The sequence below is a fragment of the Malaclemys terrapin genome, chromosome 10, assembly GCF_027887155.1.
Source record: "Malaclemys terrapin pileata isolate rMalTer1 chromosome 10, rMalTer1.hap1, whole genome shotgun sequence".
Taxonomy (NCBI): domain Eukaryota; kingdom Metazoa; phylum Chordata; order Testudines; family Emydidae; genus Malaclemys; species Malaclemys terrapin.
In genome coordinates this window covers 7,557,143-7,688,050 of record NC_071514.1, presented here as the reverse complement: position 1 = coordinate 7,688,050, position 130,908 = coordinate 7,557,143, and the positions used below count along the sequence as shown (strand labels likewise).

The 130,908-nt window shown below is 43.5% G+C and overlaps 1 protein-coding gene across 1 annotated transcript; it reads right to left on the bottom strand.

Moving 5' to 3' along the window:
• Positions 1 to 27,474: 27,474 nt before the first annotated feature.
• On the bottom strand, positions 27,475 to 127,654 carry CHSY1 (chondroitin sulfate synthase 1). Its single transcript, XM_054042657.1, has 3 exons — positions 127,165 to 127,654; positions 114,252 to 114,747; positions 27,475 to 30,810 (listed from the first exon to the last, which is right to left on the bottom strand). Exons 1-3 carry the CDS (start codon positions 127,476 to 127,478, stop codon positions 29,218 to 29,220), a joined length of 2,403 nt encoding a protein of 800 aa, XP_053898632.1. The 5' UTR covers positions 127,479 to 127,654; the 3' UTR covers positions 27,475 to 29,217.
• Between the last annotated feature and the right edge of the window lie 3,254 nt (positions 127,655 to 130,908).

Here is a 130,908-nt window from a genome sequence, read left to right as displayed (position 1 = left end):
TCCACGTCATCAGAAGGGCACCATGACTGCAAGTTGTGGCGCAAGGAAGGCCTAGGACTAGAAGGACGTTAATGGCCAGGTCAGAGGTGCCTTGGCAGGACACTGTTGCTGGTTCCGAGGCCTGGCCGACTCGACTGCTTTGGACATTGTCCATTTCCTGTGACATCCCTGTTAGCAGGTACTATTCCCAATGTACTCTGCAAACAGAGGGTGCAACATTCAAATTCACCCCTGGCTGCCGGAGGTTGGGCTTTATGAAAAACAAATTAAGAAATTCATCTCAAACCTTCCGATCCCTCTTTTTCATTTCACCCTCAGGACGACACAGCCCACACACTAAATACCCGAGAACCTACACCCACCCCACCCAACCCAACCCAACCTAACCTCCCTCATATCCATGAGAACCCACTTAATTCCCAACATCAGCTCCCAAGATGAGGGTGTCCTGGCCAGACCCTGTCGGCCTGTTACAATGTCGAATCCATGATACTGCAGGAAAGCTGTTTGCCTGGGTGTACTGTGAACACATAGGGGGCGGGGGAGGGTTATTACCCAATGAAAATGGATCATTTTGGTAAAAATGTTAAATTTTCCAAAAATATTTATACTTTCAGTTTGAAAATAGCCACCTTGTCGAGCTCTTGGTTTGCACACAGCTTCTGGGTCCTGCAGAGAAAGCGGCAGCTCGAAGTGATCCAGCAGGCACTGTCCATGTGCCACTGCCCGGAGGGGCAGCTGAAAAGAAGAGTGAAAACATATTTTTCCCTTTCCAGAAATAAACAAAGTTTCAAATAAAATAAAGATCAAAGACTCCCACTGGCCGTGTCTGCAAGACGCTGTACCCAGGGAAAACCACGTGTGACAGGGCACTTCTCTTCCCAGCACCCTTTTCTCCCCAACGGTGAGATCTATTACCAGTCAACACAGTGCAGATGACATCTGAGGGAAGCAATGGGACCCCATCAACGGGGCCATTTCAAGTGGGATTGCATTATCTGAAGAGAATGGGCCAGATTCTGATTGGAGCACCTCCAAGGAAGCTCAGCCCAAAAGGGAGGGGCCTATGGTGTCTTTATATCAGGGTCCCCACTTCCCGCAGCCACCTATAAGCTGCAACTCCACTGCTCAGAACAGCTGGAGTGCAGAATCACTGATCACACTACCCCCTTGTCCCTGACAGCCCCCCCTCCCGATTCCCAGCATTCCCCCGTCTCGGGGGCTACAAGAGGGAGGTGATATAATCAGCCATAGCTCTTCTATGCTGGGGGAATCAGCTGCTTTCTGGTCCCGTTACACGGCACCGGCAGCAGAAAGGGGTCAGATCATGGCTGGGAATCAGGACCCACCACCTTGCATTGAGCAGCGATAGGCTAGAAGGGAGAAAGGAAAGAGACTGGAAAGGCCCATGGCTGGGAGTCGGTCACTGTTGTCACATCAAAAGAGGCCTTCGCTCTGGCTGTAGGGTCCCTTCGCATGTGGGCAACCAGGGAACATTTCTGGGGTGTTGAGCTATGTCTTTCCCACCGATTTCTCTCAACATTCGGGTCACCTACGGGGCCCAATCCTGCAGCCCTTCCTTAGGTGAAACGCCGCTCTATCTCAAAGGAGCTTTTGTCTAAGTAAGAACCATTCGGACCCAGCTCATGCTCTGACGCTGATTCAGGAGTAGCCAGAGCGATTCAGTCTCTAAATAAACCACATAATGGAAAAAACTATTTTTTTTTTTTTCAACGGAAACTTGTCTGTCGCCCATGAGCTAGTGCAGTGTAGTTGGCATCGGCCCATGCCTCTGGACAATCTCCACGCTCTTTGCATGGGAGAGCTGAATTTTACACCCAGAGAAAGCAGAGTTCTCTGCCCTTTTGGATTCAGATAAGTGACGTTTAAAAATCCTGCTTTCAATTTGACATTGGACTGAAGGACCAAAGCCTTCCTTGGGCAATTCGATTTACAGCTGTGTGCGTTCCCGTGCCTGGACACAATCAGACAGAGACCAGCACCTGCACAGGCCTGAGAAAGAAAAGAAACTAGGAAGGGGATCATAGGTTGAAATACCTTTGCTTTGACAGTGAGAGCATAGCATAGGGGAACGCTGTTAGCAATGTCCCTGGGGACTGCCCGGCACAGATGTCAGTATTTCAGGGGCAAAACAACAGCAGAGCATTTTGTGAGCGTGTTAATCACATTGCAGTATCAATTCATTACAATGTGCTTAGATACGCAGCACACATCTGGGGACATGCAATTTAATAAGGACTAACAGCTGCTTATTAAAAGAGCTCAACCCAGGCCAATTGACAGCTCTGGTCTGAAAGTCAGTTTGCGCAGTGAGTAACGCTGGCTTGTTCCAAGGACATTCCAGGTGTAAAAAGCTATCCATCCAGGTACTTATATCAATACCTGTCCCCAAGTCCCTCTCCTCTCTGCCTGCCCTGCTTAGCCCACCCCACCTGCATCACAACACTGGGGCACTGCAAAGACGAACTGGGAGGTGTATACAGACCATTTCGCACCCCTCTTGAAATGCAGCCTACTCTGGGGAGAGACATGCCAGCTGTTTAACAGTGCACAGAAACAGTACACAACTGTGGGAACGTGAAGTGAAGAACATCCTAAGCAACAGAGGCTGAAGGGAGTATTTTAAGCAATAGCTAAGGGGGAATTTAGCCAGTACATGTGGGGCTAACATCTCCCTTTTTTGTGTGAAAAGTGTCCTGGGCTCTACGATGCCCCCCCCAGGGCCAGATTTTTGTTTGATGCAACTTGAGAGCTGCTACCTCCACCAATGAAGGGGCCTTGGTACATCAGGCTGAGGCACTGATTCAGTGCTGGCACAGGGGAAGAGTGCAAACTACTTGGAACGGCCACCACTTCGCAGTGACAACAGGGCAGCCGACCATGATTTAAGATCCCTGGCAATCAACAAACCAGAGCAGGGAATGTCTGGGACACTCCAGTGGGACTGGGGCCGGGAAGCCATCACCACATCTAAACAAACTAATATTTTCTCCGTTAGCGGCAAGCGAATTTGGATCCTCAGTCCATAATCTTGCAAGTGAAGCAAAGTCATTTTAGATTTATAAACAATTCAACCTCCTGAGCTTTGCCTGTGGCCATTGAGAACGGACTTTGGAAAGGCTCACGGTGCTTGGACACAAAACCAAGACATCACTGCCCATTATTCCACTAATGCCTCACTGTCAGTTTGTCACCGTTAGTATTATTATGGCTGACAGGGGTGAGAATGGCCACCAGCGATGGCTGATCTGTTGAGCGAGAACGGGAGTGTGATTTTGCTAGACCCATTGCCCTGAGCTGAGCGGGTCAAAGCTACTGGATCTCTCTGGTACCATCTACTTATTTCACCATCACATCCAGAGCCTGTGGAACACTGCCCAATGGCTGCAAAAGCCCAGTTAAATTGGTTTGATAGGCTTCTTCCATCATGTGTCAAGGTCTCCCGCGCTAAACAACCCCCAAGCAAACAATGGAGCAAATGACTTACAAAGAGAATTTGCAAAGAGATGGAGCAGGGTGCAGACCAGCAGGCCTTTGCTCAGGTTCAGGACCTATCTCCCTTTTTAAAATCCAGGTTAGGACATGTGTACATGCTCCCCCTGAGAGGGCGCGCCCGAGAAAGTTACATGCACACGGGGTGAGCAAAGCATGCGCTCTCTGTGTCACACATGCACATTCTACTTCTCAAGTTAAAGCCCATTAAAGGTTAAAACCAAGTTAAACGTCAGTATCTCTGGCTTCAGAATTTGACTTTTTTGGATGAAAACTCAGGGGCCAGGTACGTCTTCAAGGTCCCCTGGCACTTTCAGTGAGGAGTAGATGGCTGCCTCACCCGCGCCTTGAGCACTCCACCCCAGAGGTGATTGCATTTTAGCCCAGTCCCAAAATCTTTACTGATCACAATCTTAACTCACACAAGCAGTCTCTTGGTGGAGACAGCAACAGCGTCAGAACACGACCCTGGCGTCTAACTGGAACTCCGTACTCAAGTCACTTCAAATGAAGTGGAATTCTCTGAACTTTTAAATAAACAGCTAAGTAGCCAAGAGAGGAGGCTGTGATCACTCAGAGCATAAACCTCATGAGCGGTTTCAGCTTAACCATCACCAAGAAGTCCTTATCTCCACCCACGCCTATCAGCTTGTCTCCGCAGCAACTCAGTCACATTTCCATTACAGATGCGAAAGGAAACAGCCTTCTTCCTGGAGTAGATGTTGATGAATGACTAAAAGAAACCCCAGTTAATTGTTTTAAAGGACTAAGCTGATTCAGATTCAAACGTTTAAGTATCTGAGTTATATTTTCCCCAGCTTTTGCTACTTATAATGGGATTCACTGAACGTTTTCCCAATTAATTCCTCTTTCCATCTACATCTTCCAGACCCTCACCAGCTCAAGGTAGGTTTCATCCCCACAGGAGATAGTATATTATCCACCTGTCGCAGCCTGCAGAACCCCATTACCTCTCCAGATTTCTGATGTTCTTTTTATTTTGGATCTTACACAACCTAATTCTGCTTGGAGAGGAAGGCAAAGGGTGGAGAACAACAGATCTAAGACCTTGATTTAGAAAGCACTTACAGAGCTACTTCAATCCTACTGAACTGGTGGGACTTGCCTACCTGCTTAAGTGCTTTGCTGAATCAAAGCCTAAGATGGCAATGCGATGCTGAGGATTTGCATAAAGCAGCACTTGTTTTGCTGCTGTCTAAGCTGGTCTGATGCCGAGCACGGTCTCTTCTGCAACCCACTCTGATGTGCCACAACTCCCTCCCCTTCTGCAGAAGCAGCATGATCAGGGGTAAGGTCTGATTTGTATCAAATGTGCCATAAAAGTAAAAGTTACCTTCAAAAGAGACCGTTCTATTCTTGTCGAGAAGCAGCAGAGAGATGAATAAAACACGTACCGCCTTAGTAACAGCAGGTACTGAGTGGTGTGTGCCTTATAAATACATGGAATTATCATCACTGGAAGTGCCTAGCGCAATGGGACCTTGTCCAGGCATGGGGTTCCTAGTGCTACCATAATACAAACAATAAATAAAAATAACAATGCCAGGCTCTTATCTATGCAGTGCAGTTGTTGTCATGCCGGTCCCAGGATATTAGAGAGACAAGGTGGGTGAGGGAATATCTGTCATTGGAGTAACTTGGTTCGGTTGGTGTGAGAGACAAGCTTTCAAGCCACACAGAGCTCCCAGACCTGACAAAGAGCTCGGCCTGGCTCAAAAGCTTGTCTCGCTCACCAACCGAAGTTAGTCCGGTAACAGATATTACCTCACCCACCTTGTCTCTCTACGCTCATCTCTAGCGCTTCTCATCGGTCGATCTCAAATCGCTGTACAGAGGAGGTCAGCATCATTATCCCTCTTTTACAGATAGGGAAACTGAGGCACGGGGACGAGAAATGACTTGCCAAAGGTCACCCAGGTCTTGTGAGTCCCAGTCCAGGGCTCTAGTCACGATACCACATTGCCTCCCTCATAAATAATACCTCCATTACTACTATCCCTCCCAATTGGATGCTACTGCCTGCAGCAGTTGTGCATCCCAAAGCTGAATACCATAAACATCCATTGATTATTTAACGGTGGAAGGGTGGACTCCTGGCTGGGCGTGGCATAGCTGGCTCTCCTCCCCTGTGCCCCCTGCCTATGGCACCCAGGTCCTACGGTGGTTCACCTTTTCTCATGACTCAGCTCTTCGGCCAGGTCACATTCAGTCCCACACCTTCCAGGGTAACAAAGTCTAACTAAACCAAGAGTCCGCTCCCTCAGTCACGTCTGCCGCCCTTGATTCGGGGCCCTGTGGTCCATATACCCTTGTCTCAGGGCTTGCCGTAGTCCATATTCCTGCCTCAGAGGCTTCATGCCACCTCACGAGTGGCTGGTAGGTGACCCCAGGCCTGCCCTCTACACTGTGTTCCAGGCCAGGGAGCCTAGGACAGACAATCAAGGTTCACTCCGCCAAACTCCCTGCTGCCACCTCCTTGGACTTCTTCCTACCACCCAGGCCTGTCGGCAGGCCTCTCCCACCGCTTCGCTGGGTTTGCCCTTCTTGCAGGGATCCCCCTGGAATGCCCCAGCAAAACCAACCCCAAAGTAAAAGTGAAAACCCACTCTGGCCGCCTCAGGCCTGACCTTTCCTCCCTTTGAATGTCCCCTGGCTCCGTTCCTCCCTGGGAGTCCAGATCCTGCTCTTTTATCCAGGCTCCTCACTGCCTGAGCATGCTCCACCCCAGTGTGGGGTTGCCACCTCTGAGGTGCAAGAAACCTGGACCTCTGGGATGAACCTGAGCCCTTATAACTGGACACAGGTCTGCTACCTCAAAAACGGGACCATCCTGTAAAACCCGGATAAGAGGCAGCCCTACCCCTGGAGCTGCTCTGTCTCCCCTGGCCTCTGGCCAGTCTTTGTTATTCAGGTTGACTCCCAGGGCCAACTCTCCTCCTGGCCTTCCCTCCTTAACTCCCTGGGTCACTCTATTCTCTAGCTCTTCCCTGTCCGTCCACAGGCCCCTTCTGCTCCAGACGTCCTTTCTTTAAGGTCACCATGCAGCTCTTTCGTCAGCTGGGCTGCATCCTTAACTAGGTCTGGCCCACTCTCCAGGGGTTAGGTATATCGTTAATTGGCCTCAGATGCAATTAACTCTCTCGTTGCCTGTGTGGGGGCCACACCCCATCACACTAACCCTTTGCGTAGGGAGCCCTGATATTTGATCTGTTCACCAGTATGCCCCACCAGCTATGAAATACCCACAATCCAGACTGCTCATCCTCTGTCATCACCTTGTATTCTACCTGGCCCATAGAAAACCTTGACGTTCGACCAGCCATCTATGGGAAAGTAAAACCACACAAAGCTTTTCAGTGTAGTCAGGACAAATCTGAGATGTCATTTCAATATCAAGGGCTGTATTCATCTCCAATTCCCAGCTGTGGGAGGGCTCGTCGCAAAAAATTCATGATGGGGCAGCAGAGCTGGCTAGAGAAAAAGGGAAATACATCAGTGACTTAAAAAAATAAAAATAAAACTTTCCTTCCCCCCGTAATTGGAAAGTTTAAAAATTTTAAATTATTTGCATTTTGAAATATCTGAAGATTGCCAATCAGCGTCATTACTGGTCAAACCATGGAAGGGGGAGGGAAATTGCTCCAAAATTTTTGTTTAACTTTTTATTTATTTCAAATTTTTGCCAAAATGTGAACAATCTTCATCAGCTCTATGTGGCAGGGCAGGGTTCAGGGCTTTCGAGTTGGGACATCCGTCCCTTGGAGCAATGAATGTGCCCAAACACTCCTAAGGACAACATATCCTTGAGGGCTCTCCATAAAACAAAGCCATTGTCTCAGTGAATTATTGTCTCGGTGAATTATACGGAGCATGCTCCCGATGGCACTGGGAAAGGCTAATTGGCTCCTATTTTATGTTAATTGAACTCCAGGAGGGAGTTTCTAGCCCAAGTGAATGATACCAATTAAAGGTTTTGGAGAGAAAAAGACTGATCCGGGGCTTTTCAATTGCCAGCTGTGAAAGGAGACACCGGTTCTGTATAAGAAATATTTCTTGCCAGCTAGAGTAGGTCCTGGCACCCCGTTTAAAATGCATTTGGCTTTTAAAGTTTAAGAGCGAGCCAATTTTAAGCTCCCGTAGCCGAGGGGGCAGAGGCAATGAGGAAAGATGGATGGAGTCATTTACTAAGCATACACTTGCCAGTCTTGTGTGGCTCTTCACAATCAAACCCCTGCAGAACAGAAAAACCTTCTGGGACCGGTTAAGGAATAATGATCTATGACCTTCTGCTCCTGCCAACTGCTGATGCAGTCAGGAGGTCACAGATCATGGGAGATGAATACAACCCACAGTGAGCGATAAGACCCAGATCAGCCTCTTCACAATTTACTGCCCTCAAGTTTACTTAAGAAAAGAGGGCAAAAGAAGGTAAACAGCACAAGCCAAAGTTTTGTCGGAAAAGGTAAATGTTGCCTGTGTCCCAGAGAGCTGGTTCCTCCTCTGCTCGGTGCACTCCGCCTCCTCCTTACCCAATAATGCTGCAGCAGCCACAGGAGAAAAGACAGACATATGTTTGGTATCCGGAGCCAAGCCTCTGACTGGCAAATAGAGCGAGGCGCCTTCCAGGCCCCTATTTGTCACTCAGCATTGAGGAGAAAGGCTGCAACCGAATGACAGAGCCTCCGCGAGCTGTCCAGGTTTCTTTACAGCACTGATGAGGGGAAAATCTCGAATGCAGAGAAGGAGAGAGTACGGGCAGGTGTAATAGGGTAGGGGACCCTGAGAACATGTTTAACTCCTCTTCTCTCTGCATCTCAGCCTAACTCTCTGCTGAAGCAAAGGCCAGAGATTTGGCTTTTCAGGACGCCTAACACAGAGTCAAACCTTAGGGCTGCTGTATGTAAAATCCTGACTGTAACGGCTAATAACAGTTCCCAATCAGCGTCAAAGAGAGACCTCTGTACAATTCCTTCGTAAACAGACATTTCATACACAAACAAGAAATGTGGTGCCAGCTTCTAACAGGGCGAGTAACTGACCATTGAAACAACTTACTGGAGGCTGGGGGAGATGGTCCATGGCTGGACATTTTAAAATCAAGAGGGGATGTTTTTCGGGTTCAAAAGGAATTCATTCAGGAAAGTTCTCTGGTTTGTGTTATCCAGGAGGTCAGAGTAGATGATCCCAATGGTCCCTTCTGGCCTGAGAACGTATGAAAGAAAACACTGAACAATATTGGGAAACCCTCTGATAATTTTTAAATAAAACTTATTAGGTAGCAAATCTACTGATTCTTATATAGACTTTCCCACTTAGTTGCTGTTGTATATATTTAAATGCAGGATAACATTTACATTTCTATACATTGGGACCAGGGCACCGGAATGGGGGGAAGGCAGGGGGGAAATGGGGCCATGGCCCCATCACTTTTTACTGGCTGTAAGGGCGAGGTAGAGGGAGAGAGGAGCGAATGGAGGGTGGGGCCTTGGGGGAAAGGGGCAGCGCAAGGGCAGGGCCATGGTTCAGGCACCCGTGGCCCCCCCCCACTTTTAGGGAGCCTCCGTCGCTCCTAATTAGGACACACATTCCCTTCTGATCTTCTTCCAGAGGGGACCCACATGCAGCATGTGTCACCCGGACTCTTCAGAGCTTCACAAGAATGGCAGCGTCTCGGTTCTTTCCCAAGCTCTGCAGTGTCTTGTTGGCTGTGATCCTTACAGCTGGCAGCATTCCCGATCTTGGGTTAGTTGTAGATGGCTCTCCCCAGTGGCCGGGGTGATAGGACTCTGTAGCCTCTATCCAAAGGGGTGCACAGCAGACACACCTGTTGGCCCCTTGTCAAACAGCTGCTAACTCTTGTGTTTGTCATCTTTTCCATCCTGAATTGAGATTGGCTCAGGTGTCGAACGGTGACCGCCTCCCCAAAATTAAAATGTCTTATGTCACTTTAGAAACAGCCACTGGACACGCCTCGTAACGGCCACACCCTATTTCTATTGCTCGGCGCACCCGCCCGAAGCCATCAGGTGGTAACAGATTTCAGTCGCTGGGGACCTGGGCTGGATTCAAAACACGTCCTCAACGTAACAAGCTTCTCTTAGGCTTTTCTCAGAAGGAGACACAAGTTCCACTATTCTGGAGGGAAGAGGGAGCCGCAGGTCAAATGCTCCCACATCTAAGGGCCAATTATCTCCACACAACAGCCTGCAAAGCACGTTCCTGAAACATGAAACAAAGATGGCGGGGGGAGAGCGAGAGGAACTGTGTTGCTAGAAGCCACTGTCCATGCTACTGGAGAGCTTTGTGCCCGAGAAAGGGATAAAATGGGCCAGTGACATTCTACAAACTCTTAGTCTCAGAACACAGGGCCTGTGCTCGGCCTAGCACTCTCAGGCCTGCTTGTCGCATGAGAGAATAAAGAAACCCCAACACCTTCCTTTCATTGCTTCCAGTCTCTCCCATCACTCCAGTTTCAGCCCCCCTCCCAGGAGCCCCTAGTAGAAGGTGCGCCTCGGTCCCTCACCAACTGATGGAAGTTGCCAGGCCATGTTCTTTCCCATTTCTGTGTTTGGCAGAAACTTTCTCCAGTTGCCCCACTTCTGGATTTGCCCGAAGGGACTGAAGACTGAGCCCCCATAATACTCGCTGTCAAAGGCTCAAACGATCACGCTCCGAGGCCCAGAAATCAAGCACAAATCACTGTCCCAAAAGGCCTGGCCGTGCACGTAAGCAGCTTCCACACAGCCCCTTGGCCTTATCCACTGACGGGGCCTGTCAGAGCTATGGCTAAGGCCCACAAACAATCTCTGGGCCATATGGTGAGTACCAAGTCAGGCCCAGGTGGGAAAGGTGTGGTGGGCATGATGCCCATGGCAGAGTTAACAGGAGGCTGCCGTGCCCAGTATAGCATTGCCAGCTCCTGCTATCTCATCCTGAGTCTTGCTATCTTTGGTACTTTTCTTAAAGCCCTAGCATGAGACCCTCCGCTTTCATTTCAAACAAAACTAAAAGTTAGTAAGTTTCTAACCCTCCTCGTTGCAGAGACAAGCTTGAAAATGGGAATCTTAAAAGGTTCAAAAGCCAGCAGGCAAATAAACTCCACATTAAAACTAAACTAAATAACCCCTCACACTCATGATTTTAGGCCAATCTCACAATTTTGGGCAGCCTGAATCATTTTTGAATGCTTGGGGTTGGAGATACTGCAGAGTCATCCATATCTTCGGTGTACGAGTGGCTCATGGGAGGCTGTCTCATGCTTCTGACTTGTATGTTACGGATTGCACTGTGCTATCCTGCTGGAGTACTTTGGAAACCCAGGATTCCCCCACCCCATACAGTTCAGTTAAGTGCTTATTGAACACAGATGTCATTTTTCTAATCCCGCTCCAGACGCTTCAGTTATTGGTCCAAATAATGCATTTCCTGACAAATTTTTCTAAATGATCTCTTGAAACTGTCCAACTTTGGGGCATGAATTTACTCATCCATGCACTGGAATAATTTATGGGTGTTTTCCCAAGAAATGCTGTTCCATGTACCCTGTGTTTCATATTCCACAGTTCAATCCCATCTTTTTTGAGCAATCGTTTAACTTTATGGCGCTTCCAGAGAATTTGCCAATCTCTTGAGTAACATCTGTAGGAGGAGTCAACGTGGCTGGCACCAAAGTGAGTAATGAATAGTCTGTCTTCTTGTCAGGTCGGTTTGATATAGGCTTGGATTATGAAGGGCTGGCTAATTCAATTTCTGTCCTCCAGCTTGCTTCATTAATTGCCCGAATTCGCCAGCCAGGGTCCTATGCAAAACAACTGCAGAAACATCATAAATGCTTTTGTACCGAGCAACGTGGACGCAACTTCCATTGTAGTTGCATGTGTACTCCATGCAGGGACTTTGGGTTCATACCTGATGGCTGGCTAGTGAAAACTCTACCAGGGAATTTTCTCACTCTGTGCCCACACTTACAGTGTTGCACTACAAACTAGATGTAGCATTTGGGGAGTTCATCTTCGCCAGACCTTGCTAGATGGAGGGTCCTGGCCTGGACAGAGCAATGGTCCAACCCTGTATTTCCAGGGTGCCAGACTTTGGAGTCTGGCATGAGAAAGCAGATCTCAATGATGTCTAGAAGCCTTTCTACTATTTGGAGAAAAGCCAGCAACAGCCACAAGGTGCACAGTGGTGAACACCGGCATAAGCTCCTGTGAAGTCAATGAAACGAAGTGCATTTGCACACCAGCTGGGGGTCTGGCCCAGAGGATGATATCGTGCCCTAGGAGAAAAGCGGATGGATCACAGCAGGGAGCAGCACAAGCTTACTCCAGGCTGAGAGGAGCTTTCAGCCCAGTGCATGCTTTCCTGCTCCTTTGAAAACCAATATGGCATCTCCTCGTAGACGTTAAGGTCAGAAGGCCCTGGCATACGCCAGCAGGCTAATGGCGTGACCGGGGCCCATAGCTGGCAGCTTATTATTATTATTTGTATAATCACAGTGCCTGGGAGCTGCAGTCATGGAGCAGGATCCTGTGGTGTTAGGCGCTGTACAAACTCAGAACAAATCCACAGTCCCTGTCCCACGGCTGTGTCACCGTGGGATAGTAGGGCAGAGACTGGCATCCAGGCAAGGGAGGTTCTCTCTGTCAGCATTCAGAGCAGTCGGTAGATCTCCGCCCCTTCTGCCTGCAGAGCGGGAAAGGGTCCTTTCTCCTCAGGCATCTCAAATACTTCCACACAGTGCAGGGCAGACAGGAGTTGGGCAAGTTAAGCAAAGTTATGTGTCATAAACCTTCCCCCCGTACCAGTGTGGGCAGCTGTTGCAAGTGCCCTAAGCCACGTCCACACTAGAAACCTGTAACAGGCTACAAACAAGCTGTAGCCTCCGCATAGTAACTCACCACCCCCTCCACCTCACAGAGCAACGTTCCGAACGTTCTGCAAACGATTCGTCATTCGGGCCAAATGAGGCTTGCTTTCAGCAGGGCTTGGTACTGCTTCAGCCTGAACTGGTTTAATGCCAGTACGGACACAAACTATCTAAAATGGTTTAACTTGTCCTCCTACAGCTGTCCCAAGGGCCTTGCGAAATCTCCCAATGTACACTGCATCTGGGAGCTATGCCAGAAACCAGGGGATAAGTTCCAGCGGCAACTGCACGCAGCTTAGAACAGTATCAAGTATCAGAGGGGTAGCCGTGTTAGTCTGAATCTGTAAAAAGCAACAGAGGGTCCTGTGGCACCTTTGAGACTAACAGAAGTATTGGGAGCATAAGCTTTCGTGGGTAAGAACAAAAACCTGTAGGAGAACACTTCAACCTCCCTGGCCACACAATAGCAGATGTAAACGTAGCCATCTTACAGCAAAAAACTTCAGGACCAGACTCCAAAGAGAAACTGCTGAGCTCCAGTTCATTTGCAAATTTGACACCATCAGATCAGGATTAAACAAAGACTGTGAATGGCTTTCCCACTACAGAAGCAGTTTCTCCTCCCTTGGTGTTCACACCTCAACTGCTAGCAGAGCACCTCACCCTCCCTGATTGAACTAACCTCGTTATCTCCATACTGATTTATACCTACCTCTGGAGATTTCCATTACTTGCATCTGAAGAAGTGAGGTTCTTACCCAGGAAAGCTTATGCTCCCAGTACTTCTGTTAGTCTCAAAGGTGCCACAAGACCCTCTGTTGCTTTTTACAGCTTAGAACAGCAGTTCCTCAGCCAATTCAGCATGGATACCCGAAACCAGTTGTGCTAAACTACCAGAGCAGTTGAACCACTTCAGTTCTCCAGTGCAGATGCACCCATAGGCCTGTTTTACTGGAAAAACACGCCTTGTCAGCACAGCCTCGCACGTGTCCACACACAATTTTGAGTCCTGCCAACAAAACCCTGAAGTTCTGTCAGTCAAGTTAAACCACCTCCCCAAGCGGTGCAATGCCTGGGAAGACCCTGCATTACGTGTACCAAAGCAAACCGTCCTCCGGAAACAATCCCACATTGCCCGTGTCCCCATGGTGGCACTGACCACTCTGGTCGAATTTTTGAATTCTGCTCCACAGTGGTCACCCCACCCCTCACTGCTTCACAATACCCAGCGTGTTAGGAAATGCCTCTCTTCCTGCTAGCCCACCTTTGCAAGCACACAGGTTTAACTCCAGGTAAAGCCACAGGTAAAACCGCAGCTAAGCTTCGTGCTGCTACCTAGCCCAGGAAAGAAGTCCTGAATTTGCTTGGCCTGTGGGGGAGAGCAGAGATGTAAGCCCAGCTGCAGAGTTCCCATAGGCACATTGCAATGGAGCTGCAGACGCTGGGGCATGACGGGGATGAGTTCCACTGCCGAGCAAAGGGCAAGGAACTGCAGCAGTCCTACCAGCAGACAAAGGAGGGCAACTCAACATCTGGTGCTGCCCCCCAAAGTGGCTGCTACTGTGCGGAGCTGGGTGCTGTGGAATCTGTTTTATTAATGAAGATGGAATATAAGGGCTTAAAGTGTTAACATAACCCAGTTATGGTAATATTCAACCATGTAAAACCAGGTCTGGGGCTTGGAATACACAGCCTGTACCCTGCTTAGCACTCTGGCCAACATACTATTAAACCAATCTTTATAACCCTTTATTAAATACACAGAAAAGAAGGAAAAGCAGTTAAAACATTTGTAATGTAAAGTATTAAAACGAGAGCCTGGGTTAACACCACTTTTTGTTTTCTTTCCCTTTAGCTGGAAAGGCTTCTAGAAGGAAAAACCCCTTGTTTGACAGTCTCGGAAGTGGCATCACAGATGGTAACTCTGATCCCAGGAGGTGTGGGGGATTCAGCTGGAGCCAGTAGGGGCGGCCACGTCATCTGGGTCCCTCTGTTTTCAGCCTGTTCTGATCAGGATACCTCCCAGGAGCAGGAGGACGAAGGACCGGAGGTCCCAGGAGAGGCCGGGGTGTGTGGCAGGCATGATGGGGACGCTCACTCCAGTTGCCTCTGTTCTTTTCCATCTTTTAAATTTTTCTTTATAAAATCTCTTCCTTTTAAGGTCCTAAGAAGGGAGCGATGGGTGGAATCGCCCATCCCCTCATTATTTTGCCCGCTAGTTAGGCTTAATATCCATCATACTAATTTTGTCTCATTAGCTCTCGGCTTCACATCGCCTGTTTTAACACATTCAGAACTGGGAGAGACCCACATGCCAACCAATGCCTGAGCATTCCGTTAAATACATCGAAGTACAAACGAATCCTTGCACCAGGGCATTCAGCCTGGGCAGTTTTGCAGAAATACTATTGCAAACCAAAATATGTTTTGGACCAGAAACCTGCAGCCAATAAATTTACAAGTCGAAATACAAAACGTTCTGGAATTAGATTCGGGAAAGAGGTAGAAACGGTCGTCGTTGGCTCTGGTGGCCTGGTTTGAACTGGCTCATAGAACGAGCCGGCCACCACAAGTCTTCTTTGCCTATGGAGCTTCTGGGGCAGCTCGGCTTGCCCAGCCTTTTTGTCCCCTGGGACAATTTCACGGAGATTTCCAAGCAAGGCTTGTTTGATCTCTGCCCGCACATTGCTAAGAAGAGAAGCTTTGTTTCTCCTGCTGTGGTATGACACCTCCCCACCCCACTTTCTATGCGCTCTGGTAGCACCAGTAATGTGACGAGGGCAGCAGCACAAAAGTCTCGAACCGCTTCAAGCACTTGCTTTCTTGGGGCCTTTGGCACCCACATTAATGATGTATACACCAGGATCACCACTGCTCCTACAAGTTTAACATTGTTTACTATACTATCCCTGCACATACCACGACCACCCGCCACACACAGCTAGAGAGAGGGTTTGAAAGGCAGCCCTATTCCTCATGCATCTCCACGACCACCTATTGTTAATATCAGTGAAACATCCCCGGTGATCCACCTATACTCGCACAATCATGGAAAATTGCCTAGTTCTGTTTATGGTGGGCAGGGTCAGAATCGGGATCCTGTCTATCGCCCCAGCACAGTTAGGGAAGCCCATTTCTTCAATTCCATCTGTTATATCCTGCCCGTTTCCCAGAGTCACAATGCTGCAGCAGGATATGTTTTATGGCCTTGCGCACCCAGATGATGACTGCCCTCAACAGAGATTTTCCAGGAAAGAGGTAGGGGATGAGTGTACTGAAATGCCTGCCCACCAACTGATAGCCACCTGCATTCTGGAAGCTTGCAACCCCAATCACTGGAGTACCGGAGTGGGTTCGGCGCAGAGCTCCAGAAATGTGGCCTTCTGCTGCTATATTTGCATCAGGATCCGTGCGCGTTTCACAGGCCAGAACCACCACTCCACTGCATGTATCTGGTCAGTGAACACCTGCAGCATCTGTCGTCTTCCATTCACAGTCCACATCCTCCTATCTCAGTTCTCATGTTCACTGCTGCCCGGCGGACCACAGTGGTGGTAACAGAGGTTCTGCAAATAGAGACGAATCAGTCACCGTTCACAAAGCCGACAGGACAGATCTCCTGACCCGTGCTGCAGCTATGCTTTTGCCAGTGAGTCGATGGCGAGATTGGAATTTGGCAGGAGGAAAGAGGAGATTATGGGATGGAATAGAGGGAACCGTGGGAATTTTAAGAAAGTGGCACAGAAGAGAAAAGATTATGGGATGGAACAGAGGGAATTATGGGAAGTGGACCCTAAACTCTCTCAATTCCCAGTGTTCCACAATGCACTTCAAAAGTTTCTCAGGCAGCAACGCACGGAACAGTAGTGTGGGGGACACAGGCGCCTCTCCACAGAGCAGGGAGTCTTTGGCCAATGCAACCTGTTGTTGTGAGGACACACTACACCAGCAAAGGCAGCAGGGGCATCATTTGCAGTGGGGCAAGGGGAGCAGTTGCCACCCCAGACATTTGTTTGCTCGCCCCCAAACCCCCAACTTTTCATGCGTCTCTGTGCTCCACTTTTTGCCTCCGCAGACATGATAATTACATATAAATGTTCTAGATGCGGACAACTTTGCTCCCAGCCCCCCGAATTTTTCTGATATCATCGCCCTGAAATGCAGCCAAGTGTGAATGGACACTCAAGTCATAGCAATGCTGGCAGAAATTTTACGAGTAAAACCTTCTAGCGTAGTCTATGCCAGACCTAGGTCAGCCACGTATTTAAGAAAAACTTCTGCCAGCAAAGGGACTCCTCTCCCTCCCCGCCACAACTACACGGCTCTGCAGCGTTTCCCAGAGCCCAGTCATTCCTAATGGGTCAAGTTCTCCAGCATCCATTAAATCACTCGGTTACAGCAGCATAAGAGAAGAGAATTTGTCCTAGGTTCTTTACCAAGGAGGATGTATCCATCCAGTCACGCTGCCCTTAAGACACGGCAAAGGGCACAATGGATGCGTTCTACACCGTCTTGCTCCCAATTCATTTGGAGACCGTTTGTTTTATTCCAGAGGTTAACGCAAAGGAAATGATTCTATTTTCCTCTGGCTGATCCTTGCAAGCTGTGAAGTTTTACATTCATAACTAGATACCTGCTTGGGAGGGTGGTGGGAGTAGGGCCATCTGAAAGAAACTCTCCAGGGTGTGAGTTCTATTAAAACGGAACCCGAACTTACATGAACAATGAAGAGTGTCCAGGGCTTGGCTGGAAGGGGCATTGTGGGAAAGCAGAAGGCAAAAGAAAAACAGCAACAGTTCGTCTAGTTCAAGCTGCAGCTCTGGACTTTTCAGATGCGAGTGAACAGCAAACCATCAGCAGCAAAACCGGTCACACATTCTCTACCGATGGGCGATGGATCAGGGAACCAACAGGTGAAGAATTCCAAGGCTCACTGGGGAGGGGCAGGATCATCTTAGTGTACATTCTGGGCTGGATTGGACCCTACACACCAGCATGGAGAAGGGGAAGCACATCTGTGTCCAGCCCCAAGAGCAGGAGAGGAACTAGTGATTGTACTTTCCCTCCTGATTCCTGGAGGGTGGGGTTGCAAGGAACACATGCAGCCTGTGCAGGGCTTGTCACTGAATTAGTCTAGCTTATCCCCCCCCCATGGCTGTTGCCCACCTGAGGCCCCCAGCACTGGCTGTATAAGAACTCAGCGAGTGCCAGCCAGTGTCTGCTCAATGTTACAGCTGCCTGGCTCCCCAGGTGCTGGGTTGTGGTTTCAGAATAAAGCCGGATGCTGCTTCAGTTGAAGCAGACTTTGCTGTGAGCGTTACTTTGCTCTACAACTGGGGTCGGGAATAACCTGTGCCAGCCTTTAGCTGGTCCCTCTTACTTCCCCTACTGCACCAGCTCACCTGCGCAGGCTCATGTGTTGGGGACGAGCCAATGTTCTGCCTGCAAGGGAGGATGTGGACACGGATCGCTTGACTGTCAGCAGCTGCTTCCCCTTCATCCCCCTCTCTGGGTGCGCAGCTGGGCTCACGTCTGAGCCCTCGGAGGGTAGATTTACACATCAACACCTCGTTATTTTGTGTCACCAATGACAGACAGCTGTTGTCAGACGCTACGGGTGTGGTGCTCTGCTCTGTTCAATGTTGATAACAGTCAGCTGCGTGCGTGTTCCCTCTGTGTGCTGCCCCAGCTCTGCGCAGATCGCTGACACAGCAGACCCCGAGAGAACCCCCAATGACCACAGACTCTGATAAGGTACGAAGGCACCTGGCCAGGTTTATTGCCAAACGAAAGTCTCTAGCTCCCCGGATCACATATCTACAGTTCCGCTAGTACATATGTGCTCCCTGACAATGGACTGGCTCAGTCAGTGGCAGGACTTTCCACTGCCCCCTAGGCCAGACAAAGACATCCACTCAGGGATGCATTCTTATACACAGGTACAAACAAGTTACACATCACTCCTGACGTATTGAGGTGCAACCCACCTACGTAGTGAGGTACAACCCTTCTACGCAGTAAGGTGTTGCCTCTCACCTTGTACATGTTGGTTCGAACAAAACAACTCTATCCATCATATTCCCCTTTTGACCCTGTCCTTGTTATCTGTGTGGAATGTGCAAGTATCAGAGTGTTCTGGTACCATCAGGGCATAGGTTTATATCTCTAGTGTCCAGTATTTTTTAGATATGTGTATTTGTGCCACATCAGCCCTTTCCTTGCCAGCTTCTGTGAGCAGGGCCTGCCTCTGGCTCACAGCTTAACTTAGCTTTAGGTTAGCAAAGTCTTGACTAATACTTTAGTTCAGGCCTTAGGCCTCATACCAGGCCTCTGACAAGGGATTATTTTTCAGGGCTTCATCTTACTACAACAGCCACCAAGGCTGAAAGACAGCCTCGAGAAAGCAGCTACTGTGAAGGAGAGAGTCTCACTGCATACACTTCCCGGATGGTAAATCTCCATAACCACCATTGAGACATTTGTACCCTAAATAAAGGGAAACCCCTAGTCACCTGGCCCAGGCTATCCACTGACATTTCAGTCACTTCGGGGAATGTATGTTCTTTGAAACAATGGGATGCTGACTGACTGGATTTGAAATCCTGCCCGCTTCGTAGCTGCAAAATCCCACCTGTTGCATGACTCAATAGTGCTGGAAGAGACAGGAGAGGAAGAAATCACAGCGAGCAGCATTTATAAAGGCAGCTACTGCAGTGATACTCCAACTCTGGAAATCCGCATCCATGCCAACAGTAAGAGAATAACTGCCCAAAGGTGGCTCATGGGAGATACACATATGCCAGGTATGAAAGACAAGGCTACACGGGAGGATATGTAGGGGTCCAGTTCTCAAAAACAGGGAGGGTCCATGAAGGTTTTTCTGATTTAATTCCTTTCCCATTCTCTCACCTGCTCTTCCCTTAAAAGCAGGGCGAGAAGGCAAAACTAGTAAAGCAAACAGGTTTTATCGTATCCCCTATCACAGTGAGTTTACTTTGGAAGTTTGTTTTACCATTGCATTACTCATCTAGTTTAGACTGGGCTCTTTGTATGAGCCTTTTCATGTAAAGTCAATAGAATTAAAGGTTTTTGAAAGACACAAATGAAAGCAGAGAGACGCCTCGATGTGGGTGTATTACAGCCAGCCTCCGCGTCCTCCTGTGTGGTAAGAGGTCTTCATACCTCTTGCTACACATGCTCTCCATTTTGTTTCCAGAGCCAGAAAACTTGGAGTCATCCTTGACCCCAGCTTTCTCCTTTCTACATCTTCCTTTCATCATGACCTACCCGTTCCTTGAACCTTCCTCTGCTTAAAATTCTGAGTCATGCATTCATCCTTTGCCATCTGTTTCCCTCTTTCGCAAGCCTTCCTCTATCTGATCTCAGTGCTTCTGAGAGAATCCAAGACTCCAGCCAAAACAACCTCCCAGCCCAAAACTACACCTACCTCCACAGCCCTCTATAAAACCAAGTTAAAATGACCACCCTTGGCGGTGAAAGCTAACCATGGTTTTGTTCCTCTGACTTCCACCAGGCTTAGCCCCTTTCTGCCACAACGCCTCTGCTCTGCCAGCCTCATACTTCTGCTGTCCCACCTGGACCCCTCGCCCTTTTGAAGACACTGATGGTGAAGTCCTATCTCTATTGAAGTCAATGGCAAAACTCCCGGCCCCACTGAAGTCAGTGGGATTTCACCCTAATTTGCAAACTCTGTCGTCTCAGCCTCACACTTTCCTTTTTTCACTTTAGTCCATGATTCCCAGGGAAGTCTTCTGTCTACTTGCAAGGGTGCGCTATACAATTAGTTGTACCACTCGCTATACAATTAGTTGTACCACTCGAGTTGTCCCTAAATTCAGGAACTGCTGTTTTCTGAGACGCCTTAGAGCAGCACACTGCAGCGTCTGGAGCAGCTTCTGAGCCATTAAAATAGAGATTTAATTAAAGCATGAGAAATGCAGCCAGCCCAGTATTGTTATTTTCTGACGTAAATTCAGACTTTTCCAATCCGCTCATAAATGTGGCCCAGATTTTTGAACTGGCAACACAGCTCTTCTGTAGAAGTTGCAGAGGAAAAGTTGCGGTAAGGAAGATAATTGTTGCAGTTGGGAAGGGGAGATTTAGGGTTTTGTCATGTGGGAAAGTGTCTGAGGTGATCAGGGAGTGAGGGATAAACACAGTAAAGTGTCCTAAAAGACAGATGTCAAAGTTCCTCATAGACCATTGACCTCGCTATGGGCCCAATCCTGCAAATCTTCACTTACGAGAGTAAGATTTGCAGACTTGGGCCTCGGAATGTCGCAAGTTCAGTTTTTAGGCCACCACCCTTGGGGCTAGGTTACATTTACGGATGTGGACGAATAGTAGCTTGCCATAGAACTGTGCAGAAACAAAGGCATAGCTCTAAAGCAAGCCAAGCAAAAAAAAAAAAAAAAAAAAAGAGGTGAGCTGATAGATTTGGCTCCTGAATCAGGTTGATCCACAGCTGAGCCACACAGATGCCTATTAAGATCCTGCAGCCCCAGTAAAAGAAAACAGCCCGCATTTCACGGTGTAGTTTTTGTTCAAAGTGAATGGAAAAAAACATCAAATCTGAATTTGCCCCAGATAATGCAATAAGCCACTGACATTCATAGAAATCCTTGTATTGACCTTGGTGAGTATGCAGCAAATGCAAAAACTTAGATTCATGGATTTATAAGAGTTTAAGGCCAGCAGGGACCATTAGATTATCTGGTCTGCCTTCCTGGATATCGCAGACCAGAGAATTTCACTCTGGTCCCTTGTATTGCACCCAATAACTTGTGTCTGGCTAAAGCATCTTCACGAAAGGCATCCAGTCTTGATCAGAAGACATCAAGAGATGGAGAATCTACCACTTCCCTTGGTAGTTTGTTCCAGTGGTTAAGCTCTGTGTAGTTCAAAAGCGTGCTTCCTTCATCAACAGAAGTTGGTCCAATGAAAGATATTACCTCATTCACCTTGTCTCTCTAAAAAAAAAAAAGTGGGTATACTTTTTAATTTGAATTTGTTTGGCTTTAGCTTCCAGTCACTAGTTCTTGTTCTGCCTCTCTCTGCTAGCATAGAGAGCTCTCTAGTACTTGGTATTTTCTCCCGTGAAGGTACTTATACAGCATAATCAGGTTACCTCTTGATCTTCTACTGCAGAGGTTACTGGCCAATCAACACTTGATGGTGACATGGATAACAGATAACCCCCTCCACAGGCTGCCATGTTGGAAACCAACAGGATGTGCTAAATGAAATAGCCCAACAGACTGGTGCAATCCTGTAGGTAACAACTCTCTCTAGAGCCCATAAAGACTGGGCCCCACCCCTCCTTGACCACACACCACTACCCTAGGGGCTCACCCACAGCTAGGGATAGTTATTTTTTGTATTACTCAGAAGTCTCAACTTAAAGGTCCCATTGTAACAGGGGCCTCACAGACAACTGGTGAGACAGTCTCTGCCACAAAGAGCTCTGTGTAGATAAAGGGAGGGGAAGGAAAACTGAGGCACGGGGGTGACTTGCCCAAGGTCAGTGGCAGACCTGGAGACAAGACCCACAGGATCCTTTTTAGAAAAATCTCAGGGCCAGATTCTGCCACCCTCGCTCCCGCATGTGGCACTGCTGAAATCCAGAGGCTGAAGTGTGACTTAAGATATCAAGATGTTTGTTTAAAACAAATCCAACGGAGAAAATATCATGAGCAATAACCGCAAGGCACAATTACCGCTCCTGTAAAAAGGGAGCACAAGTAAGAACATTTGCTAGCTGCATTTGCCATGAGCAAAATTGCTAATCTGGTCCTGAAATGAGGTTGTCAGTTTTTAATATCTGGGAAAGATTTTTTTCCAAACAGCTCTGGAGAGGTTGGCTGTGCAAGTGGAATAATTTTAGCAAGTATTCATGCAAAAAAAACTGACTTAGACCTTTAACAAAAACTTCAAACTAAGCAGATTTGGTTTTAGCAGCATTTTCTTGCTCTTCTTGCTGAAAGGAACCCTATCCAGATCCAGAAAGCATAGTTAGGGAACACAGCAGGTTAACATTTTCAGGTCAATAAAAACCCCTTGTGCGTACAAATGCCAGACTCATGACTTGGGCCTTGATCCTGCAAAGACTTATGCACACCCGTAACTTTAAGCATGCAGATAGTCGCAGTGAGTTCAGCGGACCGCTCACATGCTTAAAGTTAACAAGCCCATGTTTTTTCAGGAGATGCTTCAGACAAAATTCTGGACATGCTTGCATAATAGGGTGACCAGATAGCAAGTGTGAAAAATCGGGACGGGGTGGGGAATAATAGGCGCTTCCTATCCTGAGCTCCTCAAGGCTTCTTCGGGGGCATCTTTTATTTTCTATGGAGGAAAACAAACAGCATTAGGGAGAGCAAAAGTCTATGTTCTACAGTCTTCGAAAGTCGTCAAACATTATGCGTTAAGCATGGCAAAAGAAGTAACAGTATTTCTTTTATACTGTTGCATAGATAGGGGTTCGATAGATATCTCTGGCATCTCATTAAATATGTCCTTTATTAGTCACTACTTACACACAAGTCTTAAAACACAAGTACACTTTCACAATTACACAATAAAACAAGGTTCACAATAGCTCTCACTTCATTTCACTTCGTTCTTATATCTCATTGACTGGCTGACAACATTCTAGAAGGTTCAAGGAAAAGGTAGTTCTCAGAAAGTCTGGAAGGTTCCACGAGATTCTACAAAGGTCCAGAACATTCTAGGAGGGTTCTTGCAAAATGAATCCATACCTGAAACATTTTACTTCAAACATTCTATTTTCCCTTTTGTTGCTAACAACAAAAACAGCATCTTGAGCCTGGCACACCCCAAGCCTGACACCCCAGGCGGTCACCTGGGTCGCCTGCCCTTAAATCCGTGTTTGACAGCAAGTATACTTTTGCCTCATGAGATACCCCTCATATGATAAGCAACAGCTTCAGTCCTACAGAATGTTTGGAGCAGTAGTTTAGAGCCAGGAGGGGGAAAAAAAAAAACAGGGTTTGTTTATTGCAAAGATATCTTCCATACCTTCTACAGCATGTCTTTGGCATATTGCACCATGCCCTTCATCTGTACTTATGTCCATTTAGATCAGAGATTGTTGTGGGGAAATCACATCAGAGGCCTATAGCACCAGGTCCACTGTCAGGACTCATAAGAACATAAGAATGGCCATATTGGGTCAGATCAATGATCCATCTAGCCCAGTATCTTCTGACAGTGGCTAATGTGGCCAATGCCAGATGCTTTAGAGGGAATGAAGAGAACAGGGAAATTATCAAGTGATCATCCTTTGTCGTCCAGTCCCAGAATCTGGCAGTCAGAGGCTGAGACACATCCCTGACCATCTTGGCTAATAGCCATTGATGGACCTATGCTCCATGGAGTTTTCTAATTCTTTTTAAAATCCTGTTATAATTTTCGCCTTCCCCACATCCCAGGCAATGAGTTCCTCATGTTGACTGTGCGCTGTGCGAAGAAGTACTTCCTTTTGTTTGTTTTAAACCTACTGCCCATTAATTTTATTATGTGACCCCTGGTTCTTATGTTATGTGAAGGGGTAAAATAACACGTCCTTATTTATTTTCTCCACACCATTCGTGATTTTGTAGATCTCTATCATATCCCCTTAGTCGTCTCTTTTCCAAGCTGAACAGTCCCAGTCTTTTTAATCTCTCCTCAGATGGAAGCTGTTCCATACCCGTAATCATTTTTGTTGGCCTTCTTTATACCTTTTCCATTTCTAATGCATCTCTTTTTGAAATGCACTGATCAGAACTGCACACAGTATTCAAAGTGTGGACATACCCTGGATTTATATAATGGCATTATGATATATTCTGTCTTATTATCTATCGCTTTCCTAATGGTTCCTAACACTGTTAGCTTTTTTGACTGCTGCTGTACATTGATTGGATGTTTTCAGAGAACTAGCGACGATGACTCCAAGATCTCTTTCTTGAGTGGTAACAGCTAATTTAGACCCCATCATTTTGTATGTATAGTTGGGATTATGTTTTCTAATGTGCATTACTTTGCATTTATCAACATTGAATTTCATTTGCCATTTTGTTGCCCAGTCACTCAATTTTGTGAGATCCCTTTGTAACTCTTATCAGTCTGCTTTGGACTTAACTATATTGAGTAGTTTTGTATCATCTGCAATTTTTGCCACCTCACTGTTTATCTGTTTTTCCAGTTCATTTATGAATATGTTGATCAGCACTCGTCCCCGTACAGATCTCTAGGGGATCCCACTATTTACCTCTCTCCATTCTGAAAACTGACCATTTATTCTACCCTTTGTTTTCTGTCTTTTAACCAGTTACGAACCATGAGACGACTTTTCCTTTTATCCCAGGACTGCTTGCGTTTGCTTAAGAGCCTTTGGTGAGGGACCTTTTCAAAGGCTTTCTGAAAGTTCAAGTACACTGGAGCATCCTTGTCCACATTTGTTGACCTCCACAAAGAATTCTAATAGATTGGTGAGGCATGATTTCCCTTTACAAAAAAGGGAAGTTGACTCTTCCCCAACAAATTGATAATTCTGTACTTTACTATAGTTTCAACCAATTTGCCTAGTATTGAAGTTAGGCTTACCGGCCTGTAATTGCTGGGATCGATTCTGGAGCCTTTTTTTTTTTTTTTAAAGTGTTACATTAGCTATCCTCCAGTCACCTGGTACAGAGGCTGATTTAAGCAATAGGTTACATACCACAGTTATATCTGCAATTTCATATTTGGGTTTTCAGAACTCCTGGGTGAATCCCATCTGGTCCTAGTGACTTATTACTGTTTATCCATTTGTTCCAAAACCACCTCTATTGACACCACCTCAATCTGGGATAGTTTTTCAGATTTGTCACCTAAAAAGAACGGCTCAGGTGTGAAATCTCCCTCACATCCTCTGCAGTGACGTCTGAGGGAAATAATTCATTTAGCTTCTCTGCAACGGCCTTGTCTTCCTTGAGTGCTCCTTTAGCACTCCATCTTCCAGTGGCCCCACTGATTGTTTGGCAAGCTCTCTGCTTCTGATGTACTTAATTTTTTTTGCTGCTAGTTAGTCTTTTGCTCTTCAAATTCTTTTTTGGCCTGCCTAATTATACTTGGCTTACTAGAATTTATACTCTCTTGTATTTTCCTCTGTAGGATTTGACTTCCAATTTTTAAAGGATACCCTTTTTGCCTCTTTTCCTGTATTTAGCAACGGTGGCATTTTTTTTGCCCCTCCCCCCCTTTTTAAAAATTTGGGATATACATTTAATTTGAGCCTCTATTATGGATTTTTTCAAAAGTTCTCATGCAGCTTGTAGGCATTTCTTGTGACTGTTTTAATTTTGGTTGAACTAGCTTCCTCATTTTTGTGTAGCTCCCCTTTCTGAAGTTAAATGCTACAGTGGTGGGCTTCTTTAATATTTTAATGCGCCCCACCCCCAGGATTTTAAATTATATTATGGTTGCTATTACTGAACAGCTCAGCTATATTCACTTCTTGGACCAGAACCTGTGTTCAATTTAGGACTAAATCAAGAATTGCCTCTTCCCTTGTGGCTTCCAGGACTAGCTGCTCCACAAAGCAGTCATTAATAGAGTGTAGAAACTTTCTCTGCATTCCATCCTTGAGTGATACATACCCAGTGAGTACAGGGATAGTTGAAATCCCCTATAATTAATTATTAATTATTATTATTATTGAGTTTTCTATTTTCATACTCAATTTCTGATTACTATCACCCCCAGATCCTTTTCAGCAGTACTACCACCTAGCCAATTATTCCTCATTTTGTAGGGCATCTGATTTTGCCTTTTAAATGTAGTACTTTGCATTTGTCTTTATTGAATGTCATGTTGTTGATTTCAGACCAATTCTGCAATTTGTCAAGATGGTTTTGAACCCTAATTCTTTCTTCCAAAGTGCCCATCCCAGCTTGGGGTTATCCACAAATTTTATAGGGATACTCTCCATACCATTATCTAAGTCATGAATGAAAATATTGAATAGTAATGGACCCAAGACCCATCCCGCAGGACCCCAATAGATACATCCTCCCAGTTTGACATTGATAACTACTCTTTAAGTACATTCTTTCAACCAGTTGTGCACCCACCTTATAGTAATTTCATCTAGAACACATTTCCCTAGTATGCTTATGAGAAGGTCAGTGGGACCATGTCAAAAGCCGTACTAAAAATCAAAATATCATATCTACTGCTTGTCTACCCAGGCTGGGAGGCTCACTCCCAGCTGCAATTGTAGACATACCCTGAGGTGTCTCTAGTTGCACCACCCTGCGCCCCCTCCAAAAATCACGCTAAGTCACTAGTCACTGCTGGAAACATTGGCCTTGGTACCTTGTGTTTACAGAATACAAAACAGTGCCTCTTATCCCAGACACCTAGACCAACATTTTCAGAAGCAGTCACCGATTTCATTTGCTCACCCCAAGAAACTTCAGGCCTAATTTCCAGAAGCGTGCAAGACCCAGAGCTCCTATTGAAACTAACAGAAACAGTGGGTTCTCAGTACTTCTAAAGATCAGCAGCCACTTTACATAATCCCATGACTCCAGGAGTTGGAGGTTTAAGAAAAACACAACTATTGAGAGAGTTCTGATAAAAATGGAAGAGGCAGCAGTGAACAGGTGCTTAGCATATTTGAAAAATGGGTCTTAATTTTTTATCATGCATAGAATATATAAAATATTACAAAGTTATTCAACCTGGTAATTGTGTGCATTCGTTTTACCATTGGGGTAGCTTCAGACATCTTGATTATCAGCTGAAGCAGTATAAATCCTCTCCTCACAAGGCAGACTTCAAAGATCTCCATTAACAAATCTCAACAGTAAACAGTAGTAGTAGGGGTGAAACACCTTTTTTCAAGGACTATTGCATCTGAAATTTGGCACAGATGGCAAGAACTTGTGTATATATGGTACTTTATTGTTTGGCTCATTTCATTCCCAAATCTTTGCTATAATACTTACTACCCTAAACTGTGCCTGCTACGTAAGATGAGGACTGAGGCAGACAACATGATGAGATAGGATTGCAAATAAAAATCTTTATTGCATCTTAGGACCAAGTCTTTCAACACTTTCCATGCATTGAATCCATTATAAGTATCTACATCCTTGGGGCTGTCACCAAAAAAACGACAGTTGTAGAACAATGAATCTAGACTAGCTGCAAACGCAATTCACATTCCATAAATGTGTAACCACTGATTATTTTCCTATTGGACTATTCAAGCAGTTACTCCATAAAGACCCCTTAAAACTTGGTAAATCAAATCTAAGTACTGATTTTCATTCTCTTTGACTATCCTTCACCTCCCAAAGAGTAGGTCTTTATATTACTGAAATGGAACTACGGCAAAGTGGTGTTGACGAGTACAATAGAAAAATATATTTTTCACTGGCTTTATCTTTAACTTCTGAGCCCAATATATGATCTGCTTCAACAGTAATTTCCATCAGTGTTCTAAGTCTCAATGCAAAAGAGTTCCCCCTCCTTCTGTTCACTTTAAGGCACTTCATTTGTATGTTTATTTAACCTTTACTAGGTGATAACTCAGAGGGGTCATATTGTTTCTACTCAACATTCTCTCTCCCAGGTTTATCTTAGAGCATCAAAACAATTCCCAAGGTTATTTAAGTTACTCAGTAAAATTTTAAAAGGAATTTGGAATAAAAAATACTTTCAAAAGAAATCTTTGGAGATCACAGTTTACTGTAAGTAAGATGTACACTACCTTAAGAGTGAGAAAAAGCAATACATTCCTAATAGATATATAAATAAATGACTAACAGATATTCAAGAAAAGGGCAAGAACCTAAAACAATGGATATTAAATAAATTAAAGGTCTATCAGATAAAGAAAACAAAAGAAACTAGTAATCAAAGAATGTAACAATTGTTCCCATCAACATCTTGTAACTGACTGTACAAAATGAATGCAATCAGATGTAAGTTTCCAATGTTCTCATTAGGGATTTCAAATTTTGAGTTGTGTACCTGGTTTTGCAGTGAGAAATTCTCATTTCTCCATCCCACACTCATTACAATTTTGCATTTCACCATCATACAGTCTCTGTTCTAGACTGGAGAACAATTTAGAATCCACAGAATCCACCATGGAATTTTTAATGTTAGATCCACATATGGACCAAATGTCAGACAAAACTTACATATGGACTAAACTGATACAAGTTTATCAAGTGTGCTTCTTTTCCACACACCCCTTCAAAAAGCTGCTCGGCCACAAATAAGCAAAAGTACATTTTTGGTTGAAGTAATCAACCTATTGAAATACTCCTGAAATTAATAACCCAACTATTGCCACACTGTTTTGAATTGTTCTAACACAATTTGAACATTATGGCTATTTAAAAAGAGTAGAATCTGTGTAATGTAACAGTCACAACACAACAGTTAGGTACAGTATTTTGCTTGAATGTTCAGGTTCCAATTTATAGAATCCTAGCAAAGAAGACAGCAATGAAAAACGGTTTAAAAAGGAGGTCCTTTGTTCATATGAAAACCTTATTTCAAGTCATCAGAATTATGCAGATCTGCAAGATAATACTCAGCCAAAATGTTTGTTCAAAGGCAAATATCAATCACAGTTTTGTTCAAAAAAAAAGCTCATTCTCAAAAGAGTTCTTGGTAAGAAAACATGATTTCTAAAATATATCCTTGTGTGGTCTTTAAAAAATGAACTATCAAAACATTTTCCAAAAATAAATTAGATAATTAAAAAAAGTCTTCTCCAGCATAGCTGGACATTAGGCTGTCCTCACTGAGCCATTAGTATTGCTGCTTTTCCCAAAGCTAGGGTCATTTTTTTCAAGCCATAGTTCAGCCAACTGTTGTGTGGACCCATAAGTTGAAGCTTTGGACCCCAAGCACATTTTATATTGTTTCGGATCAAGATTGGGGTCACAAAAGACTGGATGATGTACATGAACAACTCCGATTTCTTGGCTTCGGAAAGTCTTTAAGCCAGCTTGAATGACTTTGTTAAATAGGTCCACGTCCTCAAGGCCCCAACCTTGGATAGAGACATCAAAGCCACCTGCTCTAAGGAGATCACCTTTGTAAATACAAGTAATGCCAAAGCCATAGTTCCTCCAGAAACCTGTTTTCTGGGTGAAGGCAAAATGATTGTCGCTGGGAACTTTTCCACTATAAACTATCTTTGGATCATACTGACTAAAGATGACTGGAAAGTATATTTGTTGGCCCAAAACTGTATTGGCTCTACATCGTTGGAGAAACTCTGTGGTAAACACTAGGTCAACATCACAGAAGAAGAGCAAAGACTCATTTTTAAACTGAGAAGATCCAACTTCAAGAGCCAGAGCTCTTGAGAATTCCCCAGACACTGGCAAGATCTGCATATCAGCCTTGGGGTACTTAATACGGTAATCTCTCATCAATTCAACTTGCTTCGCCTTATCAGGGTTTGAGTCAGAATTGAAAAGCAGGACGACCAGCTTGACGTTCTGACTGGGAATGAGGCAAGTTTTCTCAAAATTCCCCATGAACCTAGCAAACATCTCAAAGCGTCCGGACAGAGGAATCAAGATGTTGATCTTCTGGTCTTTGGGCTCCTTCCGCTCTGCTTTGGATCCAGTGAGCTGGAATGGAACAAACATTTTCAGTGAATTGGACAGGAAAGACAAGGATCCAGAATCTTGGTTAATTTTGCTGGCCAGCTCTTTGGCATCTATCTCTTCATGCTCCATAAACTGGATCTTGCTGAATGTCTGCTGTAGGTAGGCATGCCTTCTGACAGGCACGGTCATCTTCTTTCCCTTGTGTTTTTTGTATAGAAGCAATAAGTCAAGAACATACTCTGCTCCATACATAGGATTAACTCTGCGATAGCCGTATTGTATCTCCTTGAAATCAATGATCCGCCCTCTGGTCTTAGCATTTGCATTGATCATTTCCATGACCTGCATAACAATGTCATCCAATGCTTCACGCTGAGATGAGTCCATCCCTCTCCGAGGGGGCTGTCCATCAGCTGCAGAATAGAGATACTTTCCCGTAAGGAACTCCCATTCCAAGACCTCCTCACGCTGGCGTGGCTGGAACCTCATAAAAGAAGGTGGTATCCCCAGCTGAAGGTCATCTTTGTGTATTTCTGCATTGCTGTATTTGCTCATCAGGACAATTTCTCTGTGCAGCTGTATAGTCCGGTAACGCAGTTCTGCGATTTTGCGACTCAGCATGTAACTATGAAGTCTATACTGGTACGGTGGGTTCTTGTTGGGATGCAGCGTTATAGCTCGATGTATCTTGCTATTTCTAAGGTCTTTGATGTAGCCTTTTTTGTTCTGCTCATAATTTTCATAAAACAGCTGCTGCATCTAAAAAGAGAAATATTAAGTTACTATTTTTGCAACATTAAGATTTTAGCAGTAGTGTATTTGTGACAGTTACCCCATATAGCCCTACTGTATGAAAATGCCTCCTTGCTTATATGACCAGAAGTCTTTCTGAATAAGCTGTTCTCCATTTTAGGCACAGGTTGTAGGGATACCAGCTGCTACTCAAAGGAATTAAGAGGGTTATTCATTGTAAACTGGTGAAAGAAATATCTACCAAGGATTGGGATTATGATGTCCTACTCTAGAAATATTATCTGAACAACTCATTTTTAGTCTAAGACAGAAATATCAGATGTCTGTTTTTATTCTCTACATTATAAAATGAATCGCATTTTCCTGTTTTTTTTTTTTTAATGGCATATGGAAAGGCAAGAACATTGTATTCAGAATAAGTATGTTTTCATTATCATGTCCTTTTAAACTTTTCCTTTACGGCCAAACTCTTCTAAAGAAAAAGGGTAACAGAGTTAAACTTGTAGAATACCAGTGTGAAACCTAAACTAAACATTTTTACCAAAGATGCTAAGTACTATGTTTAATTTCTGCATTAGTAAACATGAGGGAACCACATTACACATATCAGGATTCAGTCTCTGTGGTAGGGGGTGATGAGGTCCACAATTTTTTTTTTAAATTTAAGTATCTCAAATAAGATACAGAGTTTAAATGATAACAGGTGCCTTCAAAAAGTACCAACAGCAGTTTCATAAAGTAAGTAAAACATAAGGTACATATACAGTAGAGCAGTGTTTCTCAAACTTGGGACGCCACTTGTGTAGGGAAAGCCCCTGGCGGGCCGGGCCGATTTGTTTACCTGCCGCGTCCGCAGGTCCGTCTGATCGCGGCTCCCACTGGCCGCGATTCGCTGCTCCAGGCCAATGGGAGCCGCTGGAAGCAGCGTGGGCCGAGGGACGTACTGGCTGCTGCTTCCATTGGCCTGGAGCAGCGAACCGCGGCCAGTGGGAGCCGCGATCGGCCGAACCTGTGGACGCAGCAGGTAAACAAATCGGCCCGGCCCGCCAGGGGCTTTCCCTACACAAGCGGCGTCCCAAGTTTGGGAAACACTGCAGTAGAACATAAGTATTCTTAAAATGGGAATTGCTCTATTTAAAAATAACGAGGTGGCAGGCTGAGACTGGTCTACACTGAAAAGTTATATCTGCATAGCTATGTCTCTCCAGGGAGTGAAAACTCCATACTCCTGGGAGACAGTCAAGCCGACCTAACCCCCAGTGGAGAGAGTGCTAGTTGGGGGAAGAATTCTTCCGTCAACCTAGTGAGCACCTCTCGGGAAGGCGAATTAACTACAGTGATGGGAGAAACCCTCCTGCCTCTGTAGTGTTTACACTGAAGCACCACAGCGGTGCAGCTGTAGCAGTTCAACCGTACACATAGTCTGAGATATTTTAAGACAGAATGAGTCTAAGTGTCACATCTAAGAATGCAAGCCCATTCAAGCAGTGTGCTAAATGCAAATCATAAAAGAAGAAAAAGAAATAACAAAATGAAGTCTCCATCTTAAAGATGCTAAAAGAAAGGCAGTTAAAGCGGCCACCATCCTTATGTGATCCTGTTGTGTCAATGTACAGCAGCTAGAAGTTCCATTGCATGGGTCTCTAATTGCTGTTTGTCCTAAATTAAGCCCATTGTTGTGGAGGAGTATAAAGAGATGCGTGTGTACACACACACACCACACACACACACACACACACACACACACACACACACACACACACACACACACACACAGTGTTTGGAGTGCAAGTTGCCCACCACACTTTATAGGCACCTAATTTGCTTGGTCTGACTCACCATTTAAGAACAATGTTATATTAACTATAGCTGCATATTACTTGCAGTGGGCACATTACTGCAACGTGGTCAGGGGAAAAACGATATGGGGTAGTAATGCAAGTAATCACCATTTCTTTCTCTCTCCTTCCCATTTCTTTGTCCTTCAAAACATTTGTCCTTTCCTATTCTACCTTCCCCATGTTAAGTCAGTCTTCCATCTTGTCAATGTAAACTGTAAGCCCTTTGGAACAGAATCTGTCTTTTACTAGGTGTATGTATATTGCCCAGCACAAAGGGGACCTGAACTTGGTTAGGGCCTCTAGGCTATAAAAACAGGTCAACTGACAAGGAATACATACCCTTTCGGAGTAGTGCATGATAGAAACTCTCCCAGATAAAGAAGTAGGGTGTTACTGGGGTGGAACTTAATCCAACTGAGACTCAGAGTAGGCGCGGTAAGAGTTAAACTGATTTAGGCCTTCTTCAAGAAACCAGCTCTGAAGCATGGTTCCCATCCTGCCCTCCCTCCCTTTTTAATTATGTGTATGTTGTTTCTGTTACTAATAATGGGTTACTGTAGCATATTTTGAGTCTTGTAGTTTCTGTTAAGATTGCTGGGATCCCCGTGACCCCATGTCACACCCACTTAGAATCAATCTCGTAAACACACTGTTTATCACAATGGAGAATTTATATAGCATGAACAAAAATATTGCAAGAGCACAGAGTTAGAGCATGTACTTTAATTCTAAGCTGTCTCCACCAGGCATGTCTTTTATATATATATATATAGCACTAGATGTAATACCACAGATAGTAACTATCTGTGGATTTCAACAGTAGTTCAAGTGAATACAAGTGAAGGCACAGATTTCCATAGGACTGTGGAAAGCAAGATATATTATTTTATATTGTTTCAATAGGTAGCTAGTGTCAGGTTCTTGTTTTGTTTTTTAAACAGCACTGATAATAGCATTTATTTTCAAATTCTGTTTTGGATTTAAAAAGAAAAACAAATAAATCAAGACCATACAACCTGAGAACATTTATTCTAAGATACCAAACCAGGGCACTCAAACACCCACAATAGGAAACAATCAAAAGCAGAAGCATTTTTAGGTTACTTTACTCAACAAAGTTTTAATAGAACTCTGACGGGTAGGAAAAATGATATGAAACATCTGAATGCAAATTAAGATATGGGCCATTAACTAATTTTCTGAAACAAAAGTAATTGGTATATTTTAAGGACTACAATAGGTGCTTGCTAAGTAGGAATAAAATGTTAGCAGTGCAAGTTAAAACCCAGATAATTTAATACTTTTTTTCCCTCTCTCTTCTAGCAGAGCTGATTTGAAAAGAAAAAAGTAGACTTGACTGCTGTTTCAAGTGTTAACTCAATGCAGTTTAAACAGAAAGCGTTAAATTCCTACCCAGCCCTCCCAAAGTGGAAATTCTAACAAACCACTCACTGCAGTTGAGCTACTAGGCAGTGCTAGAATGCAGATATACAACTAATTAGAAGGCACCAAGATTTCCAGAGAGTTTGTATATAAACATGTTTTTCAGAAGAATAGCTTGCAAGGATATTTTAATTGCTTTTCCTATAACACTTCACGTCTCCTCCCTCCCAGACAAGCCACTCCCCATGTACTTCATAAGCAAAAGTAGGCCCTTATGGCCTCTTGTACACTGTGGGCCTGATTCTCTACTCATTGACGTGGACAGCAAAGCTCCCATTGACTTCAATGGTAAAGGATGTTTAAAAATAATATTGAGTCACTCTTGATATGTAGGCTTGGTCTACACTACCAATGTATGTTGGTAAAATTGCATTGCTCAGGGTGTGGAAAATTCACACCCCCTGAGCGACACTGTTATCCCAACCTAACTGCTGGTGTAGACAGCACAATGTTGGCTAAGAGGGCTTCTGCCATTGACACAGCTACCCGCTCTTGGGAAGGTGAAGTACCTATGCCGATGGGAGAAGCTCTCTGGTTGGCATAGGTAGTGTCTTCACTCATTGCTACAGTGGTGCTTAAAAGCCGTTGCAGCACTGTAGTGTAGACAAGCCCTAAGAGCCCATTTAAAAATGCTTTATAAAGGGCTAATAAATCATTAAGAGATGTTAAAAGCATATTATAGACTTAAGTAGTTTGTTATAGGTGGTTATGCACCAAGACAGGGTGTCATAGATGGCTATATATAGCTTATTGACCGGCTGAACTAACAATCCATTACCCATTTATTAAAACAACTCATTAACCCTGAGAGAGAGAGACAAAAACCATCTATTCAGCAACTCATTTTTTCACAACTCAACCACATTATCTTTGTGCAGCCTCACTTGCCATACTGCCAGTGCATTCTGGGAAAAAAATTGAGCAGTTAACCCACAGTGCCTCCACAAAGGATGGAGTGCTCCAGAGTCAAACATACAGAAGGGCACAAGCACCATATAATGCAGCATACTCCGGGATGCACACAGCTAGAAAGAAAAGGACTACCTGAATCAGTTATATAGCTAGGGGTCCCCCCATCTTCACCTTTGGGATGACTCGATTAAAGAAAAAATCACCATGTTTTAGCCTACACCACTAACAAGGCAACCCGTGGTTAGCAATCACAGCTACTACCAGAGTAGTTGTCATATCCATGCAGAATGGGGGGAAATGACTTAGCAGCACCACTGCTGAGAAGGATCTAGGAGTTGTAGTGGCTCACGGCCTCAACATAAGTTAGCAAATGCAATTTTAGTTGCATTAACAGAGGCATAGCATGCAAGTCCTGGAGGTTTTAGTACCACTCTTCTCAATTCTGGTTATGCCTCAGCTGGAGTACAATGTCCAAGTTTGGATGTCAATGTATAGAAAGGATGTAGAGATGAGTGAGGAAGATGTTTGAAGGAATGGAATACAAGCTGAAGGAACTGAGTATGTTTAGTTTGGAAGAGAGGAGATATGGGAATTATCTTCAGATACTTGAAAGGCGGCCATAAAAAAGATGGAGAAAAGTTGTTCTCTTTTGTCAATGGAACAGACTTGCTTGGGGAGGTCACGGAAGCTTCTTCACTGGAGGTTTTCAAAAGGAGCCTGGATAAACATCTGTCTTGGATAATTTATAAACAACAAATCCTGCATCTTGGCAGGGGGTTAGACTAGATGCAGTCCATTCTAACCCTATGATTCTATGTCGGGGGACACAATTCATGGCACAATTTTGCCATGCCAGCTAGTTATATATCTGTTTAAAGGTTAGCATATGCAAGGGCCCTGATCTGAAAGCATTTGGTCATGCCACCAAAAGGATTGCAGCCATGTTTGCTATTTGCACATTTCATTTTTTCAGGATTTGGAAACACTAAACAGTTATGACTTTTTTGGTTTTTAACCTAGTGACCATCAAAGTGTGTAGACAGAAATCCAGAAGAAAAGATCAAATGATAGCAAGGTGGTCAATCTGTGGAATGTACAGTTCTCTACAGGACATTATGTGCAAGCTTTTGCATAACAAATTGGTTATTAGAGCCTCGTTAGTAAAACATGTATGCAAACTCCTCATTTGGAACACACTTCTCTAAGTATTTTTTTTTAAAAGAACCTTTCATGGTTATTATTTTGGTGATTATATTCTAAGCATGCTTTATTCTAATGCAGAGTACAGGAAATACAGGGATACAAAGAGGCGCTACTCTTTATTAACCAGTATTTACTCTAGACCTGTTGAAGCCTTAAAACGCCCTAATGTTCCCCAATATGTTAGAGACTGAATGTTTAAACTGTGGTACAGCTGTTGTGGGCACTATGGGCTTGGAGCCAAAAGACTAACAAAGAGTGTTATGTTGATCATTTTAAATGAAGAAGTCTTTTGCAGGCAAAAAAAGAGTGTATTGGAGAAAATGGTCTTAAAAAATAAGGCCAATATATACAGAAACTGGCCTGCAGCCACAGAATAGCCCCATAGGACATGCTCTCACAGCTCCAGATTGTTCTGTCACAGGCCAGGAAATATAGCTCCACAAATGTCATGAAAAGCAGCTCTGGACAACTCATGTTATATGGCATATTTATGAATACCCAAGATGCACTTTAAATACAAAACCCCTCTAATTAAAACCTAGGATAATAGCTAATGTTGCATGGCTCAGGAGAACTTTGTTCGACAGCAGGTGAGCATCTGATCTCGGCAGCAGGTGAGGGGCACTCTTCCACAAGAGAAAAGAAAGTGCATAAGACGACCACACAGAGGCCTTGTCTATAGTTTTATTGCTTTAACTATGCCAGCCTAAAGCAGCCTCCTCCTCCCCGCCCAGTGTAGGTGCAGTCATATGGGTTTAAAAGTGCTTCTATTAGGATAGATTGTTCCAGTTCAGCGATGTGAAATAAGCTTTCCTGATATAAACCACCTTATGCCAGTTCAATTGCATCTACATTCATGGTTTTGCCACCTTAACTATGTCAGTAAAAAAACAAAAAAAAACCCCCAAACCCTTTGTGCGGTTCTGCTGGTAAAATGTTCAACGCTTAGACCAGGCCACAGGATAAAAGTCTTTTCTTTATCATTGTGGTTTGTGCATTTTTGGGGGTGGTGGGGGAGTTTGCAGGAGATTCAAGTACCAGATCTTTGAGCATGAAAGGACATTGAGGATTCTTCGTAATGACTCTTCATACAGGTTTCTGCATTTTAAATTTGACTGTGTCACATGCAGCCCCCACAGCTATTGCTGCGGTGCTCAAAGATATCCCGTACAATGGACGTTACTGTGTTTAGGGGAAAAGGATGAACCGTGATTTCCTACGCATGTCACTCTCACCCTTTAAACACAACCTCTCAGTTTGCCACAACAAGAAGAGATACAGAAAGCGTCGTATACAGCGCTGACCAATACAACATTCAGGCCCCAATTCAGCAAAGCAATAAAACACGTGCTCAGCCCATCCTTTTTAACTTAAGCACATGTTTAACTATTGTTGACTCTAATGAGGTTTGTTTTAAATAAAAGGGAAAAATATTATTGGACAAATCTCAAACAGGATAACTAACACAGTTTTGGAAAAGAATGTCAAGGGTGCTACAAAATCGTTTTAGGCTCAAAACCTATGTATTAAATAATTCTAAGCCTGCTCTTCAGAAAGAGTGAGCTGTACTTGGCAAAATCAACTTCTTTTTATGATATTACAGAAAACAGTGCTGCTGGTGGTTTCATTTAAGCGTCTAGAGTCTGCTAAGGCTCTCTCAGGATCTTCATTCCAACAGTGCCGTGTGTATTGCTGACCTCTATGAAGCTACTGCTCCCCCTCTCTCCAGTGTGTTTTAAAAGGGAAGCCAAACAACTTGGACAACTTTAAAGTACAGCAAATCCAAGGTCACTGAATTCCCAAGGAATGTCTAGTCCAGCTGTAAATTACAGCAGTGACTGCATTTGAGTTTAATCTTTAGTTTACAATAGTTTACAATGCAACTACTTCATTAAGCAACCGACCTTTTTGCTTCATCTCAATAAGCACAGCAGCTTAAAAATCTGTCCTCAATTTGCCCATTTCCAGTTTCTCCAAACCAATTAATTTCTAATGGATCATACTCTCCAAATTTGAATCTCTTCTCCTTCCTACCACCCAACATAGTCACTTGTCCAAACAGCAGTTCTCCCTCCAATGTTAGTGTGATATGTCTGCCGATGGTCGCTTTAGAATCATGGAATTAGCACGACGAACAGACCACAGTAGAAAGGAGTTTAAAGAAAGAATATAATAATTTAAGATCTCCTGGTTATGAAGTGGAGGAAAGATGGAAAATAAACCTTTTCATTTTGTTCTGCAATGACCTTTTCCTGTGATCTAGACAAGGGAACTAGTCAGTTCGCTGCAGTTGGAAAGTGAAGGGTCCTCTCACCCCTGCCCCCAAATTCAGTAATGAGAAACAGACTGGGACCCATAGTGGTTTAAAAAAAAAAAAGAGAGAGAGAGAGAGAGAGAGACGAGACAAGAGCTTCCACAAGCATCTTTCAGGAGGAGATTATTGCATGGTTTGTTTAAATAATGTCTTCCCATTTGGAACATATAACATACTAGCCACACAGCTGCCATCACTCCAGTTCTATAAAGTCTCAGCCCTACTCTGCAAGTATTCTGTATCACAAAAGAGAAACAAAATTAAAAAAACAAAAAAAAAAAAAACCAACACCGTTAAAACTGGCTTTTTGAAGAGATTAGATTTGGTTAGGCAAACCTCACAAGGTTTGGCTGTAATTTAGGATTCTGCTTCCAAAAGGATTCTTTCTGACTTAATAGGAACAAAAGCAAGGTGTGCGCCAATAAAAGCTATTAAATGTTCTACCCTACCGCTACTAAAGAAGTGCAGCATCGTAGGGGTCGATGACTAATTTCTAAATCACATTCACTTGAGAAAGTGTGTTCAAAATTCATTTTGAGCATTTCCTGATTAGGAGTCCAGTGGAAATGCACGGTTTTGTATGTGGGTCTGTCTCACTTGAGCTCAGACATCGACCTGTGGGAAAAGTGATTCAGCTTTCCTTCACAAATCGAGGAGCGGCTGCCTTCACTGATCCAGACAAAATAGGAATGACGTAGTAGTAACTCACTTCTGATTTGTTCATTTAAGGCCAGACGCAGGGACTGTACCAAATTACTTTCAGACCAAATATTTTGTGTGTTGGATTTTATTGTTCCTCTTAGGGCTGGTCTACAGTATGCAGTTAGGTCGCCGTAAGGCAATTTACGTCGACCTAGTTATGTCAGTGTCTACACTACAGCCTTCCTCTTGCTGATGTAAGTGCCCTACTACACCGTGCCCTTTAAATCACTGCCGGAGAAGCTGGTCCCGTCCGGCACGGCATACCGGCTCACTTTCACCTCTGAGTGCAGCATCAATTTCCATCTTGTATTTTAACGATGCAATAGCACACCAAGGTTTAGAAATAGGATTCTCCATAGAATGGCCCTTGTTTGCCAAACTGACCTTATATATAGATTTTTAAACAGGGTGTTTTCTCATCCAGTAGTTCTTCTGTTATTTTCCACCTCCTGTGTATGGCAATATCCTCTCCTCACAGAGAGGCTCTGCACCGCTTGGGATGGGGTAGAGGGGAACACTATGGCTACTTGGTAGCCAACAGAAAGGATCATTGCTCACAAATATAAACATGATAAATTGAGGCCGTTAAAGTACTTAAAATCAAAACAAGAAAATGTTACAAAGAAAAAAAGCACAGAAGTAAAAGACGGCCTTCTCTTAATAGTTCTCTCACTACCTCATTATTGAAAACCATTGCTTAGAGAATTAGAAATGGCTTAGCCCGGTATGTGAACATTACAGCTGCTACAGCACAGCACTGCAACTGTGTAGTTGTAGCAGACACTTGGTAGAGCGATGGAAGGGGAGTATGAATTTTCCCACAGCCCTGATCAACGTAGGTGGGTCAACCTAAATTTTAGGTGTAGAACAAGTCCAACTCCTCGGTATAGAGCTGCACTAATCAATTATGTTGGTGACAAACTTTCAGAAGTGGAGATTAGGCCAACACGTGTTATTTATCTTAGCTGTATATCAAGGCCAGTGATACTGACAGAGCTGTAGCAATAAATGGGTCAAACCCTGAGGTCTTTCTTAAGCGCTAGATCCTGCAACAGGGCTCCATCCAGAGATTATTATTAGTTGTATTATTACTGTAGTTTCTCTGCCCTTCTGGATCTAGCTTGCCTAACATTAGGGATTTCTGCACCAATGCAGCTACGTTGGTGCAGCATCTTTCAAGCAAACACCCAGTGTAGGTGTTCTGCACCAGTGCAAAATGGAGATTGCACCACTGCAACTTACCTCTGGTGCACTAGAGATTTTTATTGGTGTACCTATACCAGTGTACGTGCACTGCTGATTCCAGAACACCTAGTCAAAATCACTAGGAATCTGGAACACATTAGATTTCTGCAATTATTGGACTAGCAAAGTGTCTGTATGATACGGTTGCCTTAACTGACATTGCCTCTACACCACTGGAGCTGCCATAGGTAGTGATGTAGCTTAGTATATATTTTTGCATCACCTACTCTAGCAACATGAAATGCTTTCACATGAATAGGTATCTGCTCTGATGCTAAGGCAGCTACACACTGTGTCCTGGCATGATAGTTTATTTAATCCATTTTTGTAACTTCAAAAATGGGCTTGTTCTATCAACTTCATCATCTGAAATGATACAAGGGGTGACTGGGACACAGTATCTATGGCCTGCTAGAGTCCTTCATTGTAAACTAGTTTAACACTGGTGAAATGTGAAGGCTAGCCAATAAAAATGAGACCTTTGCCTATGGAATCTCATCAGCATCACACACTGACATTATTGAGTAGCACCAAGTCAGTATTGAACTAGTGCCCCAACGCAGTGCTTATGAATTCTGGGAGATGCCATTTTTGGACTAATACTAAAAACTCCTCACCAGTTAAAGCAATCCAATACTTGTAGCATTTTTTACCAGAGCACATGTGTTGGCTTTAGTGTCTGACTGAACTTTCCCTGTGGGTAGTTACAGTCTGCTGACCTACCCAATTTCCCCTTCTAGGTTCAAATGGTTAGTGCATTATTATTCTTCACTTTCAGTCCTAGACTATTTAGCAATTCTGGGCACTGATTAAAAGTTGTTGTTTTCCATTCCTGGTGTGACTGCATTTCCCGGCTCCATCATTACATATCAGCCCTGAAATAGATCAGTTACGCCAGCCCAAAACACAACTGCTAAAACAATATTCCTTGCCGGCCACATCACCCACCCTTGGATTCCCTTTACTGGCTGACACTTTCACTTCATCAAGTTCAAACTTTCGGTCCTCAACGTCAATGCCCTTCACAACTCTGCCCCTTTCCTGTCTTTAACCAGAGGTGCTTCTTTCACACTGTCTACTATGCCAGTGATGCTAGTCTTGTATGGTGGGTGCTCCCCTAGCTGGCAGTAGGGTTGCCAATCCTCCAGGATTGGCCAGGAGTCTCCTGGAATCGGCATCAATCCCTAGGTGACTATTGAAAGCAATCCGGGAGATTTTAATAGGATATTTTAAGAAAATGACATTATGTCGTGTTGGAACAGAAAATCTCCCGGAATGGCTTCGGTCAGTGTTGGCAACCCTACTGATAGTTAGTTCCAGACTCCCATCCATTGCTTTTGGACTGAGAACCCTCCTACAGCCTTTTGGGATGCAGGAATTCACCTGGAAATCAAGAAGCACACAGTTCAAGTGCCCCCATAACATCAGCTCCTTAGACACTGAGCAAGACACCTTCTTCCCAGTGGCTTCTGGCTGATTCCTGCCTGCAAAGCAGAACGGCTGCTCCCTGAACCTGTCCCCCAACCTCCAATCTCATATTCTCAGCTTGCTGTCCTGCAGTAGCACCTAGCCAGTCCTGCAGGCCACCCAGTCCCCTCTTGAATGGCATCCCCGTCCCCCAAAGGGAGGAGGACTGGCAGCAGAGATAGGATTTCCTGCTTGCTCTCTACCCAGCCAAGGCTCTGGTTACAGAGAGCTGGCCATTTACACTTTTGACAGGTGGCCTGGGCATGTCACATGTGACTGTCTACTTCTCCCATAGCCAGCTGTGCTCCTCTTTCATGTCATCCTGCACAAGCTGATGTGTATGGCCATTACCCTCTCCTCCAAACCCCTTCTCAAGATCCACTTCTGTCGCAGGGCCTATAAGAAATAAGCCAGCTAATAAAAAGGCATAGTATGAGGACAAATTTTAAAATAATCTGTATTTTGACAGCATATTTTCCATTCTAGTCACCCGTGTGTTGCTTTCCTTCCTAAAATGGTAAACTCTTGGGATTGAAGACTGTGCCTTCATAAATTTGAAAGTACCAAGCACATACTGAAATGCTAGTACATTCTATAAAGTATAACTTCAAAGTGTCACTTCATTTTGCTTGCCACTCACAATGAACCTTTATGGTTTTTGTTGTAAACCCCATTTAATTGCACTGTACATAATCTAATCTGCTAGCGACATTTTGTCTAGTAAAGTTTATAATCTACATTAGCCTGGGCCATTGAAATAATGGCCTAGTTTTGCCTAGTGCTTTCCTGTGTCAGGCTGATTTCCTTAGCCACTCAGGACAGAAGTGTTCTTAGCTCTGGAAAATGACTACTGGAAATACTTATGTTCAGGTACAGCATAGGAAGATTATTATTAGTTTACAAGACATGACAAACTTTATAATGCACACCTAGCAATAAAGCAACTGAATGACACGGAACGGCGCATAAAGGCCAATTTACAAGTTACCGTGTCTCCCCATAATACTCAAAGATAAAACAACCACCCTCCGTTCACATGCTCTTGTTACTTTTTACCACAGCATAGCAACTGGGGTAAGATAAAGCATCATTTAAAGAGATCACACTATAGCAGCGAATCTGCTTAATGTGATACATTACAAATAACCCAATGGGAAATATTGTGCATCAAGTACAGCAACATTCTGGGTACAAAACAAATAATAAAGAGGAACATCAGATGTCTCTGTGAAATAAAGAAAGACATATTAGCCAGCTCCCCGTGATATGCTGCAGGACCATTGTCCAACATTACATTTAGCATTTATGGAACACAAGGGTAATTTTTGTCCGTCGCATATTTCTTCAGCAGCCAATGACCATAAATTAGCCCTCCCTGCCCAATCAATCTTGTTTTTTACTGGGTACTGCTAAGAATGATGAGAACGCCTATTCTGGCACTGGCTTGTGTGATGTGTCCACTAGGACGTGAACTAAAATCCCCCAACTAATTTCACAAGGAGAACAGCGGAAGATGGCAGCCTTCTGTAGTTACTGAAGCAGCACAGCATCGTTTCAAAGTGTGTGTTTCAAAGGTACGGGTGATTCTGGCCAGAAGCACTGTTTTATAATTGCTCAGAATAGCAAAAAAGAAGCCACAAATTCTTGTGCTATGCGGAGAAACCACATACTTACTTACTCCATTAGACGCTTACTGGATAGCATTGGCTCTGGCGCACTACAGTTTTGAAAGCCTATATGGTAAGGAGCACTGCGTGGTATGCAGTTACTGCAGATACAGATTTCCACAGTTAGATGCTATGATTGGGAAAGCTTTTTTTTCTTTTTTTGGCAGTCACCGTCATTACTACACAGGACTGAAAGGAGGACAGATTCTCCATTGTCCAATAACCTCTACTATACCTTAAGACTGACCAATAGTAGCTGAATCTGAATGCAATCAACTACCCTCTTATCATTGGGAAACATACGGATTACATTTATATAGTGTCAAAGTTATACGTGGCTGTACAAAACCCTAAAATGGCAGAACCTGTGCCCCAAAGAACTTGGACTCTCACAGACAATGCACATGGTAGGTAGGTCACACAAGGATATGGATACTTTGTCAACGAGATCAGTAGAGGAATGCTGCCTATTTAGGAGGGTCATCATTCTTTAAGTAATTTGACTTTCTGGACATTTGTTATAAAGAGGCTACATAAGACTCGTATGAAGCGCTCTAGCTATAAAATTCACCTATATTTGTAAATGGTGTCTCTGAAGTGTAAAAAATAAATTTTAAGATGGTATATTTAGGTCACTTTTTAGGAGAGGTAGAAGTGTGTGAAGATTACTAAGCAAAATAAAGAGACTCATTTAAATAGATTTACAGGAGTTACAAATCCAGAAGGTGCGCACCAGCCAAATGATGGGAATTGAGAAGCTGCGTATGTTTGTTTGTGTGTACATATGTACACACAGAGAAAACAAGTCAGAACCCACGCCATTCCTCCCAAATTTTGCATGTGTTTATAACTTTAAGAGAGCCAATGATTTTTATTGTCATCCTATCGGTGGAACAACGTTCTAATTACTGAAATAAGTTGTCAGACAGACTGGCATTCCCACCCTCTCCCTGCAGTATCCAAGTTAGCCCATTAGTTCAAATATGGTTCGAGATTTCACATGGAGTTGCTGACTAACTGTATATGCTCTGAGGTTTTTGTGGAGGTTTGCTCTCTGGCATAGTTTGGACAAGTAACAAATAGCATGAGTCTGCGGCACTAAGTAATTGAGAGTATGCTGCAATACATGCAGTGTGTCAGACTGAGGAGGGGCTCACCTCCACGTCTGTGTTTTTAAGCTATGCAGATGTACGCCGCCTATAATTTAGCTTTGGCACTAAAATTTTCAGTGCTGCTTTTAAAACTTTATAATGCTTTAAGCAAAAGCAGGAAGTGTAGTTACCAACAGCTCCCATTACACTGAATGTAAACTCATTAGCCACTATTAAAAGAGTGAAACACGCTGCCTCAACTTTGGCAATCAAATCCTTCACGAAATTTGTCAATCAAGCAAGGCATGGATTTAATTCTCTTGAACGTTTCTGCTGCTTGCATGTGAATAGCTTTCTGATTTCTCCCCATGGTTTCTTTCTCACTCCGCTTCTATACTGGAGACAGTTCAGGTTCTTGCCACCCACTTCTGCTGATGGGACTTCAGAACTCAGCCACCATTTCAGAATTCTGATATTTCAACTGCCTGTTGCTGTTACATTGGCGGCTTTTAATGCATTCATTTGTAGCTACAGTATCCAAAAGCAGATTCTGAAGCACATGTAGCCTTTATACTGGGGCTCTGAATGCACATCCAATACAGTGCTTTTCCCTTCTTTTGTAGGGGTAAGGCCTCTCTAAGGGTACATCTACACTACAGGGGGGAGTCGATTTAAGATACGCAAATTCAGCTACGTGAATAGCGTAGCTGAATTCGACGTATCGCAGCCGACTTACCCCGCTGTGAGGACGGCGGCAAAATCGACTTCTGCGGCTTTCTGTCGGCGGCGCTTACTCCCACCTCCGCTGGTGGAGTAAGAGCGCCGATTTGGGGATCGATTGTCGCGTCCCGATGGGACGCGATAAATCGATCCCCGAGAGGTCGATTTCTACCCGCCGATTCAGGCGGGTAGTGTAGACCTAGCCTAAAACTGCAGAAGGAGAAATGTGTACTTGCAGAGTGAAATGTGAAAAACCCTGGCTTTCCCTGCTCCCCTTTCTACCAGTTTGGGAGGTGGAGGGCAAGACAAGTTACTTCTTGTGCATCACACATAGGTCTGGCAGCTCGGCATGAGTCACAAAACTTTAGGGGGGTTGCTGCTAGGCCAAGGGAGGAAGGAAGAAGAGGGGAGGGGTCAGCAACCGGAAGGGGGGGATGAGGCTCTTGTCAATAAAGAGGCAGGTTCGGGTCAGTGTGAGTGTTTTACATAAGAATGTAAGAGCGGCCATACTGGGTCCATCTAGCCCAGTATCCTGTCTTCCAACAGAGGCCAGTGCCAGGTGCCCCAGAGGGAATGAACAGAACAGGGAATCATCAAGTGATCCATCCCCGGTCACCCATTCCCAGCTTCTGGCAAACAGAGGGTAGGGACACCATCCCTGCCCATCCTGGCTAATAGCCATTGATGGACCTATCCCCCATGAACTTACCTAGTTCTTTTTTTTTTTTTTTTTTTTGAACCCTATTAAAGTCTTGGCCTTTAGGGTGGAGGGATTGTGACGAGTTTGATTAGAAGAAGGATAAGGATATGGAATGGGGTTAATAGCGTCACATACATGACTGCAATGCCTTACTTTCCGGTGAGTCATCTATGAATGTTTAGTGTTTGACCTGTTGCTCAGAAGGGCTTTAGACATGGGTATCAGTGGAGCAAACAGAGTATGACTACTTCTTTCCTACCTCTTCCTTCCTGTTCTTTGGAGGCGTTCATTCAGCAATTAAGCAGCTCTTGATGGGAAAAAACTGGTGATAATGCAGTGTCAGGAACCACCTAACTTGGAATGCCAAATCCTCTGCTGTCAGTTTACAGCAATATTCAGTCCTCTCATTACACCATTATTTTGGTCAATTAACTCTTTTAAAGCATACACAAAATCATCTAGGAAGACATTTTCATAAGGTTTATACTGTCCTTCTCGTCATAACCTGGGTCTTGTTGAGCATCTATAATTTTTTGTTATCATAGCATGGTTGGAAATAGTGGCAGCAAATTTGCTTCGAGGCCTTGTAAACTGGAACAAAATAAAATAAAATCCAGCAGCCACCCGAAACACATGCTAGGAACCAGTCTCTTCAGATGACCTCTGCAGTCTGGTGTGTTGCTAAAGGCCAGAGGAATTTGCCATTGCCTTTAGAAAACAATGTATCCAAGGGATGTTTGTTTTGGGAAGACAAATCTGTGCATTCCCCAGAAGTGTTTTGATCCATGAGGGTGAATAAATTACTGTGCCTCTCTGAATACCTCTCTTTTGATTTACGGAACACAGACCTCCCCCTCCCATGCACTTTGTAATAAATATTCTTTAGCATCATCGTGCACAGTCATCACAACTCCACACAGCAATCCATCCAGAGTGTCACCTTTTACTTGGCAAAGAGTCTAATGACAGAAGATATTGTTCTAATACCAAAACAAAAGCAATCAGCTTAGGCCTGATTTACACTACAAAGTTAGGTTGATGTAAACCACCTTGCTTGGACCTAGCTGTGCTTGTGGCTACATACAAGTCTGCCTCACGCTGATGCAAGTGCCCTGTCACGGCAGCGCTGTAATATCACCTCCCCGAATGGCACTGAGCCATAGTCAGCCTACTGGGGTTAATGCACCGTGAGTGTCGACACCGTGTAACCTACGTTGATTATAGACTCATAGACTTTAAGGTCAGAAGGGACCATTATGATCATCTAGTCTGACCTCCCGCATGATGCAGGCCACAAAAGCTGCCCCAACCCCTTTCCCTTGACTCTGCTGTTGAAGTCCCCAAATCCTGTGGTCTAAAGACTTCAAGTAGCCGAGAATCCTCCAGCTAGCGACCCCTGCCCCATGTTGCGGAGGAAGGATCTAACTTTCTTCCAGCAGCCTCCCACTATGTCCCACACTGACCACTCTGGTCACAATTGTGAACTGGACTGCCCAGGGGTCATGGACACCAGAAGCCAACACCCTCTTTAAAAACGCCACGTATTTTTGAAATGCCATTTCCGGATTGCCCAGCCTGGCGAGCACACACAGCAGCAATCCCTTGTTGTGGGCAACTGCCCAACGTACCATGCTGGCTACATGCTACAGACACTCTCCTGCCTGGAGCAGACAGGAGATATTGGCTCACATGGGTCTGTGGGGAGAACAGCACAGCTTCTGCAGCTGCTGTATAAATGTGGACCTATACAAGCAGATTGCATGGGGGATGCAAGAGCTCCATGAATGCCAGCAACAACCTCCAACTGGTTTCTGCTACGTCCCACAGCCATCTGTCCTCCATGAAATTGTCATGTCCCCAGTTGTTCTGGTTGTTCCTGCAGCTTTGCAAAGATGGGCGGACTCTTCATCCTGTGTTCGCAATGATCGAGACAATGGTGCAGAGTTGTTTGGGTTCCATGCTTCCATCAGAGATGGTGGGCAGCAAGAAGTGCCATGTGGTTTTGTGGGATTTTCAAAAAAGGCATGAAAAGTTATGGGTTATAGATGGCGTTATGGGATGGAGAAAATTGCATGCTGGGAACTTGGTCCCTTGCTACTAATCACCTCTTTGCAAGTCATTTATGCCTCACCATTCATTGCCAAAATTTCCCAAAAGACAGCACACCAGAAGATGGAGAGAGGAGCACCCTGGGATACCCACTTATGGTGCACCAACAAGCATTCTTGGTGAGTACACAAAGCACCTATGCAAGCATACAAGCAATATACTGACCGTGGCAGCTTTATGCTGATGTAATTTGTGTCCACCAAAGTTCGTAGTGTAGACATAGCCTTAGACGATACTTCTTTTAGCAGAGAGAAAACTGGACAGTCAATTAAAGACACATTTTGGTCTCCATAAAACTGAACTTGTTCCCATATTTCCCATAGATGAGCTATAGGTGCCACTTTAACTTAGGTCAAATCTAGACTACAGATTTGCGGGCATCACTATATCCATCAAGGGAGTTACACGGTGTGATCCCTGACCAAGAGAGCTATTCCAGCAAAAGCCTGTATTGGAGACCCAGTCCACAACAGGAGTATTTTGCTGGTATAGTATACTAGTATAGCTACACTGGCAGGTGCTCCTAGTGAAGACCTGGCCTTAGCCCATAGAAGTTTTAAGTATGAGGGAAGAAAAAGGGGATAAAAATGTGCTAACTGCTCCTTCCCACAACACACATACCAAAGCATGACTAGGGCAGGAACATTCTCTTTCTACACTGCTTTTGCAAAGCAACACAGCACTATATGTGAGTGTGTGTACTAAAAAAACAGAATTCAGTGTTGTGTAAAGAAGAAAGATGGGATCCATTATGTAAACCTTAAAATGCAGCTTGGGGGCTCTTGTGCATAACAGTCTGTTTAGTATTAGCATTATCCAAAAAGAGCTGGAAAAGTGTATTACAGGATATTAAAGAAATATATATCAGGATATTAAAACTAGGCTTTACTAAACTGTTAGCAGACATCACCACAATATGGTCAGCCCACAAAGCTTAATGAAGCCTAGGAAATAAGCATCAAAAATAATCTGAAGCACATTAAATGAATCACATACAAACTCCACTAAATCCATGAACTCAAAAAGGATACTTCTTTGTCTTGCTTATAATGGGTGAGGAATCAAATGCACATACATTATTCACATATGGTTGTGTGCCACACAATTAATCATCTTCTGGTAGTTTTCAAGTATGGTTTCTATTTGGGGGGTGGATTCTAAAATCCTAGGAATTCCTAAATATGGCATAACAGCAGGAATTAAAGTGACACCGTCACAGCCAAGAGACTGAGAAATTGACCAACCCTGATTATTTTCCTTTCCACCCATTTAAAAACCCTATAAACTTGATCAGTTAATACAAAGGCATAGTGATCAGCTGGGTGACCCACTCAAACAGACAGCACTGGGGTTTCTTGTTTATCGTCTCAGAAGATGAGGTATGTTTCCCTCACTGTACTGCCGCCGCTTCCCGCAGCTCCCATTAGCCGGGAACGGCAAACCGCGGCCACTGGGAGCTGCGGGCGGCCGTGCCTATGGACGGTCAATGTAAACACTGTCTTGCGGCCCGCCAGCGGATTACCCGGACGGGTCACAGGTTGCACACCACTGCCTTAACATATTTGAAAACTTATCAGGTCCCCCCCCCATGTCTTCTTTTATCAAGCCTAAACATGCCCAGTTTTATAATCTTTCCCCATAGGTCAGGTTTTTCTAAACCCTTTATCATGTTTGTTGATCTCCTCTGGACTTTCTTCAATTGTCCACATATTTCTTAAAGTGCAATGCCCAGAACTGGATACAGTACTCCAGGTTGGCCCTCACCAGTGCTGAGCAGAGCAGGACAATTACCTCCTGAGTCTTACGTACAACAATCCTGTTGATACACCACACAATGATATTACCCTTTTTCACAACTGCTCCACATTGCTGTTTCATATTCAGTTTGTGATCCTCTATAACCCACAGATCCTTTTCACTAGTACAACCACTTAGCCAATTATTCACCATTTTGTAGTTGTGCACTTGATTGTCCTTTCTCAAGTGTAGTACTTTGCACTTGTCTTTACTGAATTTTATCTTACTGATTAGTGCGAATTTAGTGCACATGTCGAGTATCTGATTAACGAGAGCTTGTGAAATTTACCATTTCTCCATAGAGCAGCGAGTCACAAAATAGTGCCAGCACCAGCTTTCTGCCCATGAAACCCTAGTCATGAGATGGTAGCCCAGCCTTCTCAAATCATCCACTTGTGGAGTTCTCTGTTGAGAGAATTATGAAAAGGTACCATTGTGGTTTGGCTCCCTGTCCACCGGGAACCGGAACAAGACTACCCTACTCACTCCACACAGACTCCTCCTTCAAAACCTGTTTTAAAAAAATACTGGGAAGGTAAACAAAAGTGATCTTTACCCACCACATAACTTCCACTTGAGACTCACTGAAAGAGCTTGGTAATAGCTCTATCTTGAGAGGCCAGCTATTTAACAAGATAGTCCATTCTGCTGGTTTCATTTTTGTTGTAAGGAAAGTAACTAGATTAGCAGAGGCCACTATTACAAGTTGGTACATGGCTCTCGAAATTGTGCAGTGAAAGGTCATTGATAAATTAGGATTTAAAAAGCAGTCAAAAACTTAACTAACTGCAGGGGACAATACTGTAATTCTAGAAGGTTGCAATTTTAAGATTCTGGACCATATTTTCTTGAATAGAAACACAAGAGTATATTGGTGACTTAGCAACAGCAGCAATACCGTAATATGATCAACAGAGCGCTTGGTATTTTAAATAAGACATGACTCCTGCCCCAAGGAGTTTACATTCAGACAAGTAGTATACGAAGGGCAAAGGTCTTCTAAACTGGACCAGGTCCACTGGCTTCAGAGGAGCTGCACCAGTTAAACCAGCAAAGAACTCAGGCCAAAGTTCTTACACTAAGGACCAGAGAATGTGAAATCCACTGCATTGGAGAGATAGCCAGGTCTGTATTACAAGTGGGGAAGAGAGATGTAAAGTAAGAGAAACAAAAATATTGTACTGATGTAGTAGTCACGGTTACAACAGCATGAATCTTTGGTCATAACCACGAAGGGAGAATACATCTGTAAATCTCAGTGGCAAATGAAAGAATGTAATCTTTCTTTCCTTGGACCCTATATATTAGAATTTACATCATGCTAAATTGAAAATTTAAGTTCTGTTTTTCATTATTAAAAAGAAGCATGGAAAGATCAGAGTCAACTGTCCGTTAAATGAATTTTTACTCCAAGTCATATATAACCTGCACCAAAGTAAGTAGTCAGAACATAACAGAGTTTAAATACCCTGAGGAAAAACCACAGTTCTGGAATACATTTAAAGAAATATTTCCATTTTCCTAGGTACTATATCAGGTTTTTGGCCAGACATTTTACATTGCACTGTACTAAAAATACAGTTCTCCTTTGCAACAGATAAAAATTTTAGAAGCATGATGAAATGCAGCAATTAATTAGAAAGTGCCATTGAGCTATTTTATTACATTATCTAATGTCTTTAAGGAGTAGATTAGCTCACAGTGCAAACATGCTGGTTTCCCAGTGTAAAGGCACACTGCTAGAGACACAACTATGTTTAAATATGGGTGGTGCTAGTAAGGTTCTGTCATGGTTTCCCCTCACCAGGAGGAACAAAGATTCTTGTCCACGAACAATGTAAAAACAGTGTTACAGAACCATGCTAGAGACTATTTGTGGGGACAGTTTACAGCACAATTCTCGGGGGGAAGTGATCCCTAGTTATACTGGTTAGGAAAGCCAGGCAAAAGCCTTCTAACAACAACTGGTTTTGGACAAGATGGTAATCAGCACTGTTCTGATCCTACTGTGGACAGGGCCTTGATACGCTGGTGAACCCAAGTATAAAAGTTGGAGTTGATGGTGTACTGAGTCAGGATTTACAGCAATTTCAATGTTGGGAGGTGCAGAGAGGAAAAGACAACTAACTCATTCCAGAGTGGTTGTGCATGAAAATTAATGCAATAATTTGTTAATACAAATAATTATCTGGAAAAAATAATCGCAGGGCAGAGATATAAGAAATGCTCATGGAAAACCACTTTGACTGAAGGTAGAAATATTGAATTCACGGATGAATTAAAGCGTGGCTTGCAAAAAAATTATAACAAAGGGATGTCTTACACCTGTAATAACCTGGTCCAATGGAAGAGATTTACACTGCAGCGATACGGGTTACATGGGAAGACACTTGATTTACAATGGCTGCGGTTTTGTTTTCCTTCTGCTCTGCCTAGATAACTAGTATAACAAGATGCAGTCTCGACATTTTGGTGGTAATTTTGTTGCTCAGAACTCTTTCCCACCCCCCCGGGTAAACCAAGAAATGGAAATGGCTAAGGAATAGAAACCTTAGGAGTGTTTATGCCTGTCAGAGCAACATCCAGTAATTGCTGTTTGCTTAGTAATTAACACTTTCCTCAATAAACTTCTGTTTCCTTTGTGCAATCAGCCTTAACAAGAATTCAGCAAGGAGTCTTTTTTTTTTTTTTTTTTTTTTTTTAAAGCTAGACTAGATTTCTAGGGAATTTTAGATACATGTAAAGAATGGCACAGTGCAGGATACAGAAAATAAGCAGCAGTCTCTCAAGAGAAGGGAAAATAAAGGACACATGTCAAGGTTTTAAGTTAAGAGCCTATACCTAGCTTACTGGTTGCTGCTGTCTAAAGAGAAACTCCACTTTACTGCTCTATAAAACTCTATAAACCATACATCTAATTCTGAAGGTTGCCTTCAAGAAGCAGTTAAATGCAAGTTTTACACTCAATGATCTACGTTAGAAGAGATGGTTTTTGCGGGCATTATCTCTAAAGTCATATTTTTCTTAAGAAACTCTGAATGTAGAGAGCTATAAAAACTAGTCAAGGAAACTACCTCAGAATATGAGGTGTTGATTGTAAGATGGAGACTCATTACTGGGCAGAGTAATATTTATTCTGAGACCTACATTATGAATTAAACATTTATATCACCCAATAAAAGTACAGAACCTCATTTTGGCAGCTGCACAAATTCTGGGTTTGACAGCACTCCCAACATACTGTGCTTCCTTTGACTGCAGTCAGTTTCTCTTTCGGTTTTAAGAGATTGAAGCGTTTAAAAACGAAAGAGCCAGAATGCCAAAAATGCATGCTTTCGTACATCAACTCTATCATATGTAACAGCAGGAGGGAAGTAGATCGCACAAGACGCTCTCTTAGCTAAATATACAGAGAGTTACAGCACAATAATTAACATGCAAACAATAAAGACATAGAAACCTCTTAATGAAAGATGTGAATGTCTTTTGGAATGACTGGGAGCAAAGAACCTTTCATGTCCAAATCAGTGGCTCAGATCGGGACCAGGCTAATAACTTCTGGAGTCTTGTTGCCATTTGAGAGCTGATTACCAGCTCCTTTCTTCTCCAAGATGTTGGCCAACATTCCCCCTCTTAAAATACTAGAACAGATTCTAGCACCAAGGCTGTTCAAGTTATTGATGACAGCACACTGGCTGCTCTGCCTGCGTGTGCAGTCAAAACGATTAGTAGTTACCTTATTTGAAGAGTGTGCTGGCAGAGCTCTAACACAAAACCCAAGTTTTATTCTATTTTAAAGACTGATGGGACCCCAAGTTAGAGCAGTATTGCTGTATGGAGCGGTTTACTTGGATCAGCATTAGAAACATGCCACTCTTTCCACCTCAGAACAGGCTTTGAGGGTGAATTTAGCCTTTGCCACCAGGCGGTTGTGATTACGGAAGACAAACTAATTGACACAAGAACTCTACCAACTTGAAACTGAACAAGATCTTCTGACACGGACGGACTTCCACTGATCATGGTAAATTCACAAGGTATATTTAGACAGATCTTTAGTGCCTAGGGTGCAAAAGAATTGTCACTATGTATATTGCCTAAGCAGATATGTTTTATGCTTCAGCAAGGAGCAACGGATGGTAATGTTTTCGTAAAGAACGTCAGGGAGAGGGAAACAGAAGGAAGGCTGCAACACAGATCACCACAAGTTCAGTAGTAAAGTTGTCACATTCACTTTAGTTGGACTGGAGTTAGTTTTGCAAACTGGCACTATTCAAAAGTATCAGAGGGATAGCCGTGTTAGTCTGGATCTGTAAAAAGCAACAGCAGAGTCCTGTGGCACCTCTAAGACTGACAGATGTATTGGAGCATAAGCTTTCGTGGGTGAATGCCCACTTCGTCGGATGCATGTGACGAAGTGGGCATTCACCCACGAAAGCTTATGCTCCAATACATCTGTTAGTCTTAAAGGTGCCACAGGACTCTCTGTTGCTTTATTCAAAAGTAGTTTTTCCTGACAACAGGAGCGTGTATATTTTAATCTGATTCTGCGTGGTTATCAGAGGCCTATAGCTTCACAAGCCATCAGTTATGTTATTACTTACAATTTGTACTGTGGTAGTGCCCAGGGGTCCAAACCATGGATCAGGGCCCTACTGCACCAGGCATGGTAAAAACAACAAAGTGACAGTCCTTGCTACGAAGACATTTACAATCTAACAAGGTCAGATCACACACCAGAAGCCTTCTCCTGATGTTGCCTCTCTCCCCTCAAGGACAAACTTTTGTTTCAAGCATTTGCTGAAGTCAGTTTAACTAAGATTGGGGCTGAAACCCCAAACAATGTAGACATGCAACTCCTATCAATGTGTAGGAACTTGCTATAAATACCCCCAAGGCATGGGGAAGTATTCAAAGTCCATTTGGATGCAACATTCTACCCCTGAGCCACAAAGGACTAGCACTTGAGAGAATACCCAAGTAGTGGGCATAAAGATTGACTTGCACTTATGTCGGTATAACTTATGTCGCTCAGGGGTGTGAATAAACCACCCCCGGAACAACATAAATTACACCGACCTAAGCGCCAGCGTGGACAGTACGATGTCGGTGGGAGAGCTTCTCCTGCCAACATAGCTGCCGCCGCTCATTGGGGGTGGATTAATTAAGTCGATGGGAGCGTTCTCTCCCGTCAGCTTAGAGTCGCTCCACTAGACAGCTTATAGCAGCACAGCTGCATTGGTGCAGGTGCTCCTCTGTAAGCTCTCAAGTGTAGACACACTCTTAGCAGTATTACTTCCAGAGCCAGTAAATAGCTTGGGACCACTTATGGTAGTTAACTACCAGAACAGGTCAGCAAGGGAGGTTGAGGAATCCCTATCCTTGGATGTTTTTAAGAACAGGTTAGAGAAATATGTGTCAGGTATGGTTTAAGTTTACTTGGTCCTGCCTCAGGCCATGTCTATAAGTACAGTGCTACCGCTGCAGTGCATCTGGTGAAGATGCTCTATGCTGAAGGGAGACAGCCCTCCTGTTGGCATAAAAACCCACCGCTGTGAGCGGCAGAAACTATGTTGGCGGGAGTAGTTCTCCCACTGACGTAGCGCGGTGTACAAGTGCTTACTTCAGTATAACTTATTTCGCTTGGGGGTGGTTTATTCACACTTCTGAGCAACAGATCTTATGCCGACATAGGCTGTAGTGTAGACATAGCCTCAGTGCAGAGTGCTAGACTAGATGACCTCTCAAGGCCCCTTCCAGCCCTACATTTCTAAGATTCTAAGGTGTCCACAGATTTAGTTTCATTTTAAAATGGATTGTTGCACAGGTATAGCCTACTTGGTTTCCTTAATGGAGGTGGCATGGTTTGAAAGAGCCTGGAGAAGAATGTGCAGATTTATCTCCAGAAGGAAGGAGGGGCTGGAGGAGTAGAACCATGACACAGCTCTCTTTTTATCTGTTGGGATAAGGAGTCTGGGGCACTGAAATGGAGATTAGTGAGAGGCTGACCACCCCCAAAGCGGGATCCAGGAATTCTGCTGAGGGATTTGCCATGGTGAGTTGGCCCCTATTGGAACCAGCATTCAGATAAGGTGCCAGATGAAGGGAAGAAATGGGGGCCATAATCCTTGTATATTGCTGGCTTTTTGATACAACAGGCTAACAAGAGACCTGAAGTTCTATCTTCCCTCTAGTAGCAGAGTGTGAGCTTATATACTAGGGCCTGGACTGTTACAGTCGTAGCTGAAAGCCTGGAGCAAGTGCAAACAGGCTATGAACTTCCGAATGCAGGGGAGAATGTGTGCCTGGTCCCTGCTGGAGACAAATGCAACCGGATTATTTCAGCAGGTATGTACCTACATGACACCATCCGATTTAGGTTTTTAATTTTTTCCAGTGTTTATTTTTTTGGAAATGCAGCACGTAACCCCAAGTGCGAAGTGGAAACACAACAGAAAGTTTCAGGCTTCTCCAACTAAGAGTGCGAAATGCACAAATACAAGTTCTCACCATGTAATAGAACTGATTTTAACTGTTATTGACATTCATCCTGGTTAGCATCCAGAGACAGACAGCTCTCTAGACAACACTGTCTTTTCCTGCAAGATTTGCCAGTGGTTTATGTACACAATGCATCAGCTGTAATGAGATCTGTGGAAGGCTCATCCCAGAGTGAAAGGAGCCTAAATAAATGAAAAGCAGCCGGTTCTGAATGGGGAAAGGCTTGCTATGGGCTTGGCCAACTTTTAAAAAAAGTATATACATGACACACACATAAAGCCTTGCATCACAGATAAAGTGCCAGAATCAGACAAACATATTTACAGGATTTTAAAAAGCATCACTGGCTTAGAACAGTTTGAATAAGCTTTCCATTTATATGATTTAATGGCTCTATATTAAGTGAGGATGAAAAGCAGTTGTGTAACTTAAGTGAATCCATATCCAGGATCCTCAGGCTTCCAGGATTAGGATGGGTGTGACCAAAAGGCACATCTAAGCATGGTAGTGCTGCAGAAATTAAAAGGCTTTTTAAAAAATGACCCTCGATAAGATTAATTAATGCTATGTTAATTATACCCTTTCTGACATAAGCCATCATACTCGCTTACATGAGCATGGCTATTATGCCACAAAGGTACTCCACCCATGCAATAATAAGGGCTCAGACTTAAGGTGTGGACTTTAAAAATACACTTGTCCATTCCTTTTCAACTCAATTTACTGAACACAAGATATAAAAAGATCTGCCTTTTGTTGTATGATGTATTTCTATTACTGGCAAAGCCATTAGGATTGAGGTTTTCTTATTTTATCTTTATGTTCTTTTTAAAAAGTAATCAAAATGGCAATAGTATAACATATCCTTTGAGGTTTCCCGCAACCCCCCCCCCCAAAATACATTGCTGCTATTCCCGTCTCTAATTCATCCCTTTTGCTTACTATGCTGTGGATAAGACATCAGATCACAACCAGTAATTTACTCCACCTCCTAGTCACCAAAAATTACTGTTCTATCCACTGGTGAGTCACAGACCAAGAAAGTAACATACATACTTGTACCAGAATAACCATCTATTCAAGTAGACGTCTGGCAATTATATTTTTCCTTTATTTCAACATGAAAGTGAGCTGTCTGGATTCTCTAAAGACTGGCTGATAAACTGCTGGAAAACACACACATTTCCAACACAGGTTTCTAGACTGGTTAGTTGGAAGAACGCTTTAAAACCTAAAAAGGAACACTGGAGTATCCAGAAACGTCTTGGTTATACAATATGCTAGCTGAACTGTACTGTACTTGATAGAGATGCTTCCATATGCAAGAAAAATACATTTCATGAGGCAGGTATAGAATTGTCAGTTTACCTAGGTTTTTTTTTTTTTTTTAAATACAAATTGAAAAAGCCAATTCACTTTGTTCATAAAAAGGCTTTTAAAAGCACGCAGGGCTATATGTATAATCTTGTACATGAGCTTCCACTCTCCCTCTTGAGCAGGTTTTTATACTATCCACCTAAATATCTGCATGTTCTAGGGACTGACAGATTTAGGTCTATATCAATTTTTCCTAATGACTCTGGAAAAATCCAGATTTATTAATAATGCTAACAGCATGTTCAAGCCTGCTTGACTTTAAACTTAGTTTAGGGTGAGATGAGTTTGAAAGTTACCATCATCGCTGGTTTATCTTTTAGTGCAGGGTGGTGAAATCCAGCACGCTGTCTGGAAGATTAATCCTTCATAAGAAAAGGCCCAACTTTATTCCTGACAGTGAATTTGAGAAGTAAGTAATTTTTAACATTAAACCATGCCCAGAACTCCTCCAGCCAACACATGCAAAAGAACAAGCTAATCTGTGTCCATGGAAGAACACTGAAATTAACGGAGATGACTTCAATTTATATGGCTTTTGTGCCTCTCTTTCATCAGCAGAAAGGTCAAACAAATTAAGACGGATTTGTAATTTAGACAGCCATTCCAAGTTGGCTCTCTAGTACTTGCAACACAAGGGAATAATTTAAAACATCCATCAGCTCAGATTTCCTTCCGTTCAAGTCCTAGTTTCTGTTAATGTTGTGACAATCTGTACTGTCCGTGTCTAGATCTGCTGATGGATTGGTATATTTTCTCTCCTCCAATACTTCCTCTTTAAAAGTGGACCTAGCCTGCTGCAGCGATCAGCTCTGGAGACGTGACCACACACGGTATTCTATACATAAAGAGCAGTGACATACCCAAGCAAGAGCTACAAAGAAACATGACAGATCCTACTACACAAATAGTACATAGCATATCTCAGAGATATCCAAGGGGTAAGGGAGAAAAAGGAATTTTAAAAATGATCTGCAGATCATTTTATGATTTTCACTAGAGTATCTGAAATAATTAGCCTTCTTCTCCTCCTCCCCCACTCATCCTGCAAAACCTTACTTAAGCAACTAGTCCTAAACTCCCCGGAGTTGCCCCCTTGATTCCAATGGGACTGTGCACTTGGAGAAAGGACTGGGAGGACTGTGTCCCTTTTGGGGCTGACATCTAATATATCTTACTGATTCTGCAACACCACAGCTTGCATACGCTTCAAAAAAATGAAGGGAAAGTTTAAAAAAAGATTTGACAAGGTAAGGAAACCTTTTCTGTGCTTGTTTCATTTAAATTAAGATGGTTAAAAGCAGCATTTTTCTTCTTCATAGTAAAGTTTCAAATTTGTATTAAGTCAATGTTTAATTGTAAACTTTTGAAAGCACAACCATAATGTTTTGCTCAGAGTTAGGAACATTCCAGAGTTAGGAACAACCTCCATTCCCAAGGTGTTTGTAACTCTGAGGTTCTACTGTAGTAATAATAATGTCAATGTTGGGCCATTGAACTGAAAGGGAGTCATGCATCTGGAAGTCAGACCATAAAAGAAAGGTACAATTGGAAGTTAAAATACCATTCAAAATGGAGCAGAGCTTGTCTGCCCATTACTTCTTAAAGATGAAAGAGTTTTTGGACACTGCATTATGGCTTCATAAATCTCGAAGACCACCACCAAGTACAACATATTAAGAAAATGCCACTGTTTTTCTAAATAGTCTTGAGAGCATGACTGACTGAAGGGACACAAGTAGTTATCGATAGAACACTAACTGACAAATCAATGAATAATCAAAGCCTCTTCTACCTTAGGAACAGCTGTAAGAAAGAGTCAGGTTGAATGTAAAATAGTCAGCTGCAGTCTGTATGGACTGTGTCACTGAAATGCTTACCTCTGTTTAGGTGAAGAAAGAGCACACACGTTAGCGAACAGATGTGCCTAATGTTTAGCCCTCAAAGGTACACATGGTGCAGGTCATGGAGAGCCTGATTTTGGCTAGGGATAGCAGAGTGTTAACTGAAATATTTAAAGGTAAACAGCAGGAACAAGCATATCTGCTGTACACATACTCTCACCCAGTGAGGATTCCTGTAATTGGGGAATCTCCGGTGCTCCTCTATATTCCTTCACATATGTCAGTCAAAGAACCGCTCTTGTTTTATAGCTCTTGGTATGCCGCAAGATTAGCAGCTCTGTGATAAGACACTGAAGGAAGGAGTTACTATACCAGATCACTAATTTTGTATCTTGTCTCTGTCAGTGGCCAGTGCGAGAAGGCTTCAAATGCAAGTGCAAAACTCCCCATAAAAGACAATGATACAGTATCATGCATGGGGGAAAATGTCGTCTTAAATCCTTTTGGTGTGGGCTTATTTCTTACATTCTTCCTAGCGAGTGTAACTGTCAATATTCTTATTAACATAATGTTTAATCTTTTTTAATATTAAGCACCTTGGCTCATTAGCATCTTGCAGAAGCAAGGCCTACAGAGTTAATAAATGTTGAATAAAAGAGCATTTCCCCTAAGCAGTTTCAAATTTGTTCCTTTTCAAAATTTATAAGATGTCCTTTTGTTCTTGTATGATTAGAAAGCTAAACAGGAAACTTTCCATACCGTGTACCATTTCATATCCTTCTACCAGGGTCATCCATAATTCATCACCTCCCTAAACTAAATAATTCTCATTTTTTTAATCTCCTCCACAGTGGGAATCTTGGAATCCCGTTAATTCCTGGTAGACTATCAAACCCATTAACTCTCTTAAAGGCTTCCTACTTTTGACCCATGACAATCTGTTTTTAATGGCTTTTGCTACTCTGGGGGGTGGGGGGGGGTGGGGAAAAAGCCAGACAACGCCTCTTGGCCTGTTCATAAAATGTTTTTGTTTGGGGGGGGAGGGGGGAAGGGAGGTCCTCTTTACAAGCAGTTTAACCACAGTAAAAAGGAGGGAAGACTAATGGTAGGGTATATCTGCAAGATGGTGGTGATTACATAGGGAAGACGGCCTGAGGATGAAATCATTGCATTGACAGCACTGAGAGAAGTTAGGACACCTCAGTTGGGGACAGAGGTTGTGTAAGTTCTCCCCGGGACATTTGCCACCCTTTTAGAATGATTGCGTGTATAATTAAAAAAAAAACCCCAAAAATGATTGTTCAATTTAAATGTTAAAAAGTTGAGTCAATTGAACATTTTAGAATCCATAAGTGGAACAAAAAACAGTTACACCCATGTGAAGCTTTCACTTAGGAAGAATTAATATGACTGACTGCTTTGATTGGGTTGCCAACTAGCTACAGTACTAAACATAAAAATAAAATAAAAAAATAAATACTGACCTCTCCCATTGAAGTCATCCCCGTTTCTAGCTTTTGTTGGGTATCTGTCAAGAGGGAAATCTTTCATCACCTTTGTCTAGACTGTTCACCTGATTTTTTTTTTTTTGGGGGGGGGGGTGACTGGGTGTGGAAGATTTATTTACTCTTAAAAAGCCAAGATTTAGCTTTCTGGAGCACAAGGCTATAAAAGCAACAACATGTGCTGAAACACAATGAATTTGACACTCAGGTTTTATGTTTTGTTCTAAGTCTCCATATCATCAAGGCTGCAGAAATTCCCTGCTATCCTACTTCAGCTGTCTACCAATTTACATTATGTATTCAGCAATGCACTTCCACATGCTCCTTTTAGATAGTGAGGAATGGGAATTATTATTTACATAATACCTGTTGTGACTTGCTGGTGCTCAGAAGATAGTGGAAAAAAATTATTCTAGTTTCATCCGAGACATCCTGCACCTAACTGGCTTCAGGCTAAAGATCAGTCCAGAAGGATATTTAATTTTGCATATGATTATTTTACACTGCACAAGTTTATGCCACACCACCAGAATTCCTAGCCTAGATGACTCAAGACTGTGGTCAATGGACTAACAATTACAGATTTTATTACCAGCAGTGTTCACAATGCTCCTTTTTAGTCTCTTGAGGACAATTAGTAGTCATTAATGAACTACGATACAGATGACAAAGTTAGGTACTGATCAGGGGCTGAACTGTGCCCCCAAAACGTGAGTGAAATAATTTTAAGTGCAGTACGATGCACGTCCTCATGCCAAATGGGCATAATTTCTGTGGTCTCGCAGTCAAAGCATGTAGTGGGGAGGGGAAAACCCTTTATAAAATTGGGCTTTGTAGCCCACATAAGGTCTAATCCAGAAAGGTGATGCTGAGGGAAGGTCCACACTTAAAATGCTGCAGCTTCGCTGCTGTAGCACTTTAGCAAAGACGCTACTATGCCAATGGGAGAGCTTCTCCCGTCAGAGCAGTTAGCCCACCTCTGCAAGAGATGGTAGCTATGTCGACAGGGGAAGCCCTCCCGTCCATATAGCACGGTCTACACTGGGGGGGATAGATCAGTATAACTGCGTTGCTCAGGGGTGTGGTTTTTTCACACTCCTGCAAGATGTAGTTATACCAATGTGAAGTTTGTAGTGCAGACCTGGCCTCACTGCTAACAATTCCCATTTGATTCGGTTAGCTCGTGATAGTATAGTCCTATGCATGGAGGCCCTGCTGTACCAAGATCACTTGTGCCAATTCAAAGAGAGATGTCCACATTGCACCTTTTCTTATAAATGTCCAATATTACTGTGAAGCTGGCAGACCAGATGCCAGCTCCTGCCAAGGCCCCTAGGTCTCACTGAAGGCTGACAAATAAATAGCTGGAAACCAGTCTGACTCACCTGTGCATTAGCATTGTTAAAATAGATGTTAAATTGATAAGAATGAGTTTAGCCTTGACGAAATACTTGCATGTATTGACCTCACTTAACATCTGTAGCCCATGGTCTGAAGTTATATTAAGCATTTGCACTGTAAACTTCTGTAGTTGTGTAACTCAAACCAGAAAGAAGCATTAATTAGGGTATGTCTTCACTACCGGCCAGATCAGTGGGCAGCAATCAATCCAGCGGGGATCCATTTATCGCGTCTATTCTAGAAGTGATAAATTGATCCCCGAGCGCTCTCCCATCGACTCCTGTACTCCAACTCGGCGAGAGGCACAGGCAGAGTCGATAGGGGAGCGGCAGCAGTTGACTCATCGTAGTGAAGACACCGTAGGAAGTAGATCTAAGTATGTCGACTTCAGCTACGTTATTCACGTAGCTGAAGTTGCGTAACTTAGATCGATCCCCCCATAGTGTAGACCAGGCCTTCGTATGAAGTGCTGGTTCTGCACACAAAAAGGTTCAATGAAACCAAATGAGCCCTTGTGAAACATCAAAGGTCAGAGGCAATCAACAAAGTCTTTGATCCACACACTCCCATGAAGAGGAGACAGAGCCAATACTTGTTCCATCAATTTGAACTCTGGTGGAAGGGAATAAAAATGCCTGACCAGAAGGAACTGTATCACTATGCTGCTTGGAATTCAGAGAGGGCAGTATTTCTAAGCATAAGCAAGGGATCTCCAAGCTGCTTAGTTTGGGTTAGGCCTAAAAGACATAGCGCTTGCATACAGCTGCGATCACCACCTTTTGGAACCTAAGACTGTAACTTATTGGTGTGTGTATGTTGACCTGCTTAACCCTGTAAATAACTCTCTCGTTTATTTTTCTTAGTTAATAAATCTGTAGTTAATTATAGGATTGTGTACAAAAGCATTGTCTTTGGTTAGAGATCGAAGGTACAATTGACCTGCGGTAAATGACTGGTCATTTGGGACTGGAAGTAATCTGAATATTGTTGCAAATTTTTGTGTGAGACCATCTATCAGAAAGGAAAGCTTGCCTACGTGGCAAAATAGACTGGAGAACCCAAGGGGACTGTCTGGAACTCCATGTTAAGGCTGTGGTAGTGTCTGAGGAGTTCACGCCTGATACTTAGTTTGTGGAATCTAAGTGTAGAACTCACAACCAGTTTGGGGTTTGTGCCCTCTTCCTTAACAGTCTGCCCTGAGATTGGCACTCATTGTCATGAGCCAGCCTGGACTGCTTGACAATTACCATACTACACTGATACACTGGCACAGAGGCTGACAGACGATAGATCATTACCCATTTAACATCTGCTTTCCCTCATCAGCAATTCATTTCTCACTTCTCTATAGCAAAGGAACTTCTCTCAGCAGCCTGCTTTTTCGTTCTTAATGCCCCGCCCTCCTGGGGAAGGGGGAGGAAGGATTTTATATATGAACCTGATCAACCAACCACCCTCCTTTATTATATTATCCCTATTTAAAAGCCATCAAAATTGATTAAAGAAACCAGGAGAGGAGACATCCAAGTATACCAGAGTTTAAAATCTGGCCTCCTGATCTTGAAAAGAGTAAGCAACCCCAAAACAAAGACAGCACTATACATGGGACCCTAGCTTCTGTGGAGTGATCCTTGCCAATGCCCTGTATGCTAGGTCATGATATTACACACACACACACACACACACACACACACACACTTTGAGACTGTGGGTGCCATCCCTCCTACTCTGCCCCACTGGTTGAGTTTCTTAGATATTTGCCAGAGTACAGCAGCAAGCAAAGACAGCTCAACATGCCTGTATCTACTGTCAAATGCATACCCTCAAACCAAACCACGGCTGGTCAGTCTAATTTTAGTCTTCCCAGACTGGACAACATCTCTAGCATAATGAATTTGTACCGTTAAGTAAACAGGATTCTACACATTTTGTACAATCTCTTTGGCAGACATTGTCTGAAGAAAATAATGTAAGTGCATCATGTACAATTAAAGAATACAGATCAGATTTTTTCTTAAAAAAAGAGTAAAGACATTCAGCTTTGAGTAAGTTTCCTCTCCTCCCTTTAGAATATTGAAATTTCGATGCTAAATTCTACTGTGTATAATATTTTATATAGGTTATGAAAACCCTTACAAATTAGGATGATTCATATAACTGAAGTTCTTAAGTGCTGTTATTCTAAATTTGCTAATCAAGTGTTTGTTTAAAAAACGATGACAACAGTTCTATGCAGTGTTTCAAAGACCTCACGTTATTGCTCAAAATTAGTCATTCCCCCACTCCCCTTGTCTCCTTCAAAAGGAAAGCAAGCAGCTGTTCCAGCCAACAGCTCCTGGATTTCCCTCAGTGTGAGGCAGTGGTATGATGCATGCTTTTTTCAGTCTGGCTGCCATCCTTTAGACATAAGGGAGTAGGACATGGTCATTTCTAAACTACAGTATTTTGGACAATCTGTAGAACTAAGCAAGACAGACATCTCTCAATGCTCGTAAACTCTAAAAATGAACCTTAAAAGCCATGACTCTAAGAAAGTTAAACCAAAAAACTTTGCCCCTCCATTAATTTTGTAACAGAATTGGCTGACAGACCTAACCAATAAAGGCAGGTCTTGCAAATACCTGTAGTACTGAATTAAACCTGAAAATGCCTGCTTGTTCCCCTGCTTAGTACGGGTCGAGCCCGCTTGGGTGGAGGCAGGTGGCTCGGGCGGCACCTGTAGCCCCTGCTCTTTTTGTGGGGTGGGTCCTGTCAGGGTTATCTCCCTTGGCTCGGAGATGACTGCGGTTTAAACCGCTTACAGATTGGACCAGGGATGTACAGTCCTAGAGGGTACCTACAGGGTAGTGCAGGAATCTTTTAGCCCATGCAGCTTGCTGTCCGTCTGCTCTGCAAACGGAGCCTGGCCATCGAAGAGGAGGTCCTGTATCGACTGCTGAGCCTCAGTTGACAGGCCAGAGAGGAGCAGCCAGGAGGCCCGTCGCATGGGGATGGTCAAGGCCAGGGTGCGAGCTGTGGAGTCTGCCACATCTGAAGCTGTCTGGAGGGCTGCCCTGGCCACAGTAGTGCCCTCCTCAAGGATCACCCAGAATTCCTTCCTGGACCCATCGGGAAACGAAATCTCAAACTTGGCCATTGCCTGCCACATGTTGTAATTGTAGCGGCCCAGGACGGCTTGGTGGCTGGCCACTCTCAGTTGAAGGCTGGAAGACGAATAATTATTTTGCCCAAACAGATCCAGTCTCTTAGAATCTTTATTTTGGGGCATGGGCCCAGGTTGCCCCTGCCTTTCCCTTTGATTAATTGTCTCAACTACAAGAGAGTTTGGGGCCGGGTGGGTGTAGAGATACTCGTGGGCTTTAGCTGACAAAGTATTTTCGCTCAGCCCTTTTCAAAATGCGGGGCAGGGAGGAGGGGGTTTGCCACAGGGCATTACTAAATTTTTGAAACCCCTTCGTGTAGGGGCAAAGCCACCCTAGCAAGTGACATGGAGCAGAGGACATCAAATAGGGAGTCCGATGGCTCCTCTAGCTCCTCCGCCTGGAGTCCCGGGTTGGAGGCGACCCTCTTCAATAGTTCCTGATGAGCCTTAGCATCATCTTGTGGAGCTGGGTGAGGGAGACCCATGATGGACGACTTGAGGATGAAGCCGGTGCCATGGGATCCGTAGCTCAAAGATGGCGTGGGTGTCATGGCTCGAAGATGGCACCGGCGGGGCGCTCCGCACTGATGCTGCGGTGCTCGGGGCCGAGTCGGATCTCTGCTCTGGTGGTGGGGTCAGTGCAGATTCCAGCAGGAGTGCCCTAAGACGGAGGTCTCTTTTTGTTCAGCGTTTGAAGGATTTACAGATGCGACACTGGTCACTTGTGTGTCCTTCACCTCGACACCTCAAACAACTAGTGTGCGGGTCGCTGATGGGCATAGGCTGCTTATAATGATCACAGGGCTTAAAGCCTGGGAACCAGGGCATGACCCATCCCTAGGCTGAGTCCCGTCCGGAACCGACTAAACTAGAACTAACACTAAGGGAACTATTAACTTTAAACTATTTTACAACTAATTTACAGGAAACATTCAGAAGGAACACTGAACAAAATACAATGCTAGCCGAAGCAGCAGACATTCCAGCACTGTCACTGGCGGCAAGAAGGAACTGAGGGTGGGGGGGAGCCGACAGCGCCCCTTATACCATGGCATGTGTGCGCCGCTCTAGGGGGCACCAGAGCTGGTCCCCTATGGATATCACTGAGGGAAAAATGTTCGGCACTGGTGCACATGGTGAGCACACACATCTAATATGGAATGGACGTGAGCAAGCACTCGAAAAAGAGCTAAGTTCTAAAGAACGTCAAACCACTGGACTGGTGGAAGTCACTGGCACTTGCAAGCAAAGTCTGTCGAAGTGCTAAGCCATTTTTTGACATCAGTAGCTTCTTCTGCAGGCGCAGAGATAATATTTGCTTCAGATCAGTTTATTCAAGTAGTTCAGTACATTCTAACTAGTACATTTAAACTTAAGAAACTAATAGAGTTGAAAAAGCAGAAAAATTGTTTTCCTCTTCCAATCCAAGAATAAAAACTAGTGTGAAAGGATGAGGTCTACTAGTTCTACAATTTTGAAGGACATGGTGATCAGAAACAGTTAAATCACTAACTACAGGTCATACTTCCTTTGTTTAGTAAACTAGTTAGTTTATATGCAAAACGTGTTTTCAAAAATGTTTTTCTTGCATATCCAGCACAGCTAATATAGTTTTATTAATTAATTAAGCTCCCTAAATTGTAAAATGCTATTTTGGTGCCTTTTTAATTGAATTCGAATATCTATCCAACTAGATCTTGACAAATATCACAATAAGTTAATCTAGTAAATAGAAAAGGAATGATGCATTTAACATAATAAATGTAAACATGAAGATTCTGAATATATGCATGTTGAGCTATATAACTTAAAATAAACATACCCATCTATAGATCTATAGCATATCCTATTTACCAAAAAGCCCCACCAAATCTGGCTTAAAGGCTATATTTAATTGAAAATCAACATGTGTAAATGGCTATGAACTAATGAGAATCAACCCTTTTTTCCCTTCCAATTATTTAAATCCAGATTTCTTGCTCACTGATTAAAATCAGTTCACCTTTGATGCTGTTATCATGCATTCTATAACTGAAGTGTGGATAAATCTTAATTCCAAAAAGTCTATCTTAAAAAAAAAAACAAAAAAAAATCCCCACACCTTTGTCTCTCTGATTCTCACAAGTTTTGTTTCTTCTACAGACACACTGGCAGTATAAGGAAATCATTTAACCTCTGTGGCCATCATCCCTTTTAAACAATCAGGATAATACAGAACTTCCTTACCTAACCAGGGTAACAACTGTCACCTTGAGTTCACTGCAGTCATTGTAGAAGGACAGCATTATGCCATAATAATTTTATAACTTTCCCCAAGCCAATGCTTAAACTTGCCTTTTTAATGTATGAATTAAACAGAGACCTGAAATCAAAGATGGAATCTCTTTTAACAGCATAAGTTTTAAAAATTACTTTAATAAGAGGTTTAATTAGCAGATTGCAAGTGGCATAAATGCTTATATCTGGAAACATTACTAACTTTAGACATTTACCTTTATTAAATCATGAAGCAAACATAATATATTAACTATTTAATCCATATAGTTTTTCTTGCTGTGGGTAGGCAAGTTAGCCAATCATGATCTGTTGGTTAACCACTTTAATTGCCAGATTTCATGAGTAACAGCACATGCAGGCTTATAACCTCCATTAGAAGAGCAACACCATGTTCTGTGTTATAACCTTTAACAATTTAGTTCACACACACACACACACCCACCCCTGCTTTTAAGAACAGCTGTTCACCTTCCGGGAAAGTAAAGAGCTTCTCTAAACTGCCAGGGGAAGCCTACACCACACCCAATTTTATATAATTCTAGTCTTTCAACTGCTGTAGGGAATTAAATTCAACAGCACAAGCAGAGGAAGCTCTCAGTAACCCAAACCATTTTGTTCTTAGGGACCCATCTGATCTTTTAATAGAGAAGAGGCTAAAAAACAGACTTTTCTTTGGCACATGCAGTAATAAAAAGATTTACAGGAGAATAGAAGTAGTTAGCATTGTACTCACCAGCAGGATCATTCAATTCAAGAAACCTGGAGACAAGTGAACACTAATACAGCTTCATCACTTTTTAATCCCTTCTAACCTTCCAATAATGCCATTTCTCAGCCTTCAAACATAGAATTTGTTGAGTTCTCAATCAATTCCGCGTTTACATTTTAATCTCTTCCAAATATTCCCTCCCAAACATTCTCTGAAGACTACACCAAGTTGGTGATTTCACATGAGCGAAAAGACAGCCCCTGTCCCCTGACAAATGACACACTGGATTTTTAGTTCAACCGACTCCATAAGCAACCATAAGTCAAGAGTTATTGACAAGTTGAGCAGAATCCAACAGCCCCACTGGCCAGGTACTCTGTTCAATCCTGCATGAGCTAGTCAGCTCCCTAAAAAATGTGACTCTAGTAAACTACAACTTCAGAGGAAGGATTAAGTAAATGGGGGCCAGATCACCCCTTCTGGCAGAAAAATCCACAGGGGAACACAAGTCTGTCTGTGTCTTCTCTGGGGTTTCCTCCACAATCTTTCAAAAAGGAGAGGTTTTGAACCTCATGGAGGGGGAAGCGGCTGTGGCCTAAAAGAATCATAGCCCTAGAGTTTTCTGGGGAAATCCAGGCTCAATCCCCACACATCCTTGGCTACTTATGGTCACTTATTCACCAGTGTGAACTTCTGCTGAGATAGCATCCAGTAAAGGAAGAGGGCAAGATTCCAGATGGATCAGGTTAAATTAAAAATATGAATAGCATTGCTATGGATGCAGTTCCATAGTGTCCAGGAGATAGGTAATTAATGTATTAAAGAAGAAGTTTATACTCGTTACATTTCTATTGTAGAGGACATGGACAAGCTCTACTAAGCGATGAATGCTATATGTGACCCCGTTATTGGAATATTTATTGTATGAATGCTTGTTTAGGTTAAAATTATGGGCTGTTGGAAGAACAAGCAGGAAGGCGAGACAATGGTTCCAGATAAACATTTCAGGAGAAGCATAAGAGACCTTGCCTGAGCTATTAAATGAAGATCCTACCTCCTGAGCTCCAAACTGGCTTGTTTGGCCAGTGCCGGGAACCAGAGGACCAAGAAGACTACAAACAGTTCAAGTGTCTCTGGGAAGCAGTGAAGTAGTTGTTTGTGAGCTGTTCGTAGGGAACAGATGGACACTCACAGGGATCTGAAGAAACAGGGAGTTGGATGGGGGTAGAACTTGGGTAAGACTCACGTGTGGGCACACCTTTTTTTGTTTCAGATTTCTTTTTAATGTCACGGTTTGTTCCTACTGTTAAGATTGAACAATACTTTGGTTTGAGAAGGCTGTTGTCTGGTCACTGTATTAACCACCCATCACAAGGCCCAGAAGGAAAGACCTGCTGGTATTGAACCCAGTTGGACCTGCTGAGGAAGCACAGTCAATATATAGTGTACCATAGCCTAGAACCCAGTCCAAGATTGGGAGAATCACACTTGCTACCCCACAAAAGGTAAGGGCACGAGGCCGGACACCAGAGAGGGTACACTCAGAGACTAGAAAGGGATCAGAGGCACAGCTAGCCTTGTAACTGTGTAGCTATATGCTACTATAAGAAGATAAAACCCCACATTATCTCTCATCATACACATGTCCAATACCAGGATTTAGATGCTAAAATGTCTCCTTTCATTGCCTGAATGCCTTCTACTAATTTATGGCCTCTTGTAGAAACAGCTGTTTAAGAGGTCTGTAAGAGAAAGATGCCCGCCCAGACCTTCAAAGCAGGACGTGAGATCAAGAAGAAGGAAGTCACAGAACTAACCCTTCAAGTTACTTTGAAGAGGTTTGTTACACCCTGATTGTCTTTAAAGAAAAGGAAGTCCCCACAATTCATCATATTTATGTCAGACTTTTAATATTGCCTTCGTGTTAGTAAAACTTCAAGAGTAGTGCTCTATTAGCATACGGATAATTAAAAAAACTAAACCAGATGATTTTTTTATAGTTTATTCTGAACAATACCCACTTCCTGACAATCAGTTAAAGTTAATCAAATGATGGTTTTTACATACAAAACATGCATACAACTTTTCTATTGATGAGAATAAGTTCATAAGACTTAAGTGTTCATATCTTGGCTAAGTGTCTGATGACTGAGGTGGGCGCATGAGGCTACAAATATAACTAACGAGTAAAAGCCCCAAGAATGAGAGGAATTTTGGTTGGCACAAATAACTCAGTAATGAGGTGATGTTAAGAAAAGAAAATTTAGGCTGAATACTGTATCAGGAAGCCAAGTTTGAAAGCTATTTACTTAATATGATAGATTTTAAATTCATATGGATAGCATATAGAATCCCAAGAATTTTTAATATGCTGCCCAATCTGCAGCCTAGAGCCCTGAGTCTCAAATATTTCAACAAGCAGCCAAATTTCTGCCCTTGGACACATGTGCAGTTTTCTTTTCAGTCAATAGAAAATGCAGGTGCATATGCATAAGCTGTAGGCAACACTGAACTCTAATTTCATAAAAGCACGATATTGACTTACTTTTGGCATAACTATTTTAAAATGTTTAGCACGTTCACCAGGTAACACATGAACATAGGCCACAGTTTAAGGTAAGCCTCACTAACTGTTCCCTGTGTAAAAGCTGCCCTTATTTATATTTATGGAGGTAGTAAATCAAAATTTTAGTGACAGTCCCACTAAGGAATTCATGACCTAATGTTTGTATATAAATCCCACTGATTTCACTGAGGCTGTACATGGGCATATGGACCACCTGCATAGATGCCTTTGGAGGTCTGGTCTCATAGCTAGTAACTAAAGTACAAGTCTGAAGTTCAAATGCAGATTAGAAGACAGGCATGGTAGACTAGCAACTGTAATTAAATATACTTTCAACAAAGAATGTACAAGAAGATAGCAGCCTTTAGGCAATGCATAATAATAATGCCACTGCAACAATTGTAGTTTTCAGACTAAGGGACAGAGGTAGGCAACAGACAGTGTATCCTCCAATCTTGATTTTCTCGAATCAATACTTAGGGTACATCTTCACTACCCAGCGGATCGGCGGGTAGTGATCGATCTATTGGGGATCGATTTATCACATCTAGACGTGATAAATCAATCCCCAATCGCTCTGCCATCGACTCCGGAACTCCACCCCGGTGGAGGTGGAAGCGGTGTCGACGGGGGGAGCGACGGCAGATGATCCCGCGCCGTGAGGACGCGAAGTAAGTCGAGCTAAGATAGTCCACTTCAGCTACAAGAATTGCATATCTTAGGTTGATCCCCTCCCCCCCACCCCATGTAGACCAGTCTTTAAAGACAGCATAACAGTTTTAAACATCCCTTAAATATCCTTATATACTTTGAATACATCGTTCTCTTTCATTGAGAGTTAATACACCCTTTTCGTATCAGCAAACCTCTTCAAACTAGCAAAATAAAATATACTGAATGAAACTTAAGACTGTACTCCATAAGTCTGTTGGATACCAGCCATGCATCACTCCATGCAGCTCCCTGGAGTAGCAGCATTCCAGAGTTCTAAACAATTTTAGATTAGTGCTTTGTGTCGGGAGACCCCAGCTCCTGGTCACAAAGGGGTTAAAGCCATTAGCTTCTGGGACGAATACAAACTTTTTAAAAGAGTGCGTAACATCAAGATTAACAGTATAGGATGTTAAGAGATGGCTATTCCAGAATGTTCAGAAAATCTGAATTTGCCTTTATTTAATTTATAGCTCTAAATTTACCAAAATTAGAAAAATAAAAATCAGGCAACTTGTACCAGAAATGTAACAGGAAAGGGAAACCCGAACAACCACAATCCTCACTCCCCTTCCAATAAAAGCTCCCTCTGTCAAATCCTAAACATCTCTTTTGCAGCGTTTTGTAAGCTTATGCCAGCAACTCCACGTAGCCACTCAACCACAGAATTTTATTCTGCTCTAGCCGCACAGCACAAGAGATCATTCTTCCTTTGTCTTCAGCTCAAATCCCTACTGCAACATTGGCAAGCACTGATTTTAGAGGGGCCTCGCAGGCTGCATTGCTTTCCCCTCCCCATCTCAGTGGGGTCGTGTTGGCATGAGCCTTCAGCTTCAGTCAAACAGATTAGAGAGAGGTTCAAAGGTCATGAGGAGGGGAAAAAAACCAAGGTGTTAAGTTTAATAACTACCAAGAAAGACCTTCATGCTGTTTCCATAGGAATTAATCCTTGTATTAATATTTAAAAGCATGCTTGGAGAGAATTCTGAAAAACAACTTTGCCACTGTGACTAGTCAAGAGCCGTTTATAATGAAGATGAACAGTGTAAAGGACTGAGAACCCCAATTTCACTCAATACTCATTTCCCAAGGCATCATTTGTGAGCCCCGTTGAAGAGATCTTGTCAGGTTGGTACAGGGGCTCCCAAATTTGACTCACTTTCTTTGCAACCCTTTTTTTTAAAAAAAAGTGTCTGGGAAAAGTCTATTTGATTGTTTGGCCCTGGTTGTGTCTTTGCAAAGTGAAGTGTAGAATGCATTAACGTGAAACAACAGAGCACCCCAAAGCAATCCACACAAGTGACCAGGGGATAAGGAGATGGTAACGAAAGACAGCTTGTTTCCAGATTCTAAAGGGTTCTTCTGAATGAGAAGTTTCACATTGCCTTTGCATCCCTAAACTGGAAAAGCGTTAAGCCATAATTTAAAACGGTGTTTAAAAAAAAAAAAAAAAAGATTAGAAATATCAGACATCCTCAGGAGCCATTGCTTCATGGTGAGTCTAAATGCCATCTTCTAAACAGAAGTTGGTTAAACCTCAAACAACCGCAGAAGCTGAAGTTTGAAAAGAGACTGTTCTTTCTGTAGCAAGGATGATGAAACATAGCTGAACGTTTGTGTAGAATAAGATCTATATGAGTATTTTAAGGTGAGTCACATCTGAGCCTATGTATTTAGTAAATTAGTTATTCCACTATGTTATTCCCATTTTTAAACCAATATGCAAGAGATTTTGCTCAGACCATTTCTAGGTTAACCTGAACTATTTTCCTGCTATATGAAATTCTAAAAAATGGGCAGTGGTAATCCACCAAATTATTTAAAAAACCCATACAAAATATACTGGCATCAGAGTTAATATTTTTTTGCAAGATTATAGCTCCCTCTAAAATCTGTTCTCCAAAAAGAGTTTTTAGCCTTCAACAACACTCTGTACAAGAACCCAATAGCTTCAACCCTTGTTCTAGGGGCCACTCTGCATTTAAAAAGTATCTTCGTCTAGTGCATTATTTCCAAACATTACAAACCAATTCCCAGCTACACAGCTTGTCACAATGCCTCTTCTACATCTGACATCACAAAGATCATTGAAAGTGTTATGAGACACATGCCCCCATATCGGGAAATGATGCAGCTCTCCTGCACCCCTTACAGAAGGGTCTGAAAGCCAGGAAACTTTAAGCAGCAAACTGGCTGGGATATTCAAAGGCATCTAATTCCCTTTGACTTCCAAGGGGACATTGGGTGCCTAAACCACTTAGACACCTTTGGGATTGTCTATATGGGGGGAGAACCCAGTAGTTATTCTATACTAACTTCCCATGTGGACAGTCTTTATTGCGCACTGAAAATGCCTTTGTATGCATTACCTTAATACACTTTGGAAGCACCTGAGGGTGTTCTTAGTGTGTAGTAAGAGTGTCCACACGGGGAGTTAGTGTGGAGTAACTAGTGCACTTTAAACTCACAACCTAGCTTACTGCACACTAACTTCCCTGGGTAGACAAAACCCTTAAAACCCCCAGCCCTGGTCTTCCTGTTTGGATGTTTATAACTGGAAGATACTTACTTGTACAGGGACAGAAAACGTTTTTAACTCACCTGGATATGAAGGCATTTAAATTACTGTCCATGGTGAATATGTATAAAAGAATGCTATGGAATTTCTTTGGCATGGGGGGAGGCAGCGGGGAAGGGGGAGAAACCTGCTGTTTGTGTTTAAAACCCTTTATCCCACTAAGTATGCTAGAGACAGAAGAATATAGTTAGTGACAGAAAAACTAGACCTCTTCATAGCATGTTTCCTTCTCAGCAACAAAGTGTCACTAATAGCACCAATAGGAATCCCACTATCCAAGGTTTGATATGAAGGAGTAAGACGTCTGCCCATTTTAGAAACCATTAACTTTGCCACTTCCTCAGAACACCTATATTCATGTTCTCCATGACAAAAAGTTTACAAGTTTGAAACCCAGCATCTCAAAAACAAAAAACCCCAAACCCTTTTAAAGTGAAAAGTATTTACTGCACTAGAGGAATAACAAACGAAATAGAGAAAGGCACCTAAGCAACATTGCATGCACATGACAGCAGCATCAGATTATTAGTGAGCTCTGAAAGTCTCTGACATCAGCGAGGCTGAGGACGACAACCAGTGGGGGAGGTCAAGACTCTCAGGGCCAGTCTACAGTTTCTGAACCATATTAGTATCGGTCCTGTTTACACTACAAAAATATCCAGAACAGTGTTGGAAATGAGCTCAGCACTCAACAGCTCTAGGAGACCGCTGTGGCACACAGCACTCTTGAAAAATCTACTGTGCTTAGATGCCTAAGTGGGAGTGGAGTTCTTTTGAAAAATCCAGCTCCAAAACTGGAGTGGTTGAGCGTTTCTGAAAAACATAAAAAGCCAGGTTAACACACAGCTTCCACAGAGGCCCAGTGCCTCAACTGGGTTCAAGGTATGTGGAGGGGTTCCCCCATGCTACTGCAATCAGGGAAAAAAAAGACCATTTTTAAGCTCAGAATTGCTAGATTAAACATAGTTCCCACAAAAGGCAAGAAAAACTTTAAAAAATGCGCATGCATACAGCAGAGCCATAACCGTGTTTCACGTCTGCCTTGAATTTGGTCACCTACATGGAAGCTACTCCATGCAATCTGCTAGGTGCTCAGCATCTCTGCACTTGGTCACCTAACTTCAGGGATGCATTTTTGAAGATCTTGAATAAAGTTTTCAAGAGTACTTAGGTGACTTTCGAGTCTCAGTCCCATTGATTCTCAATGGGACATTGGAGCCTAAAGTACTTCTGAAAATTTCATCTCTCTATTTGCATTCCAGCTCAGCAGGTTAGAAGAGTCTATCTGAACTGCTTCAATAGGCTACATAGATTCAGAAGGCTTGTCAATTTGCAAAGATTGGTTATTAATACAGCATGGTCAGAAATAGAAAACCATTAAGAGGCACAACATACGTCCAATAGCAAGAAATAAGTCTCCTTGGGTTATCATTTGCTCATTCTGGTTGCAGAGCAGTTGGCTTATGGAAGGGAACAAATGAAAAGTGGTGTTGGAAGAGTTATGTTATGGCAGTGTTTTGTAACCACGACTGACAAAATTTAGTTCTAAAAATAATAATTTGACAAAATACTAATGGCCTCACAACCCAGAAAGTAGAGGCTTGGTTTATTCTGTACAGTTTTTTTTTTTCTTTCAGAAGTTGTGATTAAGAATGTGATTTGTCAGGTAATAGTAAGAAGCCAGTGAGTAGGAGTGTAGAGGTTTCACATTATCTATTTCTTTGGGGGTGGGGGTGGGGGTGGGAAGGGGAAGCTACATACATAGTGACACATCAGCACAGCATTTCTCAGGCCTGACAGGCCAAGACACAATGTAATACTGGCTGCGGCTGTTCAAAGCTCCCCATGAAGCCACAAATGCACCACGGTTAGGAATAGCAGTTTATTAGTCCAGTTCTGAGCAGAGTGTATTAGTACTCTGCTGATCACAGGCTTCTAGGCTACACATGGGATCAGCACAGGCACTGGAGCTGGAGAAAAGGAGAAGGTTGCCAGCAAGGAGTTCTCTGTGAAAGCACTCTCCGCTTTAGAATTCTACTATAGCCCTAATCTGTTAGCCTTTAGACATGCTGCCAGGGCCATCTCTTTTCCCCCATCCCCAGTATTTAGGAAGAGGTTTTATTAAAATATCTGCTCTAGATGGATTATTAGGTCTGTTGGCAGCAGATATTTATTAGAGCAGGATGCTTTACGAAGTATGAAAGTTAAACTATGGTAGCGTTACATTAAGATTTGCTAGCAAAGCCCACAGTTCACTGTTTCCAAAAACAGGAACGTGTTTCTAACAGTAAACAAACTACCTGGTGTCTTCAATGGCTAACTGTATATAGAGTGAAAAGGTTTCTACAAAAAGGTTTTGCATGAATAAGAGCTGGGGTTATTGATTATGATGAAGCATAAGTAATTGAAACAGTTCTGTTCAAAAGGAGAAGGGCAAAGCAAACACATCTGGATTAAGTCAGCTTAAGCAGAACACTTATACCTGTGCTTCAAAATGAAATATGTTTTCTATAATCCAAATATTAAAAGGCTGATGCAATGCTCTGTACTACTGTATCCCCAGTTTTTAAATGTAGGTGGATGAGATTTTCTTAGTCATATGGACAGCTGAAACCTCTCCAAAGATTTTCTATTAACCAAAGATTTTTAAGTCTTCTAGATGGCTCTGAAAAATATGTTAATATACCTTTGAACAATTACACACAAGTGCAGTAAAAAGCTCTGCAAGTCAGTCATTTTAATATACATGAGTAAATATAAACCCACATAAAATACCTACATAAAACAAAGGCAGATATAAAACAAATATGCAATTTCACCTCTTTCATCAACTCCCCCACCCCAAATTGTGTAATCCCAGTCATTATTGAGCATGTGTTTGAGTTCATGTGTACCCAAGTCTGAGGTTATTAATGTGTTGGAATGCCATCCACCACTCACTCAATGAGATAGCATTCATGCCAACGACGGAAGTGTAAGAATAAATGCAGACTGCTCCAGTTTTATTCTTTGAAGCCTTCAAAAAGAGAAAACTTCACTTCTCTTACTTGTAGTTATTTTAGAGGGAAAGTGAGAGAGACTGGAACCTTGCCAAGCTATACAGGACATGTAGGAGCATGCAAATATATTAAAAAAACCTTACGAAAATGGAAGAATGAATGCACAAAAAGTTACTTTGAAATTAAATGCTAAGCATCTGACTTCAATACAGTGTATGTTTCAACGTGGAATTTCCTTGCTTCTGTGCTTCCCTTCCGTTCTGCATCCAGGGATTGCAGGGTATGAGATCAGTTTGCTACGTTGCATAGACTGACTGTATGTAATGAAATACCTTAGAACCACAGGGTGTGTTCAAGGCAACGTGGAAGCCTCAGCTGACTTTTTATTGATTTGGTCTGAATAAGCCATTTTGGGTACATTTACTGTTCTTTAAAAGGACAGGAATGAAAGGTCATGGAAGCGTATGTGCTATTGTGATCCATGCACTACCAAGAACACCTAGTTGCCACTGTGCTGCGGCAAGCATATTACCAGGCACAGATATTTCACCAACCACTAGCAGAATAGCTCATGATCAGAGCCAGTAAGCATACACTTATGCAGAGTTACATGTATGGCATAAGACTGGTGATGCAATCCTAACAAATGCCAATACACAGTCAACCCATGCAGAAGATTCTCAACCGTGTTTACGTAGCTGGGATCATCTTTTCCTGACATTCCATTTGGCAGGGCACGAGGAGAGGGTATTTCGGGGCAGGCTGCTCTCAGAGGGTCAGATACAAAATAGCCATTAAGCCCGGGTCTACTGCAGAAACTGCACAAAGAATCTCATAATGCTGCCACTCAGTGAGGGCAGTTACAACTTTTCCTTATCATCACCAGCTGGCCTTCCCATGCACCCCTTCTTCTCCTCCCAAGTTTGGGCCAGGAAAAGCAGTGGTGGGGGTCAGAGGAAAGAGAGCAGTGTAGAAAACTCTTCTTGCACATGCCCTGTCTGAGGGCCTCTCTTCTGTTGTGTGTTGGTGGGGTAGCTCTGGATGAGTACAAGCGTGCCTTCCCATCCTTCGGGCACATTTGACAGGTTAGATGCTGGGGCCCATAAGAGCTTGGACCAAATACCTTTATAGGCTAAACATCACAGGCCCTCCTTGCATCAGAGGCTTTCCTTCAAGGGCGGCTCTAGCTTTTTTGCTGCCCCAAGCCCGGCAGGCGGCTGCCTTCGGTGGCATGCCTGCGGGAGGTCTCTGGTCCCGCAGATTCAGCGGCATGCGGGAGGTGCGCCGGTCCTGCGGCTTCAGCATACCCGCCGCCGAATCCGCGGGACCAGCGGACCTCCCGCAGGCATACCGCTGAAGGCTGCCTGACTGCCTCCCTCGCAGGGACCGGCAGGGCGCACCCCCCACGGCTTGCCGCCCCAGGCATGCGCTTGGAGCGCTGGTGCCTGAAGCCGCCGATGCTTTCCTTGTAGAGGTGCTGCTCTACTGGGACCCGTCTCAGAGGAGAGACTGTGGATGGGTAGATCAAGCAGCAGGATAATGGGAAAGGACATCAACTGTCTGACTAGTGATTAGGTCTTCTGCTTATCAGCTGACGGAGGAACACCTATTACAAACCAGAGCCCAATGCTATGGAAAACACCACAAGCTTCCACCCATCCTTCTGGCCCCACTTCCATGCAGTTTCCAGAAGAGGGATTGATCTTGTCAGGCAGCTATATCCGCGTCCAACCATACAACCAAGAAAATTCACTCCTTCAGGCTGCAGTTGGAGTTATCTAAAGACTTGTTTGACAACATACATCCTCCTTATGCATTAAAAAAAGATATTGGTTACGTAGCGCTGCTTGTTGTGTGCCCCATCACAGGTGAGGTGTCTGATGAGACTATTATTCCGTCCCTAAAGCAAGTCTAATAACCAACCAACTTCAGTAATTAACATCTCTGAAGGTGAATGTTACTTGACCAAAGGTAAACACAATTTGGATAGTTTTGACCTCACTGGAATCCTGCCGGCTCCTGGTGGCATGTTGTACATTGATGCCATTCATACCCCCTCTGAAAGGTGTAATATCATTCATGTTACAGCTAAGGATGCTGAAAATGGATACCAAAGACAATCTTTACTGGGACTCATTGTCAGGCACTCGGAGAGACCCAGAAACTGACATAATCCTGAGAGAAAGCTCCCCAAAACTGAAAACAGAACTATTTTTGAAATGGCGTTTTTTAAAGAAATACATGAATCCAAAGTCTGGGAAGGGAAAATTTGTTATTATTTGACCTGGAGCCTTGAATTTGTTAGGAGAATACTGAAAAGGCCTCCAGGGTTTAGAATTCAACTGAAATCTTAACCTATGTTCCATAATAAGTGGTTAACTCAAATGTGTTTAAAACAGATGTCTCAGCTACCTTTGGGCGGTAACTTAGGAACACACACCCTGAAGAGAAGTCTGTTCTACCACCCAGTCATGTGCCTTCTAAGTGAACTGAATAATTTTTTTTAAAAAGAATTTATACTAAAAATAATCCCAAGTGTGAATTTAAGTTAGTATCTATAGCATATTTGTTAGCAGTGCTACATGGAGAGGAGAGTTAAAACACAAGGCTGGAAAGCCAATTCAGGTTTTAGTTCAGACTCTGCCAGAGTCATGATTCCCTAACCCCTGTGCTTAAGTCTACCCCTTAAAATGAGGATAATAGAACACTTCACTACTGCATGGAGAGAAAGAGAGGCACAGTTCACTGAGGTTTGTAAAGAGCTTGGAGTTCTCTGGATGAAAGCCACGAGAAATGCATGCACAGGTTTCCCAGACTGTGGCATTAGATGGAAACACTAGTCAGCGTGAATAATGACACGCTCCTACAATCCTAACTACTGAGGTTCCAAGAACAAGCTACCTCTTTCCTACTGAACCCCAGATACTTTTTGACATGCCTACGCTACAAAAATTAAAGGTTTGCAATTCACCAAAAGCAAAGTTCCCCAGAGGGAAGCTTTAGTGCAGAACAAGCTTCAGCTTTTTTTAAGCTATAACCACCATGTTGTTTAACTACAATTAGAGAATATGGTGTTAAGACAGTGGTTCTCAAACTTTTGTACTGGTGCCCCCTTTCACATAGCAAGCCTCTGAGTGCGGCCCCCCTCCCCCTTAGAAATTAAAAACACTTGTTTATATATTTAACACCATTAATAATGCTGGATGCAAAGCGGGATTTGGGGTGGAAGTTGACAGCTTGCAACCCCTCATGTAATAACTTCGTGACCCCCTGAGGGGTCCCAACCCCCAGTTTGAGAACCCCTGTGTTAAGAGCATCTGTAATCCCACTTACACTACAGCCCCTACAGCGACACCAGTGGAGAATTCCATGAACACGAACTTTATGTAGGTCACTCTGCAAGCCAAGGTTATGTGTGAAGCCCGATGTCAAGGTAACACCAGCTCCTTTAAAAACAGGCTTCACCCCAATTTAGTTGTACCCATAGAAAAGGTACACAGACATCATACACTTACAAATACTTCAGGTAGCCAGAAAGATACCTTTTAGGATATTTCCTGAAGTTTGTCTACACTAGCACTTTTGTCATTAAAACTTGTGTCACTTATGGGTGTGAAAAAAAAACACCCTACTGAGTGACATAAGTTACACCAACAGAAGCACCTGTGTGGACAGCACTATGTTGGCGGGAGATGCACTCCCGTGGACATCGCAACCGCCTCGTTGGGGATGGTTCAGTTATGTCGACGGGAGAGCTCTCTCCCATCGGCATAGAGCGGCTACACGGTAGATCTTACAGCGGTGCAGCTGCATTGGTACAGCAGTGCCGCTATAAGGTCTCTCATGTAGACATGGCCTTCGTTACACTTTGTGACAGCTGTTACCACGAGGTATAATGAACAGTCTACAGTACCACACAGACATTTTAACAGGTGTCAGAGAAACTGCTCTCCTCTGCACCCAAAGCAGGACTCAAACCTGTTGTCCTCCTAATGTAAACAGGGTCAGCCAGAGTTCAACAGCCATTGTAACAAGCATGCCCTGCCCACCTAAGCGGTACAACTTCCAATGCCACTTGTGAAGCAAGAGAGGCATGTGGTGAGCTGTCAAAAACTGCCAGTTATTCTAGCGTAGATAGGACCAGAGATTACGCTTCTAGAATCAGAAAGAAGGAAAACAGAAGTTGCCAGAAGATATTTCGTTATCGGGTCTTCTTAGCCAACTGTGTAATTAAAAGGTTTATATAAGGCAGGCAAGCTAGCCCAACAGCTGTGAGAACTTCATCTCTTGTCAGGCATATCAATGCTGGTTATATTCAGCACCTATTCAGCAAATCTGCTGAAGAATCTGAAGTTAAAGGCAATGTTTATTTACTCTGCTTCCAAAATCCCTGTATGATTAGGATGATATATATGGAAAAGAACAGGTGAAATATATACCTGATAAAGCACATTAGTGTGCACAGAAACCCATGCAAAGACACAGTCCCTGCCCCCAAAAGCTTTTCATCTCAAACCCCGATCCAGCAAGGAGAAGAGGTGGATGCAGGGGCTGACCACACAGGGTACATCTACGCTGTAATTAGACACCCATGGCTGGCCCGTGCCAGCTGATCTGGGCTCGCGGGGCTCAGGCTGTTTCATTGCAGTGTAGATTTCCAGGCTCAGGCTGGAACCTGGGATCTAGGATCCTGTGATGTGGGAGCGTCCAAGAGCCCAGACTGCAGCCCAAGCTCAGAAGTTTACACTGCAGTGACAAAAACCCGTAGGCCAAGCCCCATGAGCTGAGTCAGCAGGCACAGGCTAGTCGTGGGTTTTTAACTGCAGTGTAGACAGATCCAGTTTTCTCTGCAGAGTCCGGGGTTAAAATGGGGATCAGATGCCACTGTCCCCACCTTGCACTTAGTCCATTTTAAGTTTTTATTGATTTTGTCTGAATAAGCCATTTTAAGTTTTTCCTTTGTCTTTTGCAGCAACTAAGCTTGGTACCTACTTAGCAATTTTCAGAGTTTTGGTGTGAAGTGTTGGAATAAAATGTTTCTGCACTGGTTACTTGGGACTAGTTCCATGGTTCCCCAGTCACTGTCAGCATCGGGGATCACCTCCAGGAACAGGAAAACACCACATTCCAAAGTTGCAAAGTTATTTTGTACACAACAGGTTAAATACCAGTCCAACTTTAGTAACCCTACCACTTTCAGCCATAGATGTAAATAATGCATTTTCCTGAACAAGAAATATTTATGGAATGAGCAGCATGTTAGCACATCTTCATTGTGAACAAATACACTAGGTCTTACGAAGTGCTCCGTAATGCTATTGACATTTGTTTCATAGCATGATATCTCATACTCCAATTTCTTCCTAACCTTTCATATAGGAATTTACTGATTTGACTGAATGCTTGCTTTTTAAGAGGGAAAAACCAGTTGTCCACTGCACAGTTCTAACTAGTCATTAGTAAAAGCCAATTTCCCTTCCAGGTTTTTAAAATTCGCAAAGTATTCAATAGTACCAATTCTCAGGATAAAAGCCCATTTTTGCATGGGAAAAAAAAGCACTTCTTAAGCTAACACTGTTTAAACAAGCAAACAAACAAAAAACCCCAAATAAAATCTAGAGACAGAAAACAGGTAATCTTAGAATTATTTGGAAGTCCACCACATGTCAAAAGTCTGACATGTAAAATGGTATATGCCCTTTTGTCTGCTATCCAGGCTTGTTTTAATCCTCTGACTGGTTGCAGAATGGAAACTTTTTGCAAAGAACTAGGTCTTTCACCAAAGTCCTAGCAGCCCAGGGCAGATGATCACCCATAAAAGCACGGAAGTCAAACTCCTTCTCAGTTGAGATGATCAAATCAACAATTATTTTCCATGGTGTTGTCACATTCAAGTACAAACATGTTTATCTCTGTGCTCTGGAGATGGAGAAAAGGAGAGCATCACTCGCTGAACAATTCCAGTTACTGTAAATACTGCTGAAGAGCTACAAATCTAGATGGAAAGTAGGTAACAAAGAGGAATTTATTTATTTTTAAAACTCGGGCATTTAAAAACCCTCTAGGGAGACAAGTCACTAATTAAATTGGAGGATATTTCCAGAAAATAACAAAAAATAAAACAAAGATATAGTTTACTTAATTAAGGTAAAATTTACAGGCCAAAAAAAACTTAAAAAAAAAAAACCAACCCAAATATAAACCACGACAGCTACAAAATCACTGCTAGCAACTAATTTAAGAAAACAGATCCTAACCTAGTCACCTTTTCAAATGGAAAAACTTCCCTTTATTTTTAAACATTCCTTTCTATAACAAGCAAGTATTAATAATTACAAGCCTTACCCTTAACTCCCCTCACAAAAAAAAAAAAAAAAAAAATCCCAAAAGGGAAGATGGTATTTTAAGACATCCTTCAGACACAATGTAAACAGAGAAATATTCTTATACAAAAATGCTCAAACAGATCAAAACGGTACATACTGCTACTAGGGTGACCAGATGAGAAGAAGAAAATATCGGGACACATGGGGGAGGAAGGGTCCGCCGGCAGAGCACTCAGTCGGGACGCGGGACAAACACCTAAAAATAGGGACGGATTTTATCGGGACGTCTGGTCACCCTAACTGCTACTCTGAGATGGACAGCTGTCAATTTTATTCAGAGCAGTTTACAGGTCTAGGTAGAGTTAAGATGTTTGAGCAAGATCAGAGCTCAGAAAAGCACCACACCTTCTGCAATAGGACATTAAGTGACATGTAATTCTTTACTGAGAGGTGGGGGATGATACGCCATTACTACAGAAATGTTAGACCTCAAACAATAGGAAAGAAATTCACTCTCACTTTTGTTGACGGCTCAGTAAATGAGAGCCACTGATGGAGGATGGTCTTCAACAAGCTGAAGAGTCATGTCAAAAGAAAGGGTAGCCAATTAACAAAAATGGATTTGTACCAAAAAAGTCACTTTCTACAGCACTACCTTAAATTTAGGGAGGCAGATGGAAAGGGCTCTAAGAGTACGTGTACGCTGTAACATGAGCCTGGGATCAAGCACAGGCTTAAGCCAACCCCCTTTGCATTTACACTGCAATTGTGCCGACAGAGCTCATACCCAGGGTCCCAGACTTGTAGGGCTAGAGGATCTGAGCTCAAGTTAAACTGGGACCCAGGATCCGAGCCCTGTTGCTTTGCAATGTCAAGGGTGGCTGCATCTACTAGGGTCCCGGGAGTGAGCTGGAAGTATCCCATAATTCCATGGGACAACTTTAGTCCTCTCTATCACAACAATCTATAATCCACTCTATTGAAAATGGAAGCCACTCCCCTCTGAGAACGGCAGCAGCTCAGGTCAGCGTTAACCCATTCTCTTCTGATCACCGATCTCCAAGCACATTATTAGAGAGCCTCCCTGGGTTCGCAGTGGAGAGCGAACAGATCAAACCTTTTGCAAAGCAAGCTGCTTCAAACTTCCTGTAACATGGAGGGTGGACAATAAAGTTTTCCCCACAGTACACCATAGTCCTAGGGCTAGAGGAGCCACATTTTGGCAGGGGAAACTTAGGGACTCTGGGATATGGTTACTTTGACTTAGATCTGCACACTGCAGTGTGGATGCCAGAACCCTAGTTTCAAGCACAGCTTACAAAAGGCTTAACGTAGAGTGAAAATACAATTTAGACACCCAAGCGCAAAGTTCACTAACACAGATCAGCTGACTTGAGCCCCATTAGCTCTGAGCTTATATTGCTACAGTGACATATAGAAAGCATGACCATTTTGTAATAGTATCTGTCACCTGCAGACTTCAGGATGATTGCACTGGCGTGAAACGCACAATTCAGTCTAGGACCTTGGACAGACAGCCCAAGCCTGGCTTAACTGCAGAACCACCTTTGTTACTACTCCCTGGAGGTCAACCAATCATTTGTTTCTGCTTGGGACGGACTGCAGTGAATTGTCCCAGAAACCATCCAAGAGCCTAACAGTGCCTTAAATAAAACCAAAATACCCCTTCCAACCATGGACACATGCCCTCCAGCCTCAGTGGGCTCAAATATTTGAAATCAGGAAATAAAATGATAACGTTTCTATCTTTTTCCAGGCTGTTCAAGTCTTGTCTCTCTTCCTAGCATGCTGCATCTCTGAGGTCAAATTGCTCTGGAGACCCTCTGTTATATGCCCTGTGATGGGTTGGATCACAGAAACCCCCTTGAGAGCTGCCACCTGATGTGCAAAGACTACCCCTGCTTCTGTTTTCCCTGCCAGCTTACGACTCCAGCACCCTGTCTTGCTGAGCCAGACACTCCCGTCTGCTCCAACACAGACCCAGGGTCTGAATCACTTGTCCCAAAGCTGCAAGTTTACCTGAAAACAGCTCACAAAAGTGTGCTTGTCCTTAGCACTCAGATGCCCAACTCCCAATGGGGTCTAAACCCAAATAAATCCGTTTTACCCTGAATAAAGCTTATACAGGGTAAACTCAAATTGTTCGCCCTCTATAACACTGATAGAGAGATATGCACAGTTGTTTGCTCCCCCAGGTATTAATACATACTGAGTTAATTACTAAGTAGAAAGTGATTTTATTAAATACAGAAAGTAGGATTTAAGTGGTCCCAAGTAGCAACAGACAGAACAAAGTAAGTCACCAAACAAAATAAAATGAAATGCGCAAATCTATGTCTAATCAAACTAAATACAGATAAGATCCTCACCAGTTCCAGAATGCTCCCTTTTACAGGCTAATCTCCTTTTAGCCTGGATCCAGCAATTACTCACACCCCCTGTAGTTACTGTCCTTTGTTCCAGTTTCCTTCAAGTATCCTGGGAGGGTGGGGGGTGGAAAGGCTCCTTCTTTAGCCAGCTGAAGACAAAATGGAGGGGTCTTTCCTGGGTTTAAATAGACTTTCTCTTGTGGGTGTAGACCCCCCCCTCCTCTCTCCTATGCAAGTCCAGCTCCAAGATGGAGTCCTGGAGTCACCTGGGCAAGTCACATGTCCCTGTATGACTCAGTCTTTACAGGCCAAAGCCATTGTCCACATGGTATTTTGTATGTCTCCAGGAAGACTTCTTATGTGGATTGGAGCATTCCACGATGCATTGTTCCCAAAGTGCTTCCTGATCAGGTACTTAACCTTGCGAATCCCTTCCTAAAGAAACAGACCAAATGCCTCACAAAGCTTACTTAGAATCCAAGCAAGTATACAGCCCATATTCTTAACCTCAAGTAGAAAATGATGTATGTGTCCAAATAGGATGAATAGATATAGTAGACCATAACCTTTACGGAGATATGTTACATGGCACAGGCAGCAAAAAACTTATGCCAGTTATGTCATATATACATGTATAAGCACCCCTCCCCCCATAAAGCCTTATGGGGTACATTGTCACATGCCCAACTACTGTTGTGATGGACAGGTATCAGCTTGCTCAGAACTATACTAGTCAGAAAAGCAGCCTTCATATTTTCACCATGGCAACGTCTGTGCAAGTGCACTATTCTAGGAAGCAGAGGGGTCTATCCTTTTCCCAGGGACCCTTGCCGCCTATGTACCTTATTTATTAAGAATTTTTCCTAGGACTATAGTCATTTTTCCAGATCTCAGGTTCCCTATCATTTGAGAAACTCTTCTCAAACGGCTCTATCTAGAGTTCCCTTATCTTTCCACGCATCTTGATCAAACAAAAGCTGGTCTGTATGTTCAAGAGATACTTCAGTTAGGAGCCTGTTTTCCATCATTTATGCATAAGCCACCAGCTTTTTTCAATTTAGTCATACTTCCCTTCATCGTTTCCTATTCCTTAGCACTATCTGTTTGTCCACTGTACAGATCTCTTGATGGACCACAGCTTTCATAAAAGCCAAACATCTCATATATAGAGCACAGTCTGGCATATAAAAATCAACTCATAATAAAACAGAGGCTTCCAATAGGGGGAAAGCATGATAGATGAGCAAAGCCTTAATAATGAGAAGTCCAACATTATCAGTTCTGTGAAGAATGTATGAAAATTGCTGTAAAATTTTTATGAAAAAAATCTGACTCTGTTTTCCCCACTCACATTTTACTGTTGTCTATTGGGTGTAAAGGGGTTAATTTCTTTCTTGGGACAGGGAACTGAGTAAGAGTCCAGTAGGCAGGTCTGGGCTGGAATGAACAATTTATCAAGAACTGTCAGCATATAAATGGGAAAAGCCAAGGGAAGGAGAACATGCAGAAATAGTCTGACTGCAACTGGAAACAAAGGACTGAAGTGTGAACACGTGAACATAAGAACTCTGCTGACTTAGCAAAGGAGATAGAGAGAGATGGATGAAATCTTGGAGGCTCTGGACCAGGGGAGCAGATAATACTGCCAACATGGACGCGTATAAGCTTTGCTTTTCCATTCTAACCCAAGCATCCTTAAACTCTATATTCCAGATAACTAATAAGTGCTGACTTGTTTTGAAAAGGCTTGTCTTGTTTTGCTACAAAACAATGGTTGTTGGGTTGCTTCCCAGAAAGGTGAAGTCTCTAACAAGAACTGGAGCTCTTTTGAACTCACTAGAACAGCCATAGCAAGAAAGAGGGGTATTAAAAACAGTGTCCTAATCTTGGACTATTGGAGGCACAGGGCCTAGCACTAAAAGGGGTACCCTCCTAGAGAGGCTGTCTAAAAGTCAGAGGCAAAGCACACCCCTGTAGATCCATGACAACCCCTTACATATTTTCCTAAACATCTTTAGCAACACTAGAAAAAGCAGACGTGTCTCTACCTTGCCTCCCCATCCACTTCCACTTTGCCTAGGCCCAAGCCAACCTCTTTAAGAAAGGATATTAAGTCATTAGACTACAAAAAACTCTTGGCTCAGCATGATATTCAGACACTACCTTACTGCAGCACTGCCCTTTGGAGACTAGTATAAAGCAGGGGAAATTTAAGCAGAGGGGAAAATGCCAAAAACATTGAAACAAGGAGTTTTAATTAAAAGCAGCTCTGCTCTGCCACCAACTGAAAGTTGAACTTCACACAAGATTGAACATCTCAGCCTGAATAGGGAAGTCTCCTCGAAGAGAATTAAGGTTCCCAAGACACAACTTAAAAGGAGAAAAGTGTGAAACAATATTAATGAAGGCTATTGGACAGCACACACAAAGGACTGCTGTGGGCTTGTGTAGTCAAGTAGAACATTGCTGATAATGTTTGCCAGAGCCCAGCAAGCAAATGGCAAAAATCTCAGGATCCAATGATTTGGCAGTGACCTCAGCATTTCTTAAGAAAGGAGGGTCGCGCTGTCTGATCCTTCTAGGCAATCTTCCTCCCACCCCCAAACAAACAAAACCCATTATATCTTTGACATTTTTGAAGTGATTTATGATTTTATTTAAGATTTATGTCATAATAATTCTGAGCTGCAAAGTGCTCAAATATTCATTCAGCTTCAGTTTGGAAAAGCTAAGCTTTTGTGCACCATTGTCTTATGCTAATAGAAAAGGCAATAAACTACCCTTTTCAAGAAGCCTCCCTAAGTATAGGGAAATGCTTTTAATATAGCAAACCCTTCAGAAATAACCCTCACTAGAAACAATATGGGCTGTCACTGAAAAAAGTTTGATTGTCATGTTAATTCTACTTATGATTAAATGCTCACCTGCAGGAAGTAATGACCCAGAGGTCTAATTTTAATATATTAAAGAAGAGGGTAGACAGGCAGTGGGAAATTAAATTAATGGACAGAATCCCATGGGTGAAAGTAAGAAGTGGTAAAAGGGATGCATATAAAAGTGAAAGTCAGATCAGAATATGAAGCACAAAAAGAGAATCAAAGCAATTTGACTAGACCAGAAAAAGGCACAAGACATTTAGAGTATGTCCAGACTGCAATGTAAGCCCAGGCTCAAGCCTAACTTCCCCTCTGTCTATATAGCCACACACACATTAACCCAGATCTTGGACCCAGGGTCTGAGCCCAAGATAAGCTGGGACCCAGAATTCAAGTCCTACTGCTTTCCAGTGGAACTGTCTATACTGCACTCATGCTCTGAGAGTCCACCAGAAGTAGCCCACAATCCCACAGGCCAAATTTCTTTGTCCTCTGGACAGCCAAGTTTCCCCACACTGCATCATGAACAGAGGGCTAGAGTAATCACATTTTAGGAGGGTGCTAGGAAGTCTGGGATATGGGCAGCTGGACTTGGGCCTGAATAATTCAGTGTAGATGCTGGAATCCCAGCTTGGGACCCAGGGTTCAACAACTGCTAACCTGGAGTAACGAGCGTAGATGCTCCAGGTTAACAAACCCAGGGTCTGTTCATTTGCGTTCTACTAACCCTGGATATACATTGCAGTATAGAAATTTCAGAGGGAAGATTAAAAATCCCACCCATAAAAGCCTGAGTGGGAAGGGATAGTGGGGGAAGAAAATTAGCAAGGCAAGGATACAGGATATGAGTGAAAGTTTGCAACAAGACTAGGGAGACAAAAACAATTGCAACATGAAACCTCAGAGTTCAAAGGAAGCGAGTTTTTATAAATCCCTCTAGAGATGGAAAGCTCTATAGAAAGGCTGATAAGTGAAAAGAAGGAAACTGAAGATAATGACAAGGAGGTAAAAGTATTCACCTACATTTCCTATAAAAAGGAAAAATGTGGAGAGTCAAAACAAAAAGGTTCACGAGAAGAGTTAAAACAGATTTCAACTGAGTTCACCTATGTAATTCAATGCAACCAGACAATATACATCCAGAGTTCACAAAAAGACTCTCAAATGTTTCAGACACTTTGTTGAACATAGGGAATGTACCAAAGGACAGAAGGAGAAGCGATACAAAAAAGTAGAACGAGTGATCCAGGAAACCGAAGTAATTTAAATGTCAGTCCATCATACAGTACTGCAATAAAAAAAGGTCTGCTATTCTAGATATGCTTATAGCTACACGGAAGTAATACCACATATATACACAGCCACTACTTCAGCCCTGCAAAGAATTTTGATATTCACATAGGAGGTCTCTTACAACCCAGAAAACTAGGGGGGGAAATTTTACGAAGGCAACAAAAATGATCAAAGTGTTGAGAAAAAAGAGGGATGGAGGAAAGATTAAGGTAATCTGCTATGAACAGTTTAGAAAAAAAGACAGAAGATGACACACTAACTGTTTACAATGATGTTAAACAGCAATCTACAAGAGAGGAATGGTTGACAGATGTACCAAGGAGTAACAGCCTGAACCTAGACAAGGAAAAATTTTGGTTAGGACATTAGGAAAAAATATTTCTTATGTGGGTAATGGAATGAGTTACTCAAAGAGGCATCTGAAGCATATAAAAATAGGTTAGATAAAACTCTCCTCTTCACTATTCTCTTCAGCTTGATCTAGTACCTAGCAGACTTTTTTAATTTTATTGTATTTGTTTTAGTGTGTTTCTGCACTCTCCCCATGTGGCGGTGTTATCCCCATGCTAAACTGACCACATCTGCAAGTTATCATTCCCCTTCGTCTACTTCCCCTGCACTCTGGCTATTAAATTTAAACATACTAATAGACAGCTATTGGGCCCCCCCTACCCCTGGTGGGGAGAGTGTAAAAATCAAGCCATAGTGTTTCTTCCATCTGTCCAAATGTGGAGTTTTCCCCTCAAAGTTCCCCCTGTCCAAGACACAATGTAAGAAAGAACAATTTGCTACCAGTAAAGATTTTACATATATAAAAACTACAGGTTTTTAGGTTTACCGGTAGGTCTAGTTTTTCTACCTGAGTGAAATAGGTTGTATATAGTTTTAAAAGAGTGTTTCCCAAACTTGGGACGCCGCTTGTGTAAGGAAAGCCCCTGGCGGGCCGGGCCGGTTTGTTTACCTGCCGCGTCCGCAGGTCCAGCCGATCGCGGCTCGGCTCCCACTGGCCGCGGTTCGCTGCTCCAGGCCAATGGGAGCTGCTGGAAGCGAGGGCCAGTACGTCCCTGGAGCAGCGAACTGCGGCCAGTGGGAGCCGCGATCGGCTGGACCTGCAGACGCGGCAGGTAAACAAACCGGCCCGGCCCGCCAGGGGCTTTCCCTACACAAGCGGCGTCCCAAGTTTGGGAAACACTGTTCTAAAAGAATCAGGTCAGCAAGTTATGTTTAACAAACCACATTGCTTAGTTAAAATACTGTCTTTTTCTACTGCTGAAATACCTCAGTGAGTGCCATTTGCAACCTTAAAATGGAGAGTGCTCTCCCTACCCATGGACAAAATGCGTGGACAGGAAATGTTTTGTGTGGGTCAATGCTCTGCCACGCTGGTTCAATTTACTATAGAAGCCATTTTTAGGCAGTCATTGGGTAGTTTGTCTATAACAAATTCACTGTATTATAGCAACAGTCTTTGAAAGTCATATTCGATGGTGATTTGATTCCACGCAATTCTTTACACAGATCCTTCCTGCATGCGGGCAGCTGTGCTCCATGCCACCAGCAGAAAGTTGGCTTAGTCAGCCCTTCTGTGTAGGGGCACTCTGGGTGGCATAGTGTTTCTATGCCACTTTGCCACCCCTCCCTAGAGGAAGTACCAGGCATACTCGAGGTAAAGGGGCCATGGTCAGGGAACTGTAGTGATCCCTGGTGCTCAGCTTCTGTGGCATTGGGGAATGGCTGGACACCCCTAACTATGCGAAACAGTCCTCTGCCCCAGCTAGGTAACTGGCCTATAGTCTGGAATTAGTCGAGAACCCTTTAGAACTAATCATGGTTCAAATTCACCCCCTGAGCAGAAGTCCAGCAAATGGGCAATCACACCTGATATCTCCAAATAGAAACGCATACGCCTTGCACCTCCCTGTGCCCAGAAGGTGAATTTCACCCAGCGTGTGGAGTTCAAGACCATCTGAAAGATACCTCTCGTTATCACTTGGTGCCTGTTTAAAGCATGATGGTGTGCCACAGTTTGGGGTACCTTAAATGAGGTATCTGCTGTAAGCAAGGATCATCTGTTTGTATTCTTCCTTTTAAATGAGCACTCTGTCCCAAAACATGACAAATGACCGCACCAAAACCTGAATCCCTTCATGAATGCACTATCTTGGTGCAGAACAACTCTCCTCAGATCACCCCTACTCAGTCCTGGGACCATTCTCCTTGCCAGTTCAATCCTTTTCTCTGAAGGTGCCAGTGCTGGTGTAAAGAACTGTTCACTCTGAACTGGACAGACCATCTTATTGACTTAGGACACCGAATAACTGTTGGTTACTAACCACTTTCACTTGCTATCAATGTGACCTGGGTTCAGACAGGCAGCCGGGCGTAAAAGGTTCTGCACCCCATTATCTATCTTCTGAGTCACACAGTAAATGATTCTTTTCATTAAGAGAGAGACAAGGTGGATGGGGGAATATCTTTTATTGGCCCAACTTGTTTTGGTGAGAAAGACAAGCTTACAGAGCTCAAGAAGAGCTTGTCTTTCTCACCAACCCAAGTCGGTCCAATAAAAGATATTACCTCACGCACCTTGTCTCTCAGTACCCTGGGACCAACATGGCTACAACACTCCATACTTTCGGTAAGCATGCTTGGCTTTTTACAATTTTTTTTTTTTTTTTTTTTTACAATCAACTGTGAGATTAATATCTTTTTAAAAATTCGAAGTCCTAACAGCAGTAACCAAATTCTGTTCAGGTTTCCATCTCAGATTGATAGGGCTAAAACATTAACATGGTGCTGCCCTGCAAGATATACAGGGTACTCTTTGCTTGTTCTTTAATGTTTTCTTTTCCATTACTCAAAGCCACAAAGAATAGTCTGCCTTATGTGCCTTATATAGATTTCTTCTCAAAGGACGAGTCATTTCCTCCACTCAGATGTACTTTTTTAAAATCTGTCTCACTTCCTGTCTCTTTCCTTTTCGGGTGGCTGAATGTCTGATCTGCCAAATTTTTGGAACTGTTTTACTCACTAGCTTCTCAAATTCCTTGGGAACTACATTTTGCCCAGACAAGGTGAAATTTCCTTTTTATTCTCTCTGGCAGGAAACATTCAGTGATTAATTTAATTGCTCATTTGACTTCTAAGCAGAGACAGGATTGCAAAACAAAGTGAATTGATCATTCCTGTTTAACAGACGGGGCTTGCAACTGTACACGTCATACTAAACGTCTCAGAATAATGCCCTGTTACTGAAAACCAAGGTACATATACGCTAACAATCCTACTCTTAGTATTTTTCATATAGTACTTGAGTCCTTTTTCAGTTGCTGGGTTTATTGTTTTACAATTGTTTAAAGAGCAGATGTCTTTTCTGCTCCCAGGACATGAACAAAATAAGTCCTCTAAGACTGCAGAGTTTCTTCTTCAGACTCCAGACTCCACTTTTCAGAGTTCAGAGGATACCTACGTGTGCACACGTACTTGGTTGCATGCACACAAGTGGATCCCAGGCCCGCTATCTGGCCTTCATGATGTTTATGACAACTTATGATAGATGCAGTTCTCTTTCCATGCAACAGCCAGTTCTAGGCTGTGCGGCTTCCTTTTCCACCCGCATGAAATCTGGCACTTGGGCTAATATTTCTTGGTGTCAAGGCCACGGTCCAGAACCTCTTCTCTTTAGGTGCAGCAGGGTAAGGTGTACTACAGCTGGAACCAGACAAGACTCCCACTGTGCCATTTCTCACACTATGCGTCCAGCTGTACCAACACTCACTGGCCACACTGATCATTCATTCACCTCATAAAAAGTATCATTTTTTACTGTTTCCCTATATTAAAAGTTTTACCCCAAATTCTTCCGTTGTGCCTTCGACAGCATCTTATGCCTCGGCAGATTTGAATTAAGCTTTCTCTACCATATATGTAATGGGAAATCGATACTAGTATAAAAGGGAATACAGTCCCTGCGCTTTAGGGTTGCCAACTTTCTAGTTGCACAAAACCGAACAGCCTAGCCCCACCCCTTCCCTGAGGCCTCACCCTTGCCCTGCCCCTTCCCCAAGGCCCTGCCACCAGCTCACTACATTCCCCCACCTTCAGTGACTCGCTCCTCCAACCCTCACTTTCACTGGACTGGGGCAGGGGGTTGGGGTGCAGGACGAGGTGAGGGCTCTAACCAGAGACGAGGGCTCTGGGATGGGGCCAGAAATGAGGGGTTCAGGGTGCGGGAGGGGGCAGGAAGTTGGGGTTGGGAGGGGGTGAGGGCTCCGGCTGGGGATGAGGGGTTTGGGGTGCAGGAGGAAGCTCCAGGCTGGGGGGGGATGAACCGAGGGACTTGGAATGCAGGAGGGGACTGTGTGTTGAGGCGGGGGGTTGGGGTACAGAAGGGGGTGAGGGCTTTAGGGTGGGGCCAGGGATGAGGGGTTCAGGATGTGGGAGGGGGCAGGGGGTTTGGGAGGGGGCTCTGGGGTGCAGGAGAGTGCTCTGGGTTTGGGGGGCTCCAGGAGGCTCCATGCACTGCTCTTGCCTGCAGGCAACCAGCTCCCATGAGCTGGTTCCCCCCCAGCTCCCATTAGTTTGGGGCAGGGGCAGTGCGTGGAGCCCTGTGGCCTACCCACCTAGGAGCAGGACCTGCTGGTCGCTTCTGGGGCGCAACGCGGTGCCAACCAGGACATGTAGGTACTAGCCTGTCTTAGCGCTGCAGCACCACTGACCAGACTTAACGGTCCAGGCGGTAGTACTGACCGGAGTCGCCAGGGTCCCTTTTCAACCAGGTGTTCCAGTAGAAAACCGGACACCTGGTCACCCTACTGCCCCTCCCCCCCAAAATTGGTGTATAAATGTTTTATCAGCATGAATTTAGGATGGTCAGATTGAGTAGTGGCAGAGCTACACATGAGCTATTCAGGTCATCCCAAATGAGGCCTGATAAAGGCCCAGAGCCTCAAGTGCTCTAACTGGGCGTAGCTCCAAACAGACAGAGGTATGCTGCCTTGCAGCAGCTGAGCCTCTCACCCAAAATCTTCATAGCACATCCATCCTGTACCTTGTGTGTGTACCTTCTGCTACAGAAAAACTTCAAAGAATCTTTGAGGGGGTTTAATTTTTTTTTTTTTTAAACTGGAATTATTTCTTGTAGCCATCTGCCAGCAAAGCCTTAGTTACCATGAGTCTAACTGTGTAGTGTAGGGCTCGGAGGGAGTCATAAAAACTTCAAAAAGATCTAAAATAGCGATTATGTACATAAAACTGGCATGACTTTAAAGCCCAATTTCTTGGGCCCTTGCAGGGCTAGAATCAAGCAATGTGTATCCAGCTGGGAATCCTCCCTTTTGCAGTGGGATAAAGCCCCTTTCTAGCCCTTCAACATTTAAAACCAGACTCTAAAGTTGTGGTGGGTTTTATGCATGTAAAATCTGCTATTGGTAGCCTGTGCCTTGGAGGGGAAAAACTCCACAGTTGGGACAGATGCAGGAAGCTTTTTCGATAGGCTGATTTTACACCCTCCCTTGCCCCCTCCTCCTCCTCCCCCCCACCCCAAGAAAAAAAAACAGCCCCCAAACCCACTAATCTATCTCCAACAGCTGTCTGGTAGTATTGGAATGTAAAATGACAAAGTGCAGGTTAGGTGGGTCGGGGAGTGATAAACTGCAGCCGTGATAAGTTTATCACGTGGATTACACCAGAACCTGTATGGCATGTAGAAACACACTAATACACATGTTCAAGCATTTTATAGAATACGCACAATAGAATTTCAATGGCTATTGGGTGGCTGTAACTTTAAGAAATACTTTCCATGGTAGAAACTCTATGCTTTTCTCTCTGCTGCTGCTCATGAGTGAGTTCAGGGATGCAGAAGACTCACCTACGTATGTTGTTTCCCCAGTAGGTTACAAGGTACAACAAAACTCCCCCATGCTAGCGCTGTACCGCTCAGCTGAAAGTTCAGGGTTCTCCCCGAGAAGGGCTTTATTAGCAAGTTTAGCATTAAACCCTTTCGAGCAACGCTCAAAGGTCAGTTTTCTCCAGCTAAAGAGAGCAGCAGTTCTGCACAGTAACAAATCTATTACTGTAATGTGTCACCCACCACAGAGTAACTGACACGATAAAGTGTTTGTTAGTGAGGGATTCTGCAGCAGGCTCAGACAAAGATTGCTTTGTCTCACATTTCCTAGAAATCAGCTAGCTAAAAATCACATCCCAAGCTGTATCCATTTACGGCTACAGGACAGTCTAAACCGTTCACTGTTTTAGCTGGATTACATTAACAATTTGCCCCTGTGGCACTCAGCTGTCTGCCTGACCTTTGATAAAACAGCATACATGTGGACATCAGGTATGTATTCAACTTGAGGTCTGTGTTATAATCTCTTGTTATTTATTACTGTTAACTTGATGTATTGCCAAACTGCCTCCACCCAGGGCCTAGACACGGGTCTGAGCAGGGTAGTGATTTGATTAATATGAGCTTATTGTAGGTCTGTGAAGTCATCTGAAAATCTGTGAAGTCACCATTATTGCACAGACAGAAATAAAGTTTAGATTAGCTCCAACTGTCTAACATGTCCTACTCCAGGGGTTAGTGTCACGAGTTATTTCCCCCCTTTCCTCACTCTTCATGCAACACTGCTGCACTTGGTAACAGCTGAAAAGGTTAAAATGGCCACTAGCAAGGCATTTTCTACAAAGCAACCTCTATTCTGGAACACTTCCTTCACTGATCTGCAGAAGACAGTTTGTTGAGCTTCAGGGCAGACTAAAGCTCAGGTTTCAGTAGTAGCTGTGTTACAGCAGAAAAAACGAGGAGTCCTTGTGGCACCTTAGAGACTAACAAGTTTATACAGGCATAAGCTTGCGTGGGCTAGAACCCACTTCAGCAGATGTATGAAGTAAAAGATACAGGAACAGGTATAAATACATGAAAGGATGGGAGTTGCTTTACCAAGTGTTAAGTCAGTCTAATAAAATAAATCAGTTAACAGCAGGATACCAAGGGAGGAGAAATAACTTTTGAAGTGGTAAGAGTGGCCCATTACAGACAGTTGACAAGAAGGCGTGAACAACAATAGGGAGAAATTAGTAGTAGGGAAATTAAGTTTTGGTTTTATAATTACCCAACCACTCCCAGTCTTTATTCAGGCCTAATCTGATGGCATCTAGATGGCAAATTAATTCCAGTTCTGCAGCTTTACCCTGGAGTCTGTTTTTGAAGTTTTTTTGTTGAAGAATTGCCATGTGGGGTCTGTTATTAAGTGACCAGAGAGATTGAAGTGTAAAGCTCACTTATACTCCACCTCATTTGAGTTTCTCCACTTGTAGAACTGTGGACTGGACTAGAGCAGCTCGGGTTTGTTAAGTGCTGGACAAGCCCGTCTATCAGTGTTTTCTACAAGGAAAAGAAAAAGCACCAAAATTCAAGAATGGATCTTTCTAGATGTTACGGGCGTGAATCGGGAGTTACCGTGAAATGTTCTATGGCTGGTGTCGTGTACAGTAGGTGGTTATGATGGAGGAGCTTACTACTTTCTTCTGGATTTAAAAATCTATGAGTGAAACTGAATTGTAAAGCTGATTGGAAGTACAATACAGGAGCGGCTGCTAAAGCACCCTCAGTTAGACTCCCCATACAAGCCAACAGCTGTTTGAGGTGTCAACTACCAGGAACAGGAGTTTGTTCATGCCACACTATGACAAACCGACTCTCATAGAAATGAACTGAGGCTTCATGGACTCCAACCAGAGTAGGGTGACCAGACAGCAAATATGAAAATTCGGGACAAGGGGTGGAGGGTAATAGGAGCCTACATAAGAAAAAAAGACCCAAAAATTGGGACTGTCCCTATAAAATCGGGACATCTGGTCACCCTAAGCCAGAGTTGGATCAAGCCCTACAAGCCCTTCTTAGCATCTATCATAATGCACAGCAGGCTAGGATAACAGGGTGGCTAGAACTAACTAACTGCTTATGTAGACCCGCCGACCAGGTAGGACCTCAAGGGAGATAAAACTGTTTTGAGTCACATCTAGTCTACTATCCAGTCTGTGATGCTTCAGGGGAAGGTACAAGAAACCTTGTACTAGGCAGACGTGGGATAATTTGTCCTCCCCCCCCCCCCAGGTCTAATATTAAACCTTAATAAAAAGATAGGTCTTCTGCAACGAGGCACAAGGTTCTATATACTGTTAAGTGTTTTTGTGTTTTGTTTTGTTTTATTAAAGCATTAGTTACCACAACGCTTGATATTCTTGTTATCCATGTAGGTTACCAATCCCTCTTTGAACCTTGCCAAGTTCTTGACATCCTATAGCAGTGAGTTCCACAGGCTGTGTTGCGTGAAAAAGGATTTCTTTTATCAGTTTTGAACTTGCCACTGTGCAAATGCATTGACTGTCCCTGGTTCTTATGAATCAGTACAGAGACCCAGTTCTTCCACTCTCGCCACCAACCATGAGGCAGTAAGAGGGAACTGAAGAGGCGTCAACCCACACTGCCTAATATAACCTCACCTGAGACATGAGGCGACACATGATGCACATGCAGGTCAATGGACACTGCTATGAAAATCAGACTCTGGCACATGTACACCAACATTTGGAATTTATATACATCACTCAAAGAACCACATCCTCTCCCCAGTGTTTTGCTTACAAGGTGGGATCTGACACATGATTAGCATGTACCTAAGAAAACCTAAACGTACTGATCAGTTGCATCATTTTTCACAACCAGGGCAGACAGCAGTGGCCCTTCCTATTCAGTGGTTCTCAACTTAAATCGTCTCAACCAAGGGCATTATTTTAGAGCTTCAATGCACTGCGAAAACCTGCATTAGCAACAGTGAAACCTACCACTGGATTATGACCCAGTGTACCATAGTAGTCCACGAAGGCAGGGGCCCCTCAATAGATATGGTCATCCATCCTGTTACCCACAAGCTTGATCCAACTCCCTACCATGTTCATCACTGTGCATCGTTCAGGTACATAAGTGCTCCAAATCGGATTTGATTTTGGGTCTTGTCACTTTTGTGCAGGACAGAGTTTTGCAGCAGTGCCAAGATTGCGGACTTTTAAAGTCCGCGCTTTATCCTGGTGGTATTCTTTCTGGCCTGGGGGAGAAAGAGGTAGGGTTGATCCAGGTATAGAAAGGTTAGTGGATTCCTGTAGGTGCTTTGGAGATTATATCTGTGACATGGCAGGGAAACAGCTGGTAGCATGCATTTTTCTTAGTGTACTCTGGAAGATACTAGGTAGTGCCAGCTAACTCATTAGTACAAGTTCAGTTAAGCCTAAAATCGGATTAATTTCCCAACGCATACCTCTGATCTTACAATACATTTCTTTCCCTAGCTCCCTTCTGCCTGAGCTTCAGCTCCCAATACTAAGAGACTTCCTGCAACTGAGCCCATGTGGATTTAAGGTTCACACCTTTCCCAGCTCCTCATCTCAGCCCAAGTTCCTTGATGAGGGCACCTCCTTTTCTGCTGGCAAATATCTGCTCTCCATCTTCTTATGTAATTGTGGCCTCTAGCAAAGGCGGATAGCTGAAATGGCTGTAAAAGAAAGACACCCTAGCAACCAGATTCTTTTAGCAAAAAGCCTGGTCACCTGAAGCAGCAGTTATGCAGGAAAGAGGCCAGCAAGCATTCAGCAGACCACAGCATAAGAGAAGCTGCTCTAGTCTAGTGAATTGGCTACTGCAAACAGAATTGAAGGTTTCACCCTTAGAAAGTTCCCAGGATGTTTGGTTCTATAGCAATTCTATTCCCATCTCCAGCTAGCTCAATGTTTTTTTATTTGCACTCCACTCCACCATTTGTGTTAGTTATCAGTTCCTTAAATTTCATCCTTGCCCCCCCGGCTTCCCACCCTTCTGCTATTGACAAGATGCTGGTTCCTTGCCCCCTCCATCCTCATTTCACAAGTTTGCTCAAAGGAGCTGTTGAGATGCATTTTGATTTGATAGATGAGTGTTTAGACTGCAGACCAAGTTTGCCAGGATATCCTACCATTAACTGTGTTGAGGAACCAACTTGCAACTAGCTGTCTGGACCCTAAATCATAGGGATGCCAACAGATCAAGTCTGCATCTGCAGAGAGTCTTCTGTTTTACTTCTATTTCATTTCTTTCATCCACATCGACTTCAATGGGAGCAAAGTCAGGCCAGCACATTCTATTGCGTGGCTGGGATTTCAGTTTTCTGGCCACCGGTTAATTCGGACAGAACACATGGTTTCCTGGAGCAAGAGGAAGAACATGTTTGCTCAAGTTTCTCTTAGTGTCAGCCCTGACTATGGAATTTTAATTGAAGTAACTAGAAAAGGAGGAGTCAGGACCCCCTGTACTCTAATTCTTGCCCTGACAGAGCCTCCTTTGTGCCCTTGGGCTAATCACTTAAACCCCTTTGCAAGATCATTGTAATTATCACAGAGGTGCAGTAAGGAAAAGGTGTTTGCAAAACACTTTCATGCTGAAACATTTGATAAAATTCCAGACACAGGATTACAACTCCTCTCAAAGTACAAATGGATCTTTTCCCCCAAGTTTCTTGGCGGTCAGGGTTAAAACTGGACTCCTTCAAGCTGACTTGAACAACGCACAGCATTAGACCATCTGAAAGTGAAATACGTTTCAGCTTCTCACCATCTTGTGAAAGAGGCCCACTACATGCCTGAAGTCTGATCAGTTGAGACATCTGAAGGATTTTCAGTGAGTTAAAGAGGCATAGTAAAAACTGGTAAGATGTTCTGTTCTCCCTATACTGGAAGAACATTTCTACAGGAGAATAGAGCAAGGGTCATCCAAATAGCTCACAACAGAACCCCGCACAGTCCCTATGTGTGGTGCAGCATTACAGAACTGTAGTGTGCACATGATAGATGTAGCACCCTTCAGGGATACAAATACAGCAATGGTAATGGAATGTACCATGCATCAATCACAAAATAAAATGGGGCAGTAGGTCTCAAGTAAACAGTGTCTTTTCTGCCTGTAACATTCACTCTATGAACCACTGAACAGTCTCTTGCACTGTATGAAAATCTGCGTGGTGCACTGCTAACAGAAGTGAAGGAAACCTTGGTCTCCAAGAACCCACCCATCACATACCTCTACCCCGATATGACGCGACCCGATATAACACGGGTTCGTATATAGTAACCCCAGGGCTCCGGCAGCGGGGCTTGGGCAGCGCTTTAAAGGGCCCAGGGCTCCGGCTGCTGCAGGGAGCCCCGGGCCCTTTAAATCACCGCTGGAGCCCTGTAGCTCTTACCCCGGGGATCTGGCAGCAGGGCTCAGCCAGCAATTTAAAGGGCCCGGGCTCCCCGCAGTGGCCGGAGCCCGGAGCGCTTTAAATCCCTGATGGAGCCCTGCCGCCGCTACCCTGGGGCTCCGGCGGTGCTTTAAAGGGCTTGGAGCTCTGGCTGCTGTGGGGAGCCCCGGGCTCTTTAAATCACTGCTGGAGCTCTGCTGCCGCTACCCCGATATAATGGGGTTTCACCTATAACAGCGTAGGGATTTTTGGCTCCCAAGGACCGCGTTATATCGGGGTAAAGGTGTACTTCAAAAGAAGAGACACCATTTTGGAAACCTGATAAAGAGTTGTGTCAGCTAATATAGTTTTTCTACTAGTGTGGATAGATAGGTGTATTTTAGAAATCTCCTGTTGGCCCTAACCCCAAATGCTGCTCTCCTTCCATGCTCCCCCGTAATGCTCCATTCGATCCCAATCTAGATTGTCCCCCCATGCTTCCCTCTGCCTCCCTACCCCACTACTAGTCCCCAATAATCCCACTTCTTACCATGCCCCCCTTTACTGCCCTCAACTTTTGTACAGAGATATGCATCCATTCTAATGGATACAAATATAGATATCAGCTTTTAAAAGCTGGATATAGCAAGAAGGGGAGGATGCTAATGGGGAGAAGAGTACCTCCCCCTCCCACATATCCCATCCCAACTGTGCCAATGTATTACAGGATATCACTGCCTCAGAGTTCGCATATCTCAAAAGGCAGCCAGTGCTAACAGCCAGGGGGTACCAAAACAGACTTATGACTGAGCAGGTACAAAAAACCCCCTTGTGCCAACTGAAGAGGAACAAGGCATTATCTGGTTTCAAAGTAGCGGCCTTGAGCCCCTAGTGTGGTAAACATGTATTTATATAGAACATTAATTCTGGAAGTTGTTCTCCTTTTTTCTACACAAGAACTCCAGCTCTATTCCTTGTTTAATGTTACTTCTTGTTCAAAAAGATTCACTTTCAGAGCACCCTGCTTTGTTACATTATGGACGCCACAGCAGGATCAGGACCTTGGGTTGTAAGCTCTCTGGGGCAGGTGATTGGTTTCCTACATATCCTTAAAGTGCCCAAGCAAATGAATGTCACTGTAGAAGTAATGAATACACATTATACCAGTGGTTCTCAACTAGGGGTACACAGAGGGGGTACATCAACTCATCTAGATCATAGAATATCAGGGTTGGAAGGGACCTCAGGAGGTCATCTAGTCCAACCCCCTGCTCAAAGCAGGACCAATCCCCAGACAGATTTTTACCCCAGTTCCCTAAATGGCCCCCTCAAGGATTGAACTCACAACCCTGGGTTTAGTTTTAGTTTTATAACAGGCTACATAAAAAGCCACTACAATCTAAAATTTCAGACAATGACTTGTTTATACTGCTCTATCTACTATACACCGAAATGGAAGAACAATATTTATATTCAAATTGATTTATTTCATACTCCTATGGTAAAAATGAGAATATAAGCAATGTTTCAGTAACGGTGAGCCGTGACACTTTTGTATTTTTACGTCTGATTTTGTAAGCAAGTAGTTTTTAAGTGAGGTGAAACCTGAGGGTATACAAGACAAATCAGACTCCTGGAAGGGGTACAGTAGTCTGGAAAGGTTGAGAGCCACTGCATTATGCCACCAAGACAGACAATACTGCTGCAGTATCTGGGCTGTCTGAAGTGTACTATGCGTCCAGAGGAGGCTTAAGACAGTTCAGTGGAGGCAAACTAACACTCTCTCCTTCATTCCACAATAATGCAGTGGTGACATAACCCGCCAAAACATTTAGTTTTATTTCAAATAAGGGAGTTACTGCCAAGCAATTAAACCCATTGAAGGCCTAGAAGGGCTGGTACCTTCATTAGCATTAACTTATTCTTGGAGCAGTGTTCTAACCCGTCACACTGATTTACAGTTATATATATATCAAAACTTGCCCACTATTATTCATGAAGCAACTTGTTCAGCCTTCTAGAACAGATGTTGAGACCAACTTCAAGTGCCAGTGCAGGCATACTGGGATGGAGAGAAGTAGCCATATGCCATACATGCTCAGTATTTCTGAAGGTATAAAGGAAAAAGCTACTCCAATTAGTCAGAATTTGCACAGTTATGCGTCTCCCCACCCTTCTTACTGCAGTGGAGGAAGACAATTCACCTCTGAAACCTCAGAAGATTCTTACTAGGACATTTATCATCATCTTCCTGTATTATTTAATAGGAAAATGCTAGCCTTCAAGCTTCAAAATGTTTAACTAAGATCTGCAACCTATTTGTTAAGCATCAACTGTGTTCTCTGCAGATACCTGAAGACTCTCTCTTTCCCTGACAACTTCACAGACTAAAGGCTTGTCTACACAGAAATAAATCTGGAATAAGGTAATGATTCCTGATTAATGCCATGTGTGAGTGCTGTTATTCCACAACAGTGCCTTATTCCAAATTAGTTCAATCCACTTATGCCAATTCTGAATAAGACACTCAGAGTGGAATATGAGAATCCATCATGGAGTTAGTTAGGAATGGCTAATATACAATAGTTCCCCATGTAGCAAAGCCCTCAGGCCCCAATTCTGCAGTCAAATAGGATCTGGCATGGCTGGCGAAACCTTCGCTAGCAGATCCAAATGCAGGAGTGGGGGCCTAAGTAGGATAGTGGAACGTCCTCTCCAACTAATTCAAAAACCAGAACACCAACACAAATGTAGAGTGCAAACCCTAAGTGAGTAGATCAGATCTGATGCACACGCGCAAAACAAAACAAAATTATTGCACCATCAATATATTTGAATTTAAGCTAACTTTGGCTATTTGTTAATGAAATTTCAAAAATCATACAAACAAAAAAACCCGACAACCATCTGTAACATGATTTGCCAGTTAACCAGATTCTCAAATTTCCCGCAGGTGAAAAGGAAAACTAGAGTCAAGTTTGTATCATTATTATTGTATGTGAAGTTGCTCAAACATATCTGAAGGTCATTCTTGACCATTCGTTTGTTTCAAGTGGCAATACAAGCAGAAATCCAATTTAAAGCAAGAAAGAAAGTAGAACTAAGTTTTAAGTGCAACAGGACCAGTGAATCCTCTTCCAGGTGAAATTTAACAGCAAGCTTTCCAAGAGTTCCTAATAGTACATGCAGAGAAATTGGGGACACTTAAAGGTCATGGTGTCCCAGGTAGGCAAGAACAAAATGCCTGCCCTACCTTTTAGATAATCAGGATTTCTGGCAAGATTTTAAGACTCCAGCTGATAACCATGAAAGTTTACACCATCAGGAGTCCAGATAAGCTTTTAAACACAGGAAATTAGTGCTAAGTGTTTAAAGCCTTTTAAGACTCAATTAAAGATATGTGGCAGCCCAGTAGATTAGAACCAAGTTCCATTTTCCAAATCAGAGGGCTTCAGGGCACAACTCACAGCAAAGCTTCAGCAGGAAACTTGCTAAATGAGATGAGGCTAGACACATCCTGAACAACTAATTCTCCATACGATGGACAGTACAAACTGTAGTCGGCAGATTATGTAGAGAAGAGGGGAGATCTTGTACAGCGTAGTACACCGCAGAGTGTTAGAAACGTTCCTTTTTGTGACCGGGAGCTGGTGCTGCAGATTGCTGTTTCACAGCCACTTTTATCAGTAGCACTTCTCTACCACAGGGCTGGAACCTCCACTGCAGTCCAAAGCCAGGCTCTAGCTTACCATACAGAAACATTTTAGTGTGGTGTGTATGGGAGGGCTAAGGTATTCAGTTCCCATTACTAATTGCAGCTGTACATCTAAACACACTGAAGTTTCATCCCAGCCGAGTCAGCAAAAAGGAAAAACTGCAGCACTAGTGGATGTCTGTATTGCACAGACAGTGACCTTATAAAAGGAAGCTGTTGAAGCAAAAGAAGATTTATTTTTTTTAAGAGACCTAACAATTCTTTTCAGTATTTTTCCCCCTTTTCTTCTCTCAATTTGAGGCAGATAAGAATGAAAAAAGATCAGGAATACTAATTGGGAAGGTACTAATAGAACATGCCAGGGACTGATCCTGCTGTATCAACAAAATATAACTGACAGTTTACTAAAGCCTTTGTATATACTAGCATACCATGACCAGCAAAGAGAGCTGCTTAGAAAGCAGCTGTTTTAACGATACATCAGGATGGAGATATCTACTGTATATAATTCTGTCATGCTGACTTCCCAACAGCATTAATAAAGGCCCTGGAAACAGATTAGTGCTCCTGGCTTTTACAAGGTTGGTTGTTTTGGCGCACCCAGGACTACAGGTATAGTCTACCAGGTCTAGCTCTAGTCTAGACAAACCCAGCACACTGTTGGTGCTACATTAAAAATAAGTCTTATTACTATTTAAGGCTTGGTCTACACTAAACCCCCAAATCGAACTAAGGTACGCAACTTCAGCTACGTGAATAACGTAGCTGAAGTCGACGTACCTTAGTTCGAACTTACCGCGGTCCAGACCCGGCAGGCAGGCTCCCCCGGCGACTCCGCGTACTCCTCGCGGCGAGCAGGATTACTGGAGTCGACGGGGAGCACTTCTGAGTTCGATTTATTGCGTCCAGACAAGACGCGATAAATCGAACCCAGAAGTTCGATTGCCTGCCGCCGAACCAGCGCGGTAAGTATAGACAAGCCCTAAGACTGAGGGATTGAAAGCAGGTCCCCCTCTTCACATTTTTTTAAAAAGTGAAATTTCACTTGACATTAAAAGGGATATGGTCAACTAAAAAAAAGCAACCCTAAAAGCACTCTGCCTATTACTATAAGTGCCACCTAAGAGTCTAGTCTTTGTTGTAGTAATCTCTCTTTATAGTTTAGCTGCTTTGTGCATTTGACAAGTTCGCCTAGACAGTGAAGCAGACTATACAGAGTTTCCACTTTGTTTTGTGTGGGCTTCTCACAATGAGACAGCCATTTAAAAAAAAAAAAAAAAAAAATGTGCTATTGCCAACCCATAAAGATTGGCAAGCCCGAAGGGATTGTTAGGGCAGGTGTAGTATCCAAAACTTCAACTTGAAATCTAGTCAGTTTTTTTGGTTTATTGTGGATATACTATTAAGTCAATCAAGACCCTTTTCTAAGAATTTATTTTTACACAGCTTTTCCATACTCAGTCTTAGCAAATGGGGAGGATGCATGCAGGGGACACTGGGAGGGAAAGAGAGTAGGAATTTATTTTGCATAAAGACAGAGTAACTTTCATAAAGTTCAGACAAGGGGAACCACATATTTCCCCCTTCTCCAATGGTTTCTCAAGTCTTCACACAACTTCTCTCCATAAGTACATGTCTGAGTTAGGAATCTGGGATATGGAGCATTCTATTAAAGTTCTTTATCCAGCAATGCAATAAAGCCTTTGCTGAGCTGACTGTACTCAAGACAATGACTAATCTTGTCTAATCAGAAGACTGAAGGAAGATCTAAGGTACTTCTATTTTTATGCATGGCATCAGCAGAGACAACATTTCATTGTTCAAGTTTCAATTTTTATAACCTTCAGCTTAGACATTACTATAGGTCATCTAACTAAGACCAGATTCCTCTGTGTTCTCATGAAAACTGGGTCAAACCTTAAAACAAAAAACCCGACATTACATACAAATTGAATACAAGTGCATACCGTACAATTCCCTCCTCCCACTCCCAACAACAAGGCCAGAAGTCAAAACAAAAATATTCGTGCTAAAATTGCATATACACAAAATGGAACGGTCTCCAGGGTCTTTGGGTTCAAACAGCAAAGCAATCAAAATACTTCACAAACCTCAAACTTCTTATTTAAGGCTTTGCTGATCTGCGACTACAAAAGTTACTAAAAAAGGCTTATGAGTTTTCAGTCAGATTTTGCTTTCTTTTAAGTAACTTAGACAATGTAGAAGTTACAGTTTGGATGTGGATCTCCCATTCCAAATGCTGAAACCCTCATCCACCCTGTGGCCTTCCTGCATCTATGTAGAAGCTTCCTCAGCTTTGACCTCCCTGCTTCTCCCCTCACCAATCTGCCAAAAGTGCTGTTATTAGAGTTATGATGCTCTGCCCACCTCCCTCTACCTCCCCCAAGCTCTTCACTGGTTCCCTATTGCCTGCCGCATCAAGGTCAAGTTTTTTTGCACTCCTTTCCAAGGCCTCGCGCAATTCTGCCCCTGCCTACATACGGTCACCACCTATTCTTGTCCATTGTCTCTCCTGCAAAGTACTTGTTTCTTCTCAGCCATGCACACAGTACTTGCAATCCATTCTTCAGCTCCTATATGCTAAATGGAATTGCTCTTAAAAAGAGCAAGCAGACTTCCATGAAGTCTTTCAATGACAGTCCCATCCAAGTTAATGCAGTTTTTTAAACTGTACTACTTCAAGGTTCTCTCCAAACTAATCATTGTATACGTACAGATGGTCTGCATCAGATTCAGACTCTACGCACCTTGTGCGTGGGTACACATGGCACCACGTACACGGATGGCATCAATTTATAACCCTGCTATCCCATGTTTCCCAAGGACAGGTTTATTTTAAGAGTAGCACATGGCCTGAGGTCAGAATGGACTGCATGTCAGAGACACACTGATGTAAAGCAATACTGAAGGCCTGATTTCCAGAAGTACTGACCTCAGTTGGAGTTGTGGACACAGCATTGTGGAAAAATGTTGGCGATGACAAATTCAAGAACTGACATGACGCTACATTGGTCCTTGAGGTTAACAAGACACATGCGGTACCCTGCTTCTCAAAGGCCTTCACAACTCTATTGTAATATACATCAGACTAAACAGGCAAGTACAGAGTATTCCAATAAAATCTCATCAGGACTCGGATGCTGCACCATTAGAGTCAACTGGAGCTCTGCCCTTGAAGTTAATGTAGCATAGGACCAAGCTCTAAGTGGGCCACACGAAGCTAGTCAGCACTGCCAGTTAGTCTCCAATAGTTTTTTGACACAGTGAAGGAGAAGTTTCTTTCTCAAGAGATCAAGTATCAGAGGGGTAGCCGTGTTAGTCTGGATCTGTAAAAAGCAACAGAACGTCCTGTGGCACCTTTAAGACTAACAGATGTATTGGAGCATAAGCTTACGTGGGTGAATGCCCACTTCGTCGGATGCATTTCATGGGCATTCACCCACGAAAGCTTATGCTCCAATACATCTGTTAGTCTTAAAGGTGCCACAGGACGTTCTGTTACTTTTCTCAAGAGAGAAACCCACAGAACTGGAGACTAGTCACATGCTAAGAATTGTATATTTGTCCCCTAAAGCCAGTACTTCCTGTTTCCCTCCCTAACCATCACAGGATTTCTCTGAGTTCTGGCCACTTTAGAGCCCATAAACAACCCCCACCCCCCCACGCGCATTTGAGAGCCTTATATACAGGAATGGAAAGTTTGGGGGATGCTTACATCCCTATCTGATGGATTCATAATTGGACCTATGTGAATCTGGCTATGGGACAAACTGCTTTTTCTCAACCCACAATAAAAATACAACACTTGACTCTCCCGGACTTCCCTTACACTACCTCTCACAGGTAAAGAGGTTTTGAAAATGTGTTTTCTATTTTGATGCTTTGGTGTGGAAAGTACTCCCCACCCCAAGACACTGCTAGGTAAACTAGGAAGCCGGGCTTTGGAGCTGTGCTCCAGCTCCAGGCAAAAACCTGCAGCTCCACTGCTCTGGAGCTGCTCCGCACTCCAGCTTCGGGCTCCGCTCCAAAGCCCTGCTAGGAAGTGGAGTTTCTATTAAGACACATGGACCAGTACATTTTTAAAAATGACTTTTCAGGTCTAGTTAAAATAGAATTAAGCATGTAATGCTTTTCTTTCGAAAACATTATTCTTTCAAAAACCGAAGTTTCCAGTAAGAGATTTTCACCAGGGCACAACACTGTCTAGGTTCTTATTCTGCACCAATCACTGGTATGAGGAAAGAAAAGTGTTTGACACTAAGAGAGCAAAATGGTGCAAACGGATTGTATCACAACTGAGGAAAGTGGGATGCATATGCTGCAGCTTTGCCAATTACCAGCAGTTATAACTTGGATAAAAGTAATCAGGATTCCTATAAACAGGAATCGAATTCTTTACATAGTATTTTTATGGCAAGAGCAACTACCAAAAAATGCATCACCTGCTACTGAAAGATGATCCCACGGGTGAGATGTTGCTAAAGAAAATACAAGACTCAAAATGAAACTCAAAATAGAAAAGTTGACAATTTTTTTAAAAATGAGAGCACTGCAATAGCCTTGCATCAGAACGGAAGCTAGCTTTCTTCAGTATGAGCAACTGAAATGGTACACTGGCACAATGTTGCACTAAAGGCAGAAAGTGAACTAGCCAGTCTTCACTCTCCAAGCAGAGAGAAATGCCAAGTAGTAAACTAATAGCGAAAGAGGAGATTTTAAACACAGGTATAATCAAATATTCTCTCCTCAGCCCTGGCAGCATCCCTTTAAGATTGAAATACCTAGATTCTCTAGGACTGTGGGGTCCAGGCCTCATGGGATCAACTCAGCCCCTTATCCTCCCCAACGTAGAAAAATTAAGCTCCACATACTTTATGCTGGGGATGGGGAGGGGTGTCAGGTTTTGAAAGAGAGACCTTATAACCTAGGTCCTGTCTGTTCTCTGTGGACATATGATATTCCATGGCCCTGTCAGTCCTTGGTATAATTTGTCCTGTCCCCCTGCTGTCATGCAATGTGTTGTGCCCGAATTATTGAGTGGTTACTCCCATTGACCCTAGGAGGTGGCTGCATTTCAGTTATTTGTTAAGCACAAATGACAGGTTCAGCACTCAAAACACACAAAAAAGGAACAATCACTGATCGAGATCTTACAACCTCAGACACACCAGAGAAATGATAAAACCCAGAGAAGGGAACAACAGACAGTGCTAGCCTCTCCTCCCCCGCCCTCCCCCACACACACCCCCAAGCATTCAGGCCAACAAAGTTTATTCACAACTTGTCTTGTGGGCATCATGGAAGTAGTGAGTTTACGTGAGACTTGTAATGAATAAGATTGGTAGCTTAGTGGAGTAAACTTCATGAGTAAGAGGCAGCACAGAAGCCAGCACCAAATGCAAGAACGAAACAAGATGGGTTTCAAGGCGGATATCTTTGATCAAGCATAAGGTACAGGAGGAACAAGAAGATCTAGGACCAGACATGTAGGCTGGGACAAAGCTTTGATGCAGCAGTAGAGGGGTGTCTAATGGTCAGGACAGAAGATAACAGTTTTGGTGGTCATGCTGTGCCTGGAGTTAAAAGGGAGAGGGAGGTGTAAAGAAGGCTGGACAAGAGGTGGTTGCAGTTATCCAAACGTATGTGATTCCTAGAGTGTCAATAAGGGTAATAGCAATGGAGGGTAGAGAGGGGGAAGATACAGGGCCTAGTAGAGTTTTCCCCAACGATGTTCCACAAACGTATGGCAAAGTACTGGTAAACACTTGCTCGCTCAAGAAGCCCCTACTGACATCAGTGAAATTACTCACATGAATAGGGGCTTGAAGATTTGGACCATTAAAGCACTTTGGAACTCTTCTAAATGGAAGTCATGAGCAAGGAATTTTTTAAAAAAGCAATTAGGGTCTAATTTGCTAAGCCCTGCAAGAACTGTAAAGAGGGAACTAATTCGAGGTATCCTAAAGAATGCAATACTAATACCCCCAGAAGGCAGGGGATGGAATAACTGTTCCTTCCACCCAAAGTCTGTTGCAATACAATGCATTGCATTTTAGGCATCGCTTGCTTGACACTCATGAATACACTTAAGACATGGAAAATGTTGCTTAAACACTAACCTTTCCTAACACAGCTGGTTAAGACAGCTGCATTGCTTAACAGAGCCATTGTTTTATTTTACATAACATTCCCTAGGCACATTTAATCCAGTTATCCGGGCATGGAGGGAATCACACCAAAGACCAAATTATGATAGTTTTTAAATGAAAAAGCCCTCATGAAATGAAAGTGCAGCTACTCCCTAAAGCAGTAATGTGCTTTCATCATTGAAACTGCTACCCAGCCATTCCTCCCTCCCAGGGAACACTAAACCTTAAAAATTACTCCTGCAGTGTGAGTGAGAATGTAAGAGTTCATGCTATTTTCCCCCCTCCACATGCTAATTTTAGATATTCCACCACATCTGTGAGAAAACATTCTGAATAGCTTAAAAACACTCAAGCATTTTGCTTTTCCTCAGCATTATTTGTAGTCTAGTTCTGCTACGTCATGCACTTTGTTTTGTTTTTCTAACCTCCTTAAAGTGTGACCGCTCCACAAATGATTCAAGATTTCGTGCCAAATCTTGGTCCTACTGAAATCAATGGCTGTTTTGCTATTAATTTCAATGGGACCAGGATTTGAGCATTTAATAGTTTCAAGTTATACCTGATGTAGCTATTTACATGGAAGTTGTTTCAATAGTCTGCTCTAGGCCCAATAACTATTTTAAATAGGAGAACTAAGAAAGAAAAAAAAGTGGTTTGATCCTTTTCTCTGTAAAGCACCTAACACACTAGTAAATCATTTCAGGTCTAGAAATATAGAAGTGACAGCACCGTTCTAGAGCTCATCTTTGCCTGTGTCCAGATTTCATTTTTTATATACATGTGACAAGATGAATGCAGATGAAAAGCTCTCTCCATCTCAAGGACCTGATCCAATGCCCATTGACTCCACTGAGCTCCAACTGGGCCCACAAAGCACTAAATGGAGAAGCAATCAGTAACTATTTCAAAAATTTAAACCATGTCGCTGTCAAAATGAAACCAAGTCAATTCAAGTTAATAGCAGCTTCAGGTACTCTCTCTGACTCAAGTCCCTCTTTCAATTTCTGTGGTTTTACAATTTTCTTTTTTAAAAACTCGCCCCATTGCTATGTGAGAGCTCACAGTTAAGGAAAACTATGCACAGAGCTGCCAAACACACACAGAGTATTCCTTTGGAACAAAAATATGAGTCTAAAGCAATCTTCCTCTGATCTCTTATCGGTAGTAATCTTCAGTATTCTTTCCAATACTAGCAGAAGTGTGATTAAGTTGGTGTCCCTTTAAAAAGAACTGAACTCATGCTTGGCCACATATTTAGATTCTGTAGGGACAGGCTTTTACAGAACTCCAGATTGATGGAAGTGATTCCACTGTATTTTTGTTTTAAAACTCCTATGTAAGCAGTTGAGCAGAATTATTCTTCTACAATACTTACAACCAAACTTTGAAGTCTAGAGAACTTTATGGATCTGAATTGTCCATGAGGATAACAAAGTGTAAGTAATAAACATAATATAAGCATAGTAAACAGCAGGTTGTGAGTTTTTTGAGATCCTGAAGCTGCAATCAGATCTCTATGGGCAGATTTCAGTGGTGGTCAGTACAGGGGTGTGGGGGAGGGGGGGAATAAGCTCCTCTGAAGACTAGTCTCCACCCACAAAGTCCAACAGCAGGAATCACCCCAAATATCCAACAAGTAACAGAATCATGCCTGAGCCATAGATACTTTCTTGTAGGCAGTTTCATGTTTAATTATCTGCAGACTTAGTACTGTATGCGGTGTGACAATGTTAAATGCTGGAGAGATTAAACACTTGTTTGGCAATAGGTATACCTTGGGTGAAAGACTAAGACAGAAACATGGAATTACTTTACAAAACAAGTCTATAAGCCTTGTGTGCTCCAACACTGGTAAGCAGTCTGGTAATTAAACCATTAGTTTTCAATACTGATCCCACAGACAAGTTGGTTAAGCACAAACTAGAAGCCAAGAACACCCACTCATGGCTCTGACAGTCAGCAAATCACTCAGGGACTTAATTTCAGAAGTGGTGAGCACCTGCAGCTCCCTATTAACTTCATACGGGCTTGTGAGTGCTGAGCCCCATTTAAACCAACCCACCCACCCACCAACCTTCGATTCAGTTTTCCCCTCAAGTTTCTATTTGTAAAATGGGGGTGATGAACATTCTTACCTCACAGTACAGGGATGGTAAAACTAGGAGACACTCAGCTTACATGTCACACCTCTACCTGATGACTTTTAAAAATAAATAAATAAAATAAAAACAGACAGACATCTGAGAGTAGTGTAACAAAGGTTAGAGAAGTTACCAGGTTTTCCCCAGCTTGGTTCATTTATGAGACATTTTTCTCCATGCCGTCACATATCCATTTGTGTGGGGGTTTCACATGAGGACAGGAAGAAGAAAAACTATTCAAGAGATAGGACAAATTTTATTTTAAAGCCAGAAAGAAAGGCAGGGGAGCTCTGGGACAGGTGCAATATCCAGAACTTCTTTAACCAATTTTAAATTTAGATTATACAAAATTAGGTGTCAGGTAGACCATATCCCATTTGCTTGTGTCTGGGACAGGACATTATTCTGTACAAAACATCACACCTTTCGCCCCCACATGCCTCATTGCTTGTGTTCTTACCTCATAAGACCAGACACACTGCACTCCTGCAAACCTCCGCACACATCTTCCCACTTCCACGTCCTCATGAGTGGTGTACATCTCTCGCAAGCACTCGCCAATGTGAGGCACCATTCTGCGCAGAACCTCCCGGCTCATGATCACTCCAGGTCCTCCCATGCAGAAGTTCTCGCCAGGTTCCAAGGCCAGTTTCCCCATCTCTTCGGTGGTGCCAAGCCCAGTCTGTCCAAGGAAGAGGGGTTCACTGCTGTTCAAACTCCTAAGGAAGCTCTCCAATCTGTCCCCCTTAATGTAAACATCATCATCTGCTCTCATAAACCATTCATAATTGTCCAAGTAGTGGTCATGCATGTACTTGAGCATCATAAAGGATTTCTTCTGGGGTGGGTAGGAGTCATCCACGCCTTGTAGTGGCACTATCGGGATTGGAAGAGAGGTGTCCGAACCCTCACTGGAGAAGAATTCAACCTTGCCAGGAATGGTTTTGGACCAGGTTCTAGAATGAAAATACAAAGTTAAGTTTACAGACAGAGCACATCATCATACAAGTCAAACATAAAGGAAAAAGTGACTCAGGGGGACCATTTGTTTTAAGAATTTCCTCCTTTTTAATTCTCTTGAAATGTTGTCTTCCTTCCATACAAGTGATAGTCACGTACAGTGGTAAGAACCATATAAGACAGCAGTTCTTAAACTGTGGGTCGCAACTCCAAAGTGGGTTGCTACCCTGTTTTAATGGGGTCACCAGGGCTGCCATTAGAGTCAGTGGGGCCCAGGGCTGAAGCCCGAGCCCCATTGTCAAGGGCTGAAGTCGAAGCCCATGGGCTTCAGACCGGGGCAGCGGGGCTCAAGCTACTGGCCTGCGGCCTGGGACTGAAGCCCTTAGGCGTGTGTGAGATGTAGTTATTTTTTTTGTCAGAGGGGGGTCGTGGTGCAATAAAGTTTCATATAAGACATGCAAGCCATTCCAACACAAAATGCCTCTGAGCCTAAGTTTCTAGCGTCAAGGTGTGCTAACAATAGAGCGCCTCCAAAACTAACTGTGGAATTTTCAGAAGTGCTCAGTGTTAGCCTAACTCTGCTCCCACTGATGTTGGGCATAAGACACTCATTGAAGTCAAAGGGAACTGTGTTAGGCTAATGCTGAGTGCCCTTGAAAGTACCATCTAAGTCCTTACAAAGGACTATACAACTTTCACGTATGAACACCAGTCAGATACAGAAGGAAGAACAAGATTTGGGACTTCCTAGACTCTGACTTTGTTTAAACCACTACCTTCCCTCACCCCCGAAGGTTTTTGCAAAATTTAGGAAGATCAGTTTTTTGTTTTTTTTTAAATTACTAAGAATGTATTTTCAAGTTTGTGCAGATGACAGTATCCACACAAAATTAGCTTCAAGCTGTTCAGAGCTTCCCTGCACATTTTCAGCCCCTACTTCTGATCACTGGTGACTATGTTAATCTATAGTTTCAGAGGTGCAAATGAACAGATGACAATTTTTGCATCAACTTATGAAGAGTCTGTACCCCACAGAAGGCAAGACTCTAGGACAGATGGGTGGAGTAGTGGTGTTTTCCACCCAGGAGCTAGTAGATGGAATGGATAGGCTCTGATAGAGGAAAAGATCTTTCTTCCATGCAGCAGGGGAAGAAACAGGAAAAGTCACCTCAAACTCATCTGCCCCATACCAGCTGGAGGCTTATGGAAAAGCAGCCCCAAAGAATGGGGCATGAATAGCAGCACAGTAGAATCCTAACAGATGGACTTCTCTTCTTACCATGGTATTGCCCCTCACAGCCACGTTTATATCAGTCTCTGGAGAATAGGAATGCAGATTTTTTTTTTTAAGCCCTACTCAAAGCTCTGATATTAAGTGTTCCATGATCCCACAAGCTCAGCATCTAGTTCAGAAACACAGCAAAAGAAACCAAAACAAAAGGAAGAGGAAAGGACAATTGAAATGGAGGGTTAAAAGGTAACAGCCACCACTTGAGTTGACAGCAGGGTTTGAACGTAGGACTCCACAGAGCTAAAACCATGAGATACCACTTCAGCTAAAGAATTTAGGGATGGGATTTTCAAACAGGACAAAGACTCTTAAAATGGCTTTCAATGGAACTAGCACTCCTACGTCACTTAAGACATTTATGAATCTACTACTTCTGATGTGGATCAACTCCCAGAAGACGACAGACCCATACGCCCCTAAAGAGGTTAGGAAAGCAGTGGGGTTTAAACCGAGATGGGTATTTGTGAACAGGAAACGGCAGGCTGTTCCAAGCATTAAGAGGATGTCCCATGAGACATAGGGAGCTGGGAGAGGAACTATGATCAGCAACACAGGCAGGGCCTATGGCATATCAGCCACTCTTATAGCCAGGAGCCCTTATTTGTGTTGAGCTGTGTAAAGACATAGCATCAGTCTTAAGATTTCACCAGCAACCTCTAGCAAAGCCGGCCTAGCGCATATGTACATGGGCAGCTGGCCTCTTTACACCTCTTCTGAGTCACAATCAAGCAAAGATTCTCTAGAGACATTTTAAGTTATGCAGCTATTAAACGTTTCACATTCTTGCTCTTAAAAACTTATGAAAGTTAGATCACTGGGTATTGTTTAATGCAATTGCTACCCACAAAGAGAAAGAGTATTCTGTGTAGGAAAACAGTTTTAATCAGTAACTGGACAGTTGTTCCTTCTATAGGAGTTACTTTCTAGTTATGTTTGTTCAGCTTTGTTCAGGAATATTTATTCCACTCTGTATGCATCCGAAGAAGTGGGCTGTAGTCCACGAAAGCTTATGCCCAAATAAATCTGTTAGTCTTTAAGGTGCCACCAGACTCCTTGTTGTTTTTGTTCAGACTATAATCTGCATTCAAAATCTGCCGTGAAAACACTCTTGAGGTGTGAAAAAGAATAGTGTTCCTTAAATAGATCACTGCTATTTATACCAGGTGCTTCCAACCACAATTTTTTAGATTAAAAATAGAGTAGGAGGTGTTTGGATCACTTAACCTATCTGAAATCTACAGCATTAGCCACTAAGAGACTTCATTTAAAAATATATTCAGGTAAATTAAACAAAAAATTCCATTTAGAAATCAAAAAAGGTATTTTAAATTTTCATACCCAATGAATTGGGCAGTTGGTGTTCAACAGTTATGTCTGTGCCTAACAGAAATTTTAATTAAAAAAAGTCACAATCATTTAAAAGGATAAATCCAGATTGAAATAAGTGTATTAGTCAAGTGTCCAGTGCATTTTAGGAAATTAACATTCCGCTGAAGTCAATGGAAAGAATCCCAATGACTTCAGTCAGAGTTGAACCAGATTTTTAGGGTATGTCTGTCTACACAGACTAGAAAAATCTGCAGCTAGTCCATGCCAGCTGACACAGGCTCGCAGGGCTCGGGCTGTTCCATTGCTGTGTTGGCTTCCAGGTTTGGGCTGGAGCCTGAGCTCTGGGAGGCACCCGCCTTGCAGGGTCCTAGAGCCCAGGCTCTAGCCTGAGCCCAGAAGTCTACACAGCAATGAAATAGCCCGTAGCCCAAGCCCCATGAGCCGGAGTCAGCTGGCGTGGGCCAGCCATGGGTTTTCCTTTGCCGTGTAGACATACCCATAGTCATCAATGGACAAGCTACAGTTTATGAAACCACTCGATTGAAGTGGGGAAAATCAGCTAGTTTTACGCAAACACCCATATCTTAAGTTAGTGAGAGTTTCTTTGTTAATTCTTTGGTAACCACATTTGGATTGATACTCTACTCCTTTTTAAGTAAAAAGAAAGCAGACCATACATAGCTTTTCCTAATGCTAATATCTGGTGGTTTATGAGTGAAATATCCCAGCTTAAATTTAAATTTAAAAACCAAGTGAAGAAGCCTTTTGACCAACATTAGTCAAAAAGTGCACTGTGACAGATTTAAATGTAACTAGATTTGTGGAACAAAAGCTGTTGAGAATCACAGTTATCAAAAGCATCCGTTGTTATCTGTTCCCAATGCTGCTTTTATACTGAACCAAGCCACTTCCCAGACAGATTCATTTAATAAAGTGGCAAGATGAGGTCCTTATAACTTCTTCGGTTTATTGTCTTTTTCCTTTAAGGAAGCCAATAATTTTCCAACTCACACCCTACACCATGAAAAGTCAGCAATCTCTAATTATGATGAACTATGGACAGAGCAGGATTTTCTCTGTACTTTATAGCTCCTAGCTAATGATCCTCTACGGTCCAGATGTTTTAGAGGCGTACTCAGCTATGTAAAGCAATGCGGTGTCTGTTATTTCCCATGGTTGTAGGTGCTCTCAGACCTCCCAGTTCAAGTTCTCTCATATCAACACTTATGTGAGTGCTGGTAGGGAATAGCTCCTCGTCACTTGAGATGGAACAGCTGCACACATCAGTAAAAGTCTAACAGATTGGGTTTTTAAGTGTTCAAACTGCAGAACATCCCTTAGCCCAAAGCCAGTTGTCCTAGATAATATTTTTGGTGAAACTACAGTTGGAGTATACTTTAATCATTTCCTAAAGTAATGTGATTTCTAAGATAAGGAGCAAGTCAACGTAACTCAAGGTTGTGGCTTCTAGCACACATTTGAACTTTGGTACAGGTGACTTGTAGAAGCTCACTTAAGGCCTTTTGAATACAAGAGTCAGTTATCAGAGGCCAAAACATCTGGAGAACATCAACACTTGCTGCTTCTTACTGTCAGAATTAGTGGCAGATGACATTTGATATGCGTCACTTATTGGCTCAGGCATCCACTTATTCGGAAAGTATAGGAACAGAAAAATTTAAAGTTCAGGACACATGTTTATTACATCTAATAATAAAATCAAACCTGAATTTATATAATCAGCCATATCTGACATTTGAAAGGTCTATCAAAAGACAAGAATAATAATGATAAACATGGAATTTTGTTCAAAGCTACTTCAAGCCTCTTAACTTTAAGTCATTGAAGAGCCAACTTGCAAAGTCATAAGTGTAAAACCAAGTTTAACAAGTTCATAGCTACTATTCCAATTCAGTCTAGAATCCTTAAGTTTATTTTTTTTGCTTGATCTTCAGCTATAGGTAGCGTCCTAAATCATAAGACTTCACAGTCACAGGACTTAGTTCTCTTTCCCCTCCCGTGGCCTGAACAGTATTTACTCACATGAGCAGTCCCACTTGCTTTGCTTGTACTATTCACATAAGCAAGAACTATTTATTAGAAGGTTTGCAGAACTAGGCCTGAAGCTTAGTAATAAAAACCCAAAAATTGATATTTTCAGAGAAGGCCCATACTCTGCTCCCACCCCTCCATTCCCCAGTCAGACTCCTTTGGTTAAGGAAATGTGGTCACAATGCTTCTACAGCCAGGTAGCCGAAGTTGGTGTTACCAGGATTATCAATCATCTGTACTGCAGTAGTCCCTACAAGCCTCAGCCAGGTAGATCCTCGACACTGTGCAAAGATATATCAGAAAAACTTTAGTGGCTACTGAATATCAGTATTCAAAAAAACTGACAACAGAACTGCTCTGTTAGAGCCCAACCCTCTTTCATACATAGAATCTTTACATATGTGAACAGGAATACTGCATGAGTCAAGATTAGAAGGATTAGGCCCATAGGGTTGTTGTGGTTTTTTTTAGGAGAAGTGTTGAAGATGTGCATGATATTGAGCAATACTAGTTCACACAGCATGCAAGACATACACAATTCTGATAATCCAGAAGCATGAAACACCAACGTCATAATTTAAAAAGAAAAAAGAGTTGAGCAATCTTCCTTTAGAATGAAGACACTTAATATAGTGCATTAAGGCTAGCTGTCATAACGTCATTACTTTAGGAGTCAGATGAAATTTTTCTTCACACGCATATATAGCCAATTGTATGCAAGTCACATGATTAGTACCGCTGTTCAGGTACAAGGGTTCTCCATAGATAGCTGTTAAAAATCAAATCAATGTAAACCAAGTGCATACAATCTCTTGAGGGCACAAACTAAAGTGTAGACAAGAACAAGTTAGGGCTACAAAGCCAATTACTATTACCAGGAATTAAATACTTCCTAAAAAGCAACCATTCACACAGTTACAGTGTTGTTAGTAATAACGTATGCACTTAGCAGTAGGGACTTGGCATGCCCTAGATCTGGAATTTTTCCTCATCTTCAGTTTCCAAATTCTTGCTTCATTATCTCCAGTGAAGACTCATAAAAAGCACAATAAGCTAGAATATTCATTACTCAGACAGTTGTCCCAAATCAAAAAGGATTAAAGAAAAAAAATGTATTTCATTTTGCCCGAGTGTGCTGGGAACTTCCTTTGCAAGAAACCAAAGAAGCCATTTAGAGTTTTGAGAAACACTTGCATTGTATAATTATGCCAAAGAAAACAATTTGTCAATGCCTCAGCAAGATAATGAAGCTGGGAAAATGATTTCTTGACTACATCATGGAGCATTGAATTAAGACTAGTTTTGAGCAACTCTGTTTCTAAATGATGGACTAGTTCTCTCCAGTGAGTTCTTACTTAGAAGCAAGGCAATCAGCTCGACTCAGCTATGAATGTCATGCTGAGAAAGCAGCATTGGTAGCAGATGTGGCTCTGGTGCTAAGTATCTGTGGTGTCACTCGTGTAAGGTTGTTTTTTTTTAAAAAGTCTTTACATTTTAAAAATAGCCATTTATATGCTGATCCACCTCAGCACTGAAGAATTTTACATCCACTAGTATTGATAGTGTTACTTACATCAACAAAGTGCAAACTATTATCTTGAACACCACATACAATTCTGTCTCCCCTCTTACCAGAGAAGATCTCTAGGAGTTTATATCTTGATAGGAAATTTCTTTTTAAAGCTACCAGCCATGCTGTCCTGCAGAAAATTGCCAGAGAGGCTGAATGGTCTGCTGTACTCCTTAAAGTCTCCCCTTCCAAACCTAAGAAAAGCTAATCTAGGGCCCTGATTTCCAGAAGGGTTGGAGTTCTGCCCCCAATTCTGCACCTACAAGTATATGCGGGTGCAACGTATAGCATCTGGGTAAAGGTACAAATGTGCCTATGATTTACATATAATTGCTCCCACAATCAATTTTAGGTGGGAAAGTCAATGCCTAGATCTCCTCTTTACCTCAGAAGTATGACAGTTGGTTGCTCACAAAATATATTATTTGTTCTGTAGAGTACGTTGCAGATTTTGGGTCACTGTAGTAAATATTAATGACCTCCCAGAAGTCTTATAACCTCACCATGGCATGTGACCAGACCATAAAAAGAACTTATTTTTTGCATCAATATTTTCTTCCACATTCCAATTATTTTGATTAAAACATATCTGGATTCACTTAATCTGAATTGGAAGCAAATGACATTTTCCCAAATATAAGAAATGTATACTCCACTGACCACCACAGTATCTAACTAGTTACCCTGAAAGGACCCAACAAGAGGAATATCAACCAGTAGACTAGATCCCGGGCCTGCAGATAGACAGTTTGTATTATACTCTTGCAATGGCCAGCCCTGGGCTCAGGCACAGAATACACACTACGCTCAGGCCTGGTCTACACTGGGGGAGGGGGGAAAAAAAAAAAAAAAAAAAAAATCGATCTAAGATACGCAACTTCAGCTACGAAAATAGCGTAGCTGAAGTCGACGTATCTTAGATCAAATTAAAATTACTTACTTCGCGTCCTCGCGGCACTAGATCGACGGCCGCAGCTCCCCCATCAACTTTGCTTCCGCCGCTCGCACTGCTGGAGTTCAGCAATTGATAGGAGAGCAATCGGGGATTGATTTATGGCATCTACACTACATGCGATAAATCGATCCCCGATAGATCAATCGCTACCCGCCGATCCGGCGGGTAGTGTAGACGTACCCTTAGACCCCAAATCCTTTTGGCTGCCTTTTGCTGCAGCTTTTCTAAGCAGTATTTAGCTTTCTCAGCATTCTATTTCCTACAAGATACAACAACAGCATGACAATGTGTTCAAAATGCAGTCTCTTGAATAAGTGAACCTTCTGCGCAACGTCTGAAAGAGGCTAGTTTGGGCATGAGGTACTGCACAACGTTATCCAGAAGCAAAATGGCATCTCTTGTTCATGGTCTTTTAAAAACCATCTCTCTTTTTTTGTTCCTCAATTACATACAGTACAATGTACAGAAAAGTAACATTCAGCTTGGTTCTCAAAGTTTGATGCCTCCCTACACATTAATTGCATTAAAAGTTAACTACGCTCCACATTTCCCAGTCAATATCATTTATGTGCAAAATAAATGAGTGGGTCTAGTGTTTGGCAAATTGACTATTGCTTCTATTCCATTTATAAGATATCTTTGTCCAGGCTTTCTACTAACAGCAGTCTTTGGAATCCTCTGGTACTTACTCTACTGGCGGGTTTTCTCCCTGCTGTGGTCCCTTCAGGATAGCTTCCCGCCACTCTGAACCATTAACATTTATTGGCATCCTTTTTCTTGGCCTCATGCCTTTGTTAGTCAGTCCCTATACCTATACTCTTTCTGACTAGCTAACCGCCTCGCTGATTTACATGGTCACAGCAAGGGTGATCAAATCCGTTTCCTATGTTGTATTATAGTGGCCTTCTAAGACACAGTTTCTGCTAATCTGTTTGTCAGATGGAATAACAGTTTAAATCAATGTCTACTACACTCTGCCTATTATGCTACCAGAGCACTATTTAGAGCTCCCTAAAATTCAATAGGCCCACTTCTCCCACTAGCAACTCACTGAAATGACTAAAAGTTTTTCAGGAAGTGCACTGCTCAAGTTCTTCCTAACCATAAGTGAATTAACAGCAGCAAGGGACCGTGTACGTTTTGTTCTTTGGTCCCCTTCACTTTTTTCAACAAAAGCCTTAGAGCTAAAATAGTTTGGAGATTTTCAGCTCCCTGCACCTTTGGCTCCTTTCACAACTATTGAAATCATATTAGCCAGTCTCTGCAATTCTTAAGATGGCAATACCATAATTCCTTGCCAAGGGCTTCCCCACTTTCCTTGCTGCAACCATCAATTCATCTTATCATGATGCTGTGTCAATTGAATAATTTTAATTGTCTAGCCGAGTGTACCTTGGCACTCATAAGCCATCTAAGGTTTCTTTTAGCCAAAGGAAAGCGTATTCTTATCTCTGGAATTTGTTTTTTTAAATGCACAGTAGGGTGAAAAAGGCTTTTATGCTCTTCACAACGGTAGCAGCTCTCAGATCTTGTCCATTCAGTGACTATTGAATCTCTCAAAAAAGCCACCAATTTCTTTTTTTTTTGGGGGGGGGGGGGGGAGGGAGAAGAGGGACGGAGACAGGACACTACCAATTTCCTCTTCCAGGCTGCGCATTATCTTGCTCGCTGAAGGGTTTTGTTTTTTTTTCCTCCCCCCTTCTTCTCTCCACCTTTACCCAATGTCTGTCAGTGTGCATCTCTCCCGCACATCTACCCTATGGATCTAGTTCTGCAAGGCTGACCCACATGAGTAGCAGCACCACTGAAGTCAATGGGTTTACCTGCATGGCTACTACCCAGTGTAATGGATGCAGATTCAGGTCCTATATTAGTAACTACCAATGTATAAATGCAGCATATGCCAACATCTCTTTGAACATCTTCCACAGGTCTCCCATAACCGCCTCCCTCTCTAAAATTCCCAACCCAACTAGGTTTGAACTAGCAGAGCTACTATGTTGAAGAGCCCAGTTAGGCAATTCCTTATGTTAAATATCCCCTTCCACTTTAATACATTTTATGGCATTATAATCAGATGCTCCTATTTCTGCTAACAATGAAAAGCACTTTTACTTGCTCAGTTTCACTAGCCTATTGATCAAACAGGCCAAATATTTTTAACATACAAAATACAAGAATTTGTTAAAGATACATCTGCAGAAAAAATTTAAAACTATAATATATCCAAGTTAGATTGCTAGGTCTTAACTACTTCAGATCTCTTGCAGAAGCATACCTTGGGGCATGACATCCCAAGATCTGCCTTTAGCGTAAGGTTGAAGCACTAAGCACATTTTGTGCAGGAAACATCAGCAGAGTAGAGACACTCTCTAGAGCCACAGATACTACTCTTGCCAAACGGATGACTGCTCGAATAGAGATTGGTGATGAAATCTGTTACTATGTTCCAATTACTGTTTATATTACAGTAGCATATTGAGTCCCCTTTATGGATCAGGCTACCTTGTTATGCCTAGCGCAAAGAGAATCCCTGCCCTGAAGAACAATCTAATAAGAGAACACTGTAAATTAAAATAGGTTTACGAGATCTCCTTCTCTGTGTTAGTATCAAAATTGAACAACATTAAACAATCTATGTTTTGCCATTTATGCTTTCTATTTACTTGGTCCATGTTCTCAACCTGGAGATTACTTTCTTCATGGCTAGATGGGAGTAGAGGTGGTCCCCAAACTTTTTTTCTATTGTAATATGGGGTCTTTGTATGGAAAAGATTCAGAACACTGCACCTACACAATGCTGCAAATTTGGTTTATACACGCTTGTGGCAAATGTTTTTAAAAAGTTCAATAAAAACATTTCCACTAATATTAAAATGTTGGAAGCTACAGTATGTTAGGCCTCATTTAAACAGTAAGTTGGGGTTAGTGTTACCAGATACTGTACCTTAAAACAAGACACAAAGGATTGGTCTAGTGGGAGCATTCATCAAGTTTCAACATGAGGAGATTACAGTACTGTCAGAATGACCCTGGCAATTTTGCATTGAACACAGAGGTTAAGTTCACTGACACACACACATACACACGAATGTTCAATGCTGTGGAGAAATCTGTTCTTCATGTTACTCACTTCCCCCTCATATGGGTAACCAAACTATTTTCAAATGAGCTATAGTTTAAGAAAAGCTCCAATCTCAAACTAGTTTTTGCTAAAAAGTTCTGTGCCAGAGATCTTAACAACCGTTAGAGTTCAGTGCAAAAGTGTTAGCTGAGCATATCCTAATGATGAATAAGGGATGCCACTGAAAAGTGCAATTGAATAGACCTGAGTATTGGCACATTTGTGGAGGTCTAATCAGTTATCAGACTGATGATTGTCAGAGTAGGTGGTTTAATTATGATGCAAGAGCATTTCCTTCTTTTAAACTGTCAACTTAGTGCAACTAGTCAAACAAACCAGAGTAAAAAAAAAAAACCCTTAAGGTGAAAGCTCTATAATATAAACTCAAACTTGCATTTGCAAAGTAGCCCTCAATTTTGTTCAGGGGTTCTCTCAAACAAGAGTTAGTTAACTCCTAAATCTTAAAGGGTCAGAACCTCGGCGGAAAAGGTCTCATTGTCTGAATTTGCCTGCTACTGTTGCAAGTAGCAATATAAATGGCTACAACTGAAAGATTTCTATTTTTTCAGTTTCCTTTGGTCCATCTGACACTACTTTGGGAACAAGTGAAACTGCCTAGAAACATACAGCGCCTTTGTTGATTTGTCCTGCTGTTTGTGTGGGTCTGCCAGACAGCACCAAGGGAGAGGAAAGCTATTTTAATAATAGGCAAATGTGATTGTAAGAACCACAGAAGATTAGCATGGAGACTCAGCATGGAGGTGTAGTACCTGAAGCAACTTTTAACTGGCATTTTGAGGCTTAATAGGTATCAAGGCAGAGCAATGTGTAAGTCAGACACTGCTGTCTGTACAGAGCAGATCTCTTCCTACTTAGTGAGAAACCCAGCAGCAGCTCAGGATGTATATTTCAAGATTTCCTCCAGGTTGATCTATATGGAGGCTCTTTTTACAAACCCCGTTGATAATACACACAGAGGGTACACGTCCAGACTACCTGCCGTATCGGCAGGTAGCGATCAATTTATCGGGGATCGATATATCGCGTCTCATTAAGATGCGATAGATCGATCCCCAAACGCGCTCCCCGTTGACTCCGGAACTCCACTGGAGCGAGCAGCGGTAGCGGAGTCAACGGGGGAGCCGCGGCCGTCAATCCCGCGCCGTGAGGACCCAAGGTAAATCGATCTAAGATACTTCGACTTCAGCTACGCTATTCACATAGCTGAAGTTGCATATCTTAGATCAATTCTCTCCCTCCCCCCCCCCAGTGTAGACCAGCCCAAAGTCACCCACAGGCATGTAATGCCATTACAAAAAATGCCATCAAATACACAGCAAGTCGAGATTGCTGAAGAGACTCTAGATACTTATAGAGCCCATCTGTCAGAATACAAAGCAGCTGGTTAGCAGCAAGACCCCCTGAATCTGTGCAGTAGGTTAGAGATGTCCAGAGGGGAAGAATAAAGCAAGATCTCCCCCTTCCCCTGCACGGCTAGTGACTTTATCCATTTAACAGATGGGAAGCTGCACATACAAAGGAACCCAGATAAGGGAGAGGCATATAAAGCACATTCCCCCACACAGACATTCTCCTCTCTGCACACCCCCTATAGGGACTTTATCCACTTAACAGATGTAGGCTAACATGCAAAGAAAAGGGGGCATAAAGCAAATCCCCATACATATTTCCCTCCCCCTGTACCCACCCCTACTCCAGTGACTATCTTCTTCACTGATGAGGAGCTACATATGCCAAAGTAGTCATGGTGAAAGGGAGGGCTGCCCTATGCCTAGAGCAGCGTAAGAATAGGGACAGCCAGGACAAGGACAGCGTGCCCCAAGCATGTGTGGGAGGAGAGTGAACACAGAACAGAAGGGCCCCGGGAAGCAGAAGGAAAGACCCTACTGCACAGACTGCTGGGGGAGGGGGAAAGACAAAGAGGGGGTGCATAAGGGAAAAGGGGTTCACAGGGGGATCCTGCCCCGTGCACTGCTAGAGGGGAAGGACAGAGAAGGGGTGCACGGGGGGGAGGGAGAAGACCCTGCCCATACAATGCTGGAGCAGCACAAGGCAGGGGTGCAGCCCTCACCTGTAGGCAGCCACGGCCCGGCTCTGCAGGTATTTCTGGGCTGTCATGACCCCCACGAAGAGAAAGTTGCTGGCCGGCGGGATGTCGTCCTGGCGCTCTGCGGGGTCCTGGGGCCAGAGCAGCGTCCCCCGGGAGTCCCTGCGCAGCAGCCCCCCGCCCTGCTGCAGCCGGCAGCCCTCCGGGCTCGCCTTCCGCCGCTGTCCCGCTTTCTTCAGCTCCGAGGCGCGGGGCAGGATGAGTCTTGACGCCAGGATGAAGCCCAGGACGAGTCCTAGCAACACGCTGAGCCAGGAGCGGCGGCTTCTGCCAGCCATTCCCCACTCGCTGCCCGACACACGCTGGTCCCCCAAAATACACCGCGCCCCGGGTGACGGTCCCCTCGCTGCCTCGCCCGCTGCACGGAGCGCCTACACCCCGGCTTCTGCCAGGGGGGCCACTGCCCTACTCCTGCCCCTGGATCGTCCCCTCAGCCCTGCACCCCGGCGGCAGGTCCCCGCGCCCCACTGCCCCGCCCCCTGCCCCCCCACTGCCCGGCTGCCCCGCCCCCTGCCCCCCCACTGCCTAACCTACCCCGCCCCCTGCACCCCCACTGCCTCGCCCCCTGCCCCCCCACTGCCTAACCTACCCCGCCCCCTGCACCCCCACTGCCCCGCCCCCCCACTGCCTAGCCTACCCCAAGTCCCTGCCCCCCACCTCAGCCCCCCGAGGGTCGCTCTCCCTACTGCCTATTCCCCCAAAGCCCCCCCCAAAACTCCCTGCACCCCAACTGCCAGCCAAGCCCGGCCCGCCTCCGCTGCCCCCCACCACCAGGGCCTCCCCCCGGTCCCGGCGCCCCCTGCTCCCGGGGAGCCCGGACTCCGCGCTGCCCTCCTCACAGCCTGGCCCCGCCGCTGCCTGCCCTAGCCGGCCAGCCCGGGCCCCCCCGGCGCGGGGAAGCGCAGCCCCCGCCTGAGGGCGGCAGCCATGGGACCCTCCTCCCCTTCCCCGGCGGAGACGCGCTCGGCTCGGCCGCCGCTAGCGCTGCCCGGCCCGGCCCTGCCCGTGGTGCTGGTGCAGCCGCCGCGGCGCGTCCCCCGGCTCAGCTCGCCATGGCGCGGGGGGAGGGGCGCGGGGAGGAGGCGCGCGGCCCCTGCCCAGCCCGCCGCACGCACAGCGCGCCCCGGCCCGGGCCGCAGCCTTTGGCCCCGCTCGCTTGCCGTCCCCCAGCCCCCATTGGCTCGCGGGCGGGCTGCGCGCTGCGCGCGGCTGCTGGAGAGGGGAACGCGGCGGGCGGGAACGGCCGAGGGGCGACAGGGAAGGGGCAGAGGGGGCGATGGGGGAGGGGGTGACAGGGAGACCAAGAAGATGGGGGAGGGGGCGATGGGGGAAGGGCCTATGGGGGAGGGGGTAGAGGGGCTGCAGGAAGGGGGAGGCCGGAAAGGGAGTGATGAGGGAAGGGCCTGTGGGGTAGGGGACAGAGGGGGTGACAGGAAGGGGGAGGGCAGAAAGGGGGCGATGGGGGAAGGGCCTATGGGGGAGGGCGTGACCGGGAGGGGAAGGGGAGACCAAGAAGAGGGTGATGGGGGAGGGGGCGATAGGGGAAGGACAGAAGGGGCGATGGGGGAGGGGCAGAAGGTGGCAGGGAGGGGACGGGGGAGACCGGAAAGGGGGTGATGGGGGAGGGGCAAGGAGGGAAGGGGTTCTGAAAGGGTGCCAGGAAAAGAGGGATTGGGGAGTGGAGGGGGAAGGGGGTGAGACAGAACAGGGGATAGAGGAAGGGGGAAGAGCCTAGGGACGGAAAGGGGAAAGGTCATGCAGCAGAAGGAAAGAGAGGAGGGGGAGGGGGAACGAGTGATTCTGGTCTGGGAATGAGAAAGGAAGAAAGAAAAATTCCAGTCGGCATGAGGGGGGAGTTGGAATGAGAGAGAAGGGGTCATAAAAATAGGGTGGGTGTACTGATCCCAGGCCCCCTGATGGTGTTCTGCCAAGGGAGACTAGCTCATCGGATTGTCTATGTCCTGAGGCAATGCAAGTTTTGTGAATTCTTAGGATCTTACAAATCAGAAAAACCCTTGGATTCAGCATTCCTCCCATGCTTTGTGTTTAGGGACTGCAAATCTAACTCCAAACTGGTTCCCTAGAACCTCCAATGCCTTTTGATTTTAATTGGATAAACTAGTCCATAGGTAGCAACAGACTGATTATTTATCACACTCTGTAGATTTGCAAAGGCCCAAAGAGATCATCAGTAAAACAATGCACTAGCACTCACAAGGCTAGAGCTGAACTGGAGTTTTCCTTAATATAGTACCCTGGGCTACTACCACTGGTTCAGCTCCACTGGCTTTAGCACCAGTGGGGACGCCTAGTGCAGTGGTTCCTAAACATTTTACTAAGGTGACCCATCAACTACATTTTGTCTTTTTTTGCAACCCACCATTACATGCATGCACCTCCATGCAAGTGGTGCAAGCGTAATCCCAGCTCAATTCAGAGGGGAAGCCCCAGTGCAGGTAGGGTTGCAGAGCAACCTTGCCCCACACACCTCCTGCAGTGGCAGCTTCTATCCCTTGGGGCTGGGCCCAGCCTCCTATTGCAGGCATTGGGTTGCAGCGCCACTTAGGTTTGGCCCAAACGTGGGAGAAGTATATGTTAACCTAGGTTAGGGTCCAGTGATGGGTTAATCTGCCCCTGGATGTGGCAGCCCCTCTAGAAACTTCCTGCAACCCACTGGGGGTGAGTCAGGACTTACCGTTTGGGGAAAAAATGACCTAGTGTAGACAAGCTTCCTTCATTTTTTCCACCATACTGTTTACCCTGCTGGACCCCTTGGGCCCATTTCTTTATTGAATCTACAATGGGTGCTATCACTGATACAGATGAACCCATATAAATTGTTTGGTAAAATTCCCTAGTATAGACATAGCCTTAGCCAGGCTTTTCTGTGCCCCCACCACTTTCCTACACTGACTCCATTTAACTCAAAAAAGTTTTTTAGCCTGGATGAGATTGCTGTGGCCCCAAGATTCCCTGTAGTTGTAAAGACATGGCATGGCATTAATACAGCATTTCCTTTTGCTGCAACATATTGTATCTGGTGCAGCCCATTGATCCTGACCTTATCGCTGGGTGGTTTCTGCCATTTCCAGTACAATTTTGCATCTTAAATGCCAGGCTTTCCCATGACTAGTTTTTTTAAATGTATGTTATGGTGCCAGCCCACAATTTGCTAGGTGCTTTCCAAACACGTAGTGAGATTAGTGCCTGCACCAAAGAGTTCACAATCCAAAGACACAAGAACCATGTGAAAGGGAAGCCAATCAGGACCAGGAATAAAACATAAAAAATGATTGTATTTATTTATTTACTAATTTAAAAAAATTACCCCCAACTAGCCCTTTTCCTAGTCCTTATTAAGATAAAAAATTGTTAATCTGAGGGGACACTAGTAAATATTTCCTCCTAAACACCATAGAAGAAAAAATGTGCATAACTTAAGGAGAGAGGTGAAAGAAAATCTGACATAAGACAGCCTATTATCAAAAGAACTGGACTGTTATAAAAAGAATACAAATACCAAACAATAGTGTGAAGGCATGTCTTAGACAAAATACATGATGTGCTTTAACAGTACTTGTATTCTTTGTCACTATAACATTACTGGGAGTCAATAGATAGGTTAGTTGCTGATTATCTGAATGTATAGGAGTAAAGATGTTTAAGAACTGTGTATTGTTAGTTGTGGTACAATTCTTTTTAGAAGCT

Excerpts from the sequence above, each read along its gene's own strand:
- CHSY1 (XM_054042657.1), bottom strand. The coding sequence starts at position 127,478 with ATGGCTGGCAGAAGCCGCCGCTCCTGGCTCAGCGTGTTGCTAGGACTC. Across the intron at positions 114,748-127,164 it reads CGGGCCGTGGCTGCCTACAG|AACCTGGTCCAAAACCATTC; the intron begins GTGAGGGCTGCA and ends TTTTCATTCTAG. Across the intron at positions 30,811-114,251 it reads AGTGTGTCTGGTCTTATGAG|ATGCAGCAGCTGTTTTATGA; the intron begins GTAAGAACACAA and ends TTCTCTTTTTAG.